Genomic DNA, 144,179 nt, shown 5'->3' with positions numbered 1-144,179 from the left:
GGCCCCCGCTTTTGCTCCCTGTCTGGCTAATTCAGAAACAACCTTTAAGTTCCAGGTCAAAGGCCATCTCCCACGGTGGGGACCAGAACCTAGGGTCCTTGATGAACAGGCTGGAAACAGAAATGCCCCCCAAAAATGAGCTTAATTCACTAAGGAGTGATGGGGATGACGGCCTGCCTAAAGATGTTGAATTTGAAAATCGTTAAGACACAACAGCGGGGCTTCCCTGGTGGTGCAGTGGTTAAGAATCTGCCTGCCAATGCAGGGGACGTGGGTTTGAACCCTGGTCCAGGAAGATCCCACATGCCGCGGAGCAACTAAGCCCGTGAACCACAACTACTGAGCCTGTGCTCTAGAGCCTGCGAGCCACAACTACTGAGCCCGCGTGCCACAGCAAGAGAAGCCACCGCAATGAGAAGCCCGCACACCACAACAAAGAGTAGCCCCCGCTCGCTGTAACTAGAGAAAGCCCGTGCGCAGCAACAAAGACCCAATGCAGCCAAAAATAAATTAATTAATTAATTAAAAAAAAAACAAAACTCACAACAGCGACCCTAAAATATCTGTGTGTCGACCAGGTCTGGGCCTTGACTCCAGGTTGCCATCCTCAAAATTGCCTCCCCTCCCCTTCTACCTGTCCCTTCCCCACCTAGAACTGACTGTTCCCTCCACTGGGCCCGTGGCCCTTTGATCATACGTCTTTCGGGGAATTTACATTGTACTACAGGCGTTCACGTGCCTATCAGACTGTAGGTCTTTGAAAACTTAATGACAATTATTGTCAGCCTTTATTGAGGGCTTATCAGGGTCCAGGCAATAGGCCAAGAGCTTTACAACTATTTTCTCACTGGGTCCTCAAAGCCAGCCTAGAAAGTAGGCTTTTTCAGATGAGGAAACTTGAGTCTGAGAAAGGTTGAATAACCTGTGGTAGGTCACAGAATGACCATTTGGGTGGCGAGCAGAGCTAGGACTTGAACCCAGGCATTTTGGCTCCAGAATCAACTTGCTTAACCAACACTTTATTTTAGAACAGAAGGCGTGTGTCCCAATCCTACTGGGAGATTGGGCGCCTAGCACCTTAGCTGAAATCCACCTAAATTAATACAATAACACTTTATGGGGCAACTACGACATGCAAAGTTTGCTCCCTACCCCGATAAAAGTCATAACAGGGAATCATTTTCATCATGTCTCACCTGACCCACAGGTTCTTCTCAAGAAAAAGAGCTGCTACGTGGATAAACCTTGAAAACGTTAGGCTAAGTGACAGTAGGCAGTCACAAAAGACACCATATGGTATTGAAACAGAGCAGGACGCTATGGTCCTTGTGCCCCCATGTCCTCAGCCTGCCTTTAGTCTGTGGAAAAGCTTTAGCCAAAGAATAAGTTTAATCAGAGAAGTGAGAAAATGCAGAAACAAAGGAAAACGGTCAAAGGAGACCAAATAATAATAGTTTAGTCATTAAGCAAAGTCAAGGACCTTTAGTTCCTCCTTAAGGGTTACAGATAATATTCTGAGCCATGTCCTGGGAGCTGCCTTATAGATACTGAAACCCCAGCAGGTGGAAGAAGTTAACCACATGATGATCAGGCTGTAGCCATGACATAAGCTGCCACAATTCCGAGAACTGGCCTCAAGGAAATGGAAACAAACCGACCCTGGAACTGAAGATTAACTGTACCTGCAACACTCGAGATGACGCTGGTCAGACCACCGATGACCAACTTCAAGGTGACTGTCAGAGCTGACTGCACTGTTTCTGCAGGCAGCCCCCTCCCTCTGTCCATAAAAGCTCTTGCCCCCTGATTGTCAGAGGGGGAGTCGGCCTTTGGACAGGCATCCGCCCTCCCCGCCGCCCCCCGGTTGCTGGCCTCTGAAATAAAGCAACCTTTCCTTACCTACCAACACTTGTCTCTCGAGAACTGGCCTCCGAGCATCGAGCAGCTGGACCTGGGTTCGGGAACAGATTTTTGGCGCCCGAAGTGGGGCTGTGCTCTCACGGCATCTGGCTTCCCTGGGTCTCCCAGAGTAGAGCCACCAGCTACAGCAAACACGCCAGGGTAAGCCGCGACGAGCCCGCTGCTTGTGGCTAGCCAGCCCCGAGGGGGGGATTTCAGGGGATGTTCCCGGCAGCTGCCCAAAGCATTTGTTTCGGGGTTCCTCCCTGTTTCTCCCCTGCTGGGCACTGGCTTCCGACTTTCGCTTTTGGTTGGTGGAAATAAAACGTGCGTTTGGGACGAGCTGATGAGCTCCAAGGCTGGGAAAGTCCACCCGCGTGCAGCGGGGCAACCTTCCCATTTGTGAGCGCTAAGTGTTATCTGGGCCTTTTTGCCAATTGGTTCTGATGTGTGTCTGATGTTGAGGACTGTTTGTGAGCACTGGCTGCTCAGGGGTGGGGCAGTCAGCCTTTAGACAGGCGTTCGCCCTCCCCCCACTGGTGGCTGGCCTCTGAAATAAAGCAGACTTTCCTTTCCACCGACGTGGCCTCTTAATTGGCTTTCGAGCGGCGAGCAGCCGGACTGGGGTTTGGTGACAGTATGATTCCATTTATATGAAACATCCAGAATAGATCACTCCATAGAGACAGAAAATAGGGCTTCCCTGGTCTGGGAAGATGCCACATGTCTCAGAGCAACTAAGCCCATGCGCCACAACTGCTGAGCCTGCGTTCTAGGGCCCGCGAGCCACAACTACTGAGCCCACGCGCCACAACTACTGAAGCCCGCGTGCCTAGAGCCCGTGCTCCACAACAAGAGAAGCCACCACAATGAGAAGCCCACGCACCGCAACAAAGAGTACAGACCCCGCTCACCGCAACTAGAGAAAGCCTGCGTGCAGCAACGCAGACCCAACACAGCCAAAAATAAATAAATTTAAATCAACTGTACTTCAATAAAAATTAAAAAAAAAAAAAAGAGACAGCAAACAGCAGAGAGAGAGCCTTAGACACTTAGCTGTGTATACGCAGCACATTCTGACCACTTCTGATGCCCCATGTCATCTGGGTTGACTGTTACTCTGTGCATCACAACTCCCAGCTTGGAATGTGTTATCATGTCAGAGCACAAGACATATTCTACCCAGTCAGCCCTCACCTTTCAACTCAAGAAAGAATGCTGCGATACAGTGATCCAGACCCAGGCAAGTCCGCAGGAATTTCTTTTATCTCTGGAACACTTTATGTAATTTATTTCCCAAGACATCCAGACACCTAATTCCATCTTTCATTGGCGACTATTAATAGGAGTTCACGCTGCTCCCAGATGAAACTCTGGAGCTACAGGGGGTGCTGGTGGAGGGGACGGGAGGAGAGATGGGGAGAGAGCAGAGTCCGCATCAGGAGCCCTGCAGCCCTGAGAGGAAGGGACTCTGGCCAACCTGACCTCAGCTGTGGACCCTGACTGACCCATCAAATGCAGACACCTACCATCCAACAGCCCCCTGAACCAAGCAGGAGGAGAGATTCAAACGCCTCATAAGGGGTTGGGGGCACGAAACCAAAATCTTTTTTTTTTAATTTTTTAAATATATTTATTTATTTTTGGCTGCGTTGGGTCTTCACTGCTGCACGTGGGCTTTCTCTAGTAGCGGCGAGCAGGGGCTACTCTTCGTTGTGGTATGCGGGCTTCTCACTGCGGTGGCTTCTCTTGTTGCGGAGCATGGGCTCTGGGCGCTCAGGCTTCAGTAGTTGTGGCACGTGGGCTTAGTAGCTGTGGCACACGGGCTTAGTTGCTCCGCGGCATGTGGGATCTTCCCGGACCAGGGCTCGAACCGCTGTCCCCTGCACTGGCAGGCGGATTCTTAACCACTGCACCACCAGGGAAGTCCCATGAAAGCAAGATCTTGCCCCGTAGGAACCAAACAGAACCTCTGGGGGACTTATTTCCCTCTGAGCCCAGTCAGTGGGGCCAGCGCGCAGCTCCGGAATGCTCCACATTCCCAGCTCCATCAGGCATGTTCACACTGTGCCCTCCACCTGGAAAGCCCTCTTTTTCTCAACTTTGCACAACTCTGTTCACCCTTCAAGGCTCACTTCACCTCTGTGAGGCCTCTGATCCCACCAGTCAAAGCCCCTCACTCCCACCTGGCGCTCCCCCAACACGCCACTCATACGTGTCTCACTGTAACAGCATCGCTTCTTCACATGTGTGTTTACCCCAGTGGGTCAATGGCTTCTTTTTTTGTTTTTGTTTTGGCCATTAGGTATTCATTGGTATATTTGGTCTTAGCAATTCCCTCCTAATAGTTTCAGAAGTGTGTAAATAAAAATAAATTACACAAAAACAAAAAAATCTAAAGACATGAGAACAATATTGTAAATAGTGCCAAAGTGTTTACAACACAATAATATATATTATAGAGCTTAATTTTGTCTTTAGTTTTTTTTAATTAACTTTTATTGGAGTATAGCTGCTTTACAATGTTGCACAGGGAACTCTATTCAATGCTCTGTGGTGACCTAAATGGGAAGGAAATCCAAAAAAGAGGGGATATACATATACATATAGCTGATTCACTATGCTCTCCAGCAGAAACTATCAATGGCTTCTTAAGTGTAGCAATCATGTTTTTAGTTACCATTCCATCCAAGGCATAAAGGGCTGGTGATGTGCCTGGCACACCTCCTGCCGTACATTATCGAGCTACTGTTTTTTAGAAATCCCATGATTAATTTAAGATACTACAACTGTACTGCACTGGGCTTTTAGTCTATTGAAAAGTATCATCTTTTTTAAGACTTTATTTTTTTAGAGCAGTTTCCAGTTTACACAAACCTGGGAGGGTGGTCCGGATCTCCCATTTCCCCCTGCCTCCACACGTGCATAGCTCCCCTATTATCAGTATCACTCCCCAGAGTGCTACATTTTCTGCTGAGGATGAATCTACACTGGTACAGCATAATCCCCCAAAGTCCAGAGTTGACCTTAAGGCGCATTCCTGACGTTGTGCATTCCATGGGTTTGGACAAGTGTATAAACGACCTATGCCCATCATTATAGTACCATCCAGAGCATTTTCACTGCCCTAAAAATCCTCTGTGCCCTGCATATTCATCTCACTCTCCAAGCCCCTGGCAACCACTGATCTTTTTATTGTCGCCATAATTTTGCCTTTTCCAGAATGTCGTGTAGTTGGAATCACACAGTGTGAAGCTTTCTCAGATTGGCTTCTTTCGCTTAGTCATATGCTTTTAAAGTTCCTCCATGTATTTTCATGACTTGATAGCTCATTTCTTTTTAGCACCGAATAGTATTCTATTGTCTGGATGGACCACAGTTTATCCGTTCATCTACTGAAGAACATCTTGGTAGCTTCCAAGTTTTAGCAATTATGGATAAACGTGCCGTAAACACCTGTGCGCAGGTTTTTGTGTGGACTTAAGTTTCAGTTCATCTGGATAAATACCAAGGAGCACAACTGCTGGATCATATAGTAAAAGTATGTTTCATTCTGTAAGAAACTGCCCAAATGTCTTCCAAAGAGTCTGTACCATTTTGCGTTCCCCCCAGCAGCGAAGGAGAGTTCCTGTTGCTCCACATCCTCTCCAGCATCTGATGTCATCTGTGTTCTGGATTTTGGCCATTCTAATAGGTGTGTCGTGGTATCTCGTTGTTTTCATTTGCAATTCCCTGATGACATACGAGGTGGAGCATAAAATTATTACTTTTTCAAATTAAGCATCAAAAATATCACAGTGAAATTTAGAAACTTGTCTTCTCGTTTCTGCTTTTTACAGGTCCAGGAACTCTGAAGCGGCCTGTGGCTCTCTTGACCTCCAAGAGACCCTGTGCATACCTCAAAGTCCATACAGAAGGTCTTCAGGAGATAACTGCTGATCAATTGCTACTTTATCGCAAACTTCCTTTGAGATGGACCAAAGCCGGAGACGGTAGTTTTTCCATAGGAAGACAAATGTGATACTTCTCAATTTGCTTTATGGAACTTGATTTGCTTCACAAAACTGAAACATTAAGCGTGTAAGGCTCTCAGCTGCAAGAGATGCACTCTGGGCTGAATTGCATCCCCCAAAAAAGATGTTTAAGTTCTAATCCCTAGGACCTGTATGTGTGACTTTATTTGCAAATAAGGTCTGTATAGAGGTAATCAAGTTAAAATTAGGTCATTAGGGTGGGCCCTAATCCAAAATGCCTGGATTTGTAAGCCATCCAGTTCGAGGTACTCTGTTAGGACAGCTCTAGGAAACTTATAAAGATGGACACTAGCTGAAACAGAAAAAGCAATGTCATCAGAACTTGGTGTTTCTTGGTTTCTCTAAGCTCTGCTTTCCCCAGTCTGGGCTCCACTCCCAGGCAAGCTGTCACGACATGGTGGGCCCCAACAGCAACAGATATACAGTCTTCCGGCTTCAAGTCCTCTGCGGGGAGAGCTTCTCTGCCCAGGAAATCCAACAGAAGACCTGGGATCCAGGCTTAGTGACTTGAATCTTGAGGGTGAGATTAGCCTCCTCCCACACCCCAAGGTCTGAGAGCGGGAGGATTTTTCTTCATGGAAAACCAGGGTTCTCATCCCAAGAGTGGGGGAAATAGATGCTGAGTGTCAGGCAGGTAAAACATAGGAAGGTCTCTGGAACACAAAGGATTCATGCATCCATATTCAGTCAGCAAGTCTTTCTTGAGTGCACAGCATTATTCTAGGTCACCGGTCCTGCGTCAGTGGGCAAAGTGGATAAAGATCCCGGCCCTCCTGGAGCTTACAGTCTCGTAGGAGAAAGAGTAAGTGGCTGAAGGCCGAGGAAAGCACTGTGGCAGATTCGGTGCCGGTCGTCCTGTGGGCTCTGAGTGTTTACTGAACGAATAAATGAACAGCAGTGAGAACAAGTGGCTCTGCCTAGTGAATCCCCGCTGCGTCTGAAGCCCATAGAGACGGGTTATGGGATTCCCACACGCCACGTGGGATGGGACTAAAGTACAGAGACGGGTGGACCTCTGAACCCCAGGGAGGTGATAAGAAATAACTTCACCCAAACTGGAGAACCCAATGCCCGGTGATGTGACATTCTGTGACAGACACACGGGAAACGTGATCAAAGTGGACACACACACAGAAAAGCCTGTTACAAGGGTCCTTTTATGGAGTGAAAACCGGATGTCACTGTAACACTGTTTTTCTGTTCTTTCAAGGAACGCTTGCTAGGCCGGCCCAGTGTGAAGAGAACTGTGCTTCTTCTAAGGGGAGAAAAGAAGAGCATGAAGACGCTCCCTCCCATATGAGATCACGGACGGAGTGAGAACTTGCAGCTCAGTCGGTGAGCTTTCAGAAAAAGCAGAATTCTAAAATAACGGCCCCAACACATGCAGCTCCCTCTGAAATTCTGAATCATTCAAACAGGTTCTGCTCTCTGAGCGAAGGACATAGTCTCTTTGTTTGCTTTAAACCAAGGGCAAAGGTGGGGCCACTGGCAAAGGCTTTAGTGGAAGTTCACCACCTTCCAAATCATCAGTGGCATTTTACTCATTTATGTATTTGCCCATCAACAGATTTTTCTGAGCACTGCGTTCAAGCACGATCAGCAAAAACAGACTCAGTTCTACTCCGATGGAGCTTAGGGCCTATCCTAACTTACAGTTTGTAAGAGCCTACAGACGCCCATCGATCCATCACAAGTAAACATACAATTTCAAGTTGCATGAGAGCATAAATGTGGAGATTTGACCCAATCGAAGGGGCCAGAGAAGACTTCTCTGAGGAACTGCTAACTCAACTGAAATTTAAAGGATGGAGCAGAAGGTACATGATGACGAGAAAGGAGAAGCAGTCATTCCAGGAAAAGGAACAAAATGTACAAAGGTTAGTAGTGAAAATGAGGGACCCTCAATCTGCCTGAAATACACACAGGGATGCAGTGGGAAATGAGCCTGGAAAAGCTGGGGGGAGCAGATGTTGAAGAGAAGCCACACGAAGAAGCTTTGTCTTCATCCTAAGAGTGACGGGAAGGCATCCAGGAGCGAGTGGTACGCTCAGATTTGCGATTTGAAGCTGTGGTGGACACAGCATGGGAGAGAATGGAAGGGTCAGGGTGGAAGCAGGTAGAGCTTGCAGAGGATCCTGGAGTCACCCACGCGAGGCTGATGAACTGGGATGGCGGTGGAGGAGAGGAAGGGAAGAGGACGAATTCGGAATTGTTTATGAGCTCAAAGCAGCAGATCTTGCTGATTAGACTGGATGCAGAATTGAGTGTGAGAAGGTGTCAAGGTCAACTCCTGGATTTCTGGCTCACATAACTGGATGGTTGGTGGAGCCATTCACTGAGATAGGGCTGGAAGAGGTGCGGGGTTGAAGAAGTTAGCTGCCCAGTTTGTTGTTGTTATTGTTGTTGTTGTTTTAATTAATAGACTTTACTTTTTACAGTAGTTTTAGTTTTACAGAAAAATTGAGAAGTACAGAGTTCCCATACAGTCCCTCACCCACTTTCCCATTACCAACACCCTGCACTAGTATGATGCATTTGTTACAACTGATGAATCAGTATTGAAACGTGATTATTAACTAAGGTCCGTAGTTTACATTCGGGTTCACTCTTTGTGTCGTATAGTTCTGTGGGTTTTGACAAACGTGTGATGTCATGTATCCACCACGGCAATACCACACAGAATAGCTTCGCTGCCCTAAAATTCCCCTGTGCTTCATCTATTCATCCATCCCTCTCTCCTCCCACCCAAACTCCTGGCAACCAGTGATTCTTTTTTACTGTCTCCATAGTTTTGCCTTTGCTAGAATATTATACAATTGGAATCATACAGAATATAACCTTTTCAGATTATCAATATGCATTTTAACTTCCTACTTGTCTTTTCCTGGCTTGATAGCTTATTTCTTTTTTTTTTTTTTTTTTTTTTTTTTGTGGTACGCGGGCCTCTCACTGCTGTGGCCTGTCCCGTTGCGGAGCACAGGCTCCGGACGTGCAGGCTCAGCGGCCATGGCTCACAGGCCCAGCTGCTCCGCAGCACGTGGGATCTCCCCGGACTGGGACACGAACCCGCGTCCCCTGCATCGGCAGGCGGACTCCCAACCACTGCGCCACCAAGGAAGCCCCAGCTTATTTCTTTTTCACACTGAATAATATTCCACTGTGTGGATGTACCAGAGTTTATTTATCCATTCACCTAGTGAAGGGTATGTTGGTTGCTTCCAAGTTTTGGCAATTATGAATGGAGCTGCTATGAACATTCTGATGTAGGATGTTGTGTGACATAAGTTTTAAACTCATTTGGGTAAATATCAAGAAACCCAATTCCTGATTCTTATGGTAAGAGTATGATTAGTTGTGTAAGAAACAGCCAAACTGTCCTCCAAAGTGGCTGCACCATTTTGCATTCCCACCAGCACTGAATGAGAGTTCCTGTTGCTCCATATCCTTGTCAGCACTTGGTGTTGTCAGTGTTTTGGATTTTAGCCATCCTAATGGGAGCGTAGTGGTGACTCCTTGTTTTCACTTCCCCTTCCCTGATGACATACGATGTTGAGCGTCTCTCCACGTGCATATTTGCCACCTGGATATCGTCTTCGGTGAAGTGTCCGTTCGGATCTTTTGCCCACTTTTTAACTGGCTTGTTTGTTTTCTTATTGTTGAGTTTTAAGAGGTCTTTGTATATTTTGGATACAAATGCTTTATCAGACATGACTTGTCTGTGGTTTGTCTTTTCTTTCTCTTAACAGAGTCTCTTGCAGAACAGAGGTTGGTGAGTCTGTGGTTTGTCTTTTCTGTGGTTTGTCTGTGGTTTGTCTTTTCTTTCTCTTAACAGAGTTTTGTGGTTTGTCTTTTCTTTCTCTTAACAGAGTCTCTTGCAGAACAGAGGTTGGTGAGTCGACTTTGAACTTGATGACCCTGAAGAGCCTTTGTGGGGTCAAGGTGGAAATGCCAAGTAAGCAGGGCAAAAGCCCTGGGACAGGAGAGAGCGTGGGAAGTTCCAGGAACCCAAAGAAGGGAGTGTGCTGAGCAGGGCGAACAAGCCCTGTGGGTTTGGGAGAGGAGTTTGGTCTTCATCCCATTGAAGGGTTAATTCCGGAAATGCTGAGGAGTCACCTCTGAAGCCAAGACTTTCATGTTATTCTGATAGAGTTAACATCATAGCCAAATTCCCTTCTCAAAGGCAGTGGGAAATCACACCTCAGGGTTTAATGCAGTGCCTTGGGTTGCATATGTGTTTAATCAATATTTGCTGAGTAAATGAATTAAATGTCTGATTATGTTGTATGGTGGCGTTTATATAAATATCCACATGATAAATTATTTCATTCATTCAAAATATATTTCATGAGTGACTTAACACATGCCAGGCATTACACTAGTTACTGTGAACCAAACAGGCTAAGATCACTGCAGCCCTGGAGCTTACATCCCAGCAGGAGGAAATGGTGAATAAAATACAAACATAGCAAGTAAATGAAACCGGACACGAAAGGGATTACCAAGCTCTGGGAGAAAAGCAAATGTAAAGCAAGATAAAGGAAGTGCCCAGTTTGTGACGTCCAGTGGAAGGCCATGGCATGCTTCACTGACACGTGACCTTTAAACAAAGGTTTGAGGGGTAGGGAACAGCTGTGTGGACACCACAGGGGGTGGGGTAAGAGCCGAGGTCCCAGGTGGCAGGAGGCTGGCCCCGTAAGGTCCTGTGTGTGAACCCAGGCTTTCTTTGCATGAAACGAGGAACTGTTGTGGGGTTTTGCATGGAGGAGTGACGTGATCTGGGCTGCATTTATACAGTGTCCCCCTGTCTGTGGAGGAGGGTGGGAGGCCAACCAGCTCATGACTGCAGTGATTGGAGCAGGAGGTTGAGAGCGGCTTCACTCTAGATCAATGCTGAGGACAGGTTTTCCCAACAGACTGGACATGGGATGACGAGAGAGTGGAAACCAGGACAACGTCAAGGGCTTTGACCTGAGCAACTGGAAGGATGGACCTGCCAGCAACTGAAATATGAAGCAGGAGCAGACCTGGGGCAGGTGATCAGGAGCTCGGTCTGGAGGCACCGGCGGCAGGTGCCTGGAGGAGGGCTAAGGAGTACAGGTGTCAGGTGGGCAGCTGCAGGGAGCCTGCGCTTGATACGGGAGTTGGAGGGCGCGTAGAAGACGCTTAACACCGTGACACCAAGAGAGGTCACCTAGCGAGGAGAGACAGAGAGGACAGCCCACACGGAGCCCGGGTTCTCCAGCGCACCTCTCCTCACCACCTCCTCACTACCCCCTGGTCCACAACCCAGCATCACCTGCATCTCACAGCCTCCAGTCGGCCCCCCTGGTTCCACACCTGCCCACCTTCAGCCCACGCTCTACGCCGCGGCCAGGGTGGGCCCGTTAACGCTCAGACCCTGCCGTGTTAGACAACCAGGATGTCTGTCAGCGGATGAACAGATAAAACAAACGTGGTGCATCCAGACAACGGAATAGCGTCAGAAACATAAAGACTGAAGTGTGGATACACGCTACAATGTGGACGAAACTAGAAAACCTTATGCTTAGTGAAGGAAGCCAGTCACAAAGATCCCATATTACACGGCCCATCTACATGATACGGCCGGAACAGACAAAGCCATAGAGACAGAAAGTGGACTGATGGTGCCCACGGGTTGGAGGGAGGGAGGGAAGGGGAGTGACTGCCGACAGGGAAGGGGGCTCAAAACTTACATAGTGGTGATGGTGCATAACTCGGAATACACTAAAAACCATTGAATGGCACAGTTTATTTTGTTAACTTATTTTTTATTGAAGTATAGTTGAATTACAATGTGTTAATTACCGCCGTACAGCAAAGTGACTCAGTTATACATATAGATACACTCCTTTTTAACATTCTTTTCCATTATGGTTTACCATAGGATATTGACTATAGTTCTCTGTGCTCTACAGTAGGACCTTGTCGTGTATCCATTCTATATATAACAGTTTGCATCTGCTAATCCCAAACTCCCACTCCATCCCTCCCCCCCAACCCCTTCCCCTTGGCAACCACAAGTCTGTTCTCTATGTCCATGATTCTGTTTCTGTTTCACAGATAGGTTCATTTTTGTCACATTTTAGATTCCACAGGTAAGTGACATCATATGGTATTTGTCTTTCTCTGTCAGACTTACTTCACTTAGTATGATAATCTCTAGGTCCATCCATGTTGCTGCAAATGGCATTATTTCATTCCTTTTTATGGCTGAGTAGTATTCCATTGTATACATGTACCACATCTTCTTTATCCAGAATGGTACAATTTAAATCGGTGAATTGCATGGTATGTAAATTACATCCCCGCACAGCTACTGAAAATGCCTGCAGGGCCCCCATTGACTGCAGACAGGAGTCTAGTCACTCAGGCCCCCACCAGCTCACACTGCTTGTCTGCAGTCTGATCTCTACTCCCCTCCCCTCCCCCATCCTCCTGCCCCAGGCTTGCTGTCCCGCAAACATGCACACTTGCTTTTCCTTCCTAGTCCACCACCTTGGGTCCTCATTCCAATGTCACCTTGTCACCTTGGCATCCCACACGTGCCTGTGGTGGCTGTGACTCCCCTTACCACTTTCTCACTTCATCCTCTTCTCACCACCTAGCCCACTGTGGACTCACCCATGGGCTTTACTGCTTGTGTCCCAGCTGGAAGGGATGCTCCTGGGAGGCGGGGAGTTGGCATGGGTTGTGTCCACTGTTGAACCCACAGGACTTAGAACAGAGCTTGGCACCCAGAGGCAGTGAATAAATAAACAGGTCTTCACGAATAAATGGTTATCTCTGTGGGCTACCTTGTACGTACCTTCAGATTTCTTTTCTGACATAGTTGTTTTTTTTCCTGTAAGTTTTCTAGAGTGAATATGCATTACTTATACAGTCAGAGGGAAAATGTCATATAAGGAAAAAAAAAATCCTGACACTGCTCCCCACTGCCCACAGGATGAAATCCTAAACTCCTTAGCATATCCCGGCTTAACTAGAAGACAAGCTCCCCAAAATGGTACAGATGAACCAGCCTGCAAGGCAGAAACAGAGACACAGATGTAGAGAACAAACGTGTGGACACCAAAGGGAGGGGGCGTGGTGGGATAAATTGGGAGATTAGGATTGACATGTACACACTGACATGTATATAACTAGTATGTATGTAACTAGTAAGAACCTGCTGTATAGCACAGGGAGCTCTACTTCACTTCGCTGTACAGCAGAAACTAACACAACATTGTAAAACAACTATACTCCAATAAAAAATAAATGAACAAAAGACAAGTTCCCCATCCCCTCCCTGCCCAAGGATGGGATGCATCCTACGTGGTTCTGGTTCCTCAAGTTAAAAGTAAATGTTTCCTGAAACAGAAAGGGGGGCTCCTTTGCTTACAAACAGTTAAACAGGTTGTGTCTCGTTTTGTTTGTTTTGCTAAGGACCTTCCATACAGGCAACGCTGCCTGACTTACTCGACCCGGGAGCCCCTTCGGGGCAGGTGGCTGGTGTCCAGGGAGGAGAGTTCCACGGAACACGCCGAGGAGCACCACCCCTGGCAAGCAGGGCTCCTGGCAATCCAGAAGCACTTCATGGTCTCTCAAGAGACGCGGTTGGAATCCTCAACCCTTTTCCCCGCAGAGACGCTCCTCTTGCTTCAGAACCCAGTCCAACAAAGTCCCACCTGGGAGGACTTCCCCCACCTCCTAATCCAAGCTAATGCCTCACTCCCTTGCATTCCTATAGGACTCTGTTCATATGATTTGAGCTTGTGTCATAATCGTTGCTTGAGCGCTAAGCGATTGTTTGAATGTGTCTCCAGCACCAGACCGTGAGGCCCCAGAGGGCAGCAGTGGTGCCTCTGCTCTTGGGTACCAGGGGCCCAGCGAGGGGTGTTTGTGCTCCTGGACCAACTCCCTGGGGGCAGGTGGGTCCCCCAACCCATGTGGCCGGCAGCCGGAAGCAGACTGGAGAGAATCCCATGTTCGCATTCTTTCCACTTGCCCTTCTCCAGGTCTCTGGCACCTTAGGGGTGAGCGAGCGTCCAGATATCTTTTTCTTAGCTGTTCTCTTTTCTGCATCTTTGGAATTCCTCTAAAAGGCTGGGGGATTTTCTCCAGTTTTACTGTGATATAACTGACATATAACATTCTACTCACTTCAGGTGTGCAACGTAATGATTTGCTATAAGTCCATATTAAATCTAGTGATCACCACAGTAAGTCTAGTTAACACCCATCACCTTGCACAGTTATAATGTTTTTCTCTTGATGAGAATTAAGATCTACTCTCTTAGCAACTTTAAAATATATAAGTGTATGCAGTATTGTTAACTATCTTCACCACGCCGTACATCACGTCCCCAGGACTTATTTATCATAGAACTGGAAGTGTGTACATTGTGTCCACCTTTACTCATTCCCCTCACCCTCTGTCCCCCGTCTCTGGCAACCACCAAACTGCTTTCTGTATTTATGAGCTCAGGTTTTCTAGATTCCATGTGTAAGTGACATCATACAGTATCTGTCTCTGCCTGACTTACTTCACTTGGCATAATGTCCTGAATGTCCAGCCATGTTGTCACAAATGGCAGGATTTCCTTCTATTTTATGGCTGAATAATATTCCATTGTACACATATACCACGATTTCTTTATTCATTCATCCATCTATGGGCACCTAGGTTGTTTCCATAGCTTGGCTATTGTGAATAATGCTACAGTGAACATGGGGTGCATATATCTTTTCCTGTTACTGTTTTCGTTTTCTTCAGATAAACACCCAGGAGGGCGATTGCTGGTTCGTATGGTATAGTTCTACTTTTAATTTTTTGAGCAGCCTCCAAGTTATTTTCCATGGTGGCTGCACCAATTTCCATTCCCACCCACAGTGGATGAGGGTTCCCTGTTCTCTACATCCTCGTCATCACACACCTCTTGTTTTTTTGATGACAGCCATCCTAACAGGCGTGAGCTGATCTCTCCTTGTGATTTTGCACTGCATTTCCCTGATGGTTAGTGACGTTGAACACTTTTTCATGTACCTGTTGGCCACTGGTATAAAAGGGCTGTTTTTAAATCAGAGGATCTGGGTTCTGTCATACTGAACCTGTCATGCTGAGGCTGACATCTTCTACCAACTTATTAGTTGGCAAAGGAGCTGTTTAGAAAATAAAAACTGCCCACTCTGTGGAAGGAGGGCGGATCTGCTAGAAACTGCACTGGACTGTGAGTCAGGAAACTTACATCTGAGTCTGAGCAGTATCACTAATAGCGTAAGGATCTGGGTCAATCACTTAGCTCTTCTGAGACTCTTCTTTCCTCAGTTCGAAAATGAAAGGCGCTCAGAGATCCTTAACTCTTAACTTAGCTCCAAGACGAAAGCCCAGCTGAAAAGCAGTAGCCCTCAGGGAACACATTTGCTGAGAACTTGCCCTTGAGACAGTCTGATGACCGTACAGAACCCTCTCGTGCAGGAAAGCTCCATGGTCTCCACCACCATCAACCAGAAAATTCAGATGGGATTTTCGCCCCCCTTGCCAGCCCCTTTCTAGACGGTCTTCGAGGAGGTGTGTGGTCATCTTCTCTCTGGTAGAACATGGGTGGTCAGGTCGGAGAGAGCTTGGCTGTGCCTGGCACTCACCCACACCACCTCCCTCTGGGCAAACCATGTCCAGAGAACCCGTCACGAGGCCGGTTTACAACACGTGCTCCTCACGCACCATCAGCACCCTCTCTCCATCCAGGCCTCTTGTCCTGATCTAGTCTGGAAGCAAATGGCTGCTAGAGCGATGGCTCTAGCCCTCCTACAGGCGAGAAGCTCATGGGAGAATGAGTCAGCTCCTCCTGGACTTCCAGCAGCCTCGGGGCAGAGGGAGGAGGGCAGGGAAGCAGAAACAAACAGAAATCCTGGAGAGACAGTCACCGAGCCTTTGCCGCTGCCGAGGGCAGATCCTGGGACCCTCCCTGCACAGCGGGGAAGGGCCATTGATCGGGCTGGGGGACGCGGTGATACCGTGCGGGCGGCGTCTCTGGCGAGGAAGGCACAGATGTCCGTGCTGGCTGAGATAAGAGGCTGCTCGGGAAGCCTGAGTCACCGTGGGCCGACTGTCTTTGGAAGCAGGGAGACCTCCAAGCAGTGCAGCCCAGAGGCAAGGCCGGGCTTCCTCCCAGCCTGCGGGCCCTGGGAGGCAGCATTTCCTGTTGGTGTCCTCTGACCTGGGTGGCCACCACCCCTGGGAAGTTTCCGGCCACCCTCACCCAGGCACTGTGAGCTTGCTGCTCCGAGGTCATTGTCTCTCTGCTCATCTTGCGTTTGTTTCCTCTGGAATGTTCCAGGCCCCCTGTAGCGCCCTGTGCCGTGAATCCGAACATTCCAGAGCGGGAGAGGCTTCACGGCACTCATTCCTCCTGGGGCTTCCCGATGAGGATCCAGACAGCTGAACTCTGGTCCAGGTCTACAGAGTACTGGCGGTCACAGTCAAGGCCCCCTCTAAGCCTTAATTTCCTCATTTACCTAATTGAGGGTGAGAGGCAGGATGGAACAATTTGGGGAAAACAGACTTTTGGAAGTAGGGTGATACTAGCACCCTATGCCTCCTGCAAATGATTTGCTACCTGCTGGCCGACACCTGCCATTCCATCGTTGGATGGAAAGGAAGTACTTCAAGCTGTTCTCATTCATGATTTCTCACGGAAGCAGAAATAACGGTAAATTCCACAAAGGCACTGGTTCCCTTCGGGGGTGCAGGAAGCCCTGGTGACGATTGGGGAAGGAAGGAAGCACAGGTAGAAGATTCCACTTCACGCATTTCTTAGGTTGTGGCCCAAGTGAAGGGACTTTCAGAAATTAGGATGTAAGGGAATACGTGTGAGAACAAATAAGTCACTGAAGGTCAACTAACCCACCCTGGATTTTCCAAGTAGGGAGACCATTACGTCAGTCTTATGAAAGTTCCCAAAGCCAGGAAGGGTGCCTGGAACCTCCACTCAGCAACTCACCACTCTGGGCAAACACACAATCTGTCAGGTCTCAGTTTCCTCAACTGTCAAATGGGGATGACAGCAGGATTATGAGGAACAAGTGAGACGCTACCCATCACGTCTGGCCAGTGGTCGCAGGGGGTAAATGTTAGAAGGGTAATAATAGCAAGAACAGTAATAATAGTAGATAAGCCACCCGGCTCTCCGACAAGTTCTCCCCCAACAACCACAGCTAACCATCCTCCTAACCAGCACTCTTGACCCTTCGGTGAGACTTTTTTTAAATGGAGGCAACACAAAATTGTTCTTAAATGAACCTAGCTTCAGTTTTTCACATCCCCATTTCCCCAGACCTCCCTGTGCTAAAGAGGCAAAACCAGCCATCACCATCTTGCCCCCGTGGGGGTCACTCTGGGGTCATTCAAAGGAATGGCGCTGCTGGAGGCCCCCCTACCCCCCACCCACACCAGTGACCCCAAACTCCCAGAGAGAAATGGGCGTGGAGGTGCGATCACACAGCTACCAGGCTGAGGGAACCGGAGGTGAGCTTGTGTTCTCGGAGACCTTGCAAGGGAGGGAGTGGGCTCCCCAACCCAAGCCTCATCCTGGCGCGAAGGCTGAGGGCTGTTGGAGGGGAAGACAGCCCAGTGCCTCCCGGGCCCGGGGAGCAGGACACAGGGACCAGAGCCCACCCTGGGTGGCAGCCAGAGCCGCTGCTGGGGCCGGCGTCCACTGCTGAGCTGTCCTGCGCCCCAGAGCGCCAGTCTTTGTCAAAAGAAGGGATTTGTGTGGTGCAAACCCCCAGGGCCCAGCTTTGTGGAGCTGTCCGTCTGCGTTTCAGCTCCGGGCTTCACCCTCTGGTGAAACTGATCCCTCAGTCACAGCACATCCAGAGCAGAAACAGCAGCCTCACCCTTTTCTGCTGAGAGCTTTGTGTGATCCGGGGCAGTGGGGGGACTCCTGGAACCGGACGCCTGCCCCTGCCCGCAGGGTCCTGCTGTCCTGCTGGGAGAAGGACCCCTGGGCGTCTGGAGTCACAGGAACAAAGTGCTGTCTTTCTCGGCTCTGGTGTTCTCGTCTGAAGGAACACTGCTGACTCAAGCTCCATCTTTCCTAAAAGGGGCTGAACACCACCTGTCCTCCTGGAGGCCTGACAGGAACCTGAAGGCGGCAATGCCGATGGTGCTATTCTGGGCAAACTGTGATGAAAGCGTCCTTCACTGCATGTCACGCTTGTCAGGAGAGCCGGGTGGCATTGTCACTGGCCGCCACCCATGGCGGGCTCTGGCTCCCGTGCCCTGCTCCGGGGCCCGGGAGGCACCGCGCTCTAGGGCCCACAAGCCACAACTACTGAAGCCCGCACACAAAGAGCCCGCGCTCCGCAACAAGAGAAGCCACCGCAATGAGAAGCCCGCGCACCGCAACGAAGAGTAGCCCCCGCTCGCCACAACTAGAGAAAGCCTGCGTGCAGCAATGGAGACCCAACACAGCCAAAAATTAATTTTCTAAAAAAAATCACTGCCAGGTAAATCAATTAATTTTTTGTAGAAAAAAATGCAAAATCATGTTTCCCAAGGAAAATAAACTTATTTTGTCACTGATGGTAGAGACCAAAACACAGAGACATTATTCTGAGTGAAACTAGAGTAGCAAAAACAGCTCACACTATTTCAAAGATGCTGGGGGTAAAAAGACTAAAAGATATGACAAATGTTGGGCTTAGAATAAAAGAATGCTTTTCTTTTAATTTATCAATAAATTCCTTTATCACATGATCCTACTGGATCCATCTGCTATAACATCACTGACCATAATGTCAGTGATTACGTGTAAGAATGATTACTGCTGAATGTGACAGCAGATACTTTCACCTGTAATTTGTCTAAACTGGTGGTTCTCAACTGGGGGTCAGTTTTGCATGCCTCCCCCTCCCCAAGGGACATGTGGCAATATCTAGACATATTTTTGGTTGTTATAGCTGGAGCAGGGGGAGGGGGAGTGCTACTGGTGTCTGCGTGTAGAAACCAGGGATGCTGCTAAAATCCTACAATGCAAAGACTGTCCCCACAACAAAGAACTACCTGCCCAAAGGTCAGCAGTGCCAAAGTTGAGAAGCTATGGTCTAAACCACTAATGTGCAGACGCGTCAGCTATGTGGGTAGACAGAGAGAGAGAAGGAGAGAGGAGATGATGGGGGGGTAGAAACAGCACACAGATTCTTGGTTCTGTCTTTCCTTGGAAATCCACGCTCTAGGAGAAGAGGACGGGTTAAGGTGGCGATTCTGTTCTGAGCCACGATGCTCAGCTGCAGGTGCAGCCTCTCTGCTTGGTGAGCCGGCCCTCCCAGCCAGGACTCAGCGGTGAGGTAAATCATGAAAACTGTGAATGTGGTCAACTTGTGGTCACTGAAAGCTCACCTTTTCAGCTCATCTTGTGAGGAAATGAGCCCAAGTTCAAGGTCCTCCTTTTCCACCCTGCAGGACGCAGGGACTCAGGGAGGAAGCACATTCTTGAGGTTTTGAAAAGAGTACTTGAGTTAAAACTTCCTGGATGAAAATTATATCCGGAAAGGCCATTTTCAGGATTCCAGGTAGCTCACGAGGGAGGTGTACCTCACTGCTGTGTTGAGGATGAATTTTCAAGGCAAAAACGGCCTTTGCACAGGAGGGAACGGAGCGAGCTGCCCTCATGGCTCTCTTGCGGGGTTTCCAAACCCGCCTGGGGCTCTCCCATCGTCCCCACCCCCGCTCTGGAGGTAACTTGGGGGGGTCGGCGGGAGGGACCTTCTAAGGGAACTTAAGTCTGTCCTTCTCCTTCACCTGTCTCTCCTCCAGACCAAAGGGAATGTCTAAGTTGCTCTCAGGCAAGAGTGTTTCCATTCCCCAGGGGAAGGTGGCCCCGCGAGAGTGGGACAGAGACCCCTGCAGGGGGTCAGTCCAGACGGCTAAGCTCCTCAGAGAGTCCTGCACACCCTGGGGTCAGGGGAGCGGCCACTGCTTGAAGGGGAGCAGACAGGGACCTGAGAGCTAGCGCACCTGATGTCCGAGGGCCAGGACACACATGCGGTAGGGACCAAGCGACTTGAAACCCGGTAAGGATAAGGACACATCAGTGGGTATAGTGCTGATACAGCATCCCTGGGACTGAGGCCTCTCCACTGCCCCCGCCTGTGTTAGATGATGGGTGACAGGACTCAGACACCTTTCTGGAAAAACAAAGTCAGTGTGAGAACCCTAGATCTGAATTTTAGCGGAAAACACAGAAAGTTCCTGACTTGACTCTGAATCAGCCAAGTTGTGTTTCCTACTCTCAGGTGGAATTGAACCTCAGAATAGAGAATCTTTTTTTTTTTTTTTTTTTTTGCGGTACGCGGGCCTCTCACTGTTGTGGCCTCTCCCATTGCGGAGCACAGGCTCTGGACACGCAGGCTCAGCGGCCATGGCTCACGGGCCCAGCCGCTCCGCGGCATGTGGGATCTTCCTGGACCCGGGCACGAACCCGTGTCCCCTGCATCGGCAGGCGGACTCTCAACCACTGCGCCACCAGGGAAGCCCCAGAATCGAGAATCTAAGGATACTAATAATGTTAATATCATGATTATAAGAAACAGAGCTCCCTTTCTTGCAAAGCCGAGTACAAAGTTTGAAAACGTGAGCCCCTGGCACTCGTGAATTTATTGGAAATGGAGAAGCTTGAGGCAGACGTGGCTTTCTATCCTATGGAGGGGGCAAGGCTCAAGAGAGGGAATACCAGCCCTTGAGGCTCCAACGTCAGAAGTTAAATACCCAAACCCGGGGACAGCTGTTCCTGCCTTGGCTTCCATCCCAAGCACCCCCCAAGCACATGCTCGATGCCTGCGCTGGGAGTGCTCTAGGCCCAGAGACACTTGAAGAACACTGAGAAGAAACATCCGTCATTTGCTCTGCTTCCTTCGAACAGATTATCTGAGTGCTGGAGTCTTCCGAAACCTAGAATTTCCTTTACAGAAAGCAGGCCGAAGGCCGGGAACTGGGGAGAGGAGCTGATGACGAGAAGGAGTCCAAGGAATGCGTGGATTCTGCTCAATAGAAGAACACGGGCAGTTTCGTCCTGTAACTTCCAAACAGCTGCCAATCCCCCGGGAGCACAGGTTCCACCCCGTCAGGCGGCAGCCACGGCCAAAGCCAGTCCTTCTCTCCCGGCCAGTGGCAGGGGGCGAGAGTGTACGATAACAATCGCTTCCAAAGCCATGCTTCGAAGCTCGCTCCAAAATCAAGCACACGCCCACATAAAACAGACCACAAAGCTCATCAAATGTTAGAGCTGAGAAGTGCTTCCAAAATTATCCAGTCTGGCGCCCTCATTCTGCAGATGGGGACTCAGAGACAACGTGCCCTCATCTTGTCACCAAGTTCGAGACCGGGAATAAAGCTGGGAGTAAAACTGGTTCTCCGGTTGCCAGAGCAGGCTGCTTTTATCCACGGCTAACACTTTTTGAAAACAAACAAAACAAATGTTGGGTTTTTTAATATATATTTTTCAGTACTGACCTCCTCCAGGATGACAGCAGGACACAGCAAGGAAGTAAAACATGACAGTGTGACCCGGATGCTTCGCTCCCCGAGCTGGTTCCAGCTCCCCCTCCAAAGCCATCAGGGTCCGGTTGTGGCCCTGCCAGGGGGCACGTCTGAGTGTCGCTTCGGCCACGACTGTGGGACATCAGGCAAACCTCTTCTCGGCTCTGTGCCTCAGTTTCCCTACAGTAAAACCAGCTTAGAAACATGATGACTCGAAGCCCCAAGGAAATTCCTGAGCAGCTCTGTGTCTCTGCGCCTCCAAGCCGGCGAGTCCCCTTCCAGAGAGGAGGGATGGACCTTCCTCTGGGGACGTGTCAGGTGGTAATTAGTACAGAGAGACTCAGGCCTCCCCGGGGTCACAGAGCTTCCCTGCTGCGGTGGCCCTAACTCTCCCCCGGAAGGCTCTGCCGGTCAGAGCCCCCGTCTTGTTCCGGGACTATGGGCCTGGCTGCAGGAAAGGACATTTATGTGGTTTCTCTGCCTCTGTTTTGATTTTTTTTTAATTGTCCTGCATATCAACCCAGCAGGCTACAATTTGTTTTATCTAATTTGTATTGGATGGAATCCATTGGGAGACCTGACCACCCAGGCCATACAATGTATGACAATTATTATGCTGGATTCTTGATTACTTGACCTCTTTGAACTTGCAAAATTGTTTTTCATTCTATGATTTATTCAATCATTCAATGAGAATTTGTTGAAAATTCATCGTATGTGAAAATACCTTGTAAACTCTTAAGGATATATGCAATTATTAAATTTTAAGACGTGTGGGAGATACGACAGATGTAGAAGACACAATTTCTGCCCTTAAGGAACTTATAACTTGTTTAGCCTATCATGTGTATTTCCCCTAAACTTCTTAGACCAAGACTTGAGCGTCTCCTAATAACAGAGAGAAGGTGCCAGGTGCAGCTGGAGCCTTTCCATCGGGGTTTTCCCAGTGTCCCTCCCTAGTCATCACTGTCCCATCCCAATGACCCATGTCAGCTTGGGATTCACTATGATCACTAGATCCTTTTCATTTGTCCTCTATTCCATTTGGAGTTAATTCTGACCACTTGGAGATTATTTAATTCTATAGACACAAAGCCTACCTCCCCAATCTCGAGCTGACTTTGGTGACCTAGTAACAATAGTTTCTATTTCATTCAATGTGTCATTGGGGAAAGAGGGGGACATCACATTTGTGGGACCGGCTGCAGCAGGCCCCCAATCCGAAGCCTTGTGACCTGCTACTAATGATATTTCCTCAGGGAGCCCCTGGGGAACGGGGCCAGAGAAGAGCCTCACAGAAAGCCAGCCTGGCCTGGCCTGGAGCTCTGCTCACAGCTCTGAACACTCTTCCACACGCTTCGCCAAAACACAGCCTTCAGGAGCAGTGAGAGAACGATGAGTTTGTCCCCAGCGAGGCAGCCAGCCGCAGTGGTTGAAAACTACGTGGTTTAGGTGGGAAGGGTGAGACAACCAGATTCAGGGGGTGCCACCTGCCTGAAAGCAGGGGTAAACAACCCCTCAGCGGGCGGGCTACAGGCAGAGCTCCCGTCCACCGTAGCCACGAAGGCATCTCTGGCCGCAAGAAGGGGAGGGAGAACTGGACCTCACTCCCTACCTGGAGAGGGTGCCTGGCTGGCCCTCTGCCCCCATGTCCGTCCCCCTCTGCCCCCTGTCCCCACCCAGAAAGATGCCTGGACCTCACTAGACAATGGATCACATAGCCTTTTAGGCACTAACCACTTTCCACCATCAAGGCCCAGAAAAATAATAAAAGGGGAAATCCAAGGTGGGGAGGGGTGATTGAGTGACATAGCAAGTTTCTGGAATTGGACCCCTTCAGCTGTACCCATCAGTCACCCTCGGAAGCAAGGGTATGCATGCAGAGGAGGAAGGTGGATGGCCTCCGCCCTTCCCTCCTGGTCCCCGCCTAGGAGGGACCGCCATGCCAGTATGAGGGGGGCTGGCAGGCCCTGCGCTCTGGGGACCCTGTCATGTCACCCTTTGTTTGGAACCCTCTGGCTCACCGCTTCCTTCCTCCAGGCCGTGCGCCCCGTCCACCGGAGCGGACGTGCCAGGGGTGGGGCTGGAGGCGAGCGAGGGGCGGAGGCACACCCTGCCCTCCAAGACGCCGGGCTGCTCTGCATCTGCTCGGCCCTCTTCCCCTCTCTTCCCCTCCCTTCCCCTCCCCGGTGTTTCAGGCTGTTTCTCTCTCTCCCCACGTCTCTTCCAAGGAGACGAGAGTCAGACCTGCGGGCGTCGCTAATGCGTTCCAGGCGCCTGAAGAAAGCCTGGCGCGGCCTGCCCCGCACCCCACCCCTGGCCCAAGCACGCAGGTGGCGCCACCCGATGGCCGCGGCCTGAAGCTCAGCGGGAAGGAGGAGGCTTTTAGGGTGGGGCTGGAGGTTTCCGGCGACCAGCTCAATTCAGAAGCTCTGGGGGGAAGAATTCCATCAAAGGTCCTTGCGGCAAAAGTTCCATAAATGAGAACGCTTCAGTCCTTAGAAATGAACGGTGACGAGCACTAAAGATTTGTGGGGCGTTCGGACAGCCCTCTTTGTCTCATTTTGCTACCTCCGTACTTCTATCAACCTTTTTTTGCTGTTAATGCCAGTCTGGAGCCCAGCTGGGTTGTTTCTAACGTCCAGTCCTTTGAAGAGTGGAGATTTGTGCTTCCAACCTCGTGTTAAACAAAACAAACCAAGAGAAGACGCTGTGCAAATTCAATTACCTAGTCAGTGTGTGGCCTGGTGAAATCTAGAGGAGGAGGGGAATTTGCAGTAAACGAAGCAAGTGGAAATAAATGATGGTCCTGTCTTGTTAAAAAGCCTCTGGAAGGAATGGAGAGACACCACAGGCCACTGATGTCCGCTCGGACCCCAGACACGTGGGCCAGGGGGGCTGTGTCCTGCTCAGGCCCTGCAGTTGCCCACGGTGCCCTGCTCCAACCTGGCCGGAAGCTGCGCTCCCGTTCCTCAGACACCAGTCTCCAGCGTCCAGACTTCCAGCTGCTCTTTATGTTACCGAGTCCAAGCTTGCTCTGCTCGCTACATGACAGACCAATGAATGGGAGACGAGGTGTTGAGGCAAGGAAGACGGCTTTATTCGGAAAGCCGGCAGACCGAGAAGATGGCAGACTAGCGTCTCCGATAAACCGTCTTATCGGGGGTCTGGATGCCGGTTTCTTTTATAGAATCAGAGAGGGCAGTGAGGAAGTAAAGTAAAAGGGCCATCAGTCTTGCAAAACATCGCCTGGAATGACCGGCCTCGGTGAGGGGATGTGTTAGTTTCTTTTTTCTTGCAGCCATTCACAGGTGGGCAAGGTTTCCTGAGGCAGGTCATTATGTACAATTATAATGACAAAAGCAAAGAAAAGCAAAGGTTAAAGTCAAAGAAGCAGATCCAACGTGGAGTCCAATTTAGCTCTTCCCTGTTACTTTTCCACGGGGCTCACAAGCCCCCAGACCCCTCTGTTGCCAGTCCCCATGTCCTACCAACCTCCCAGAATCCTTCTCGCCAGAATCCATCTTGGCTGAGTGATGCGTGCGCCACCAGGAAGGACCCTGAGTCAGAATGATTGGCCAGAGACAACCCAGAAACTAACTCCATCACCATAAAACCCGAGACTGCGAGCCCCGTGGCAGAGCAGTCCTCCTGGGTTCCCTGACCCTGCTGCTCTCCACCCGGGCGCCCCTTCCCGATGAAACCTCTTGCTTCATCAGCAGGTGTGTCTCCTCGGATAATCCATTTCCAAGGGTTAGACAAGAGCCCACTCTCAGGCCCTGGAAGAGGTCCCGCTTCCTGCAACACCTCCCCGTGCCCCTCCCCATGGCTTCCCTATTGTTTCTCTCTGTGCACCCAGAGCTATAGGTTATAAGACACACCGTGCTTTCAGAGCTGTTGGAATGTGTTTTAAGTGCTACTTAGAATTAATGAAACACAGGCCCTGGTTTATAGCTGCCTCACCCCGTGTCTAGGACAGTGTTCTGCATGCAGTACATGTTCAGTAAATATTTCTGTGCTTTGTCAGAGGTTCTGGCATCAAATCCCAGGGGAGGGAGTGGTGGAGCAGAGCACGGGCTGGAGGAAGATAAAAGCAGAAACGGACGAAGCAAGACAAGATGAAATCCCGGGAGCCCTCCTCATGGGTCAGATATGTCCGCTCCCCGTGGTTCAGGGAAAGAGTTCGGGGCTGAGGGCCCAGTCACCCCAGAGTTCCAGCTCTCTAATGGCCTGGCTGTCACCAGAAAGCCACTTCATCCCTCTGTCATGCCCCACATTCAACAATGACAAGGTAGTAACAGCTAATCTTTACCAAGTCCTAACCACACACTTGAGATTTTACACGTATTAATGTATTTTCCTTAAAAATGGAGAACCAGAGTCACTGGCCCTTTTCATTTTAAGAAGGATAATGGGAGGGGCAGCCACCCACAGGTCATGTGACCTTGGACAAGCCACCACCCACGCTTCACAGCTAAGGAAACGGGATCACAAGAGTTAATCACAGATACCCTGTCTCCACTAGAGGTATTTTATAAAGACAAAATACAAGACTGAACATCAAAGAGCTTTGAAAACCTCAGAGCCAGACAACTGTGAGAGGTTATTATGGGCAAACAATGACATTACAGATTGGGAAGTGCTCACTGTCATCAAGGACAAGGGTCCTATTTCGCTCCAATGCATCACCATAAGAGAGACAGTCCCTGATCTCAAGGCATAAATTTGCCCCAATGAAGCCTTCAGAGATGGTCCAATCGTTGTCATTACTAGTATCAGAAAACACAATATAGGGCAAAAAAAGCATCAAGATGATCTTATTGCAATTTCTAAAGACGGTATAATAGATGTGGACATTTATGTATTAAATAAAAGTGTGCTGTGTGTATACTTTTTTAAAGGTGAATTAATGGACACTTCTGAGATTTTGTAACCAACTCAATTTATAAATATTAAATTTTATATGGGCTCCCCTGGTAGCGCAGTGATTGGGAGTCCGCCTGCCGATGCAGGGGACACGGGTTCGTGCCCCGGACCGGGAAGATCCCGCATGCTGTGGAGCGGCTGGGCCCGTGAGCCATGGCCGCTGAGCCTGCGCGTCCGGAGCCTGTGCTCCGCAATGGGAGAGGCCACAACAGTGAGAGGCCCGCGTACCGCAAAAAAAAAAAAAAAAAAAATTAAATCTTATATTTTATGTTTTTCCTTTTCATCTTTCCAAGATTGAATCTTCTAATAAATAGTTCATTAATAAATCATAGCAGGAAAGAAAAAAGCATCCTAGATGTTTCTACAGATTCCAGGAACCCAAAGGAATTGATTTTAGGTCCTGAAGAATTAGAATCATATAAAGTACCAATAGAGATAATGGTAGTCCTACAAAGACGGAGGATAGAGGGGTTTTTAATTAGTCCCATTTTCCCTTGTCTCTTTGTTCTAATCAGAAAATCATTTCAGTCTCTATCTTCCTCCAGATCAGTATGGCCTTGAGTTTACAGGATGGGCTTCCCTTGCCTCCACCTGACGGCTCAGAAGCCACTGTAATACTGCTCATTTCCCCTCTTCGGTAGTATTTGTGACTCTGTAAAAATAACTTACAACAGCTGATATGTAAAAGTTCGGCAATCCGATACCTTTAAATACGCTCAACGTCGGACTTAATTTCTAGAAGGGCAAGGGAGACTCAAGGAGCTGGGAAGTACAGCTTCATCAGCACTCATGTAGAGGAGTGATTCTCCGTGAGCATCAGGACCCCTGGACCACTTGTTAAGCACAGATCCCTGGCCCCATCCTCAGAGGGCTGGGGTGGGATTCCAGAACCTGCATGTCTCATAACCTCCCAGGTCACGGTGGCGCTGCTGGTCTTGGGATCCCACTTTGAGAACTACTGACACAAACAATGGTTACTGGAAGAGCCAGCAAAGACAAACCATGGATGCCTTCTCTTCCGTTTTCCTTGGGGTGTGGGCTGCTACGGGCAAAACGGCTGGGATTAGGAAAAGACTAGGGAAGACACATTGGGCAGGGGGACGGGTCTCGTGTATAAAACCTTTGCCACAGTGTTTCTGAGTTGGGCTCTATATGCGCCCTGGCATTCTCCATCGGTGGGCTAGACATCATGAGATCTAAGGTTTTTCTTCTGGGACCAGATCCTGTCTGCCTCCCTGGGATTCCAAAGGGGCTTTCCCTGAGGTGACTCAAAGAGGCCAAGGCTCCAGGGGGAATTCTCCAGCACCAGTAACCATGACAGAGCCCACACAGCCCCTGCAATGCTCAGAGGCTCATAAAGAAGGGGAGTACATGGTCCCATCCGGTGGTACAATGGGAGCTTCCCATCTGGAAGTGATCTGTGTTGCTACAATCCGAGACTACTGGGAGCATTCTCTCTCTGCGGTACATATTGATTATTAGATAAGCACTATAGATAGGTAGATAGGTAGATAGATAGATAGATAGGAGAGAGAAGGGGGAGAAAGAGAGACAGAGAAATTTTAAATAGCCCATAGATCATTGAGATATTTTGTGTAATGCAACATAGTTTAGATTTGGAAATACTGGGTCACACTCCCTGTTTACCACCTCCTGAGGCATCCATGTGTGTCAAGCAAACCAATGCTACCACCGTGACCAGACCTAACTGCACCAAAGGAAGGTGCCCGGATTAGGAGCTCCACTGAGCCAAGAGGGAGCAGGCCCCCCACTCCCCCGCTTGGGTAGCTGAAGGAAGGGAAGCAAACGGGCACCGTGAGGCCTCCCCAAGTGCCTGGCCCTCCCTGGGCTTTCATTTCGTCCTCAGCAACGTGAGGATGCTGGCTTCCACCAGCTCGGGGGCCCTTGCGGCTCTGACCGACATGAACACAGTAACCTTCTGTTCTTTCACACGCCACCACAGGTCCCCTCTTCTCTATGCTATGCCCGGAACTTGCTCTATCATCAGATTTGAGTTGGGGGGTGTTGGATGCTCAGAAAGGCTGAGAACAGCCCATAGGAAACCAGGGCCGACTTCGCACTGTACGGTCAGACTCAAATGGCAAGGACCTTAGACAATGTTACATTGTGGGGTTTAAAAACACTCATTTCTAAGAGCCTGGGCTTACTGAGTCAGCGATCTGGAACATTCTCAAGACACTAAAAATATCCTGAGAGTGGACTGAATTTTAAACTGTGCTTTAAGAAACTTTCTGTGCGAAAACAATTGGGCATTTCTTCTTTAAAACAGTTATGCATTTTCTTTATTTAGATTTTTCACTACTGGAAAGAATAAGAAATACAGAGGGTGTTCGAGCCTCAGAGGGGAACTGAACATCAGGGCCCATAAGGCCATCCAGTCCTAAGATTCTATCCAAACAGCCAAGATTCTACCAAGAGGACCACGATTTATAACCTTAAATCTCTCAATTTACATTTTCAAAGCAAAAAAGATAAAATGCTTTCTTTCCCTTCTGACTGATAGTTTGAGGGTTCCTGTTCCCGGCATCAACTTGCAGGACAAAGGGTTCTTTTCAGCCAGGAGTTGGCATCTACCGAATGCTTAGTTCTTGGAATCGCCTGCCTGCTCCTAGCAAGACGTGAGCAACATATCCGTAAACGGTCTGAAACAGGTAAAATGGACACCTGGGTCTCACCACCCTCCAGGCAACCTTTTCCTAATTCACACTAAAATACATTTGGGGACACAGGGAAGGCAAAAGTTCATGATGCTGAAAACTGAACGTGGTAAACCACTGCCTGGATCCCAGCACAAAACAGAAGGAGCTGAAAGGAGAAAGTGGCTTCTCTGATGTTCTCAGATGGGCTCTGAATCCAGGGGCCGACAGTGAGAGAGGCACAGAGACCCAGCGGCCGTCACTCGCCAGAAACCGCGGCATCGAGACGCCGCCAAGAAGACGTTCCTTCCCATTCGGGGGGCTCGCCCAGGGCCTTGCCTTGGGCCTATGGATTCAGACTCCAAAGATGAACGTGCACCATCGATCTGGCAGCAAACACACCCTTTAAAACTAAAATAATCTCCCCTCAGGTTGGAGCAGGCTCTTCATCCATCTGGTCTTAGCTCGGGCCGCCAGAACTAAACCCCATAGACGAGGCGGCTCAATCAACAGAAGTGTATTTTCTCACAGTTCTAGAGACTCAAGTCCAAGATGATGGTGCCAGTATGGTCAGTTTACAGTGAGGGCCCTCTTCCTGGCTTGCAGGTGGTCACCTACTAGCTGTGTCCTCACAGAGAGCGAGCGAGCGAGCGAGCTCTGGTGCCTCTTCTTTATAAGGGCACAAATCCCATCATGGGGGCCCTACCCTCATACCCTCATCTAAAACCTAATCATCTCCCCAAAGCCCTGTCTGCAAATACTTTCCCACTGGGGGTCAGGGCTTTCACACAGGAATCTCAGGAGAGACGCAATTCAGTCCACAGCACGTCCACTTACTGACCACCTGTTATGTGTCAGACGTGCTGGTTGCAAGGGATGCAGACGTCAAAACACAGACCCTGGCCTTAGGGAGCGCCCAGTTGGGAGCTTTGCCCACAGTCCCAGGGACCCCTTCACTGTGGGGGGGCATCCTTTCCCTGGCTTCGGGGGGCTTTTTCCTTCCAACAGCCCACAGATGCAAGTCTTTTTTGGACAGCTGCCCTTGGGCTACTGGAGCGGCTCTTCCAGAACCAGCCAGAAATGGCGAGGAGCCTCCAACCCCCGCTGGGTGTGGCCCGTGGCCAGCGATTGATGGGTAGGAGCCCAGAGAGCCCGGCTCCCTTGCTCTTTGCTCCCAGAGACGCACTCAAAACTTACAAAGGCCTAGCTGACACTCCAGGGCTCCCCTTCAGAAACAGGCTGAAGCTACCCCTCCGGGACTCAGCCTAAAACCACACCCTCTCCAGCCTGCTCCTCCCACTGCTGTGCGGACACCAGGAGCACAAGGCTTGCAGGAGAATCGTCATCTCGGTATCCCTCCTGGGGGCGCCTGACCCAGAACCAGCACCTGGGTGAACGGGGCACAGTGCCAGGCTCCGTGGAGGACTTGCCACCCAGAGCAGCAGCATTTCTCCACTCGGGAGGCCTCCCTGGGGGGCTGGGCCTGAGCAGCGAGACACCGGCTACTACGCTGGATGTGACTTTTATGACGAAATGTTACCAGAGTCACTTGGGTTCAGAGGAGAGAAATCATGGAGTATTTTTTTTAATCATTTTTGCTTGTAGAGAACCAGAATCCAGAAAGGCCAGGTAATAGAAGACAGGCCTCTGAACAGTACACCAAGGGGTTGAGACTGTAATTATCCTAAATCCCATCTTTCATCAGTATCTCCCTTGCTCTGGAGTCTCTCGTCTCCAGGGCAGATTGCAGGTTCCAGACACAGTGAGGCTTGGGGCCGCCACAGCAGGGCGCCAGAGCGGAGGCAACAGCAGGAACAGAGAAGAAAGCCTGGTGGTGCTTGTGGAGGGAACCCCAGGGGTCTGGAAGCTGGTGTGAGAGGTGAGATGGAAAATGGTTAGTGTCGGAGTGGGCTCAGGCCCCCGTAACAAAGCACCACAGGCCGGGCAGCTCAGACAAGACACTGACTTCCTCACAGTCTGGAGGACTCTGAGATCAAGGTGCCAGCAGGGCTGGTTTCTCCCGAGGCCTCGCTCCGGGGAGCTTAGATGCCGCCTTCTGCCTGTGTCCTCACCTGGTCGTCCCTCTGCTTGTGTCTGCGTCCTAATCTCCTCTTCTTGTAAGGACACCAGTCTGGGCATAAAGCTTGGACTAGGCGAGCCTGCGTGCCTGCCCACCTCGGGCCGCCTGGCGAGGTGGGCACGCAGCATCTCACCCTAGGGGTGCAGGTTCAGAAACGCGGCAGGGTCCAATCACCAAGTGCTGACCAAGCCCCGGTGAGTCAGTTCACACCCAGCAAACTCAAAACAGGCGGCTCCGTAAGCTAGAGTGCCTATCTAATAATCTACCTGCAGAGATTTCTGGAAGGTTACTGAGTGCCAGTCATTTCCGTGGGACCCTCCTTTCCTGCCCTATCCCATCACCCCACACTGATTACAAGCTTTCTGTGGCCCCCAAACTGTGTCCTACTCGATTTCATGTCCCCGTTCACTCATTCCCAAATGTATCTTATTAATATTTGTCCACCCAGTACCTAACACAGCATCTTGCATGGAGCTGGTGGCCAACATATGCGTGTTGGTGGCCACGCTGGCAACACGGGGAGTGTCAGCTAAGGGCACAGGCTCTGGGTCAGAACCCTGTTTCTACCAAGTACCAGCTGTGTGACCCTGGGTAGAACCAACTGCTCTGAGCCTCAGTTTCCTCATCTTATCAAGTTAGGGTGATACTTACAGAACCTCACAGCGTTATTCTGAGCATTGACTGAATTAATCTATGCGTTCATTATACCCCACAGAGCAGCAAACGGCACACAGTGAACAGTATGTTCGTGCTGGTCATTTTTTTTTTTTTTAATATCCACTGTGTGCTTGACACATTACCTAGTTTTTCTCATTAAATCTCCAGACAACTATCAGGTGATGTTGTCACCTCCTCCTCAAAGAGGTGGAGGCCAGGCTGCTCACCTGGTAGGCGGCAGAGAGAGAGAACATGAGCTCAGAGCTGAGTCTCACACCTGCCCTCTCTCTACTGCAGTGCAATTAGGCTGAAATCAGCCTCACCCAAGAGGAACATCTGCAGGTGCTCACAGTCTGAAGTGGGAGGCCAACATCGCATCAGGCTCCACCCCAAAAATAAGGGGTTCAGAGATGTGATCAAGTCCCACCTCCTACCCTACGTGGTTGCAACCCTGGATGCTATATCAGTATCCCATCCAAGTTCCAAAGCCTTTTCATTCCATCAGCCCCAAGGCATTCCTAGCATTCAGTGCCCCCAAAATGTCCCCCTGGCTCTCAGCCAGACCACCAGCATGCCAGCTGTGCCCACGTACTGGAAAGCAGATGACCGTTGGTGAAAAACATAGACTGTGACCAGGACAGGATATTACTGTGCTTTTTGACTCCTAAGCATTCCTTCAGCCCCACGATGGCGGAGAGTTAAACACTGTCAGCACTAATTCTAATTAATTAGAAGCAACAGTCTAGAGCCATGGCTGAGGCTGAGCTCAGTGGAAAAGAACTCCATGCTTGACTAGCGATGTCCGCCGGGGCACAGGAGGAAGGGCAGCACACAGGATGCACGTCTGCCAGCCCTTCCTCAGGCCAAGCCCCTACGCTCAGGTATTGAGAAAGCACCTGGTAACCATGGGGTTTATTCCCGGGAGGGGACGGGAGGGGGACATGAAAACATAGATGTGCCATGGTCCCTGCCTTCAAGAATAAACACACGGAGGTGAGAGATCAAATTAAAATATAAATACAAATGATGCGTAGGGAAAACTGTTCTGTTTTTTCATGGGGTGGGGCTTTCAGGGACTTTCAGTTTTCTCATCAGGCTTTAAATGCAGTCAGTTGTCGCCTGCCTCTTACAGAAGCCAGGCTATCAAAACCAAACCATAATCAACCTCGGGACTGGGCCCTGCACAGCACTGAGCCCAGCCCCTGTCCCCCTGCAAAACCACCTTCGGCAACAACCTGGCACGCTGCCCAGTCCCTTCATCAGCCCAGCCGGGCACGGCAGCCACTCCAACCCAATCAACCACGACTCCTAGAAAGTGTTTCCTTGGGCTCGGCCCAAACCTCTTTTCCTAATTTCCATCCAACCGTCCTGATTCTGTCTTCCAGGGCCATACACAGCATGAAGAACACCACTCATCTGAGGTCGGCGCCCTTCCTGCTCCCAGTTAAGCAGTCCCAGGACTGGCCCTGTTTTCCAGGTGACCTGGTTTTCTCAGATCACCTAACTTACCCTGGGCTGGCTTCTTTGGACCTTCTTTGATCTCACAACTCAAGGCGGCTGCCTGCCTCTCTCTGGGCTCCTCCTCCCTGATCCTGGTGTCAAATTGCCTCCAGGCAGAAAGCTCCGGCGATTATAAGGCTCACTTCATTGTCATCCCTTTTCTCAGGCACCACAGTTGTGCACCACCTGTTGTCCGATGCCTGGGAGAAAAAAGTTCTTTTATGTACCCTGTTCAGCTTTCCAACTGACAATGGGAGGTTAAGTCCAGGCCTTGTTATCACACCATGGAAGTCCCCACAACATACATTTGTGATTTTGAGAGCTATTTCTGAGCGTTTTTAGAGATCCATCCAGTTGAGAGTCCCATCAGAATGTCTGGTCCGGGAGCTCTCCACAGGGTTTTTTATGTCTGAATCTATACAGGTGCTGGCATATATGTTATCACTTAATTCTCACAATTCTGTGAGGTGGGTATTATTACCTCCATTTATCAGATGAGGAAACCAGGCTTGAAGGGATTAGCAAGGTTAAAAGTGATGGAGCTCCACACCCACAAGGAAAGAACCTGGACACTGACGGGGGTGGGACCAAGTTAGACACAGCCAGAGCTCCTCCCTCTAAGCCCCAGCCTCCCAAACACATACCTAAAATTAAAGTGTAAATGGGAAAATGTGTGCTTTCTAGTGCCTGCGACTCTACCTGACCAAGAGATCTTTCTAAAACTCCGGCCTGATCATGTTTTCACTCCCATGTTTCAAAACTGGGCAAAAGGGACAACTCTCTTAAAAATATATAAAGAACAGACTCAAGAAAAGCAGCCTGAACAGACTAATAACAATAAAAGTAATCAAATTAGGAATTTAACACACACACACACACACACACACACACACACACACAATCACCCCACCTAGAGTTTCAGAGGCCGTTTCTATTAACATTCAAGGGATGGATAATTCACATTTTATACAAACTGTTCCAAAGGAAAGAAATATTCCCAAACTGATTTTATGAGGGTAATGTGACCTTGATGCCTTCCCACAAAGAAAACACAAGGCTCAGGCTGTTCTTCCAATGTACCACCAACTATTAAGGAAACAATAATTCCAGTGTTAAAGAAGTGGATGATATAGGGAACAAGGGAATGCCTGCCAGCTCACTTTACAAGGCAGTCATACCCTTGATATCAAAACTCAACAGGACAATCTGAAAAAGAAAAATTTCAGATCAGTCTCACTCATGAACATGGATGAAAAATATTCTTTTTTTTTTTTTGCGGTACGCGGGCCTCTCACTGTTGTGGCCTCTCCCGTTGCGGAGCACAGGCTCTGGACGCGCAGGCTCAGCGGCCATGACTCACGGGCCCAGCCGCTCTGTGGCATGTGGGATCTTCCCGGACCAGGGCACGCACCCGTGTCCCCTGCATCGGCAGGCTGACTCTCAACCACTGCACCACCAGGGAAGCCCCAAAAAATATTCTTTTAAAATATAAAATCAACAACAACATGGTTGGACTTGGAGGATATCATGCTAAGTGAAATAAGTCAGTCAGGCAAATACTGTATGATATCACTTATACATGGAATCTAAAAAATAAAACAAACTAGTGAACATAACAAAAAAGAAACAGACTCACAGATATGGAAAACAAACTAGTGGTTACCAGTGGGGAGAGGGAAGTGGGGAGGGGCAAGATAGGGGTAGGGGATTAAGAGGTACAAACTACTACGTATAAAATAAATCATCTACAAGGATATACTGCACAGCACAGGGAATCTAGCCAACATTCTGTAATAACTATAAATGGAGTGTAACCTTTTTTACTGAAGTATAGCTGATGTACAATATTATTTAAGTTACATGTGTACAGTATAGTGATTCACAACTTTTAAAGGTTACACTCCATTTATATAAACCTATACAATATTGTTCATCAACTATACCTCAGTAAAATATTAAATTAAAAATAAAATAAGGACTTCCTGGATGGCACAGTGGTTAAGAATCCTCCTGCCAATGCAGGGGACACGGGTTTGAGCCTTGGTCCGGGAAGATCCCACGTGCTGCAGAGCAACTAAGCCCATGCACCACAACGACTGAGCCTGCTCTCTAGAGCCCACAAGCCACAACTGCTGAGCCTGCGTTCCACAACTACTGAAGCTCGCACGCCTAGAGCCCGTGCTCCGCAACAAGAGAAGCCCCCACTCACCGCAACTAGAGGAAGCCCACGTGCAGCAATTAAGACCCAATGCAGCCAAAAATAAACACATTCATTTTAAAATAAATTTTAAAAATAAATAAGTAAAATATAAAATCAAACCCAATTAAATATATTTAAAAATGGTAAAGTAAGTACTCAAATAGAGAATTGGAACTGAAAAGAGATTCCAGAAGCAGACCCACATGCGTGCAGAAATTTAATTTATGGCAGAATTGGTACTGGAGATCAATGTGGTAAGGATGGATATTTCAATAATTGGTTATCCATATTGAAAATAAAAATAAATTAAATCTAGTGTTAGTCAGCCTTGTTGCTGCAATGATGCTGTATAACAAACATGCCCCAAGATCTCAGTGGCTTACAACAAACAACATTTCTTTCTCATGCACATACAGGTCTGTATGCCAGCTGTGACATCTAACAGTTCAGAGTCAGGCCTGCTCCAGCTGTCTCTCATTCTCCAAGCCAGGCTGGAGGAGAAGAGGGGACCTGGGACACGCACTTCTCATGTTGCAGGTAAGGAACCCAAGAGGGTGAGCCAAACCACATAGCACACTTAAAAGTCTCTTGTTGGCTGGGGCACACATTATATCTGCTCCCATTCCATTCACCAAAGCGAGTCACATGGTTAAGTTCAAAGACAGTCAGAAAGTGGAGTATATTCTGCCCACAGTGAGCCATGGCAAGGGCACAGAGAAAAGGAAGAATTGTTTTAAAATAATACAATTTACTACGGATCTCTATCTCATACCATACAAAAAAAGTTCATCTTAGAGGCTTAAACACATAAAGGTAAAAGACAAAGTTATGAAAATTTTAGGAGAATATCTTTATATCCTTAGGGTAAGAAAAAGATTCCCAAATATGATGCATAAAAAAGAAACCATTAGGGGCTTCCCTGGTGGCGCAGTGGTTGAGAGTCCGCCTGCCGATGCAGGGGACACGGGTTCGTGCCCCGGTCCGGGAAGATCCCACATGCCGCGGAGCGGCTGGGCCCGTGAGCCATGGCCGCTGAGCCTGCGCGTCTGGAGCCTGTGCTCCGCAACGGGAGAGGCCACAACAGTGAGAGGCCCGCGTACCACAAAAAAAAAAAAAAAAAAAAAGAAACCATTAAAAATTGATAATTTCAACATTAAAAGTAAAAACTTCTGTTGATCAGAATTTCAAAATGAGATGAAACATTTGCAACATATATCAATGGTAAAGGATTAGTATCCAGAATATATAAAGCACCCTTCCAAATAAATAAGAAAAATAGACCTGTGCATATGGCAAACTTGATATTTGCCATAAGCAGCATTACAATCAGAGAGAAAATTCTGAACTGTTTTGTACAAGGTGCTGAGACAACTGACTATCTGGGGAAAGATAAAAAGAGATCCCTGCCTCACACTGTATACCAAAATACATTCTGGATTATTTAAAAAGCTAAATATGAAAAGCTACATTGTCATTTTAAAAGAAAATATAGAGTACCACTATGCACTGCTTAAGGAACAAGTGTTTTAAATGAATACTGAAAAATCAAGTCATAAGAGGAAAGGCTGACAAATTGACTACATATTTTTTTAAAGCTGTTATGCCCAAAAACATCCTAAACCAAGTTAAAATTGAAGTTACAGAACACATGTCATGGACAAGGGATAAATATCCAGAACATTTAAAAGATGTCTTGCTAAACAAAGCCTTGCACATCTGAAGAGCAATGAGGTATCTCCCGTGGCTGTAGCACACAGTGGTGTGTGCGCATGCGCGCGCATGCCCAAGCATCTGCGTGCTACGCTCCACGCTCCTGCACGAGGAATTCTTTTGACTTAGAAAGCCCTTTCCCTGTTTTCTTCTAGGAGTTGGAAGAGACTTCAGGGAAACTAGTCTCTCCTTCCTTGATGCTTCTCTGGCTCGTTTCACATCCTCTATGAGACAAGCTTTAAAAGATTACAATTCATTATGATTAGTATTGCAGTGGCAGCTTGGGCTATCATAAGAAAATACCATAGATGAGGTGGCTTAAACAACAGAAATTCATTTCTCACAGTTCTGGAGGCTGGAAGTCCAGGATCAAAGTGCCAACGTATTCAGCTTCTGATGACAGCTCTCTTCCGGGCTTGCAGACGGCCACTTTCTCTGTGTCCGCACACGGCCTTTCCTTGGCATGTGCACATGGAGAGATCTCTCTCTTCCTGTTCTTATAAGGCCACCAATCCTATTAGATTAGGACCCACCCTTCTGACCTCATTTTACCTGAATTACCTCCAAAAAGCTCTACCTCCCAAGAGTCACAGTGGTTAGGGCTTTGACATAGAACTGGGGGAGCCAGGGAGGGGACACAACTCAGTCCTGGCAGGTATTCTGCCTCCACCACCCCTGTTTTTTAAAAGCTTTCTGAAATCTGTACAAGCCTTGAGCAGCATCTGCCACAGCCCGCCTCTGTCCTAGGGCTTAGGGTATCAAGATGAGTTTGGTTGTCGTCAGGTTACTCCTGTAGATACAGCTAACGAAGGGATGCGTCCATGCTTCTAGGAGGGCAGCGTGACGAGATCCCAGAGAAGACAGAGGAGAAGGTGAGCAAGTGTTCCAAGATGTGTTTAAATGCTCTTCAAGGAAGAGGTGATGCCATCCTCTCTGAAGTGGTGGGAGGTATGAAACCAGATGCCCAAGAAGGCTCCCCGAAGGATGGCGTTTTTTAGCCTAATTTTTGGTGGCTTCTTCCACCATCTGGGTGGCATCCACTATGCTGTCTCCATATTTTATCAGAAGAGGCTGCCAGGCCTCAGAAGGACGCATGCAGGGCTGGTCTTTCAGTGACCACAGGCACTCATAGATCCACAGTTATCCACTCTTACCTAACCTCACAGGTTGTGCTACATTGTGCCTTCATCCCAACAAAGACAAGTAGCATCAGTGGCTGGAAACAGGTGCCAGCAGACACCCAGCATTCTACAAGGACCCCCACCCAGCTCTTAGTGGTGGCAGCAGCCCTGCTCCCGGCCCCAGCTGGCGAGGACCATTAGTTACTTCGTCTTCATTTCTTGCTGCTCAATCCAGGGGGCCCCAAAGGAAGTAACATGGGACTCAAGACACCGAAAATCTGTACCTCTCCAGGTCTACAGTTGAAAGTTCACTTCCGCCCAGGCTGTTGGAGCGTCAGTACACACTCAGATAAGGTTTGTTGGGTGCCGCTGGGTCCCTGGCATTGGTCAACAAGAAAGAGAGCCTCGTGCTGTCGCAGCGTTTGCAGACCACTTGGAGAAGAGTGATGGTTAGTTTTAGGTGTCAAGTTGGCCAGGCTACAGCACACAGGTCTTTAATCAAACGCTAATCCAGGTGTTGCTGTGACAGCATTTTGTAGATGTGGTCAACACCCACAATCTGCTGACTTTAGGTAAAAGAGATTACCCTGGAGAATGTGGATCGGCCCCATTCAAATTAGTTAAAAGGCCTTAAGAGCAAAACTGAGTTTCCAGAGGAAGAAGGAAGTTGGCTCAAGACCAAAACATCAGCTCCTCACCAGGAGTCCCAGCCTGCTGTTCTACCATACTGACCAGCACTGGCCAGCTCCCACAGCTGCATAAGCCAATTCCTTGAAATAAATGCGTGTGTGTGTGTCTGTGTGTGTGTGTGTCTGTGTGTCTGTGTTTGTCTGTGTGTCTGTGTACATGCACTAGGTAGGTAGATATAGATATGGAGAGAGTTTATTTCAAGGAATATATCCATAAGATGTAAATAAAGACATAGATCTACAGATATAATTTACATTTATATCTCCTACTGGTCTGTTCCTCTGACTGGTACAAGGAGACTCACACATACACGAGGCATTACTAGCCAGTGTCCTACGCGCTACGACTGGGGGAGCATCACATGCCGTACTTAACGGTGTAAGCCTAAGTTGGACCCTCCAGATCTGAATCTTAGAGCCATCATGCACTAGATGCACCATGACCTTGGGTCAGCTCTTATGTTCTGCAAGCCTCAGTTTCCTCACCTGTAAAATGGAGATAGCCTCTTCCTCCTGAGGTTAATGCAAGGGGTCAAAGAGGTCACCTGTCTCGCCCAAGAACACGCCGCTAGGAAGCGTGAAGCCAGGACTTCAACTCAGGACTCTCTGCCACCAGTGCTCGCCCCCCTAACCCTCTGCCGTCACCTTCTCCTTGGGGATTACACTTCAGCTGTTGCTTCTTTAACAGACGCTCTGCCCAAAACAGCCCACATATGTTGTTACAACTTCAACTCTGTTCTGCAGAGATGCCTCTTAAATTCATAGCTTCTGCCCAATCCTAAGGTAGAATTCCATGCTTCCATTGCATTCTGGTACTTGGATGTGACCACTGGCTTCAAACCCAGCATATCTTAAATTCAAACTCATCATCTTTCCCTGCCACGGACCAGTCCTGGCTTCATCTCTCTCTAGTTGTATGACCTTGGGAAAGCTACTGACCCTCTAAGCCTCAGAGTCCCCATCTGTTCAATGGAGGGAGGGGGGTGGTGATATGAGGAAAGCAGACACGTACCCTGTATGTAGTACCTATCCTGGGGTCTGGTACATTGTAAGCACTAAATATATGATTGTACTTAGTCATTCAGCATCTATTCATTCATCAGCACTGTTTTTAATTTATTCTACAGTAGGAAGCATGGATTTAGTCCTAACCCACTACTTGCAGGCTAATTTTCCAGGAAAACTATCATTTCCCACTAAATCGAGTAAATAAGATGCTACAGTATGGCTGTTTCCTTTCCATTTTATGTCGGTGTATTGCCATCTAGTGGACAATGCACAAGTTACAAGCAAAAGAAGAAAAGGGCGTGCAGACAAAGGCGATAATCCTAAAAGAAATGTTTACCGTGAAGACTGGTCCATAGCATTGTTGGATTTCAACAACTATCTGAAAAACATAAATAACAAGATGTGCTCTGAATAGAAAATAAATTGTAAATGAACACTACAGTAAGTTACCAGCTTATAATATTACAATCTCTAACTTGTTCTAAGCAAAATAAAAAATAAAAGAATCAGCATTCTTTCCTGCAACTGACCGCTTTTCTCCATTTGAATTCTCCATGCCACATACTGGATGGGAATCTAAATCATAAGGAAGCCACTCAACCAGGAGTTAGACCTCCTGACTGCTCTACCTTTAACTAGCTAAGCAACTCTGTTTTCCTTTCTGAGTATGTTACCATTACGGAGTGCTTACCATATGCTTGGGACTATGCTGAATATTTTATATGGATTATCTCTTAATCATTAAATTATTAATAGTGAACCACTAGTAATAATGATTACTGAGTTTTTTATTTCTCTCTTCAATCCTCTGACCTTTTGCTTCATGCATTTTGGACCTCTGTTGTCAAGTGCATATATGTTTATAATTGTTATGTCTTCCTGATGGATTGACCCTTTTATCAGTATGTAATGTCCTGTCGCTTGTAACAATTCTTTCTGTCTTAAAGTCTATCTTGAATGTGTCATCTGACCTCATGGTTTCTGATGAGAAGCAAGCTTTTAATCTTACTGAGCATCCTTTACATGTGATGCATTGTTTTCTCTTGCTGCTTTCAATATTCTGTCACTGGCTTTTGACAATTCAACCATGATGTGCTTAGATGTGGATCTCTTTTGAATTTATCCTTAGAATTTGTTGCACTTCTTGAAAGTGCAGATTAATGTAGGGGTTTTTTTTTTTTTTCCAAGTCTTTCATGAAATTTGAGAAGTCTCCAGCCATTAATTCTTCAAATATTCTTTCTGCCTCTCTTGTGTCCTGGGACTCCCGTAACATATATGTTGATATGTTTGATGGTCCCACAGGTCCCTTTAGCTATATTCACTCTTCATTCTTTCTTTCTGCTCCTCAAACTGCATTATTTCAATTGTCCTATTTTCAATTGTTCTCTTTCATCTGACTGTTGAACTTCTCTAGTGAATTTTTCATGTCAGTTACCATACTTTTCAGTTCCAAAGGTTTCTGTTTGCTTCCTTTCTATAAATTTTTCAACTCTTTACTGATATTTGCATTTTGTTCACAGCTCATTTTCCTACTTTCTTTTAGTTCTTTGCCCAAAGTCTCTCTTAGATCTGTGAACATACAACATATATGACAGCTGATTTAAAATCTGGGCTTCCTCAGGGAAGGTTTCTGTTGAATATTTTTTTCCTGTGTACGAGCCACTGTCTTGTTTCTTTGCATGTCTTATAATTTTTTGTTGTTGAAAACTGGACGATTTCAGTAATATAAGGTGGCAACTCTGGAAACCAGATTTGTGGCCCCTTCCCTTTAATGCTTATTGTGGTGGTGGCTGCAGGCTTTTTAGTGACTTTCCAGAACTAATTCTGTAAATCCGTACTCTGTCATGTGTAGCCACTGAAATCTCTACTCAGTTAGCTTCATCTTCAGCTAATAATCAGGCAGATATTTCCTTAAGCACCTGAAATAAGTCTTCTGCCTTTTGCTGAGGGGCTCATGTGCATTGGGGCACACCTTCAACACTCCAGAAGTTTACAACTCTACCTAAGCCTTTACTTCCTGTCTGTGCAGAGCCTCAAGACCATCTAGAGATGAGAGATTAGGGCCTTTTCAGGTCTTTCCTGGGCATGCAAATCCTGCACATGCATGTGACACACAGTCGGGTGCTCGCAAATATACATATAATTCCCGTATATGTGGCCACTACAAAGCAGACTAATGCAGCTGCAGGGGTTTTAACTTGCAATTCAAATGCCATGAGCAACACTGACACGAAAACTGGTGACAGTTTTCAAACTGGTGAGACACTCTTGGTAAGGTACTGAAAGAGTACAACCTTCCTTCACTTGAGAGTTGCGTTTTTGGGTAAGTCAAGTGCTGCAAATCTGCAACAAAAAAGGACTTACAGTCTAAGCTCGGATAATTATTAATCAGTGTCAATGCTCACCAGCTAGAGACCATGCGGAACAGAACTGTGGTTGAACCAAAGTGGGTTTATTAGCACTTTTCGCACAAGGAAGACCACACACCATGGGGTGTCTCAGTACAAGGGCGCTAGGACGGGCTTATCAGAGAATTTGGGCCCGTGTTAGGGGATTTCAAGCAGGGTTCCATGACCCATAGTTTTACTCCAGATTGGGTGCTTTCAGAAAGCAAAGCAATTCTGAGTAGGTACCTTAGTAATTTTCATCCAGGTGGTAGGAAGAACAGAGTGGTCTAAGACCATGCTCAGCAGAGCAGCCGCAGTCTCCGCATAGGCCAGGAGAGGGGGTGTTTGTTCACGTTTTGTGGTTTGCACGGTATTCTTGTTTCTATGCTCCAACATGACTACAAAGCGTCCTCATTTCTGTCTTGCTGCCTCATGGTCACAGACCAGCCTTGTCAGATGTTGGTGTCGTAGAGAATTACTCATGTTCAAAGAGAACACCAGAGCCTAGCTGTAAGGGCCAGGTCAGCCTCCAGCTGACAGCTGTCAGGGGTTGCTTTTCCTTTCTCTTTATAGCAGGACTGTCATGTACATAATTTTCATGGGACACATGGAAGCTATAGAGATGTAGGACAATTGGGGGTTGTACAGGACTGTCCTATGCGCTACAAGCTCCAGGCATCCCTAGCCTCCGCCCACTAAAATAACCAATCATCCTGCTAACCAATGACTAACACATTTACAAAAACACCCTCCCTCGGGGGCAGCACCACCTCAAGAGAACTCGAGGGTGTAGCTCTAAACATCCTAAATCCAACCCCCAAATCACAAGAAAGTAAGAATATAGACATAGGAGTACAGCAGCCTGCGCCCTCACAGAACTATTTCACCGAACAGTGCTTTAATGGCTGTGCATCAAAAGTTGGCTTTGAAAAGGCCGTCCAGATCCAAGGCTATTTATTTACTGTAGAAACGGTGCTGAGAGCACCAGCCACAGCAGCAGCCGGTGCCCTCTGCATAAAGCCCCCATGAGAAGTATGTGGTGGGCGCTGCCAGTTTCCTACCCAATGTCCCTTTCTCCTTTCTCCCCTAACAAAACCTCACTTTTACTCAAGGCAGCCATGTGCCCACCTTCATACCTGCTTTTCCAGACTTCCGTACACCTGGGTGACACCACTTTGGCCAATGAGATGTAAGCAAGCAGAAGCAAAAGTCTACAGTGGTTTCTGAGAAAGCTTTTGCTTTTCTGCTAAAAGGGAACAGATAGGACGGGGACCTCCACTCTCCTTCCTTGCTTATAAACAGATGAGTCATCTTCAGCTGTGACAGTCATCTTGTGACCCTGAGGCAATGAGCATGGGGACAAAAACCAGCTTTCTGAGGAACTGTTTAGTAACTGCATCAACACCAGCAAGTGCCCAGTTTTAGACTTCCTTTGTAGAGAAACACACAAACCCTTTTTTTGTTTAAGCCACTATTATTTGTGGAATTTCCTGTTACTTGCAGTTGAACAAATTACTAATAGAGAAAACAGTTAAACATCAGATAACTTAAGGAATAAGAAACGGGGGTTTATGTTAAGCCTTTAATGTTACAAACAAGTGGGGGGGAAAAAGTGCTCAAACTATATGAGGGGGAGGGGTTTGAGTTAAATCTTCATTTTTCTTAGCAGGAAGCCAACAGCTATTATAGCAAGTTGATAAGTCAAGAAACACTGTACAAACAATAAGCATTTTATTTAGTATGGAAGTAAATACCCAAAATACAAAACCTGCAGCAGTTGAAGATGTTTGCTTCTGGGGAGCAGAACTGAGAGTGGGATAAGACTTGCATTTCTTTGTAGCCCTTCGGTTTTCTGACCATGACTGCTTTAATTATTTTGTAATTAATCATAGTGGGGAAAAGTGATATATAAGACTAAACTTTTTCTTGGCACTAAATTTAACTTCTTCAGGAAGGAAGGATTGCTCTTTTCCTTTTAGAATAACAATATTAAGGTTTTAAGGAATGCTTCCTGCTTCTCACAAGAATTTGGTATTATTTCAACTTTACTTTTAATTGAAAAATGTATGTGACATATGATTTGAGAACGCGTTCCTCAAAACCAGGCAGACCTTGGTTTCACCTTCCCAGCAGTGGTTTGCAGCAAACAGTGGCTCGGGGGCTTCTTGGAAAATGGTAGTTAAGGCTGAGCGGGTGATTCCAGAACCTCCAAACCTGTTTCCTCTAGAGCAGCTCTGCTTTGCTCATTACAGATATTCAGCTTTGACACAAGACTTAGAAGAAAGAGCTCTACTAGTTTGAACATCACTGCAATGCCACAAAAGTTAGCACAGCTGAACCTGACCTGCAAACATACTCAGTTTGACTTCACATGTTTTTTTTCCTTTTAAAATTTAATTTACAAACATTAAAAGATCAGATTTCATATAAACATCCAGATTTTCCATTCCTCTTAAAAAACAGAAAACCCTAGCAACACAGGAACCACATTCCTGAGTGGCAACAAGTGGCTGGAAATGAGAAGCTCCTGCTCCTTTAGATGGAGGTGGACTCTCCTTTTCACCTGGTCAACCTCACCTGTCTGTTCTGATTAGAATTGGTGATGCTGCACTAAGGGACCAGATTCCAATTTCTTTCCTTGCAAAAGTAAATAGCATGGAACAGTGGAGAAATTACTGAATTAGGACTTAAGAGTTTTCTGAGTATTACTTGTCAGGTGTGCACCTATATTCGTCAGAAGAGGCTATTACGCTGTGTTATGTTATGGAAACAAATTAACCAGGAAATCAAGTGACTTCACACACCAAAAGTTTATTGCTCACTTACGCCATTCGTCCAACAGGAGCAGGTGGGAGATTCTGCTCTACAAGCCACCCAGGGACCCAGCTGGCCGAGGCACCATCTCGAGCACCACTGGCTGCCACAGAAGGGAAGAAAGATTAGAGACTCTCACATCAGTTTCACCTTCCTCACCCAAAAGCGATGCAGGTCACCTTCACTCACATCACACGGGCCATAACTGATCTCATAGCTTCAGTTAATTAGGGAGCTGGTGGGAAGTACAGGAGAACAAAGGGAATACTGGGGGAGCATCACTGTCTCTACTACCTGCAATCGTCAGTAAATTATTTTACTTTTCTCCATCTTAGCTATTCATCTGTAACATGAGGTTGTTCATGATCTCTCCTCCTTCTAGAGGTTACGGGGGAAAATCAAATAAGGTAATAGACATAAAAGAACTCTGAATGAGCTCTGAAGAGTTTTACAAATTTAAAGGACCACAGTACTGACACCATGGTGGACTTACTGTGCCATCACCTCCACACAACCACACACACCCTTGCCTACGTTTCAGAGCTGTGGGCCAAACAACAGGCACACTGGGGGCTCCAGAATGCAATGTTACTTTCATTTTAATTGCACCATTCAGTCAGTTTACCTGTGCTCAAGGCTGACCAGGGAAGATAAAAAAGAAAGCAACACATGCTACCCTCGGTCTCTTCAAGCAGTTTTCCTGTCTTGAAACGATTATGTGTGGCAGATTTTACTTTCAAAAGATGGCTGCTTTGTCCCCTCCCCGTGAACTCAGGGGGACCTTAGTGGCTGCTTCAACCAGAGTATGGCAGAAGTGACACTATGTGAACCCCGAGACTAGTCATAAAAACGTCACACACTTCTCTGGCTCCCTGGGGAAGCCTGTCTCAGACCCCAGCTGTCAGGCTGTGAAGAAGCCCAGATGAGCCTCCACAGAGAGACGACCCAGAGGTCACAAATGTGGGTGTTCCAACCAGCAACCTGGCTGAGGTTCAGCTGACAGCCGCCATCAATCTCCAGACCCGTGAAGATGCCCCCAGATGTTTCCTGCCTCCTGGCCAATGTGCAAAACCCAGCCTTCAAATCTCTCAGCCGAGCCCCAGGCTGTGCAGCAGAGGAAAGCTGTCCCCACTGAGCTCCACCCAGATTCCTGGCCCACAGCTTGTGTAAGCATAAGAAAATGACTGTTGTACACTGCTAAGTTCTGGGGTGAATTTTTATGCAGCAACAGCATCTGGAACAGCTGGACTTGTTAGAATCTATAATATTAGCTTAATTAACTCACAGAAAAGAGCAAATATGTATTTGATGAACTATTAAATCTCAAATACTATACTAATGGAAACAATTGTGGGGGCTGCTGAAAATATACTGTATTGATAAGAATTCACTTAGGCTGTAGTAACAGAAAAACCAAAGCAATAACACTTAAAACAAGACAGAAGTTTGTTTCTCACTTAAAAATTCAGACAGGCAGTTCAGGGCTGCTGGCCCCATCAGCGGGAACTCAATCTCTACCTTATTTCTCTGCTGTTCTCAAAAATAAGGCTATCACCCCATCGTCCATGACAGCTGTTCAAGCGCCATCTATTCTGTCTACATTTCAGCTAAGAGGGGTGAAAAGGGGAGGGGACGCGCATGCCGGTCTTCTAAGAATACTTCCTGGAAGCATAGCCAAGGTGCAGCAAGAAAATCTGGGAAAAACTGTCTTTGTTGCCATGTCCTGGCTAATAAGTGGGAAATGAATAGAAGGGAAAAATGAATATTGGGGGATAAACAGTAGGTCTTGCCACGTACATATTCCAAAATTCAATTCATATTTGGTGTAGGATTGACGCCTGAAATAACAATAGTTACCTCAAGAGCAACCCCCCCATGAGACTCTCAGCTCTACAGACTGACACCAGATCTTTCAGGTTAAATAAAAACATTTATGCAGCATCCACTTTCCTCACCAGACAAGTATAAATAAAATGGGAAACAAGCACTTACCAAATTAATGACTTAGTAAATTAATGATTCGTACGAAAGGAAAGGACATTTAGAGACAAATATTTCCTCTAAAATCAGTAATATGTCCTGATGGGTCTTCCTGTAATCAGTGTCTCCTTGGGCAAGTCAGTCAATAACCTGAAGTCCTGTTTCGTCACCTATAAACCAGCATCACACATAACAGGCTTGTCGTGAGGATCAAATGAGATTACGAGTGTCAAAGTGCTTTGTAAGCAGTAGAGTTTTATACAAATATAAAGTTATGCACCTTCAAAGCTATCACGCCAATAAGATACATTCAATTAAACAAAACATCTTCAAAAATTTTTAACAATGTATAAATACAATCACAAAATAATCTATCTGCCAATTGAAAGAAAATTTACAGTACCTACAACAGAATTTACAGACGCCTACAATAGTTTGCGGATTGTTACATAGTTTTAAGAAATACCATTAATACAAATACATGATTTACAATATCCCCATTATAGCAAGAAAAAAAATAGATTCGTAAAATAAAACGTCTTTTAGGCATTTACAATGCCAAGTATTGAAATGATTATTCTCACTATGACATAAGAATAATACTCTTTTAGTGGTAAAAGACAGATTTCATTAGGCCAAGGACCACTGAAGAGCTTCTGGAAGGTTCCAAAGTAAAATCTGGCTATCTTTCCCCCAAAATAAATAGAACAGCAGCAATGCCTACGTATCCCATGAACATAAACTATGAAAATTCCTTTTATATTAACTGGGCCTTAAGTACGTGACTCATTACAAATAAAAATAAACAAAATTTTAGAAACTAGTTAACACCAATAGCCCAAATTTGGTTTTTACCTGCCTGTAAACGCCTAGGATAAGAAGTTTCATCATGAAGTATATATTAAGTGTAAAATTAACAATTATTTCTAACTCTATATATAAGCCAAAGTGCTCACTCTTACCATGGAAGCAAAACCTAAAATAATCTACAGAAATAGTATGTAAACACAGAGAGTTTTGAGATAGACTAGGAACATCCTTCTTGTTCTGTGGATCAAAATGCAAAGGTCTCCATTCCATATGGGCATGAACACAAACACTTTTGTTAATTTAAGACACATGGATCTTACACGACTATGTGCATACACATATGTACACCATGAACCAAATGTTAACAATGTTTCTAGCTACACCACACCTTCAAGCCCCATATGCTAGAAAGTAAAAACTTAATATGAAAACTACTTTTCCTTTTTTTTTTAAAGTAAACTTTAAAATGGAAAAACAAACCCAACACTCCTCTTTGCAATAGGTACTGAGTTCTAAAGGTTCAGAGTCAAGACCCCCTTCAGTTGTTCCCAAAGGAAAGAACACGCAGACTCCCTCACTGTCTTCAGGAGGTCTGATCGTCTCCAGTGGTCTGCAAAAGAGAAACAACTCCTTAACACTCAAAGCTATTTGACTTAACATACCAGATTTAAAGCACTAGGAAAACATTTCGTAACTGCCAGCACAGCCAGCTACTACATTACCTGGCATCCCATGGCCCAATTACGTTAAAAATTACTGTCATGCTAGAGAAGTACAGCAATGGGTCCACCCAGATGTCCAGCAAGTCACTCGCATTTGAGCAGAGCATCACCAAGTGCCATGTAAGTCTACTGACCCTGTCCATGTATGTCAGCTCAAGGTTCAATTTCACCTGAATGCTGGTAATCGTAAGGGAAAACAAACCTATTAAGCACACACTTGACAATTACCATGAGGTGGACCTTACCCAGCAAAGGTATACTGGGACTCTGCAAAAACCCTCAGGAGGAGAGTCATGTCCCTACAAGAATCCTCATTTTCCCTACCTCTTAACTTTTATATAAGAGAAACTGTACGGGAAACGGCACTGGATTTCAAGAGAGCTGGGTTAAGCCCTAGCTTTGCACCACTTTGTTTCTGTATGTTCCTGAGAAGTCACTTAGCCTCTCAGGGCTTTAGTCACAAACGTAATCCTTGAACCAGCAACATCAGTACCACCTGGGAACCTGCAAACACGCGACCTATGAGACCCGGCCCCAGGGCAACTAAATAAGAAACTTTGGGGGTAGGACCCCACAATCTGTGCTCTAGCCCTCCAGGAGATTCTGATGCATGTCCAAGGTTGAGAACCCGTAAGTGTCCTGTATAACGTTACCTGCCCAACCTACTGCATGAACACAAACACGAGACATCACTCATACAAAGACCTAATCAATTTCCCAAAGGTTTTACCAATTACTATTTACCTATGAACACCACTTACCCCGTGGAAAACTCCGATTTAAATCTTCATATCGAGGAACTATAGTAAAACCTATACACTCTTCAAAACCAAACCGAGCACTTTAAAACAATCTTTAACGATACGGTCTTATTATGTTTCTAACTTGTTCTTACTATAAAGCCTAAAACCATACAATATATTGATACATGCTTCAAAACTGTTCATTTAGAGCCACTGGAACTAATGGAAAGCAACTGAACTTCATCTAATTAAAAAAAGAAGTTATTATCAATGAACATTTATCCCTCTGGTTTTAAAGTAATTTCAGGATATCGACAATACATTTCTGGAATGCCCTAAAAGCCTCCAAAGAGAAATTAAAATAACTTTATCGTCATCATGTCGTACTTAAATAAGTATGTCCCTTTAAAAAACTTTTTTTAAAGTACTTCATAGAAATTAAACTCTCCAAGAGTTAGAAATCTTCATTGCATTAGTCACTGACCGCATCCAAATTACCCTGACATCCAGAAAACACTTACTTGTCTTAAAAACTGCTTTCCAAGGTACGATGTAGCCATGCTGGTTAAATTCTTCCTGCTGCCCACTTTGCACCTGATGTAGCCATACAAGTTGGCCCCTTGCAGCACCACACCCATGATAACCACCACCTGGGAGAGGGGAATAACCAACAGTTACGGGCTTGACACTGACTGACCGTCTCTCTGCCATAAACAAAACGCGGAGACTGTCTCGGGAAAGAGCAGGAAGAGGAAGCTCTGTGAAGGGGGGTTGTGGCCGTGAGACTCCCGTGCGCCCTCCCTCCCAGAGCAGACCCGTCCAATACGCGCTCTGCACCACCCAACAAGCACCCATCAACACACATGCTCTGTGCCAGCCCCGGGGGTGCAGTAGGGGGACCATTCATTCTCTAATATTTTCCATGGTTCTGTGAGTAAAGATATAAAAAAAGTAAATGAGACTCAGAAGGGGCTCAAATGTTAACTGTTTCCTTAAGAATTCCAAAAGAATGGTCAAGAGATAGATCAAGTTCAACACACTGAAAGCACACAGAGCTGAGTCTCTGCTCTATGCTACTGTGTGGGCAACAACTGGCTTCTAAGAAAGCAAACCGGTGCCTCAAGGTAGCAACCAACAGGGGTTTGCCTTCTGTGACAAGGAGATGGGGGAAGGGCGCAGAGGGGGACACAGCACTAGGAAGAAATGCACTTCAGCAGAGTCGTTTCTTCCTTGTGGCCACAATCCTATAGGTGACCCCACTAAGACCGCTAAGGATTGAGAAAAAGAAACGCAAGCCTACTATTTAAATATTATTAAAGAAAAGTTAATTAGAACAACATGAGGGGATCCCACGGTTAAATATTCTACAAAGCTTTTCTGTAAAGGGCCAGATAATAAATATTTTAGGCTCTGCAGGCCATATGGTCTCTGCTGCAAACACTCAACTCTGCCATTCTAGCCCCAGAGCAGCCACAGGCAATATGTAAACAAACAGGCAAGGCTGTGTTCCAACACAATTCTACAAAAACAGGCGTAAGGCCAGATTTGGCCTGCAGGCCACAGTTTGCCAAGCCCTGTTCTAGAATAAGCAAATGGTCTGAGTAGGCAGGAGGACCAACGGTCATCAAGCCCATCACCACAGAGAACAGTGGGTGGGGAAGCTTGAGGGACGGGATGCCCCCTTCCTGCCCTGTGGTCTTAAAACAGGAGCCCAAACCACCTTTCACCCCCCTCTCCCTGCTCTGCTTTAGGGAAGGGGAAACACTGCCAGAGAAAGACTGGGCTGCCTCCCCAGAGAGAGGTGAAGGCTCCAAGGGCTCACAAACGAACTAAAGCAGGAGGGCAGAACCACGACAGAGCAACAAGAACTCCACTATGTAAGGGAAGGAACCCAAGCAAGCCAGCCGAGGCAGGCCGCGGCGGCAGGGCTGCGGTCCCCTCCTCACACCTGCGCCTTCAGGCGACCAAACCGCAGCTCACAGCAGAGCCCAGGTGTCTCAGACAACAAGGGAGGCAGGCAAGGAGAACTCACCCACACGAAACCAACATAAAGAGAAGGTCTGGACAGAGCTGCCACTGCAAACAGGAGCAAAATGGGGAGGGGAACAGGGAAAGGCAGCTACGCAGAACCACAGCAAAAAACAAAAAGAAGAAAGGAACACAGTATGCAAAAGGCAGACGAAGAATCATTCTAAAAAGAAAGAGAGTCCACCAAAATAAAAGCATTCCTGAAGCATTCCTCACCCTACAGAAGAACCTAAAGACAAGAATTCAAAGAGAATGAAGGTAAGACAAGACACCAGAAGGAGTTGAAAATGGAGCTGGCAGAGCTCAGGAAACGCAGAGAAGCCCTTGCTAAAGCAGCCCACTCCGCTCTCCCTGGCACTCTCCACTCCGTTACCGTGTGTCACCTTTCTAACAACCCTTATTTACTGTCTGTCTACACTCTGCTCCACTAGAAAGTGGTGCTATCGGAGCAGTCATCTTGTTTATCAGGCCCTTAATCATATCCCCAGCGCCCAGGACAGCTCTGGTGTATGGCAGACTCTTTAAAAAGATGTGCTGAGTGAATAACCAGAAAGGAAAAGATGAGAGACGAAAGCATTTAAGATGGTAGATGAGAACAGATAAAAATGATCCAACACAGAGGTAACTGGTACCTCAGAGTCAGAGACACCAAAAACACAGAACATAAATAAATGTAAAGACAACAGAAGATAATTTTCCTGATTCAAAGCAAAACCTGTGCCTGCATATTAGAGGGGCACAGTTTCCAGAAAAAGCAACACAGAAAGATAAACACAAAGACAATCTGGTTATGTATGCTATTTTAAAACTTCAAGAATGATTAACAAAAATTATTTGTCCAGGGAGAAAAATAATTCACTCCCTTACATGGAGGTTAAGTAAGCCAGGCCTCAGATTTCTCTACAATATTCAATATTAGAAAATGAGGAAGTAATGTCTTCTAAATGGTGAGAGAAAAAAGTTGTGACCCACGAATATTAACTTAGCCAATTCTTTATTCAAGAATAAAGAATCTTTTTTCAAGAATGAAGAAATAAAGAATTTATTCAAGCATAAAGAGTTTATTCAGAAAGAAAAAAGAAAAGTTTATTCAAGAATAAAGTCAACAGGCTCATATTCTTAAACATGACAGAGCCAAAGGAAAATAACACCCACAAGTTTTTTGAAAAAAATCACCCAACAATGAAATTCAGCCAACCAAGAGGTAAAGGAGAAGCTGCAATAAAAGGACTGAATCAATTTATTTAAAAGTAGATCAAAGACTGAACAACCAGTAACAAATATCGTCTCAAAAGGTAATTATTATAAACCTTGACAACAAAAATAATACTGGAACAAACAAAGCTCAGGCATAGAAAGGGAAGAAACAAAGGAGGGAATATAAGAGTGTTTATTTCATTCCCTTTCTAAACAGTCTCTAAGTCAATAAACAGGACTAACTATATTACTTAAAATAACTAAAGTAAGACTACAACCAACAAAAATCCAGAAGTGGAAGGAGGGAGGAAAGGTGGGAGAAGGCATGAATGTTAACTTTACATCTTTCACAGCAGGAAATCAAGACATTAAATACATTTCTTAATTCATGAAAGAGGGTATGATACATGAAATGCATGAAAGAGGGTTATGTGATACAGATAACTACTAGAAAAACTAAAAACAGAAAATAAACCTTCCAAATCTCAAAAGGGAAAGTATTTATGTACGTGTATGCACAAAGGAAAAGAGAACCTATACAGCGAACTAGACAAGGAAATATTAAAAACAGGAGAAAAAAACACAATTAAGGCCAAAATACATCTGACACCAATATGTATTAAGTGAGATAAAATCAATTATTAAAAGAATAAGACACACAGTTTGGGCTAAGTGACAGATTATATTTTCCAAACATGGTGGCAATTGTATCTCCACATGCTCTTCTAGAACCTTCTTACTCCCCCATCAAGCTGTAGAGCCTAATTTCCATTCTCCTGAATGTGGATGGGTGCCAAAAGTGATGCTGTGACTTCTGAGGCTAGGTGGTTGTCATGGGCTGAACTTTGTTCCCCCAAAATGTATATGTTTAATATATATAATCCCAGGACCCCAGAATGTGACTGTATTTGGAAACAGGGTCTTTAAAGAATTAAGGAAAAATAAGGTCACTAGGGTGGGCCCTAATCCAATATGATAGGTGCCCTTATAAGTAGAAGAGATTAGGACACAGACATGTACAGAGGGAAGACCACATGAAGACACTGGGAGAAGACAGTCAACAAGCCAGAGACAGACCTCCAGAATTGGGAGAAAATAAATTTCTGTTGTTTAAGCCACCCAGTCCGTGATACTTTGTTATGGCAACCCTAGAAAACTAATACAGCTGTACAAAGTAATACAGCTTGTGAGCTAAAACACTCTCAACTGGAGCTATGACCCTCCAAGTAAGCTGTGACCCTCCAAGTCTAACTGCCTCATATGAGGCCACCAGACTGTAATGAAGCCCCAACCAGCAATGTGGAAAGACCGCATTGAGAGGCCATGGGACCCCATAAAGAGGAGAAGCCTCAGCGGCCCCCAGCCACTGTCTGACCACAAGTACAAAAGATCCCAAGCCAGAACTTTCCAGACAAGCCCTTCCCAAACTTCTGAACCAGTGAAACTGTGAGAGATCATAAAACGACTGTTGCAGTAGATAACCAGAACAGGTTACCAACCAGTATTTTCAGAAAAGACCACTCTGTTAGTTCCAAACCAAGCTAAGCACGTTTGGAGTATACTGACCATCCCCGACCGACAAGATTATGTGATACACGTGGTAATCACTGAAAGATGGGCTAAATCAAATTCTGCTCAGCACTGGGAGAACTGGTGAGATGGAGTCTTTCACGGGACTCTGCTCTCTGTACTTAGAGAAAAGCAGAGCTGAGAAACCAAACTTGGGAAATACATGATGAAGCTGCCTACTCAAGACGGGTCCCTGATGTTAACACAGATGCTGCTTATTATGACTGTCCACCAGCCACCTTAGCGGGCTACTGACAGCTCCACACTGATACTCACCAACCACTTCACTCTGAAGGAGAAGAGGGCACTAAAGGCAAATATCACCCACAGCACCGGACAGGCAATGAGTCCTAACCAGAAGATTCTTGATTCAGCCTCTGAAACAGTTTTACTGTCTTGAGGAGAGGCCTACAAAAGAACATGAATTTAATAACCAACGTTCTGTGGTATTTATCAGCAAAAAGTTTAACATTTTTAATGAAAAACCCCTTACCCTCAAATTCACATAAATTAATACAGACAACCCAAATCCCAAGTTAGAACTCCTACCCCCCGCCCCACAATCTCCCTCAAGCAAAACAGTAGATCTACCACTACTGTAATTTTTGGAACTGGTCTTAACATACTTTGTTTTAAGTCGAGAATGTTTCATTTTCAGGGCAGAGTGGACAGTTTGTCATCACCCAAGACAGTAAGGGTGGCCTCTGATAGGCTTCTAGTCAATCCTTCTTGCACTTATACTGATTATTCATAAGCAAGCTTTGAAAGATGCCTTCTTAGGTGAGGATTCAGGAAATCAAGGCTATGTTCATCTTGGAGACTAAAAGGTCCATCAGGGTCCACAGGAAGAAATGCAGTCAAGGGATTCCGGACAATGACCAGAATGTCTCAGCAACACCCAGGAATTTAAAAGGGCGCCGAGTGGTTTCCAAGGTAGATTTTATAATATAAAGGACTATGGGCTCACCGAGCACAATGCTGCTTTCTGAGGAGTCCTAGTCAGGGCCCTAACAAGCAGAAGCAAGCAATTTAATCGGTGCTGTCTCCAGGAGTTTTGTCCTCTGGCTCCCACACTGATTTCCACTACAGATAAGCAGGCTAACCCAAAACAGAGCAAGGTCCCCTAGGGCTTCTGAAGGCACAGCCTGAAGAACAGACTGCTCTCTGCTTAACTCAGATTTTCTATCCAGCTGCAAACCTCCTCTTTCTTCCTCCTGAGTACGAATGGAGGAGGACCCCGGGGGGGAAGGACAGAGGGAGCCACTGGAGGGAGCTACACTAGGCAAGGCACACAGGGACCCCAAACAGAGACCCTTCAGCAGCAGCCCCTGGGAGCCAGCTAAGCACGCGGCATAAACCCTGAGCCCAAGCCCTCTCAGGGTTCTTTCCTGGACACGCCCTGTTTCCAGTCGGAACTAAAGAGAAACACAAGGCAAGTTTAGAAGGTCATCTGGTTCTGTGCTATACCATGCCAAGCGACCCGGGGCGGTCCCTTATGTGTAGATGCATCTGAAGTGTTTAGGTAATTGACCCTTAAATACTCAAATGTATCTACACATTATTTTTTTTTTTTTTTTCAGTACGCAGGCCTCTCACTGTTGTGTCCTCTCCCATTGCGGAGCGCAGGCTCCGGACGCGCAGGATCAGCGGCCATGACTCACAGGCCCAGCCGCTCCGCGGCATGTGGGATCTTCCCGGACCGGGGTACGAACCCATGTCCCCTGCATCAGCAGGCGGACTCTCAACCACTGCACCACCAGGGAAGCCCTACACATAATTTTTTGAATGACGCTCAAAAAAACCCACAAAAAACAAAACAAAGGCAGTTTACCTTCCTGGACTCAAACACCCAATGGCTTTTTCCATCTTCATCAATATGATTCCACCAGCGCAGGCCAACCATTAGTCTACCTGTGACATTCTGGTAAAGATTAATATATGCACACACATTTTAAAAACATTATTTACAGGTCTACCATAACATCATATCTTAGTGTAACAGTTCACAAACAAGAAATCATCAGCTTTCCCGCCATGATATCCAATTAAAGACCACTACGTACCAGGCCTGGACAAAAGAGTAAATAAAATGCCATGGCAGGCCCCACAGGGGCAGAGGTGACAGGGTCAGCACACCCATAACCATTACCCTTCTTTTCCCTCGCGAACTCTTGTCCTTTCTCCAGTTCCCTAATGTGTTTCTAAACCCCTTGCTCTTTAGCTTCTGGGACCTACTTTTTCCTATATATCCTGACCACAGCTACATATACTTTATAACTATGTATCTCTAAAAAAGGTTATGGACTGAATACTGTGTCCCCCCCAAATTCATGGGTTGAAACTCTGCCCCCACCCCATCACCAAGTGATGGTATCAAGAGGGGGCCTCTGGGAGGTGATTAGGATTAGATGAGGCCATGGGGGCGGAGCCTTCGTGAATGGGATTAGTGTCCTCATAAGAGTCAAGAGACAGCTTTCACCCTCTCTCTGCTCTCAGTCATGTGAGGATACAACGAGACATCAGCAGTCTGGAACCGGAGGAGGGCCCTCACCAGAGGCCGACCATGCTGGCACCCTGACCTTGGATTTCCAGCCTCCAGGACTTGGAAAAATAAATTCCTATTGTTTGTAAGCCACCCAGTCTCTGGTATTCTGTACAGCAGCCCAAACGAAGACTATGGTTATACGCACTGACCTTCATTCAGTACTTGAAATGCACCAAGCTCCTTCCCTCTTACTAATGTAACAAATTGCTTTGATAGCTTTCCTAACATAATGAAATGAATACAGAAGAGAAGAAGAGGAGAGCCTTAGAGACCAAACTTCATTTTGTAGAAACGCTACCAATCAAAGGCTAAGCAAAAGAGAAGAGCTGGCAAAGAAGACCGAGAACAGCCAGAAGTCTATTGTAGTGGCACTTTCAAATAACAGCTCTTCGAATAGTCTCAAACTCCTCCATTTTCCCACTTTCCAATTCTTTACTTTGTTTTTGTCATTATTAGTTGATTTTCCGAATTTCTCTCAAGCTTATTATTTTTGTTTTTGAAACTTCTAGACCTCTAATAAAAGCCTTTTGTCTATTGTTTTTCCTCTGAATTCAGCTTTAGACACATTTCAAAAGTTTGAATGTAGATGTTCATTAAGGTATAAATAATCTATATTTACAGTTTTTATTTCCTTTTTGCGCCAAGATATTTAGCAGAATGGCTCTTTTTAAAAATCCCAATTTTGACAACCATTTTTTTTTAATTAGTCTCCAGTTCTGTTGTACTGGACTAGAAAATGTAGCTGCTTTGGGCAATTTCTTTGGATTTTCTTCATAGTGATATTTAGTCAACTTTTGTAAATGTTCCACAGGAACTGAACAAGAAGGTATTATGCCTCTACATACAGATTTCCAAATACTGCTATGAAAGTGACCTTGTTATTTCATTCAGATCCTTCAAATCTTATGTATTTTTGGTTGCTCTGATCTGCAAAGACAATGGTTTGTTAGACTTCTATCACAACAGTGTTCCTCCATCTTCTCTAGTGTTTCTAGTAGTTTTTCACTATAGTTTGATGTGATGTCTTTCTGTGAATGATCCTCACTGTGACTCATCAACTGACCTTTCTTGTTCCACTGAATGCTGTCTTACTCTCATTTCTGCTTTGTCTGATAATAATATAACGTCAAGTTTCTTTTTGTTTGAATTGGTCTTATGTTATCTTTGCCTTCTTTTACTTTTTCTAATGTTACAATTATAGTTAGATCTTTTGGATTGGACTTTGATTTTTGACCAAATCTAAGAATTTTTATCTTTAAAAAGAGGGTTTAATCAAATTACATCTACAGCTGTAACTAATGTGCTACTGCTCCCATCCCCTTGCACTCTGCCCTATGATATTTCAGGTTCCTGGACGCTTGCTTTGCTCTCCTTCTCTTGATGTTTTAGTTGCTCCTGTCTTCTCCAATGTTGTGGAAGACACACAATGTTTTAAATTTTACTAATAGTTACCATAAAAATTTGAAAACAACTATTTATTCTTTTTTTACTATATTTTTCAAAATAAAGAATAAGACAAAAGCCCCATATAGGTTATAACATTTAAGTTCTTTTCATTTTTTAAATAACTTTATCTTATTTATCTCTTTTTAATAATTATCTCTTCTTTTGACAACTGCCTTGAGATTTACAACTACGACACACTGCTGTTCTAACTACATTCAGAACCCTGCACACCCCCTTCCCCAAGTCCATTTAATAATTTCCCCATTCTTGACTTCTTAATTTCATATCTCAATTGTCTGCATATCTGTAAGTAATTCTGCCACAGATGAAAGGGTATTTTTTAAGCCCTTGTTTTAAAAAAAAAATGTTATCAGAAAATATACTTTCTGGCCACATTTTTTTTTTTTTTTTTTTTTTTTTAATTTGGTCATGCTGCGGCTTGCATCCCGGTATCTCAGTTCCCTGACCCGGGACTGAACCCAGGCTATGGAGTGAAAGCCCGGAATCCTAACCACTAGGCCACCAGGGAACTCCCTCTGGCCACATTTTTTAAAACTCTAAACCCACAAGGATCTAATTATATAATTTTTGGAAATTACCAGGAAGACTGACTGAAGGTGGTGTTCTATTTGGCTAAGCAGAAATTACATGAACAACAAAAAGAAATGTTCCTCAAAACAAAACTGTGACCTGGATACAGTAAACACTTTAGAGCATAAAGCAACAGAAGAAATTCAAAGAAATACAAGGCAAAGAAGACTGTACAAAAGAAAAGACTACAGGAAACAGACCTTTGTAATCTTTACTCTCAGCATTTTGTGGCCTACGGAAACTGGCCACCACCAAGCCAACCACTTCTGATATCTGTAACAATCAAAAGATCTAAAAATGGCTGCATTGGTGGACATGAGCCGACCTGTAACATCTTACTGGTTTTTGAATCAATATACATACCTCAAATTCCAAAAGTAGCTTTTGCCTTTTTTTTTTGCCTTCAATTTTTCCCCCTACCATTTTATTATGAAAATTTCCAAACACACAGAAAAGTCAAGTTTTACAGTGAATACCTATCACCTAGTGTCTACATTCACTATTTTACCATACTTTCTTTATCACATGCCCCTCTATCTATATACCTCTCTCTCCATCCATCCATCCCTCTACCTACCACTGCCTCTGAGTTTGAACCATTTCTTACACTCTTTTCTATCCCCTACAACAGGATCCCTCAGCCTCAGCAGTATCCACATTTGGGGCCGGATGATTCCCTGATGTGGGGGGCTGCCCTGTGTGTGCACCTTCAGATATTTAGCAGCATCCCTGGCCTCTACCCGTGTGATACCAATAGCACACTTCCCCCACCCCCAGTTGTGACAACCAAAGATGTCTTCAGATACTGACAAACGAACGTCCCCCTGGAGGGCAAAACTGGCCCTGGCTGAGAAACACTGCCTTCAAGCTCAAATAGGAGCCTTTGTAATGGGTGGTACTTGTAATGGTGGACAAACTACCCTGGGGTCTTATCTAGAAATCATACGCGGCATAGCCGGAGGTGACCCTGAAGCAAAACCAGTGGTGAGGATTAGAAGCAGTATGTGTAGTCTGTAGCTGCTGGTCACATTTTTATTTGTTTAACTTTAAAGCTGACATAGGTTAACGTAAAGCACAGACAAGTCAGTAAACCTACACGTGATCTGCCACAACTGGCACTCTGACACAGGTGAGGCCTAAGATAACAAAAAGATAAATTAACACCAATCGGAAATGTTAAGTGTCATTTTTTTTTTTTACTGTTTACACGTCATTCAATCTCATCATATAAATACGATTTTAAAATAAAAACAAACCTACCTTGACTGCCCAAAAGTCACATGACAACAACAAGATAATTGTCACCATACAGGCAATAAAGCTGCTGCTGAACAATTCACAGAGAAGATAGACTATAATTGCACTGACTCGAAAGAATAAATGGAAAAATGATGCCACTGGGTGTCTGAAAACCAAAACATAATAAAAGATATGCAATTACATTTACAACAGGTACTGCAGATGTAGATGAAAATGTTTCAGCCAAAGCAGAACCATGCAGAGTCTTGCCAAAATAAAAGATGACTTGAGGAAGAAGCAAACCGCCTACCTCTCTTTTTTCATAAGTCCCATTATTTGACTAGGCCCTGCTGTCACAGAAAATACACTATGTAAACGTGACTTTAACAACTCATTGATTATATACTTTCACAAAATATATAACAAGAAACTTTACCAAGCTTAGCGGAATTAGGAAACTACACTCTTAGGACTGACTCCTATTTTCACATGTCTAAATATCATGCCCTAAGAATTTCTAGGCCCTCAGAAATCACTTCAGGCGTTAAGACAAAGTGACCACCAGGCATAGTTGCTGTTTTAACAGCAGCTTCGTTGTGATATAATCCACACGCCACACAATTCCCCTATTTAAAGGGTATAATTCAGTGATTTTTGGTATATTCACAGAATTGTGCAATTATCACACCATCAATTTTAGAACTTTTTCATGACCCCAAACATAAAGTCTATACCCATGGGCGGTCACCCCCCCACTGACCCCAATCCCACCCCTCTCCAGTCCTAGGCAACCACTAATGTACTTCTTGTCCCTATAGATTTGGCTATTCTGGACATTTCACATAAACAAAATCATATAATACGTGGTCTTTTGTGACGGGCATCTCTCACTTAGAGATGTTCTCAAGGTTCAGGTAGAATTTGATTTCATCAAGTGAATTTCTTTAGCAATAACTAAGTTTGGAATAGAAAGATATTTGGCTTGATATTCTCACATTAGTTGATACAAAAGACACAATTCTGAAATTTGCATAATAAATCAAAATGTAATATATCTACAGAAACTATCTAAAGAAATGGTGCATTCTTGGTACAAAAGTCAGAATTAAAAACACCAGTGTTCAAAAAATTGGATTTGCAGATTTGAAAACTCAGTATTGAGTAAAATGCCATAAGTCAATTATTCCCAGGGAAAACGTGAGATGTCACCTCATCTCAGACTAAAGAGCAAAGCAGCAATACACAATATTCACCAGCACATCACAACCACTCTGCCCCGAAGCCCGTCGCTGGCACCAGGCGATGGACAGAACAGCACCAGACACTAACCCGAGTCTTGTAACTTATCGTCGTACCTGATTTTGGATTTTTTTGATCTACCAGTTGTCTCCTCTTCTGCATCAAACAGTGAGACATCTTCAATGTCATCATTACTGTCCTGATAGGAAAAGCAAATATTCATGAAGCAGAATGAAACTCCGTATTGCATGCCTACTACATGCAAGGCAGCACGCTAGTCAATACGGAAGATGACGGTAGGACACGGTCACGGCCACCTGGAACTCACAGCCTAGGGAAGGGGCGAGGTCAGTTCCCTCCCCCAACCCTGATCACCTGGCCAAACCCCACATGGCAACCCAAGCACCTGCCGTCTCCATCCCACCCAAGAAGCTGCCAAGCGCAAACTCCATGCAGCCACCCTCAGGTGGCTCCCAGGTCAGAGCAGGCTGAGGCTGCCAAGATAACTCACTGTCTCTGGCTCCTCCACAAAACCATCTGACTGCAGCCCTGTTTTCCTGACCCCTTCTCTCAACTCTGTCCCTTTTTCTCCAAGGCTAAACCAGCTACTTGTAGTCAGAATCCCTTCTCTTCCGGCCTCCTTGGGGGCGTGTTCCATCACTCTTCCCCTTTATTTACAGTTTCCTGTATCTTCAGGTCTTTCTGGTGGATCTTTCTCATCAGCATACAAGCTTCTTCAGGTGTCCTTTACAGCGTGAAGAGATGTTTTAAAGTCCTGATGCTGAATCTCCCTTCTGTCCTCTACTTCCCTTCCCTCCTCAACCTCAGGTCTCTAAGTGGTTCGCACCTCAGCTCACTGCAACTCACCTGCAGCCTCAGTCATGCTTCACACCTTCACTGTGCCAGCCCCTCCCCACTCACCTGCCACCTCTGGTCTCACCCCCGCTCTACTCCAGCCCCTCATTACCCGGAGTATCTCCCTAAATGGAGAGCATACCATGTCACCCCCCTGCCCAAACTGCTCAGTGGCGCCCCTCCCTGTACAGGATAAGACTTAAATCCCTCAGGCACAGCAAACCAGAGCTCGCGGCAGCTCAGGACCTGATCCCGTGCCCACCTCCCGACAACGCCCCCTCCCACTGAGCACTGCAGCAACGCTGTCACTACCTGCTCTGGGAAAACACTTCGGGCCCTCCCACCTTTCTGCCCTTCATGTTTTCTCTACCGAGAAGCTCTTCCCTTACCCATCCCCTATGAAGCGGACCATCAGGCAAACGCCAAATCAGCTTTCAGCTTTCAGCTCAAATACTGCAACGGCTGAGAAACTTGCCCTGAAATCCCCAGGCATCCCCCCTCCCACGTCCCCATAGCACCTGGGCAAATCTCCGCTTGAACAATTATCTCGGGATAGTCTTCCTGCAAGTCTACTCCTCCTACCTCCTCCTAGACTCCAAGCTACTGGAGGGCAAGTTCCGTCCCTGCATTGTAATAAATCCTAGTGTCTAGCCGAGCACCAGGCCAGGTGCTACAGCATTCGTGGAAGGCATGAGCTAATAAACAAAAAAGCAATCACCTACGACACGTGGCAGACTGTGGTCAGTGCCAGAAGTAACCTGAGCGCAAACAGGAGCAGATGGAGGGACGGGCTGTGGGGAGGCTTCCAGGAGAGTTCACCCGCTGGGCCTCCCTCTGGCCCCTTGACTAGGTATCTGTTCACAGGCACAGAAGTGGGAACACACAGAGTACGTATGGAGAAAGCCCTCATAGTAAATGAAGGTGGAAGAGTGGAGGAACAGCTGAAGCTAGAAAATGTAAAATGGATTCACATCTATGAGACCAGTGGTCTCCACCTTGGCGGCAGGCTAGAAGTCTCTGGGGGTACTTTATTTAGGCAAGAGGGGATGGAAACCAGTGCACAAGGAGAGGGCTCGACTTAAGAAGGCAGCACCGGGACTTCCCTGGCTGTCCAGTGGTTACGACTTCGCCTTCCAGTGCAGGGGGTGTGGGTTCGATCCCTGGTCAGGGAGCTAAGATCCCACATGCCTCGTGACCAAAAAACCAAAACATTAAAAAACAAAAAAGCAGCAGCAGCAATACTGTTTTCGCACAAATTCGATAAAGGCTTTAAAAATGGCCCATATCAAAAAAAAAAAAACGCAGCACAGACAGTGCAGTTACATAAAACAAAGGCGGAGTAAACAGGAGATTACGAGGAAAGCTGGAGATGGCAGGCGGTGCGGACACCGATGGCTTCCACCTTCTCAGTGAAACGAGCAGCAAGGCTAGGGGCTGAGAGCAGGTAAGAAAGAAACGCTGAAGGTTTGAGGGAGAAGCCCTCGAGAGCAGCCTAGGTGGGAGGGAGAGGGGGCTACGGAGGGGGCAGGGTGACGACTGCCTGGCGGCCCTAAGGGCTCGCTTGAAGTGCCTGGCCACACGCTTAAGTGAGAACAGTCAGTGCCGTTGTGTTTTTCTCCAGCCTCCTTCAGCCGGAGCGCAGGTGCAGACCATCACCGGATTTTCCCCACTCAGGTCACCTCCCCGGAGCGGTCCTTTCCGACACTAAATCCCGAGGGCGTCCTATTCGCAGACACCTGCTATCACATCACCCTGGCTCTGTGACAGCCCTGTGAAAACTACCTTCGGTCTTTAACTTATCTTACCTCCCCACCGCCGGCACCCTCCAATCCTCCCTCCGATTCAGGGCAGGAAATCGCCTGTGCGGTTCGCAGCCCTCCCCCGGGGCCTAGCACAGTGCTTGGGCCACAGTAACCCCTCAAGAGGAAAAGACGCCTACAAAATCTAACTAAAAGTGTAACTTTTTTAAAAATAGGAAGAAACTACGAAATGATTCTTACTAATCTCTGGTCCTACACGAGAGGGCTGTAATTAGCTCGGAGGGGCAGATGCAGTCACGGGAGTGGACCAGCCACCTCCAACGCTGCTGTAACAGCACAAACTTGAACGTAAGGCCGAGGGGGGTCCCCTAATCCCACGTGCGGGGTGGCGGCCCCCCTCCCCTCGCCCGGCCACACACGGCATCTCCGCGGCCGCCCGGGCGCGACCCCGCACCTCTCACACCCGCGCCGGCCCTCAGTGCAGCCCGGACCCCGGTCCCGCCCCCGGCCGCCCCGCCGCCGCCCACCCGCTCCTCCTCGGGCTCCGGCAGCGGCCCCGGACGCTCAGCACGCGCCCCTCAAGCCCTGCAGGCCCGGTCCCGCCGCCGCGGCCCTCTCTCCGCGCCCACAGCCCCTCACCTGCTGCAACATGGCGGCCCACGCCAGCCCCACTTCCGGGAGCCACGTCAGCGCCGCAGCCGCGGGCCGGGGACCAGAACAGACGAGGCGGGGTCACTACGCGCCTGGAGGAGCCGGAGTAACAGCGGCAACCCGACCCCACTTCCGCTTCCGGGCCCTCAGGGGCGTAGCAAGTGGGGGCGGGGCGATTCGGAGTGGGAGGATCCGGGCGGGGCTAGAGAGTGGGCGGGGCAGGGCGAGAAGCCAGGACTCAGGTTGGGGCCCGGGCAGGTCCAAGCAGGAGAGGAAAGTAAAAGATGCTGCTTTAGGGACTTCATGGTTTGTTGCCTGGAGATGTTGCTGCCGCCTACAGAGTGTCATTCCTCTAGTGTGGATGTCCTGAGGGCAGGGGTGGGGGTCAGGGGCATGATTCCATAGTTTTCATTTCGTTTGAGTGTTTTACGATGACGTGTAATTCCGTACAGGATTACTTTTGTACCTTAAATAGTGGAAGCAGTTGAAGAAATAAATGTCCGCCTGCGAAGGGGTAAATGTTATTAAGAAGAACTAGACATGAGGACCCTAAACATGGCGGGTCTTATTAAGGGAGGAAGGTAGACCTGGGAAACAGTAAGGAGAGAGGCTGAGAGCGTGGGCCCCGGAGTCTGAGCCCCCTGGGTTTGAGCCCGTCTACTCCACTTAACCAATTATCTAGCTAACATCTATGTGTCCTTCCCTTCCAGGGTCCGTACCTACTCAATAGATGTTATTCTTATCACGGTTTTAAGTTTAGCCGCGAATATTGTGATCTTGCCCCTTGAAGGAGCTGAAATTCAGGGACTTCATGTCATCTTTGAAACTGTGATTATAACAATATCCTATCTGCCCAGCGTGCTGTCAAACTGCTGTTGGAAGGCTCATGGAATAATGTGTAGAAGCACGTTTCCTTAATTGAAGGGATTCTTTCCATTCAAATCACAATTTTTACATGGCTATTTGCCAGTGCTACTTTAAACCTGATTTCCTAAGAATGGAGAAAAAATTCTCCAGGGAGAGAAAGCTTGGCAAATGATGGTATTCCTGCACCTGGAGGTGAAAGCGAAGGCTGGGAACAGGTGGCCTGTGCATCTGGCCTACCCATGCCAGGGTTTTGGTGGCCCACTCAGTGTGTGAGTTGTGGAGTTTTGTGGGGTTGGTGTTTTGTTGTTTTGTTCTGCATTCTGCTTCAAGGGTTTCCATCCTACGCCATGCTGAGCTACTGAGTAGGAGCTACCCCCTTCACATGGGGCTTGAGCTCTTTGATGGGCCACAGCCCCTATGCTGGGCTGCTCACATCTAAATCACCTGCCTAGCCCCTGACACCAACCTCAGCAGGCTTAAGTAGCAACCTCAACACACATGATATTAATGTAGAAAGGATGAATGTGCCTAATTCTCTTCCATAGGAGTTAGCCCTGAGGAGGAAAAATGCAATTTGAGGGCTTCTCCTTTTAGATTCTTAATTGAACTCATTGAGCTTCATCAGGCTTCCATACGAAAATACCAGGGAACTCCAGTGCATTATTCTGATATAATCCCATCAGTTCATTTGCTAGAAGAAACGATAGCCCTAAATTGGTAGCCATGAGTGGTATTAAACTTCCAACATCTCCCATCAATGAAACAGGGCTTCCATGCCTCTCACTGAATGGTTTTCAGTGGTACTACAGATGCCAATCACCCCCAGCCTCTCTCTGTTTTCTTACTTTGATAAATATCAGTTCTTTGGTTTATAGGAAAATAATTAAAGAGTCCCCATGTTAATTGCCAGGGAACAGTTGAAAACAAACAAAAAGAGGCCGAACACCAACATCCACTTGGTTTTTTGTTTATTATAAAACGCTGTAACTTCCCAAGGCTGGTTCAGATAAATACGTTTTGCCCAAGTTCAGGGGCTGCTGTTTTTCCTTGCTTCATGAAATTATCAATGGGCAGGCCTTTGATCTTCCTGACCCAGGCAGCTCTGCTGGCTTTTTCCGGATCAACCCCTCCAGCCGGCTTTATGGCCTGAAACTCCTTCATCTTGGCCTCCTCGTACTCTTTCTCCTCCTTCACAGTCAGCAGCATGAACTCTGTGTTCACTCTGAAGGGGTCGAGGGCCGTGTAGAAGCGGGGCCAATCTCTCTTGGCAGCCTGGGCCGTCGTGCCCATCGGCGGAGCCAGCACGCGGTTTGGTTGGATGACCTGTGTGCTGGTTAAGGGGCTGAAGCTGCGCACTGCCCCATCGGTTGAACTGGTTGGCGGGTCTTCAGCCTTTAAGCTGCCAGAGAACCCGGGGCAGATAAGCACCGGCTGGGGGATGGCAGACTGGACTCTGGGGCTGTGCACAGAGTTCTTCAGGTTAAGCTGAAGCTTCTGGATTTCAAGAGGAATCCTGGTTTGTCTCACGGCTATGGGAGGGTTGCTCAGTCTCAACCGATCGACTGCACGTTGGACCGATCGTCCCTTCAAACTCAGGACCTTCCTCGGGTATGAAATGGAAGGTCCCCAGGCATCGGTGACCTGGGTTTGGGGCCTCCGGGGATAGGCAAACTCCCCAGAATTATGGGCTTTCTGCAGGGCACTCACAGTCAGGAGGAACTGGTCAGGTGACATAGGGATGCACCAGGACTTCTTCTTTGAGCAATTGATCAAGTCTCCCAAAGTTCCCAGTTGTCCTTGTTTTGGTATTTTCTCCACATCATCTGCTTTTTAAAAAAAAGAAAAGAAAAACAAACCAGTGTTCCATGAAAACCATTAAGTACTTACGTATGAAAGTTAAATCCATTCCAACTGCTGTTCAGACTATGGTCTTTGTTACCCAATGGACGTGCTGCCATCATGTGAGCAAAAATCCTCTATGAGACGAGAAATTACAAAATATTTAACACACGTTTTTAACAAATATGCTAGTACTTGTGTACAAGTGTGTATGAACCTCTAGATATGCATATTTTGGAAGGAACATATGTAATGCCCGTGCTCCACAAGTTCCTGAAACTTCCCTGTGGGAAGGACCTTCACACCCCATTTATAGCCTTACAGAGTTTCAGTAACACACCTATATTTTTAAATAAAACCTGGATGGCAAAGCTTGATTTCCACTTTATTCATCAAAATTGACTCCAAATGATCTTTGGATGTTTCTCAAAATCAAAACTGCCTTCAAAAAACATGCCACCCCTGCAAAACTGAAACTATCCAATGGCCAAAAGGCAGTTTCTGAACAGGAGTTCCCTAAATGTTTTGAACATTTCGTAGGTCCAAAAGCCACTGACAAGGACAAGAGATTCATTCTGGCACGCTACTTTAGGGTCAAGGCCTCCAAGATGCCTAAGGCCCTTGAGTTAGCAACGATGTCTTCACAGGTGAGCAAATTTACTATGTCTCTCATTTGGGCTTTTGAATCCCTGCAATACCTCACAGACACACTGAAAACATTATCCTCCTTTTACAAAAGGCATAACTGAACCATGAAAAGGAGAAGGCATTTGTCTAGTCTGACCTAGCAAGTAGAATCTGCACCTCAAACTGCACCAATAAAACTAGCAAAGAAAATGCAACAGCGTATTGATTTCACAATTTTATAACAGGGTATAATTTTCCTTGACCAAGTAGGTCTTATCTAAATGAAATTAAGATGTCAAAGTCTTCCCCGTGCTTCGTCCAATTCCAGAATACACTACTCTGTGTGTGTGAGAGAGAGACAAAACACAGTTATTCTCCTTCTATTAAAAGGAATTGTGATGGGCTCATTGTTCAGTAACTTGTCTTTTTTTCATATAATAATATATTATGGATCTCTTTCCAAGTCAAAAATGGGGCTCCATGGGCTTCCCTGGTGGCACAGTGGTTGAGAGTCCGCCTGCCGATGCAGGGGACGCGGGTTCGTGCCCCGGTCCGGGAAGATCCCACGTGCCGCGGAGCGGCTGGGTGCGTGAGCCACGGCCGCTGAGCCTGCGCGTCCGGAGCCTGTGCTCCGCAGCGGGAGAGGCCACAACTGTGAGAGGCCCGCGTACCGCAAAAAAAAAGAAAAATGGGGCTCGTCATCCATTTTTAGCTGTTGTATAAAATGCCTTTGTCATAGTATGGCTTTGTCATCACCTACTTAGTTACTTAGTCTGTGAGTGATCAACCTTAAAGAAACGCAAAGAGCATCTTTACTTATCATATGAGCAAAATGACGGTGGACACCCAGTGTTGGCTTGGGAGCAGTGGGAGCTCTCATGCATTGCTGGTGGGAGTGAAAAGTGACACAGCAGTTTTTAAAGACAACTATGGAGATCTCCTTCTAGCTTTTAAAATGCAATCATCCTCGTGGCTCAGCGATGCCACGCCTAGGACTTTACCCCGCAGGTATAGCTATACAGGTACACAGAGACAGGTATATGCAAGGATGCCCATTGTTATTACAGACCTCACAAAACTCAATTGTTTTACCCTCACCTTGAAGCTAGTCTCTGCAGGGAGTCTGATTCAAAGAAACACTATTATATTAGCCAAAAATATTTGAAAGGCCTTTTAAATCTTTATCAGAGTCTCTCAAAAACAACAAAGGGACACCTGATTCATGGTAACTCTTCTCCAAAGCCCCTCCCCGCCTATCTCCCTGACCCCCTTATCTCACATGTAGAGCACCCCCCAATCCAGCTCCTCCCCCGTGAAACCCCCTAAAATGCCTCTGCAATCAGCCCCACTGCCTCTTCTCCCTTCCGCTGTGCCCATTACTCAGATTGATGACACAACAGTCCAAGAAGTAAGGAGGCTGACTGTGAGTCCAAAACCAGAGGCTCAGCTCTTGAGAAAGGCACTCGCTCTGTGTGGCCTCAAGTCAGTAAGGGGACGATTAGGGAAAACCCACCACTCTTAGGAGAAGCTGGGCATTTTATCCGTTCAGAATGCAAGCAAACTGATTGATCAACCTGCTGAAAACTCAGACTGAACAAAGAGAGAGAGAGAGAGAGAGAGAGAGAGATTGACTCTTGCCACATGAATTCAGAATAAAGGATCACCGCTCTTCTTATCTCCGGCGAGGGGTTCTGCTCCCAAACTCTCTTGCTCGGTGCCCGTGCCATTTGCTTCCCTAGAAGTCGGTCTCTTCCTGCCATCTCTTCGGGGTGACTTTGGCTTTCCTTGACTTCGAGGTGCCTCCGTTAACACTCCTAAATTAAGGTTGAGGAGGAAACTGTAGTAATTATGTGATTCAATTTGGTATGAATACTGGGGGCGTAGCTGATAATTCAACTGATTTTCACCCAAATGATCACTTTACTGTTTGTTGCTTCCTGTTGTCCCATGAAACTAGGCAATCACCTGGAGCCGAAGGTCCATCTAGATCACCTCCTGATGCCCCCCTCCTACCCCCGTTTCCTACTGATTATCAAGCTTTATGCATCATCTGAAATTCTCGGTCCTCTGTCCTAACTGACCGTTTGTGGTGTAATACTCTTGGAGGTGATCTATTGATCTAGGATTTTCCAGGTACGCATGTTATCAGTCAGAGGTCTACAGAGAATATGTTCCGCAGAGGACGTTTTCCTGCAGTAGAGTATATCTTGTCTGTGTCCTAAGGAAATAGTCATGTACTATATGCTTGGATCAGGGGCAAGGGGGAGGATGCTGGTTGTCTGGTTTTTGTTTTAATGGCAAGTATGAAGGGCTAGTGTCATCTACTGCAGAAAGATTCTAATAAGTCTGAAAACTTAGGCCTTGAAAATCAGGAGATCCCCTTGAGCTGGCTAACAAATTGTCACATCAAAGAGAATGACATACAGGTTGGGATTTATATCATCAAGAAACCATTGACCAAAATATTCCACAGAGAAACTGGTCCTGGAAGCCCCTCACCTGCTCCCCTGGGTACCACTGGGGCTGCCTGGGATTCGGTTCTTACCTGTAGGTAACCTGGATGCCCTCAGAACTGGGGACCTGTGAGATTTGCTGAACAGGGACTCCTGGGCCGTGTGTTTGCTAGGTATGGATTCCTGAGGGCTGTGAATCTGAGTGCTCGACTTGGAGAGAACTTCTGCGAGGCCGTTTTCTTCCCTGTCATCCTCTTTGTCCTTCTTCTTTTGTTTGGCCCGTTCCAGGGAGTACTGCCACTTGATATTCTCGAACTGGAACATGAGGATGTTGCTCTCCGTGTTGATCACCATCCTGGAACCAAAGCAACAGGGTTGCCCACAAAAGGAGTGTGGAGGCTGCCACTGCCCGGCTTCCAAATATGCATTTGGACTACTGTCCCATCCGATCCTGAGGCCAAGGGATCAGTGCCCGGGAAATGACCGCACAGACAGGGTGGTGTAGGTTGTTGCAGGGTCTACGGGCGGAGAAAGGTGGCAGGCTGTGCAGCAGGGGTCGTTAGCTCTGTAGCCGTTTTCTTTAGAAATTAGATGTGAACAAGGCACACACGTCCTGATTACTTCACTTCTCGGATTACAATATTTTTTTAATGAATTTCCATTCCTGGAGTGAGTGCCAAGAACCTGGGGTGCCCGAGTCAGAAGGCTTAGCTACTCTGCACACAGATGTCTTCAAGTTCACTCCTTTTTTCTTAAGCACAGCATCCAAATGCCATGGCTCTACTGCCGTGATGGGATGGGCAAAACTCTAATGGGGGAGGCCTTCAAGCCCTCGCTGACCCTCCAGCCCCACCCCCTTCAAGCCATCGCTCTGGGTGTCTGTGCACGCTCTACGTTCAGACAGAACATTTGTACTTTGTAAAGCAGGAGGATTTCTGTCTTCCCTAATCCCCACTCTCATGCCACTAGAGAAAAAAAGGGTTCTAACCCCGGGGTCCCCACCATCGCCTGCTACCCACCCACTGTTCCTGGGGTTCACAGCGGTTACAGGGCATTGCTTTCCCTCCCCCACCTCTGCTCCTAGGTCTCCCATAACCATAAACAAGAAATGTAAATGCTATGTGTGGGCTCCTTTCTGCGCCAAAAGCCTGCAATTTTAAGACTGTCACTGTTAGCGTAAACTCTCCCTAAAAGTGACTCGTTACGGTTGGAAGCACTGGAAGGGAACTTGGGGAATCGTTCCAACTACGAATCTCTTTCAGACATATTTTTGCTCAAGCTGACGTCTCTCTTCGGATGTCATGATTAAGAAAAGGTCAAAGGTGACCTTTTTTTATAGCCTTCTGACTTCGTAACTGAAAACCATTAATTTATTGAGCCTTAGTATACTAGCACCCCCCTGCTTTAAGCAAGGAGGACTAATCATTAGGAGGAAGGCAATGTGGTTCGAAGCGATTAAGTGATGTCTTAAGTGAGGCTGTGATAGAATTTAAAAGTTAAGTCTAGTTGGGTATTTTCACATAATATCACCCTGAACCTAGCGTCTAACGACACAGTATTATATACAATTAGTGTCGTCATGGTTCTGCTTTCTGTAAACTCATCTGCTCAGTTCTGCCCCACTGGACACTGGGCCGCCTGCCAATGCCACTCCCGCCCTCCTGCACGTCACTCTGCATCAGAAGCGAGACACAGAGAGCTGGGAAGCTCTCAGGCTGGACGTGGGATCAGGGGCTGCAGGCTGGCAGAACCTCGGTCCCCACGGCAGAGCTGTATCGAGCCCATTGCGTGACTGGATCAGACACCCAGAACGAATGAAGAGTAGTGTGGTCGCTGATTGCTAAGTTCTGTGTGAAGTCCCATGAGTCCCCCATGAGCCTATTACTGCAGCCAAGACTGGAGGGGAGCACGGCCCACTCTCTCCTGCTGCCAGCAAATCCGGGGCCGGTGTCCCATAGGAGGAAAAATAATCATCCAAACAGAAATGCTCAGGGCTCTGACCTACCACCCACCTGTTGCCCTGAATAAAGAAGGACAGCACAGGATAACCTCTGCCATTGGCTTTCATCACCTTCAGACAGTTCCCATTTAGGAAATTGTAAATGCGGATCTTGCCATCTGCACAGGCACTGATGACCCGGAGGAAGAGAAGGGCCACGTGGAGAACCTCCCTGGAAGGGAACAGAGCAATGGGCAGTACCCACCTTCTGGCAAACTGTGTGGGTGTGTCTGGAGTTGGGGCATTTCAGGTACTGTTGGGAGGCAGGGGTCGTGACTGTCCTTGAAACGATGTTTGCCATCATTTTATGATTCTGGATGTAAACCATTAACCCTCAAGACACAGATGGAATCTCCCACCCTATTGTGTTATTTTTCCTGCAATTTGGTCACAGTGTCACAAGGTGGCAAAACAAAAAAGCTTAAGTCACAGATTCTTTTTTTTTTTTTTGATCTGATACAGAGATGACCATGCTTCTCTCTTACAATTTGATTCCTAGCTAATACTTCTCATGCTGAGAAGTATTTAATGTTTTGAATCTTTCTAAAAGTAGCATTGTTATATAAAGAAAGAAAGAAAAAACAAGGGAAGATGATCACCTTTATAAGAAGCAAAAACCTGGTATTTGAGCAGTTTCTTTTGGTTCTTAAATTAGTGGCTTTAATTCTTTCAGTGAAGCATCCTTAAGGAAAATTGTACCCAGGGGTGAGATTTTTGAGCTCCCTTTTGTGACAACCAGCAGGAAAAGAGAGGGGATCAGGAGAAGACTTAGGTAGATGCCTCCAACAAAATTCTCCCTACAACAGCTGGCTCCAACTTGGGCTCCAGGTAAGTTGGAGTATTCAATTCTGAGAAGTGTAATTACCCCATTGCTGTTAATGCTACTGAAAAATGGACCTTGAGGCCACCAGTGCCACCAATTTCTTAGATCTTATATGTAAAGCAGATCCACTGATCCCTGCCATCTCTACCCATCCAAGTCCATCCATGGCCTCGCTCATGTGCTACCTTCTCCATAAAACCATCCCTTACCTTCATTCGCCTCTCATTCCACTCACATACACAAACTTTGGGTATATTGTCAGAACCTCTTGGGCACAGTCCACATCTTATCCATCTTTGCACACCCAGCACAGTGCCTAGCCCCATAGCAGGCCCTCAATAAATACTTGTTAGAAAAGTGAATGTCGACTCACGTTTCAGTGTATGATTGTTGCTACAATACGTTAAAAGAATGACATCCACCCCACACCATTTGGCCTTGGTCGGATCCCAGAGCCAATATTAAGACTTTTCAAGGCCCCAACAACTAACAAAACAGAAATAGCAAAGACCTTGAAAGACAGGAGATATTCAAAAAGCAGCAAAGACGCCAATGTGGTTTGAATCCCACCTCACATGATGAATGGATGGATAGATAGATAGATAGATCAATCTAAGGTATAAAACAAGTATAAGAAAGTCCAACAAAGTTCCAGTTTTTTCTTAAGATGGAAATACAATAACTATATTGATGCACCTCGGTCCACCTGTGGGGGAATCCAGCACTAGGAGAGATGCCTCGTGATAGAAGGGTTGCCTCTTTGTGTATCTCTTTGGATCTTGCTGAGCTAAGACTACACTTCTCATGGGTTCCTGTGACATTTGGTGGTTCAACCTATACCATTATAGCCTGGTGATTAAAAGCACAGGCTTTGGGATCAGAAAACCTGGGATCAAAACCTGATCCTACCTTTTATTGACTATATAACCTTGAGAAAATAACTTAACCTCTCAGTTTTCAGTTTTCTATTGCATGAAAAGGGGGAACTGCCTCAGAGGATTGCTGTCAGGATTAAATCAATCAAGGTATTTTAAAAACTTAGCCCATACCTGACACAAGAGCGGTTTTCATGGTCCTGGCATAACCCAGTCTCCTTTCAGGTTTATCTCTGTTCTAAAAATAAGTCATTTGTCTCCTTCTTTGTTCCTCTTTTATCAAAAGAGACTGCAGAGGGTGATGTCAGTGAAAATGGTGGAGGAAGGAACTCCAAAATTCCATCCTTCCATAAAAGCAATGAAGAAACTGGCAAAAACTGTCAGAATCAACTATTTGGCACTCTGGAAAATAACCAAAGGCTTGCAGCAACCCAGGGAGCACTTAGACAAGAAAATGATCTTAGTCTCAGTAGGAACAGTGGTCTTTGTGGCATGTTAACTTACCCTAGTCCAATCCCAACTCCCCAGCCCAGTGGCAGCCATGAAAATGTCAATAACAGCCTGCATTCCTGGTACTGGAGGAAACAGAACAGACCTCATTCACAATGAATTATCTGCCCTGTCTGGTGGCTTCCTGGGAGACTGGCTCAAAAAACTTGTCATTATTTCATCTTACCAGGAACTTACCCAGTGCTAAAACTACTACCTGGGGAGGGCAGGGGTGGGGGGAATGTTTTGTCTAAAACATAGGCAAATATTTTAGTCATGGTTGCCTAAGGCAATAGATATCTGCTGGGGCAAACAATACACTAACCAAGAAGCTTTGGAGGGAAAACTGGGGAATGAAATGTCTGTAAGGGCTGTGAAAAGCTCAGATGTATTTCTGGGACTCTATCTGGCCACATACACGCCCAGGGCTGTGCACATGCTTGGGGGAGACTTGAAAAAGCCCTAAGCTCTCACTCTTGAATGACCTTGATGGTCTGCACAAGCAGGAAATGAGGGCTAAGGCAGAGTTGTAAACTGTCTGGCTGAGTGTTGAAGGCTTCCCTCAACAGGCACACAGAGCCCCTTGGCAAAGAATGGGGGGTATTTTGTTTCCAGGTGTTCCAATAAATCTCTTTCCAGTCATGGGCACACCACCAAGGTAATAAAAGAGACTTCAGTGGCCAAACAAGACAAAGAATACAGACTCACTAAACAAACAAACAATAAAAACTACAACAAACAACTAGAAAAATAAAAAGAAAGAAAGAAACCCTGGGCATGGGGGAGAATTTGATTTCCCGAGTTGTCATATTAAAATATTCAGAATGTACAGCTTTCAGCAAAAAAGTTGTAAAGTATAAAAAGACACTAGAGGGTATGGCCCATAAACAGGGAAAAAAGTAATCGATAAAAACTGTGCATAAGGAAGCCCAATGGTTGCACTTTCTAGACAAAGACTTTAAATCATCTATTTTAAATGTGTTCAAAGAGCTAAGGAAAACCATGCCCACAAAACTAAAGGAAAGTATAAGAATGGTGTCTCACCAAATAAAGAATATCAATAAAGAATTAGAAATTATAAAAGAATCCAAACAGAAATTCTGGAGTTGAAAAACTATACTAACTGAAATGAAAATTCACTAGAGGGGCTGAACAGAAGATTCAAGCAGGCAGAAGAAGGAAAGCATTTGAAGAGAGGTCAATTGAGACTATATAGTCTAAAGAACAGAAAGAAAGGAGAATGAAGAAAAATGAACAGAACCTCCGAAGTCTGTGTGACATCATCAAACATCAACATAAGCATAACAGGATTCCCAGAAAAAGAGGAGAGAAAGGAGCAGAAAGAATATTTGAATAATGGCCAAAAACTTTCCAAACATGATGAAAAACATTAATCTACACATTCCAGAACCTCAACTCTAACTAGGATAGACTCAAAAAGATCCACACCTAGACATATTATAATCAAACTGTAAGCAGTAAGAGAAGGGCAGCTCATAACATAAAAAGGATCCTCAATAACATTAATAACTGACTTCTCATCAGAAACCATGGAAGCTAGAAGGCAATAGAATGACCTACTCAAAGTGCTGAAAGGGTAAAAAAATAACTGTAAACCCAGTATTCTATATCCATCAAAACCATTCTCAAAAATGGAGAAATTGGACTTCCCTGGTGGCGCAGTGGTTGAGAATCTGCCTGCCAATGCAGGGGACACAGGTTCGAGCCCTGGTCTGGGAAGGTCTCACGTGCCGCGGAACAACTAGTCCCGTGAGCCACAATTACTGAGCCTGCGCATCTGGAGCCTGTGCTCCGCAACAGGAGAGGCCGCGATAGTGAGAGGCCCGTGCACCGCGATGAAGAGTGGACCCCGCTCGCTGCAACTAGAGAAAGCCTTCGCACAGAAACGAAGACCCAACACAGCCATAAATAAACAACTTAATTAATTAAAAAAAAAAATTTAAAAATGGAGAAATTAAGAAATTCCGAAATAAACAAAAACTGAAAGTTCATCACTAGCAGACCTACCTAATAAGAAATGGTACATGGAGTCCTTCAGGTTGAACTGAAAGGACACTAGATAGTAATTCAAATCCACATGAAGAAATAAAGAGCATCAGTAAAGGTAACTATCAATACAACTACCTAGGAAAATCTAAAACAGAGCATAAATGTATTTTTTAATTTATAACTCTTTTTTTCATCTCATTTAAAAGACAACTGCATAAAACAATAATTATAAGTCTATGATAATGGACACATAGGATATAAAGATTTAATTTGTTTACAAAAAGAGTATAAAAGAGGGGGGAAAAGGAGTTGTATAGGAGCAGTTTTTGTATACTATTGAAATTAAGTTGATATTAATGTGAACTAGATAAATGAAGACATTCATTGTAATCCCCTGGGCAACGACTAAGAAAATAATTAAAAAATATAGAAGAAAAAAAATGACAAGGGAATTAAAATGGCACACTAGAAAATATCCAAATATTCACTTAATATCCAAAAAGACCATAATAGAAGACTTGAGAAACAAAAAAATACAAAAGATTATATAGAAAATAGCAAAATGGTATAGTTAAGTCCATTCTATACTTAATGTAAATGGGCTAACTCTTCAATTAAAAGGCAGACATTGGAAAAAGGATTAAAAACATGATCCAACGATATGCTGTCTACAAGAGACTCAATTGTAGATTCAAAGACACAAATAAAGGTGAAAGAATGGAAAAAGATACTCCATACCAAAGAAGCTCCAGAGTAGCTACACTAATATCATACAAAATAGACTTTTAGACAAAATTGCTAATGGAGACCAAAAAAGAACATTATATAATGATAAAAGGGTGAACTTACCAAGCAGATATAACAATTATAAATGCATCTTCACCTAAGAGCCCCAAAATATGCTATGCAAAACTCACAGAATTAAAGGGAGAAATAGAAAACTCAATCATCGTAGATGGAGACTTCAATGCAACACTTTAAAAAATGGAAAGAACAGAAAATCAGCAAGAAAACACAAGCCATAAACAACATTATAAACTACATGTAGACCTAACACACATATACTGAGCATTCCACCAACAACAGCATACACATTCATACCAGTGCACATGAAGCATTCTCCAGGGTGGACCATACATTAGGCCATAAAATGTGTCAGTAAATTTTGAAAGATGGAAATTATATAAAGTATGTTCTCCAACTGCAATGAAATTAAATTAGAAATGAGTAACAGAAGGAAATTTGGGGAATTCATAAATATGTATGGAAATTAAACAACATGCTCTTAAATAACCACTGGGGGAAAGAAGAATTTAGAAAGGAAATTAGAAAATACTTTGAGATAAATTAAAATAAAAACACGACATATCAAAACTTATGGGATGCAGCCTATAGCAGTGTTCAGAGGGAAATTTATAGCAGTAAATACTCACATTTCTCCAATCAATAACCTAACCTTTCACCTTAAGAAACTAAAAAAAAGGGTCAAACTAAACCCAAAGCAAGCAGAAGGAAGGAAAATATAGAGCAGAAATCAATGAAAAGAGAATTGAAAAACAATAGAGAAAATTAATAAAATGAAAAGTTTGTTCTTTGAAAAGATCAACAAACCTTTAGCTAGAAATTGTCAAATCTTTGCTTAGACTGACCAATAAAATAAGAAATAAAAGTCAAATTACTAAAATCAGAAATGAAACAGAGGACATTACTACTGACTAATGGAAATATTCTGTAATTAGATAGTGGTAATGGTTGCACAACATTATGGATATACTAAAAACCACTGAATTGTATGCTACAAAATGGTAAGTTTTATGTAATGTGAATTATATCTTAATTTTAAAATTGCAAAAAAATATATTGGTACAATACTAGCTATGGAAAAGACATTAAAGAATAAGGGTTTTTTAAAAAAAAGACACTCCAGGGTACCGAAGCTTTTCTAAGGATCATCATTTTTGTCAGCCCTACTTTGCATCCTCTAATTTCATTCCTCATAACCATTCTCTCCTACACTGTATACAGAATCTTAATTTTGGATAAAAAAAAATGTTGGACCAAGAGAACAGAAAGGAGCCCTCTTTCTCTGGTCCGTCTTCCATGAAGGACAGAGAGCAAATATATGTTTTTTCATCCATGTCATATTCTAAAGATGGGTATCAGTGCATCATTAGAACCCTCCAGGAAGGCAATCTGTCAAATTAGTCCTCATTATCAATCAGTTGGAAATACTTACTAAGCACTTACATATACACAGCACTACTACAGATGAGTGGGAGAAAGGGCCCTAAAAATGAGAACATTGACAATGTCCTCCAGGTGTGCTATAACTGTCTATGGATTTGCTGTAACTGTGCAAGGCATCAAGAGCCAATGTGAATGGTATGTTGGGCTGTCATTCGACGGAAGTGGGAATGGTCTAAGAAGGTCTCATAGCTGAGGAAGAGTGGGAGGCTCATAGATTGATGAAATGTTGAACATACTGCTGAGTTTGCTGGGAACAATTATTTTCCAATAAGTAAACTAAATCTTACTGAATCATGCTTGGAAGGTTTTAAAAACGCAGGGTTACAATTTTCAGGTGACATCACAAAGTTTGAGTCCCTCCTTGAGGTCAAGTTTTGACAGTCCAGATGATATGCTGAGAAGCTTACTGATAATCACCCAAGGGTTGGGTAAATCACTGAACACTGGCCTTTCCTGACACCCACCTGTCAACAATGCAGTCATACACGCCAGAGAGAGAACATACACATAAACGCCCATATCCCCCTCCACCGCCCACAAAGCCAGTCTGCCTGTTCAAGAGGTTCCTGTGAGGGTACAAGGAAATATAGGGCCATATTTCACTAAATAACTATCCCGTGATAGATCCTCCTGGAAGGCCCATTTACTCTTTCAATCGATTGGGACAGCACTTAGTTTCCTGGTATTTCTTATAATGCACTCAGGGGAAGAAGCATTATTCATGAAGTACAGAAGTGGCATAGAGCAGCCTGTAAAACCCATGACTGTGGCAGAACCATTAACTGACCACAATCCCCTTTCAAATAAGCTTAGATGTGACCTCAGAGTACTTCTTAACTGGCTCCAAGCAGCCACCATCACTAAACTGGGATTGGAAGTGTACAATGAAATCCATTTGCTGTCCTGGAATAGAATCAAGCCCGCAGGCTTTAAGGGAGCTCCTTCTTTAAGCCCTTGGTTATTTTTAAACCTTTGGCACTTGGATAATTTTAAGCTTTTGTGAACACGCAATTCCAAGATTTTAAGCTTAGTGGGGCTGGCATTATTTGGGGGACCGTTCTGCCAATATTCCTACGTTTGGTAGGTAACAGATACAAATTTATCCCATGTGCCGTAAGTGTAAAGTTCCAATAACCTCTCAAAATCCACATTTAGTATTATTTCTTAAGAGAAATAAGGGAGGACAGGAGAGGGGGTGGTCATAGTGGACGACACGCAGAAGAAGAGGGAGCAGAGACGGACGAGGAGCAGAGGCAACAGGTGGTCAGCAGAGGGGACCGATCTGCCAAAGAGCGAAGTCTGGGCTCTGGCAGGAAACAGCGGGGCAGGAGCTGGGTCCCGGTTTCCTTGGTACCTACTTTGGATGCTTGAAGGCCATGAGGCACCGCTCGTACTTTCCCACCATGCTCCAGGCCATCACCAGGCCATCGGCGCTTCCCGACAGGAGATGCCACTGGTCGAAGCACAGACACTTCACAGCTCCCTCATGGCCGTTGAGTGTCTGCAAGAAAAGATGCCTCTGTTTTCAGTCCGTCTTCAACTCAGACTGTGACTCCTCAAAGGCCAGAGCTGGAGGCTTCTCGAGATGAATCCCAAAGCCACGCTCCACCAATCCGTGGCCACCACCACTTAGCATTTATCTGAGCTGACCGCGCCTTGGCTCTGATGAGGCCAGCGGACTCCATGCCCCCCGCTCTCCGGAGCTCTCTCCCGAGTTAAGGAGGAAGGTGAGCAGGGCGAGGCCTTGCTCCTGGCGGGTCTGCGGCGGGGCAGGCCCCACCTTTCTAGAGTGCCAGAGAGGGCCACGATTCATCTTCCTCTGCTGCCAGAAGGGCAAGGCTCAGGTGTTCCGTCCCCAGCTCCTTGCCAGGACCCAGAGGCAGCTGGGCTTCTCTGTGCCTGCAACTGCTGGGCAGACCACAGTGACGACACCGCTGGTGGCAAGAGCCTGCCAGCCAGGTCAGGCATTCACATTCTCACTGTGATCCTGTGTCCCGGCACAAATGACATCTCCCCACCGCCCACCAGGGCCAGGGGGCTTCCAATCCAGCGAGAACACTTTTTGTGTGTGAACAATCACTTTCTAGACAGCCAATGTTCTCTTCTCCTGAGAGGAAGGAGGAAAACAGTTGTGGCTTTGTTCATTCCTATACCCCACACCAGAATCAGGCTGGAATGTTCCAGAAGAGGAGAAGGCACTTTACTCGTGCTGCTGTTAAAAGACCCCGAGCCCACGTACCATGCGGAGTCAGAATGCAGCCTCCGCCGCCGCCAGCCACCCATGACGAGGCGGCTCACGCGGGCCTTGACCTTCTACTGGCTCAGAATGGCCCATTCTTGGGGGGCCTTCCCCTCCCCCTTTTCAGGACCACCCTCTTTAGGTGACTGCCACTCAACTGCTCCAGGGCAGTCTGGGGAGCTACCTGGAGGGGGACTGCCAGTGTCCTCCAGCCCCTCACCCCCAGTGCCCCGACCCCCCCGTCCCCACCCCTCACCTTTACCAGCTGGGCTGTGATGACGTGCCACACTTTGACCAGCCCTTTCTCACAGCTGCTCACGATGTACGTGTCATTGATCCTGGTGGCCAGGATGGGGTTTTTGTGTTTAAAGGTCTTCAGGCACTTTCCTGTCTCTATATCCCACTCTGAAAGGGAGGGAGAGAGAGGGGTAGGTGCACGGAGAGGGTGGCAGTGGGGCTCCACACCCCATCGCAGAAGCTAAGACCAGCCGAGCCCATTGTGTCAGACCCTGCAAGGCTTCACCTGGCCCGGCAGCTCCAGAGGCTGACCCACACTCCAAGTACCTGCAACCCAGCGCTCCCTGAACACAGCCCTTAGGAGAGCCAGCAGCGCATGGACCTTGGCTCTGACCCTGGAACTTAGCCTCGGGGTCCGAGAGGTGGACAGCTCATCTCTGATAAGCCTCCTCAGCTCTAATAAGCCTGAAAAATGCTTCCTATGGAGTGGATTTCAGGAAAATCGTGGCAGATGTTCATGTCCTCGTTCCTCCCGGATGCTGTCCTCCTGACCCCCACCTTCTATCCCCCAAAGGAAAGAAAGCTGTTTTTCCTCATTTACATTTTAAAATAGTTCTGAATCTGACTTTTGGATTGATTTTACTTTTGCGAGACTGTCACAGCTCAGGGCAGGTCTACTGCTGCTGCTACACAGACGGCGTCAGAGCCACTGTACCCCACACTGTAAGTGTTGGGTGGGTCTGTGTCCCTGGGTGGGTGGGAGAGCCGAGCTTAAAGGAAGAAGCTGAAAGCAGGCACCACGATTTCAGGGGGGTGAGGGCGTTAAAGCCCCCGAAGAACCTTCCTCCTCGGGTAACAGAACGCGTACGCTAGGACCGGAGAGTAACCATAGCTGGCATCCACGCTGCGCTGGCTGTGAGCCAGACGCCACTCAAAGTGCCTGACAGGCATTAACTCATCTTCACAAGGCAGAGCGATTACTATGCCTCACTGTACGGGTGGGGAAACTGAGGCCCAGAGAGGTTCTGTAACCTGCTCAAGGTCACACAGGCGGTGAGCAGATTGAGCTGCGATTCAAACCCAGGGCGTCTGGGTCCACAGGCCACGCTCCTAACCACTAACCAGAACTATGTGAATACACTTCTCTACACTTGTTTTTAAATATATATTGGCCCTTTTATCAAATGAGGAGTGGGAAAATTGAAAGATGAATTAAAGGAGTTATTGGTAAGGTGTCCTGACTTAAAGAATTTTTAAAGTGTGGGCAGGGGGGGTACCCTTCAGGTCTCTAATTGTCTCCTTTTTGTTCTATTTTGGTAACCCAGGAAGGTGGGAAGAGCCCAAGCAGGCTGGCTGGTAGCTGGGGCCAGGATTAGGGTGGAGTGAGAGACCTTCGGATACTTTTTTCATTGTGTATTTTGCACGTTAATTTTGACTTTTAAAGTATTGCATTAAAATAACCATCTTGATCACTGAGTTTTTTTTTCTATCCCCTTAAATTTTGCACCAGAGGTGAGGGCCTAACTCCCCTTGCCCTATAGCCCTGCTGGCGGCCCACAGGGCTCTCTCAGGTGAGTGGGAGGTCACATCCACCCTTCCATCTTCAGAGCCTCATCCTTCATCCTTTCTGCTCCACCCCTCAAAGCAATCACGGCAATGAGACGCTCAGTCAGTTGGGGAGGGCAAAGAGGTAGGGAGTAAGGCTTCCCAGGCAGCTCTGAGCATCCGTGTGTGTCCCACCAGCCCACTGTCCCTTTCCCGTCACTTTCCTCCGCCCACACCTAACATGCTGTGGGTTCCTGAGGCCCTGGCTTGTCTTCTCTTTCACTCTTTCCTCCTGCTCTGCGAAGGAAATCCCACCCACATCCGGGGCTTCCCCCTTTCACTGTTACTTGGTAACCACCAAACTGACCCATCTGGGGCTGCATCCACCTCCTGCTGCCCTCCCCCGGATGTCCGCGGTAATCCCACGCTCAACGTGTTAGCTTCCCATTGCTGTTGTAACAGATTACCACCTGCTTCGTGTCTGAAAACAACAAATGGATTATCTTACAGACGTTCGGCACGACTTCGCAAGGCTAAAATCAAGACGTCAATAGGGCTGTGTGCGTGTATGGAGGCTCTGGGGGGTGGGCGGGAAGGAACCCATTTCCTTGCCTTTTCCACCTTCTAGGAGTCACCCACATTCCGTGGCTCACGACCCCCTTCCTCCATCTCCAAAGCCAGAAACACTGTATCTCTCTGACCACTCTTCATAGTCATGACTCCCTTTGATCACAGGTAAGAAAATGTCTGTTTTTATAGATCCACGTGATCACCCATGGGCCCACACCAACAACCCGGGAGCGTCTCCCCATTTTAAGGTCCTTAACTTCAGTACCTCTGCAAAGTCCCTTCTGCCATGCGAGGCACAAGATGACACAGACGCCGGTGTCTGGGATTAGAACGTGACCATCTCTGGTCGGCCATCCTCCTGCCTGCCACACTCAACGTGTCCAAAATGGAAGCCTTCACCCCCTCCTGCTTCCCTCCCCCACCCAACTCTTCCTCTGAAGCCCCGTTTCCATCAGCCGTACTTCCAGATACCCAGAGGCCTGCGTTATAAAGTCTGGCCTCACCCTTTGCCCTCCTCTCGCCCTTTTCATCTCCAGCTAGTGTTGAAGTCCCGCCAGTTCTCCTTCTAGAAGTCTCCCTTCTCTTTGTACCATCTCGTGTAAACTCGCATCCATCTGTTGTCTTCACACTTGCCTGTTCTCGGATATTCTGAAGACATCACAGGTTCTCTAGACTGAGTAAGTCCCTTAACTTGCCCCCTGTCCCCCGGAGTCACCACCTCTCCAAATCCTTCTTCCACGATATCACCAGATCAATCTTTCTCGAATACACATTTCATCATATCAATCCTCAGCTTAAAACGCATCTACCGGCCCCCACGTCTTATAGAATAAAGTTCAATTTCCAACCACGACGCAGAAGGCCCTTGACTATCTGGCCCCAGACAAACGTATCCGCCTGATCTCCAACACCACACGCTGCAGCCCAGCTGTACAGAGCAAAGGGAAATTCCCCAAATTCTTCATTTTTTTCAATATTCTGTGATTTGCCTGAGGTGTTCCTTCTGCTTGGAATGCTCTACACTCTCCCTCTGCGTGTAGAACTACTCCTCAAGATCACACTCAAAAAGCACCCTGCCTGCAGTGCTTTCCCTTTTACCCTTATATCTACGGTCCCTTAGTACCCCACAAGCTCATTGGAGCACACGTTTTAGAGCCAGACAGCCCTGGGTTCAAATCCCCACCCGACTACTTAGTAGCTTTGATTTGGGGCAAGTTGTTTTTCTGAGTTGTGGATTCCTTATCTGCATCCATCCCATAGGATTCTTTTTTTTCTCTCTCCCTCTTTCTATTCTCTTCTTTTTAAAATGGATTGTAATTTAAAATTACAGTCCACCCACAGGATTCTTGTGAGAGTTAAATAAGATCATGTATGCAAAGCACCTATCACAGTGCCTGTCTCAAGGTTAGTACTCAATGAACGGCAACTGTTATCATTCCCGTATTTACTAGAATCCCCCATCATATATTTCTAAGCGCGTGTCCATTAGAAGACCATGAGACTCTTGGGGAAATAAAAAGCCACGTCGGAAGGGCCATATCATAAGCGCTTTTTTCCTTACCGTCTAGCACAGCACCTGGCATTCAATCAATAGTTGTTCAGTGAATGGGTCAATGGATACATGGACGGTTGAAAGGATAAACGACCGCCCATAGAAATGAGCAAAACAAGTCCTTTGGCAACCCATGGGTTTGGGGAAACTTCTTAGAGAGGTGGAGGTGTTTCTTTCTCACCTTTTACCTGGCAATCTCTTGCTCCAGATGCGAGCTTGTTCTTCCACACATCCATGCAACTGATAGTCCCCTGGTGGCCATTGAAGATGCGTTTGCAAGCCCCACTCTTCAGATCCCAGTATCTGCAGGAATCAGGCCAAAAAAAATAATAATAATAAGTTTTTGAGATTTTCTGAGGGCCCAAGGGATCAGACGGTATAGAGTTCAATAGGGAGTTGGAAGGCAGCAGAGTTTTATGACCAAGGCCTGGATCTGAATCCCAGTTGCAGGGCCTATTAGCTGTAACTTTGGGAAGGTTACTTAATTTCTGAGTAAGCTTCATTTCCCCATTGATAAAATGGAGATGATAATAATAGTAGTTACCTCACAGGGTTTTTGGGAAGAATTAAATACACTAACATAGTGACTGTCAACCGGGGTGATTTATACCCCCAGGGGTGATTTCCATCCCCTGTGACAATGTCTGCAGGCATTTTTGGTTGTCACAAGTTGGTAGGGAGGTGCTATTGGTATCTAGCATGCAAGGTCCAAGGACGCTGCTAAACATACTACAATTCACAGGATGACCCCCCACAGGGAGAGTTTTCCAGCCCCAAATGTCAATGCTTCTGAGGTTGAGAAACTCTGCAATAATGCATGTAACACTAGAACAATGAGCAGTGAGTAGAAAATAATTGATAACTGTTAGCTTGTATTAGGTGGAAGGGTCCCTAGAATGGTCACCAGGCTCAGAATCCGTGGCACTGATTCAGTGGTAGAGCTGACCTTCAAACAAGAACAACACAACAATTGACCCAGAGCCACTAGAATATTTTATGTGCATTTCTAAAGCATATCTAAGAGATAACGTGGGAACGTGTATGAGTCACACTGTTTTTTTGTTTGTTTGTTTTTGTCTGTTTTTTGGCCACGCAGCTTGTGGGTTCTTAGTTCCCTGACCAGGGACTGAACCGGTGCCCTTGGCAGTGAAAGCACAGAGTCCTAATCCCTGGACCGAAAGGTAATTCCCAGAGTCACACTGTTTTTTAATACGCAAACCTGCCTGAGGTCTCTCAACTATCATTAATACTAACTTCCACTTCAGCCAAATGCCTTTATGACAGTACAAAGTATCAATATAATGTCAAGATGGTGGGCTCCGGAGCCAGGCTGCCTGAGGTCCAATCCCAGGTCCATCACTTACTAGCTGTGTGATCTCGAATAAGTTACTGAATCACTCTGTACCTCAGTTTCGTCATCTGTAAATTGGGGATAATAATGGTACTTACCTCATAGTTATTATGAGACTTGGCACATAATAAATGATTAGTAAATGGTTTTTTTGGTTCTGTTTTTCTTTAGATTTGTTAGGCTTTTCCTTCTAATATTCCTAAAGGTCCTATGGCTTTACCTGCTCGTCAGAGCCTGCTCCGCACCCACAGTGCGTTCAACAATGTCCCACTGGTCTGAAAAAAAAGCATTTTTTTTTAAATTTCTTTTTGGCTGTGTTGGGTCTTCGTTGCTGCACGTAGGCTTTCTCTAGTTGTGGCGAGCAGGGGCTACTCTTCGTTGTGGTGCGCAGGCTTCTCATTGCAGTGGCTTCTCTTGTTGCAGAGTACGGGCTCTAGGCCTGCGGGCTTCAGTAGTTGTGGCACGTGGGCTCAGCAGTTGTGGCTCATGGGCTGTAGAACGCAGGCTCAGTAGTTGTGGCGCACAGGCTTAGTTGCTCTGCGGCATTTGCGATCTTCATGGACCAGGGCTCGAACCTATGTCCCCTGCATTGGCAGGCGGATTCTTAACCACTGTGCCACCAGGGAAGTCCCAAAAAGCATGTTTTGAACTTCTGTTTCTAGCAACATGGCCAACCACATGTCCAGGTTGTCTTCGTAATTCATGCAGAAAAGGTATTGATATTTGAGAAACACTTTCAGAAAAATAGGAATGGAAGGGACTTCCTTGCCTTAGCAAACTTATAAAAGAAAGTCATAACGGCAAACATTATGCTTAATGGAGAAAAAACAGATGTACTCCCTTCAAAAAGGGGAAAGAGATAAAGATGGCTTTCACAGCTACTGCTTAACTGTAAGGCCAAGGCAAAGTTAGAATGAAAGAAAAAGAAAAAAGTGTAAGTTTCAGAAAAGAAGATAATATATTGCCATTATTTCCAGTTGATGAGATCATCTACATGGAAAAACCAAACCAACATACATACTTTGAGGTTAGCAAGAGAGGTTAGCAAGGTTGCTGGATACAAGATCCACCTATAAAAATCAATACCATTTCTCAATACCAGCAATAACCAACTTTAAAATATAAATGAAAATAAGATACCACTCAAAATAGCAACAAAATTATATAGTTTACAAGTATTAAATAAGACTACACAAGACTTTTATAAAGAAAAAGTTTTAAGTTCTAAGAAAGAACAAAGAAATGAATGTGTTGCCCAAATTGTTTATAAATTCAATGCAACTCCAATTGAAAGTCTAGTTAGATTTTTCAAGTCGGTAAACTTACCCTAAAAACTCAAAAAATATATACCATAGCTAAGTTATATAAAAAAAAGGAAAGTGAAATGTAAAACTTGCCCCACCATCACATATGAAAACATCAAAAATAACAACAACAACTTAAAAAAATCTTTAAAACAAAACAAAACAGGGTAGTCCCAATCAGAATCCTAGCAAGTTATTTTGCGGATATTGGAAACTCATTCTAAAGTTTATAGGAAGAAGCATGAGACCCAGAATTGCCAAAACAATATTGAAAGAGGGGAATAATGTTGGAGAACTGACACTACCTGACTTCAAGACTCACTACAAAGCTATAGTACTTAAGACAGTGTGGTATTGGTGAAAGAATAGACAAATAGATCAATGGAACAGAACAGAGAACCCAGAAACAGACCCATGTAAGTACAGTCAACTGATTGCAAAGGTAATACAATGGAGCAAAGAGAGTCTATCCAACAAATGGTTCTGGAACAACTGGACGTCCACATGAAAAAAAAAAAGAAGAAGAAAAAAGAATTTAGCCACAGACCTTACATCCTTCACAAAATTTAACTCAAAATGGATCACGGACTTAAACATAAAACACAAAACTATAATATTCTTAGATGATAACATAGAAGAAAACTATGACCTTGGGTATGGCAATGACTTTTAGATACAACACCAAAGGCATGACCCATGAAAGAAAGAATTGATAGACTGGACTCCATTAAAATTTAAAATAGCTACTCTGCAAAAGATAATGTCAAGAAAATGAGAAGACAAGGCACAGACTGGAAGAAAATATTTGCAAAAGACACGTGATAAAGGACTATTATCCAAAACACACAAAGAACTCTCAGAACTCAACAAAAAGAAAATAAACAAACAAAACAAAAACTGGGCAGAAGAGCTAAATAGACATTTCTCCAAAGAAGACATACAAATGGCCAACAGGCACATGAAAAGATGCTCAACATCGCTAGTTATTAGAGAAATGCAAAGCAAAACCACAATCAGGTATCACCTCACACCAGTCAGAATGGCCATCATCAAAAAGTCTACAAGTAATAAATGCTGGAGAGGGTGTGGAGGACAGGGAACCTGCCTACACTGCACTTTTCCACAGTGCAGCCACTGTAGAAAACAGTATGGAAGTTCCTTTTAAAAAGCTAAAAATAGAGCTACCATATGATCCAACAATCCCGTTCCTGGGCATATATCTGGAAAAAATGAAAACTCTAATTCGAAAAGATACATGCACCCCAATGTTCATAGCAACACTATTTACAATTGCCAAGTCATGGAAACAACCTAAGTGCCCATCAACAGATAACTGGCTTAAGATGATGTGGTATATATATATATATATATATACAATGGACTATTTCTCAACCATGAGAAAGAACAAAATATTGCCATTTGCAGCAACATGGATGGACCTAGAGAATATACTTAGTGAAGTAAGTCAGATGGAGAAAGACAAATATTATATGATATCACTTACATGTGGACTCTAAAAAATAATAAAAATGAATCTACATACAAAACAGAAACAGACACACAGACATAGAAAACAAACTTATGGTTACCAAAGGGTAAAGGGAGGGTGGGAGGGATAAATTAGGAGGATGGGGCTAACAGATTCAAAGTACTATACATAAACTACATATACAATAAGGATTTACTGTATAGCACAGGGAACTATATTCAATATCTTGTAATAACCTATAATGGAAAATAATCTGAAATATATATATATGTATGTATTTCAGCTTTACTGTACACCTGAAACTAACACAATATTGTAAATCAAATATACTTCAATTTTTTTTAATGGGCCAAAGATTTTAACAGACATCTCACCAAAGAAGACATCCCCAAAAGATACTCCACGTCTCAGGTCATCAGGGAAATGCAAAAAAAATAACAAGACACCACTACACACCTATCTGAATGGCCAAAATCCAGCACACTGACAACACCAAATGCTGGTGAGGATGTGAAGGAACAGGAACTCTCATTGATTGTTGGTAGAAAAGCAAAATGATGCGGCCACATTGGAAGACAGTTGGAGATTTCTTACAAAATTAAACATACTTTACCAAGTAATCTAGCAATTGTTCTCCTTGATATTTACCCTAAGAATCTGAAAACTTATGTCCACACTAAAAACTTGTAGATGGATATTTATAGCAGCTTTACTCATAACAGCCAAAACTTAGAAGCAACCAAGATGTCCTTCAGTAGATGAATGAATAAATAAACTGTGGTCCATCCGGAAAGTGGAATATTATTCAGCATAAGGAAGAAATGAGTTATCAAGCTATGAAAGGACCCAGAGGAGCCTTAAATGCATATGACTAAGTGAAAGAAGCCAATCTGAAAAAGCTACGTATTGTATAATTCCAACTATATGACATTTTGGAAAAGGGAAAATTATGGAGCCAGTAAAAAGATCTATGGTTGTCAGGGGTTAGGAGGAAGCATGAATAGGCAGAGCATAGAGGATTTTTAGGGCAATGAAAATACTCTGTATGATACTATAATGATGAATACACGTCACTATATATTTGTCCAAATTCACAGAATGTACACCACCAGGCATGAACCCTAAGGTATATTATGGACTTTAGGTGATTATGATGTGTCAGTGAAGGTTCATCAAATGTAACGAATGTACTACTCTGATGGGGTATCTTGAGAATGGGGCAAAGGGTATATGGGAAACCTTTGCACCTTCCTCTCAATTTTGCTGTGAATCTAAAACTGCTCTATAAAATCTATCTTTTTTAAAAAGGCGGTTTTGATGCAAGAACAGAAAAACAAGCCAACAATACTGTATTGTATGTTTGAAAGTTGCTGAGAGAGTAAATCTTGAAAGTTCTCATCACAAAAAAAAAAACTGTCACTATGTGTAGTGATGGATATAATTAAATTCACTGTGGTAATCATTTTGCAATACATGCATATATCAAATCATTATATCGTACACCTAAAACTAACACTTTATGTCAATTATACCTCAATAAAAAATAAAAAAACTCATGCACATGGGTATCAGGAGACACATACAGGAATGTCTGTGGCAGTTCTCTTTGAAAGAATAAAGAACTATAAACAATGCAAATATCCACCAACAGAAGAGTACATAAACGAGCTATGATGTATTCATCTAATAAAATACTGTATCTCAGTGAAAATAAATTAATTACTGCTACCTACAACCTACAAATGAATCTCAAAATCACAGTTCAGTGCAAGAATCAAGTACAGATGAACTTTTAAGATACAATTCCATGTATGTTAAGTTCAAGAATGGACAAAAGTAATTAATATATCGGCATATATATAAATAGGTAGCAAAACTATAAAGAAATACAAGGGAATAATTAGTATAAAATTCAGGATAACATTACCTCTGGTTGGGAGGAAGAAAGAAGGAATAAGAGAAAGGCACATAGGGGATTTAGGGAATGGTAACACCCTATTTCCTGGCCTGAGTAATGAGCACATGGGTGTTCATTAGATTGTTTAAAAATATACATATATATATATATATTTATACTTATATATATATTTAACACTATTTGGTTTCCATACCCACAAAAAACTACTTTCCCCTGAAGAAATCTATAAAAATATATATAAATTATGCCTTCACCTAATAATGCTAAAGAAAATACTTTTTGAGTCACAGCCTTCAGCTAGAAAATAGATCTGATAATTGCTATACATCTATCTCACCCAAAGTTTAAACAATATACAAGTTTTTGGTTTTTATCTTGCCAAAAAAAAAGTGGGTTATTCTAAAAGTCAGTGTAATTTAGGATAACTTTTGCATAAATACAAAAAGGTAAAAGCATGCATGCTCTTTCCACAAGCTGCATTTAGGCCTCAGCAGGCTGGGGACCACAGCTTTCGTGGACCACTTACCTGATACTCAGGTCATAACTCCCGCTCAGGAGAAAGTTTTCCTCCTCACACAAGAAGAGGGTACGGACACTCCCAGTGTGGCCTCGGAACTTGACGGGTATGTGTTTTATCTGTACGATGTCCAGAAGCTGGATCTTCCGATTGGATGACACAGCTAACAAATGTCCCCCAGAATAGTGGACGACTCTGTTTCGGTCCCACCTGAGTTGCCAGAAAAAGGATGATCCGTGGAGAGAAGAGTTAGTGTCCTTCCTAGAACTCACTTAGCACAGTGCCTTTCACCTGCAGCAATACTATAATGGAAAATACAGGGCCTTCCAACAAGGGATATAGCAGAAGGCAAGGCCTAATGTTAATGGTTCCTGATGGAGCCCCACCTCACACCATAACAAAAATCCATTTCAAACAGATTTAAAACCTAAACACAAAAGGCAAAACTATTTTAATAATTTCTGCTAATGTATGATAAATCATCAAGACACAGAACAGAGTATGCAGCATTTCCCACCTTATTTGACCACGGAAACCTTTTTTTCATGGAAAACCTCAGAGGAACACACTTGGGAAGCCCTGTACCCACTGCATGTCCCATTGTTGGTTTTTTGCTGCTTTTCTTTTTTCCCTTAACCAATATCCAGTGAGCATATATTAGGGGCAAAGTCCTGGGATAATAGGTGCTAATGGGAAATACAAAGATAGATGAATAAGATATGAATGGACCTTGCCCTCAATGAGCTTACAGTCTAACAAAACAGGGTGAGTTGAATTAATTTTCCAATCATAAGATTATTAGCAAATAGATAAAATATGAGCAGAATGACCAAATAATTTATTGTCCAAACTGAGTTTTTTTATTGTGAAAGGGGACACTATTGTTAATTATTTGAGGACCACAGAGTAAAATCGAATTGTTTCAGTAAACAGGGATATAAAGTCACTCTAAATATGAGAAGCAATTCCTGACGTTTTTGTCCTCATTCCATTTGTCCTATCTAGAGTTCAACCAGTCATCTTCTCTTCTAAAGAGCACGTATCACCATACTATCTATAAAATCTCAGCTCTGCCTTTTCCCATCTGCTCTGTCTTCCCCCTACTGGCTGGTCAAGAAGCAATTTGTTAGTAAGGTTCACAGACAAAAATAGAACAATGATGGTCTTCACAAAACTTTATGAATAAAGAGTGAAGTCCTAGGTCTAAAGTATGGAAGAAAGTTGCCTATTAAAGGGTCTTCTTACGGCATATTCAAACGATGCCACACTAGGTAGTTATCATAAATACCATTTTCATGTTTAACATGGAAAGACATTCACAGTACCTTGCCAGAGTGGGTTACAGAACTATGTATAGCATAGCCCCCTTTCTATTTAAAATATGTATTTATAGAGGCAAAGAAAAAGTTCTAGGGTAGACATCGATATTAATGGTAGTCATTTCTATGTGACAAGATTGTAGGAGAGCTTTCCTTTCCTCTATACACTTCCTGGCATTTTTTGGATTTTTTTTCCAGTAAGGATATATTACTTCTAAAATAAGAATTAAACAATAAAGATGTTTTTTAAAAAGATTTCATGCCTGTGAATTGTGCAAAAGCTTGTTGGTCAGTGTACAGAAAATTTATAAGGGGAGAGCGACCTCCACCCAATGCCAAGAATGGTGCAAATATCAAGCACCTATTCTCCAAATGGGATCTCATGTGGGTGTGAGGCTGGGGCTTGAGGTGAGGAAGGACTGCCTTTCCAAGTGAGCAAAGGTCATGGGAGTCCTCAGATGCCCGTGTGGGTAGTTCAGGGGTCCCTGGAGACCTGGGCTCTGACCACAGTACCTACACGTCAGAGAGAATGCGGACGTTATAAGTGCCACAGAAGACATTCCTCTCCTCCATCTGCACCTGCTGAGTTTCCTGGTTCTGGTATGCGGTCCACAGGTTGTAGTCATTCTAACAAGGGAACACTTACAGTCAAAGGACGGCAGCAACCTGACCCCAGACACACATCCCTATGACTCTCCCATGGCGAGGGTACAGGGGCCCAAGAGCTCCTTCTCTTCAGGCTGTGGCCACTGCTATGTGGTGATGGGGAGGGACCCGTGAGCAAAAGGAACCCCTGGGTGAGAAAATACTGAGTTGAAGGTCCTGACCCTTCTTCTACCTCTGATTCTGTGAACTTCCGATGCTGCTGATAGGACAACTTTTCCAAAAATGAGCTCACGACCAGGATGCACACAAAATAAAGTCACTGGTGCCCATTTCACAGAAGCCGGGGTTTCGAGTTCCTGTTGTGTGTGCACGAGACAGTACAGAGCGTACTCGTGGGAACTCAAGTCACATGTGAAATTCCTGTTGCACGCTCTAAGCACTTGTGTGTCAAAGTTTTCATACATCTGCAACCTTCATTTCTCCTTACAGTTGCCTCACAAAGTACATCACTTGCCCCACAAAGTATTCCCACCATTTTACAGATGATGCATCTGAGCCTCAGAGAGGGGAAATCAATTTTATCAGGTCTCAACAGGGGTGTTCCCCGTCCCTTTCCAACATTCCTTCCTCCTTCCTTCCTTCCCTCCTTCCTTCCCTCCTTCCTTCCTTCCTTCCTTCCTCCTTCCCTTCCTTCCTTCCCTCCTTCCTTCCTCCCTCCTTCCCTTCCTTCCTTCCCTCACTTCCTTCCCTCCTTCCTTCCTCCTTCCCTCCTTCCTTCCTCCTTCCCTCCTTCCTTCCTTCCCTCCTTCCTTCCTCCTTCCCTCCTTCCTTCCTTCCCTCCCTCCTTCCTCCCTCCCTTCCTTCCTCCCTCCTTCCCTTCCTTCCTTCCCTCCTTCCTTCCTTCCTTCCCTCCTTCCTTCCTTCCTCCTTCCTTCCTTCCCTCCTTCCTTCCTCCCTCCTTCCCTTCCTTCCTTCCCTCCTTCCATCCTCCCTCCCTCCTCTCTCCCTCCTTCCCTTCCCTCCTTCCTTCCTCCCTCCTTCCCTCCCTTCCCTTCCCTCCTTCCTTCCCTCCTTCCTTCTTCCCTCCTTCCTTCCTTCCTTCCTCCCTCCCCACTCCCTCCCTTCATCACACACTTTCTGAGTAGCTATGGCCCTCCAGGGATGCTAAACTCTGGTATAGATGACTCAACTGGAATTCCAGTTCCAGTCTTCTTCCCAGCCTCATTTTCTTCAACCTCAAAAAGCAGGAAATAGCAATCACACTAACAGGAAACCGATAAGACAAGCTGAGTTTATGATGAAAGCAAAGAGGACCACAGCACGACGTCTGTGTCTGGGGACCTGTCTTCCTTCCCAACCTCAGCCTTCTCTTCCATGCCCGTCCACTCTTCCTCAGCCCATCCTCCTTCTCGATCTTTCACTAGGTCCCGACGTCCACATAGAAGTCTCTCCCCAGAAGAATCCATCAGCCTGCTCCCCCTCGCGTGTTCAGGCAGCTCTGATATCCTGCCGTGAATTAAACGAGGCTTCCCTGGCTTCTCACAGCCCAGGTTGGAATTCCTTGGCTCTCGCCTACCCACTGAGCTTTGAGAGCCTGGAGGCTACTCGGTGGAGTCGATGGGGTGAAAAAGATCTGGGTTCGAATCCCAGCTCTGCCATGACCAGCCAGGAGACCTTGGGCAAGTATTCTAACAGCACAGCCTCATTTCCACACCCACACACTGGGAGCAACGCTGTCCACCCGACCCGTTGTGAGGACCAAGTAGATCAAGTAGATCACGGAAATCAAGCACAGGCAGTACCCGCTGTAGCCACCACCCCCGGAAGCACTCGCCACTCGCCTCGGCCTCTTCCCAGCAGCCCGCTCTCTGCTGAGTCCCACTGCCTCCCTACCGGTCTCCATACCTTTACCTGTTTCTCTTTCTTTTCTTAAATTAATTATACATTTCTAAGCAGCAAACACTGTCCGGGTAGTCCTTGTTTGTCTGGCAATTACTAGCTACATCACCTAAGGAAGAAGGGTGCTGGCTGTGTTACACTTAACAGAACGACGGGCTTGGAAAGAGCGGGTCAGCCTTGAACTTATGTCTCTTTCCCTCCAGTGGAGGCCTGACACTCTGTTTCTTCTTCTATAAAATGAGTGGAGGGGCCAACTCAAAGATTTCAAAAATTGCAGGCCCACAAATGTGCTTTCTTTGGCCCATGTAGTTTTGGGGGTTTTTTTTAATGCTTTTAATTGGTTGCCTGCATTAAAGAAGAGCAAGAGTTGTCCCGTGATAATTCAGATTTCTCACTTCCCTTGAAAGCTCAGGCAGCCTGGGAAGCCGGGGTGCACAGTCTCCTGTGGCAATGCTCAGCTGGACCTGAGTATTGACTGGACCCCCCAGAGTCACCACGGTCCCATCATCCTGCTGCCCTCCCCGCCCCCCCTCCCTCCTTTGTGTGACCAGAACGGCCTCTACAGACATGAGAACTGGACCCTTCTCTTTCTCAACTTCTAATTGAAACTGCACAGTCTTCCTATGCATAGATTTCAAAATAGAAGGCCCTTGAGCAGAGAGGAGGTGACAGGAGTCCAATGGTCTGGAGAACGACCACCACGCCTGAATGGGCAGAACCCAGAGCTCAGAGTCTCCCATCTGAAACACGGCACTTTTTTTGTTACTACCCAAGGTTTTGCAGAGAGGTCTGAGGCTAAGTAACGCTCTCCTTCCGTCCTAGAACCAGAATGAACCTGGAAGTGAAAGGTCGGAAAGCTTAATTCATTCTGGACCCTGGACGTTTGGGGACGGCCCTAGCCCTGCCCTCATGTCCTCAATCCCGAGCGACAGACCCCCCTGCAGCCTCTCAATGCAGGGACAGAGGTGGCGAGGAAAACCCCAGCGATCCTGACATTGCTCCTGGCTCTGAGCTCCCCGCTAGACGACAGATGCCATGGACACAGGACCTGACGTGGGAGCTGCAGTCAGGAAGAACCCTGAGAAGACAACCATATCAGCGCCCTCATTTAACAGAAGAGGTAGTTAAGGCTTAAGGAGAGAAAGTCGCCCCCTTAAGGACACACAGCACCCAACTGTGGTCTCCCTAAGGGAATGTTGCCTCCCACACCCTCCATCCATATGCTCTAACCTACACCCTCCCATACCTTACATCCATATGCTCTAACCTACAGCCTCCCATATCCTACAGTCATATGCCCCATCCTACATCCTCCCATATCCGACATCCGTATGTGAGGGCCGAGTCTGGACTTCAGCCTTCAATGGCCAGTAGGAAACGACGCCCACAGTCGCTTGCCCCAGGTGCCATTGGAACCCACCTTCGTTCTCAGTTTCCGTTTCGGATTTTTCACGCATAGGTGCTTCCCGTCATCCGCCATCTTAGGAACTGGGACAGTAACCTTGTTGGCGTAAGTAGGGTCTATTCCCCTGGTGTAGGACCCCTGGGGGAAAAGAACCGAAAATGGCTACTCTTAGTTCCTACACTCCAAGAGGAGGGGAAAAACTAGTGTTTGGCAAGATCTGAAAGATGGGTTAGTTCTGGGCAAGGAAGGCCTGGGCCTGGCCAGCTAGGCCAGTGGTGTGTGTAGACTGGCTGAAGGAGGGTAACACCCACCAAACATCCGGAGAGGGACCAGCGAGGATGGTGGGCAGTTCCCAGCTTCCAGCATGTCCCCTGGCTCAAGGCCTCCTCTCCCTCTGCTGGGAAAAATCCAAGCTACCAGGAACCCATGATTTAGGGTCAGGCTTCTGGCAAGAAACAGAAGTATGAATACCAGAGACGGTCACTATCCAGGGAAAACTGCATTTTAACCTAAAAAATACTCTGTGGCTCTGTAAACATCTGTGTACACGAGGCTTTCTTATATGGCACAAGCTGCAATATGGCTGCCTGGGGAAAGTTCCCTGCTCTGTGAGGCTCCGGAAAGGCTCTGCCTCTGTCTTCCCAAGAGGTTTCTATACATGTCATCCCTGCTAGATGCACCAACAAGGGGAGAGTAAATGGGGATATCGGGAGTCCGGACAAAAAGGCAGTTGAGGAAGCAGCAGGAGGCCAGCTCAGGGTCTACCGCAGATGGAAAGGCTGGTGCAGACATGAGGCTGGTCTACAGCTGTCCCCTCCCAAAGAAAGTACCTGCAGTACGGTGATCTGGTGCTGGATGAAAGACTGCATGGACAGGTCGGTCCTGACCTGCTGGGCCAGCACTGCCCAGTGCTGGCTCACGAACACACACCTGTTCAGGCTGTTCTTATCCAGCATACCTGGAAAACAAGAGGTGGACCTGGGGACCTCCCAACTGCGCTGCGATGGTGGCGGGTGGGGGGGGGGGCGAGTCTTGAGAAATCCCCCAACAGGCCCCGTGTACCGAGGATATACTTGGAGAGATGGACCGGCAGGTGACGGATGAAGTCGCGGTATGTGCTGACCCCAGAAGACAGCTCTCTGACGGCCTCCAGATCCACCAGCACATCGGCGGCGGGGGCCAAGCCTGCTTTGAACACGCTTGCTTTTTCAGAAGACAGCCTATTCATCTCGGAAATATACTGGAGTGAACTCTTCCACTGTCCTTCTAGAGGAAAGCCGGAGAAGGGGGCACGGTTGGGGCATCTTTGGGGTGACTCCGGGCCGAGAGCAAGTCCTTGCCAAAAGCTTTCCCCAAAACAGAGCTCACCAGGGTCTACCCTGAGGCCACTGGGGTTTGGTCATTTCTTCCGCCAAAATGAAAACAGAGCTTCCCCAACCAAACGCACCAGCAGTTTTCAACGTTCCCAGCTCAAGTCGATGTCTGTGGCATCCAAACTGCCCTGCTGGTGAGATGGCATGGTGTCTGGAGTTTCCTCTAAATGAGCCCAACAAGAAAAAGTAACAATTTCAAAAGAGGGGGTTGGAGGAAATAAGATTGGTAAGGCGGTGATAATTGTTGAGGCTGGATGACGGTTATGTGGGTAATGATTACACTGTTCTACCTACTTTTGAAACTTGAAAATTTCTGTATAAAAAGCGTTTCTGAATCTGTTTTGTGTTTCCCGTAATTTTTCCGTGTATATGTCTTGCTTCAAAACCCAAGTGAGGACGGCCCTAAGGTCAGGGCCCAATTCCCCACTGCTTTTGTTTCCACCTCAAGACTGAATCCAATGCTGGAAAAATAGCTCCTGGTGGGTTGGATTCTGGTGCCCCTCCCCATATCCCCCCACACCAGAGGTCAGGGGCTGGACCGAGAGATTCCGGCCTGGGGCAAAAGGGGACTTAAGCTCACACTGACTGATTTTATCTTTTGGCCACGCCCCACAGCATGTGGGATCTTAGCTCCGACCAGGGATCGAACCCGCACCCCCTGCAGGGGAAGCGCAGAGTCTTAACCGCCAGGGAAGTCCCACACTGACTGATTTTAATCCTTGTTTCTCTCTTTACCAGATGTGGGATTAAATGAGGGAATAAACATCACAGAGCCCAACCCACTTCGTAGGTGACAAGGGAATGTTAGTTGCCCACCTCCGTCCTCCCCAGATACGGCTGCCCTACCAGCCCCTCCGTCTCCACGGGACTCCCTCCCCATCGGCTTTCCTCCTACCAGCAGACTTACCAGTAGTGGCTGGTCCCCACGACACATTTTCGTGCAAGCTTGCTTTTCCTGTAGTTTTGGAGAACGGGAAGGATGTGTGCCCGGGTCTGGCTGCCCAGCAGACTTGTGAGGTCTCGCACGGGGGCGTGTGGCCTTTCTCAGGGACGAAAAGCACATCCTTGGAGTCTGGGTCGTTCCCTGAAAAACAAAAGGCCAAGATGAGTGGCTCTTCCGTACAGGTGTGTGGAAAGGAAGCGGTAGAGAGAGATGGTGTTATTTCTACTGCCTTCTTTTTAATCGACACAAAACGGACCAGGCCAGTTATGTCTGTTTTTATTTGGGGCCTCTGAGTTTCTACATAAAAATCACAGAAAGCCTCTGTTAGCCTTTGCCAGCCCACCTGCACTGCAAACTTCATCAGAGCTCTATATACAGGAGGACAGAGAGAGAATGAGAGGGAGAGAGGGAGGGAAAGAGGAAGAGAGAGAGCGAGGAGCTGGAAGAGGGACTGCTTTTCTGAAGCTTTTGTGTCATGTTCTTCAATGATATGAATAAATGCCCTTGAATCAAATTAGAAAATTTAATTTTTTTTCTTTCTTTTTGGCCGCACCGCGCAGCATGCAGAACTTCCCCCAGCAGGGATCGAACCCATGCCCCCTGCAGGAGAAGCACAGAGTCTTAACCACTGGATGACCAGGGAAGTCCTAGAAAATTTAATTTTTAAGAGAGAAGCTCCCCTAGGAAAAGGGGAAGGTTGCCACAACCCGTAACTGGACTTACACAACTTTTAATACAAGGAGCTGATTCCTGTGGTGGGTGAGGACCTGTGTGTACAGATGAGGCTACTCAAGCCTGCCGCCCCTGTCCGGGGGCCAGCATTGCCCATGGGAGATGATCAGGATGGGGGGCCGACTGGGTGACCACGGCCAAATCACTCAGGTTCCCTGAACTTCGACTTCCTTACCTATACAATGAAGGAGCTGGACTGATCAATCTCTAATCTAACTTATGGGATCCTCTGATTTTCTCCACCACTTCTTCATTCCAGATGATTATTCTTTTACTTCCTGGACACACCAAAGAAATCAAGGGCATATAACGGGATCTAACTGCCCCCAAGGTCACGTAGCTTTAAACTTTCCTGGGATTCTATGAGTCTGCAAACAGGACCACAAACCAGGTCTCGTGGACAGCAGGAATTCCCCGCCCTCAAGAGCTCAACCTCTGAATCCCTCCATCTGACGCCCTCTCCCAGCCTTGTCCCAGTCTGCTAATCCTCTGCTTCTCGTACTGGACCCCCTGCAACCCCCAGTCCCTTGCCTCCTTTCTGGTTGCTTTTGCTGCCCCAGTCCAGCTGGCCAAACATGTCCAAGACCTTGTCACCAACACCCCAGACCACCGGCTCTCAAAGTGAGGTCACCAGACCAGCAGCAGCATCCGCTGGGAACTTTTTAGAAATGCAGACTCGTGGCCCACATCGCACCTGCTGGGTCAGGACCTTTCGGGGAGGACCCCGGCCACCTGGGTTTTAATAAGCCCTCCCAGTGATTCTGATACAAGCGACGATTGAGAACGCCTACCCCAGCCTTATGTGGCCCCTCCACTACCTCCAGCCTTGGATAAACTCCAAGTCGAGGTTGGATTTTATGTGCAAGCAAGGAACACAGTGGGATGAATGACCTCTTGGCCTAGTTTCCGTGCAGTGCAAACCGAAGGGCAAGACAACTCAGGAGCACCCCCCTTACCACCTTCTCAAACCCGCTTCAACCCCTAACCCGCTAAAGCAGGAACCGCCCCAGCATTAAGCAACAGAGGCGCAGACCCGCCACTTCTGGGCCTAAGGGAGGCAGAAATCCCTTTGAAAAGCCTGACAGTTGAAAGTTCCTTCTGCATTTGTCCTTTTAGAATCTTCTAGAAGGAAGTCACATTCAGCAGCTTCTCCTTCGGTCAACAGGATCAGGTGTCAGGACAAAGCGCTCTGTTCTGCAATCTGGAAGATCCCCGTCTACCTAAGCTTGTCCACACCTCCCGTTCCTTGACGGGCTCCTGAAGTCTGGCCTCCTGGTCTCTGGGGACCCTTAGGTCTCTACGTGTGGACTCGCTCACCTGAGGCATCGTTCCGCCCTCTCAGAAACAGGACTCTGATGACATCAACAGCAGTGAGCAGTAACTCGGGGTCGCACATCTGCAGCAGCAAGAGTGTGTAATTCGTCTTCGTCCGGTAGCTGCTGTTCCCAAACCAGTACAAAATCTCCCTCATCTTCTGTTCCACCATCTTGTCCAGCATTTGGTTCAAGGAGGACTTGATGATTTTCCCCTCCTTCTTGCTGAGGTTGACCCGGGACCTGTGGTAGACAAAATCCTTCCCCTGCGTGGTCTGAAGGATATTTTGAAAATAGTGCAACAAATGCAAGCTATCCAGCTGCTGCAGGATGCTGACCAGAAACCTCCTCTGGGACATCTTGCCCACCCTTCGGAACCACTCTTTGGTGGAGAAGATCTTCCAGGCCAGGACACACGTCTCACACTTCTGGCACACGGGGACAGAATTGTTCCCCTTCTCACATAGAAAATAAGGGGCATTCTTGAGCCTCGATGCCATGTTTTCCATGGTCCCGAGACGACCAGCTCATTTGATCCTTGCCGGTTGTCAACTGCACCAAACCCCAGAGGAACTGGAGAGGCTGATAAATATCCCAATTGAGCCTTTTCTTCCTCCCAAAGAAAAAGGAAACTGCTGCAATGGGCAGAAGGCTGCTCTCCCCAGAAACTGCCGTTGAGTCTGGCTTTCCGTACCGACCTCCTAGGAAACATGCCTTTACCGTAAATCTCCTAAGCCTGGCGCTGCTCAGGAGGAGGCAGTTGCTGTATATTCTGAAAGAGCCGGTCATATCGTTTGTAGAACAACAGGAAGAGAGGTACTCAAATTTAAATAATGTATGGACCCCTTTCAAAGGGGGGAAAAAAAAAACATCGTGGAGCCTGGTGTTGAGCTTCCATTGTTGCTGTTTGTGAGTGACTTTTAAATATTTGTGAATATGAAATTAGATGGAAACGTCTGTGTATGGCTGTTTGGTTAGAATGATCTTGAATATGTTTATGGTCATCTTCTTAACTCATCATCAAAGTGAAAACACAAATGTTTAATATATATTTGTTACTTAACTGCTTCAGAAGGTTAACCAGAAACCTCTGCAGGGAAAACTCCCTAGTGGAAAAAAATGTCCGTGGGCCTGAGAATATATTGGGGGACTTCCAGCCTCAATCACACACCAACCCAGGTATCTGGGAGGAAGCACAGCTGAGCGGAGTGTGGGGTCTGGGGTCAGACTCCTGGGTTTGGACCCCAGCCCAGCTGCTCACTAGCTCTGTGAACACGGGCACATTACTTAACCCTTTATGCTTCAGTCTCCTCGTCTGTAAAATGGAAACAACAGTAGTTCCTACTTCAGAGGCAGCGTGAGGATGAAATGGGGTATTATATGCAAAGCACTTAGAAGATTGCCTGGTACATATTCAGCCCCCAATAAATGCTAACTATCGTCCTACTGTCATCAGTATTATTGTCACTGCGATCATTCTTCTGGGCAGCCACATAATCAATGTCCACTATGATGTTTATACATGCATATGTACAGACATTGAGATGCATGGGAAGAAACAGTATGTGTGGAGCTTTGAAAAGAAAAATGACATGACAGTGACTTACCTGTTTCATGAGATCATTACCATTTAGCACTGGCTTGGGATCCACTCAGAAGTGGTGACTTGGGCCATCACAGCCAAACACGCGAGCACACACGGCCCTCGGGGCCCCCGAAAGATGGTCAGTGATGACCCAGAAGGAGACCAGGGGCTCACTGAGATTTCCAAAACTTTTTAGTAACAAAAGCCTGTTTGCAAATTACATCTTCTGTAAAAAACCCAACATGCAACATAGAGATAGTGATAGTCTATTAGTACAAATTTAGAAGTTCAAAAGTTGACTTGTTAGCAGGGCAGTTGTTGAGAGCCACGGGGCTATTCTGAAGACAAAACCTCTACACCTGAGGCCAAAGATGACAGACATTGTCTTACACCAGCTTCAGACTCCGCAAAATTTAAATTAGCAGCAGCTCCGGAGAACCCAGAGAGTCCACAGAAAACAGCTTGAAAATCACTCCTAAATGCTGACGTACTCAGAATGAAGTGTCTCCAAATAATTTTCAAAAGGTCTGAGAAAAATACGCACACACGCACACACACACACTACACGCATATTCAGTGTGTATATGTGCATACACAGAAAGAGAGCACAAATGCAACAAACTGCTAATAACTGGTGAAGCGGGTGAAGAGCATGTGAGTGCTCATCATTCTCTTCTTTCAGCTTTTCACAGGTTTGAAATTTTTCAAAATAACTAATAAAGCTATACTGCTAAATTAGGAAAAATGACTGTGAAAGACTACTACGTAACCATAGCCCCTCAGCTCACCACCGCAGCCAAAATGCCCTTGCAAACGTAGGACAACCCAGAAAAGAGTTTTGAGGACACACTGAGACAACGCTACTTCAGGTGGGACCAGGTTCACACACTGATTCTGGTACCACGGAGCTGGATGATCATGAGCTCCCTGCCTGGCTTCTCTGAGCCTCAGTTTCTCCATCTTACTGATGATGAGGAAGGAGGAGATGAAGGCAGATGATGGAAATTACGCTACCTTCTACCATCAGATCAAATGTGTGAGGCCAGTTGCCTCTGCTCTTGGTGTTATTACTACCCCGCATTAAACCAAAAGGTTGGCAATACCGTGAGCATGTCTAGCGCCCGCGTCTGGCGACCGGGCACCGATAGAGAAAGGCAGCGTGAGTCATCGCTGGGTTGGTTGGCCGTGAAGGTCTTGTAAAGAGTGGGGGTGGGGACAGGAACCGGGCCGGGAAGGAGGTCAGTGCTAACAGCTCGAGCTCCTCTAACTGACAGATGCCTGGAGAAAAGGCCAGAGTGGATTAGCATCTCACCCACCAGGAAGGCCAGACAGAGGAGGGAGGCCCAAAGCACCTGAGTATATAAGGGGGCACATTACCCCCAGAAACGCTACAAGCTGAAAATACAATAGCTTGTTCCTAAAGGTCCAAATAAATGAGGATTTTCATCTGTGAAGCTGACATACTTCAAGGGAGCAGTTTTACAATCCAACTCAGCCTTGGAGTCAGAGATTGGCTGGAATCCTGCTGCTTTCTTACTAGGGCTGTGGCCTTGGGCAAGCCCCTCGGCCCCTCTGGGCCCCCATCTCTCCTCCTCTGCAGAAGATGTGTGATCACCAGTGCCCTGCAGGGTGAGGCTTACATTCGTTAGTGTAACTAAGCCTGGTGGTTACTTCTGCTGCCGCCGCATCCCACAGACACAGGTGTGAGCACGCACACACGTGCACACACGGCATGTCAGCCGGCTCAGGCAGGGACACTGGAGCCATTTGAGATCGGGTGTTAGAGTTTAGAATGTGATCTTGGCGGATGGCGGGATGCGACGGCCTGATGGGTAAGCCAGTGGTGGGGAAGTGGCGCCGGTGGTACCCAGAGAGATAGGCAGGCAAACAGGTCTCGCTGGAGTAAGACCCAGGAGGGGAAAACACTTCTCAGAGGAAAGCTTTGGGGCTGAGACGTACATCTGGAGATTTCTCAAATATCCAGGCTACCAGCAGCCTGCAGGCTCCACACAGTCCCCGACCTGCCTTCTGCCCTTTGCATTCTGTTTTGTTCATGACTCTGATTAAAGCCTACACCGCCCCAAACCTTCACCTCCTCTGCCCGCCCCCTGCATGGCGTAGCAAGCCCCAGAAGGCATGGCTGCTGTACCCCCATCGGCTCCGCTGTCCTGCCCAACGACGTGCACCTGACCTGGGTCAGATGGCGGGAAATCAGGGAAGGGCTCAGGCTGCAGAGCAGGGGGGTCTCGGCTACGGAGCAGCAAACATACCTCCACCCCGCGACTCCCTTTCCGCCCTCGGCTGCCCGCCTCTGTAGATGGAGATCGTGAGTCCACCTCACTCACAGGCGGGTGATGTCTTTGCAAAGGCACTTGATCACATGGGAAAAGCTGTACTAGGATCGTTCTCAAGAGGAAAGGTGGGAAAACCATCGTGTTTGAGCCACCGTCTGCCCATCAGGTGGTGTCACACTTGTTGGCAAAGTTAACTGAGACAAGTCTTCGTTCCTGAGAAATCGTGGAGTTTCCAGTTGCCATTTGCCCTTTGGTTTAAAGAGAAGCAGGTGGGGGGCTTCCCTGGTGGCGCAGTGGTTGAGAGTCCGTCTGCCGATGCAGGGGACACGAGTTCGTGCCCCGGTCCGGGAAGATCCCACGTGCCGCGGAGCAGCTGGGCCCGTGAGCCATGGCCGCTGAGCCTGCGCGTCCGGAGCCTGTGCTCCGCAATGGGAGACGCCACAACAGTGAGAGGCCCGCATAGCGCCAAAAAAAAAAAAAAAAAGAGAGAAGCAGGTGGGGAACGAGGGCATTGGCTAGAAATGTCTCCCTCTCCGGGAGGGGGAGAAACACGAGAGCACAGAAAAGTTCTGACCTGGCTGACACGGCCAGGTCCTCAAGGAGGTCGGGTGACTTCCTGCTTGTTCGGAAACTCACGGCCACTTGCCATTGGTATGAAGGGTGGAACAGACTCAAGAGAGTAGATGGGGCAGACAGAGGTTCTCAAACCCAAGTCTGCATCAGAACGCCCAGAGGCCTTGTTAAAACACTGCCCCAGAGCTTCTGATTCAGCGGGTCTGGCTGACGCCCGAGAATTTGCTTTTCTAATAGGTTCCCAGGTGGTGCCAATGCTGCTGGTCAGGAAGCCACACTCTGAGAACCACTGATGTTCATGTCTCAGAACCTGTGAACGTAACCTCGTTTTAGAAATAAACACAAACGTTTTTTTCAAGACGTCCTACTGAGCGTCCTTGACCAAGTTTTGCCTCTCTGAGCCGCCAACCTTTTCATTTTCATTCCATAGAACAGGAAAAATACTCCCTATCTCACAGGGCTGCAAAGATTAAATGAGGTAAGAAATGGGGAACGGTCCTCAAAATGCCAAAGCCCTCCCTACTCATCATTAACTTTAAAAATCTAAGCTTTAAAATTTTTTTTAATTTTTATTTTTTGCCGGCGTCGCAAGGCAGGCGAGATCCTAGCTCCCTGACCAGGGATCAAACCAGAGCCCCCCGACCCCGCAGTGGAACCGTGGAGTCTGAACCACTGGACTGCCAGGGAAGTCCCCAAACCTAAGCTTTTTAGAGGAAACCCGAGGGCCTCAGCAAAACTTCAGTGAAGGAACGCGGCAGCCAGCGGTGGGTGTGAAGAGGAAAGAGGACCCAGAACCTCTGGAATGTCGGATCAGCTGCATCTGCTATTATATGTTCCTGTCTATGCTTAGGGAGTTGCCAAAGACCGTGGAGGCTTCTGTGGGACATCCAGAAGAGTGGCACACACTGACACAGCTTGGGGAAAATGACAGAGGGCGTAAAATTGGCCTTTGTTATCTTTTTTAATTTTTTATTTTGTTTGTTTTAGGTGATTTTCAGTTTTTGGACCCAGGGGAAGAAAAAAGGTATGCCCATCGCTTAAGGCAATGCTAATGCTCAATTTTGCTTTGATCTTCTATCTCGAGAAGAAAGGTCTTAAAACCAAAAATGAGTGGACAAAAAGAGGAACTGAAGTTCAAAACAGGTAAGGAGACACCCAAAGGGTTCCTTTTATGAATCTGAGTGTGGCCTAAACAAATTACATCTCACGACACTGACAGTTTACCAACGTGACTGAAATCCAGGCAGTAAATTTTGAGAAATTAGGGAGAATGGTGGAGGATGAAGACAGGCAACGTTGTCTTGATTTTTTAAAAGAAGAAAAAGGTAGATTCTGGAAACAGCAGATGATGTGTGAACTTACACCAGAATTCTAAAATGGTTTGTCAAATATTATGTGAGCATTTGGGGAAGAAAGTAAGGAGCAATCAACAACCCAGCCAAGCTGATCTCGCTTTCCCCCTAGAGGGCATCATTAGAGAGGAAATGCTGACATAGTATATCCTGATCTCTGCCACTGAAAAGTCCTTCATGGTGTGCAGTGGATAAAGGGCCATAAGGTGGGCTACATTAGCAAACAATTCTACTGATGCATAACTTACTGAATAGCTAAACCCAAAAGATATTAGCTGAGGACTGCAAGATTCCAATCAATATAGGTATCAACCTAATCAATATGTATATCAACAAGAGTAAGATTTAAGAAGAAAAGGTTACCAATTCTGTAGGTGACACCGGGCTAGGAAGGAGAGCTATTACACTGGGCACAGAGTCATGAATAAAACTATCTCCGCAAGCAGCAATGATGTGATGAAATTTAAAATGCAAATTTAAAAATTTCTAAGGACGCACAGTATAGCCCAAGGAACTCTACTCAATACTCTGTAATGGCCCATACGGGAAAAGAATCTAAAAAAGAGTGGATATATGTGTATGTATAACTGATTCACTTTGCCGTACAGCGGAAACTAATACAACATTGTAAATCAACTATACTCCAATAAAAATTTTTTTTAATATTTTCAAGGTCAATAAAATTCCAAGCTTTTAAATTCAATTAAAAAATTCAAATCCTATACTATACAAATCCTAGAATTCAAATGTAGGGCAGGGTCTCTGGAAACGAGTCGAGTGACGCTGAAGTGAAGTACTCTTGACACAGGACCGTCAGACTGGCCAAAGAGGAAGGGATTTGACTTGACACAGGTCACGGAAAAGACCCAGAAGTTGTATTTCCAGGGAATCCCGAAAGGGGCCTCAGGTTATGTCCTCAGAAACCCATTTAAATACGGTTTGTCATTTGCCTAAAGGTCTGATGAATGTATATCATTAATCTTAGGGAGCGCGTCTGAAGAAAGGAGGGGGATGTGATCAGAGGAGTAGAAGGTCCGGAAACCACAAAGGAAAGTGGGAGATAGCGTGAGAAGCCAAGAATAATTCCCGGGGGGGACGGTGTGAGAGCTGCCCCCAAACACGTGGAGAACTGCCCTTGAATGAGGAATCAGACACGTCCACACCGTCTGGGTGGCTCCAGGAGCGAGGAAGGAGCCCCGTCGCCTGAGGTCACAGGGACTATAGGACTCGGACCCCACTAAGACATTCCTGCAATCCTCACTGTCCCCAAACCAGGTGAGCTTCCAGGTGAGGTAGTGAGCTCTCCATCATGGCACAGCTGCAAGGCCCGGTCAGACGTGCGGGTGCAAAGCGACAGAGGCCGTAAGACGCTCTACTCCTATGAACGCAGTTCATGATGTGGTTTATTCCCGTGCACACAACACCCACCATCTAAGGAGCAAGGCAGCGTGGGGTCGGGGTTAGAAGTTCAACGTCAGCCCTCCCAGGTCTGAATCCTGGCTCGGCCACTCACTCTCCACGTGACCACGGTGACCCCGAGCAAGTTCACTGACCCCCACCGGACCACAGCTTCCCCACCTGCAAAATGGGGACGGTGTGAGCAGCTACCCCACGGGGCTGCCATGAGAGCCACGAGGGCTGACGCACGGGAGGAGCTCAGGACAGTGCCGGGGACGCGGGGGAAGCGAGATAAAGTTAGCGATTTATTCTGATTCCTCTGCAGTCTTTCTGATGGTTCTGAGGATTCCTGGTGACCACCTTTGGGCACAGTGCACCGTTCACCCGCGCAGACAGGACATCACGAGAAGATGGCGAGGGGGACTTAGGGCCTGAGGATTATTGCAAACGTGGGGAACAGCGCTGCACGGAGCCCAAGGCGGCAGCCAGAGACCCTTCTCCTCATCCTCTGACCCATGTAATTTCTCAAGCCAGCAACTGCTGGCAGGGATTCTGCCCCCCAGTCAGCCTTAAAACGCAAGCTGCCGCCCCGTCTGTGTGTTAGCACAGGTCTGGGCTCTGGACCCCGGCATCTAGGGTGCAGGCTCCACTGGGGTCGGTGCCGGCTTCTCGGGTTCCTCTCCCAGATCCGCAATCCGGATGGCGTTGTCCTTCTTGGAAAGCCAGAAGGCTGGGTAGACGGGCTCCGAAAACTTACAGTCGAAACGGTGCACCAGCGTCATGGCCTCCGGCTCAATGCCGTAGAAGGAGAGGACGCCTCCGGGGAAGTCCACATAGACCCCCAGCCTCTGACAAGGGCGGGCCCTGAGTGGGGTCTCCGTGTCACTGTGCCAGGCCCTGAACCCCTTGCCATCCCACTGGAGGCTCCAGGAGAAGTCGTTTCCGGAAATGCAACCATTGCGTTCCTCGCCCTTGCGGTCGATGCCCTGGCACGTCAGGCCCACGTAGATGCCCGCCCCGGAGAGCTCCACCTCGAAGTAGTACCTGTGCAGGTAGAGGCTCTGCTGGGCCAGCACCTGCCGCCAGTGTGTGAACCTGCTGGGGAGGCCCGGGTACGGGTGCGCCCAGGGCGTGGTGTTGGTGACCTTGCGGTTGTCCTCCTGCAGCCGGAGGTACCTGTGTGCCGTGTCGGGGTCGAAGGCAATGTCACAGGCATCTGAGGGGACACAGAAAGTCAGGGACCGACAGCTGATTCAGACCCAACACTTCAAACCTAGCGAGCCTCCAAAGGACGAAAAGACATCCGTCTCCCAGACCCCTGTTCCTTCCCAGAAAAGAGGTGGGTGAAAACCAGAAAATAGAACGCAAGTGTGATATTGTGATTTATAATAAATATATATTTGGTCTCTGGTTCCCGTTTGCCGGCACAAAGCTCCCTGTGATCTCCTGAGTGACAAGAGCACTAGGACCATCTGTTGTTCTAATATTTGGTCTTTGGCCCCTGTTCCCGACACAGAGCTCCAGAAACCCTTGTAATTTCCCAGGTTATACATGTATCTTCTGTTCTGACGAGGCAACTCTGGGTGGGCTCCTGGAGGGGGCTGGCTGGTCACCAGAAAGACCAAGTCATGCCTAGAAGCTTGGAACTTGCAGCCCTGACTCCTATTCTCATGAGAAGTGAGAGGGGCTGGAAATGGAGTTAGTGGGCCATCATGCCTATGAGATGAAGCCTCCATGAAATCTCAATAGTGCAGGGTTCTGAGTGCTTCCAGGTTGGCAAACATCCACACCAGAAGGCGATGCACCCCATCTCCATGGGGGCAGAAGCTCCTGAAATCGGGACCCTCCCCGGCCTTGCCCCGTGCCTCTCTCTCTCCATCTGGCTGCTCATCTGTGTCCTTTACCACATCCTTTAATAAACTGGTGAACATAAGTGTCTCCCTGACTTCTGTGAGCTGTTCTAGCAAATGCTCAAGTCCAAGGGGCGGGGGGGGGGGGTCCTGGGAACCTCTGATTTGTAGCCAAGTCGGACAGAAGTTGTCCGTCACCTGGAGACCCAATACTTGGCGACTGGCATCTGAAGTGGGAGCCATCCTGTGGGAACTGACGCCATCTCCAGGCAGTGCCAGAACCGAGTTAAACTGTGGGACGCCAGGCCAGTGTCACGGAGAACTGCTTGCGGGGGACACCTCGCCCACGCAGGTCGTAAGTGGTCCCAGACCCCTTTTGACAAGTCAATCCACCTCCTTCCTTCCTGAAGCTCAAATTGCTTGGAATTTGCTGTATTATTTGCTGAACTGAATCAAGAAATAAAACCTACGGATGGGCTCATGCTTTCATTCATTCGACAAATACGTCCTGAAATCCAGGTACTTTTCTACCCAGCGTTGGCAAGGGTTTGGGGCAGACAGGCACTCATACACCCACATTTGATTCACTCATTTGTTAAAATATCTGGCCAGTATTCAGCAGGGGAACCCTCAAGCAGTCCCCTGCCCCACACATTCTCTTCCTGGTCCCAGAGAACAACACCTCCACGCACCCAGGTGCCCAAGTCACACTCCATTTCTTTTCCCTCATCCTCCCACGTCTTGTCCCACCACACACACACAGGCAGCCCTGAGTCCTCTCAGTGCCCTGCTTCACCCCCATCTAAGCCACCCCCAAATCTCCCCCAGAGCGTGCAGTAGCCCCACGCTGGTCGGGGTGCTCTCTCCCGCCTCCCCCACCCAGACCTTCTCCCCGACAGGAGCTCGCTTCAGGGAGCCAGCCGAGCTGAATCACATCGCCCCGGCTTACAGCCTCTGATGGCGCCCCTGCCCTTAGGAAAAAGCGGTGACCTGCCTCCCTGGCCTCCCGGCCCTGCGAGACTGGCGCTTGCCTGCCTCAGCAACCTCGTCTCCTGCCCTCTCCCCCTTAACCTCCACACTCCAGCACCCTGACCTCAGACCCACCCAACGCTGAACCCGCTCGGGCGGCTTCAGCACAGACCGTTCCCTCCGCGGTGGGGTCCTCGCCCTGACCTGAGTCAGGGAGATCCCGACTGATCCGTTCGGATTGCGGTTGTGAGTCTGTCCTCAAAGAGGTCTCCATGCCTGCCTGTCAATGTCTCTCGGAGCACCCTGGCTTTATAACTTCCTGGTACTCATCACAATGTGTAATTATTTATCAGTGTGCTTGTTTCGTGAATGTTCTCCTTTTATTCTGTCAGCTCCACATTTTATGCGGGACTCTATCCTGGGGTTCTAGCTCTGAGATGCTCGGTATACACGTGCCAAATGAATGAGTGCGTTAGTACTCTTCTCATCTAGGGGGACCCAGGGCTCCTTACAGGGTAGGTGATTCTATGCCTTGGGACAAGAAAACCAGAATGGGTCTGGAACATTCTGTTAGTGCCAGAAAGCTGCAATACTTTTTAGAATCTCAAGAGCAGAAGGTCAAGGCTTAAAGGTCACAGTGGCCAGCTTACAAGTGGCTCCCACTGGCCAGTCAAGTTGGCAATTTGACAGAACTTGGACAGGTGAAACGATCTGAGTCCATAAAAGGCTACAAGTTCACAGCAATACTCTAGGAGCAAAAGTTAATGTCATGCATGAAAAGAGACGACTGTCATGCAACAGAAAACAGATTATAATAGGATGTGGTTCACTTTTATTTTAATGTTAAGCACAAAAGGTGTTTGGCTTCTTGTATTAACTATATCTGTTAGTAAAACATACATGTGGGGCTTCCCTGGTGGCGCAGTGGTTAAGAATCTGCCTGCCAATGCAGGGGACACGGGTTCGAGCCCTGGTCCACGAAGATCCCACATGCCATGGAGCAACTAAGCCCGTGCGCCACAACTACTGAGCCTGAGCTCTAGAGCCCGTGAGCCACAACTACTGAAGCCCATGTGCCACAACTACTGAGCCCACGTGCCACAACTACTGAATCCGCACACCTAGAGCCCGCACTCTGCAACAAGAGAAGCCACCGCAATGAGAAGCCCGTGCACCACAACAAAGAGTAGCCCCTGCTAGCCGCAACTAGAGAAAGCCCGCGCGCAGCAACGAAGACCCGACGCAGCCAAAAATAGATAATTAATAAATAAATAAATTTATTTTAAAAAAAAATAGATGTGCTGGTGTCAGGAAGCAGGAAAGAATAAATCAAGGAAACTGTGTGGAAACTGAGAGGTCCTGGGGGAAATGAGGAGCTGTGGAAAGAACAGGAGACAGTCATCGAACCCGAGGCTCCACGTCACGACCAGAGCAAAAGGGGCTCAGGAGTTGGTCAGCCAGCGCTCACCCCCAGAAAGCAAGCAGAAGCAGGGTTCAACCGCACGTTCCAAAGAGATGAAGCAGCTGCATGTCCTAAAAGTGAGCCTTGACTACCCAGATGCAGCCCTCCCTCTCCTGGGAGATGAAACCTCCCTGCCTTGTTAACCATAAGGAAGTATTGATTGGAAATAACGTGTTTTCAAAAATGCTGACAGCCCAGGACACTCCCATATCATGACGGGACAATGGGTTTTGCAGTTCTGGCCAAGTCAGACTTAACAGGGAGCCATTTGGGAACTAGCCAGGATCTTTGAAAGGGCCAAGGTCATGAAGGACACAGAAGGACAAAGGGACTGGACCCAGACAGGAGACAAAGAAACATCTGTGACCTTGGACTGGACTTGCAGCCAGAAAAAGGACACTGGGAGGAATACCTCGTGAAACCTGAAAAAATTCCATAGATTAGTTAATAGACTTGCAGTAATTTCATTTTCCAGTTTGTTTCAGTGGACCGTCGTAACGTAAAGTGTTAACGTTTGGAAAAACCGGATGAAAGGTATACAAGAATTCTTGGTCCTCTTTTTGCAATGTTTTCGTAAGTTTGAAACTGTTTCAAAATGAAAAGTTCAAATTTTTTTTAAATTAAACTTTTTAAAATGTACCATTTGGGCATAGACCCTGATGTTGCAAGAACCTGAAACCTACGTGAGAGACGGCATCCTTGCTTCCAAAGCCTCACACGTACACCCACACCCAGGGAAAGGGAAGCTGTTCACGACTTACACAGGAGGAACTGCTGCCTGGTGCTGGGCTCCGGTTCTGAGGTCCAGTGTTTGTGTTCAGTGATGGCACACACCTGAGTTCCGATGTCGTACTCCTCTAGAAAAGCAGAGAATTGTGAATGCACACCTGTCCAGGTGGGCAGGAGAACCTAAGAAGCAGGAACCCCCAGCCCCTCTTCCCTGGGCTTCCTCGGGGAAGAAGGGCCCGGACACTAGTCACGTGTCAGAGACCCCTGCTCAATGGACCACACTAAAGTAAAACACGCCGAGGAAAGACCCCAGCCTGACTTGCATTTCCCTTGAAAGTACACGCATCAGCAACCTCGGAAGCTAGTCTCGGAGATGCTGGCCAAGGGCGTGACGTGACTGACTCACATTCTCTGGTCTCTGTCATCAAGGTAAGTGTCCATCAGTAGCACAGCTAGCCAGAGGATGGCTCTGAAAATGAGAAGCTCCCCGGTTCTGCTCTCCCTCCCAACTCCCACCTCTTGCGTCAGCCCCGCCGAGACACTACAAGCCACAGCTTCTCACCTTCCTTGGAGAACTCCTGGAGCTTCTCCTTGTAGTTCTGCAGCAACTGGATCAGGTGTGCGGTGGAGTCCGTGATGACCTTGCGGATGCCCGAGAGCTTGTCCTTGAGTCCAATGTAGACACTGGGGAAAGCATCGTCCTTCATGTTCTTGAACTTGCAGTACTCCTGCAGGAAAGGACACATGGCAGAACTTGCCCTGGCTTTTGTGCTTCTTAAACAGGGCTGCCCTCCTCAATACGGCACCTTCCTCATCTGTAAAACAGACTGATGGTGACGTGCACTTCACAAAGAACGTGTGTGTAATGGGTCCAGCTCAGCGTCTGATCATGTAGAAAGCATTCGTGTTTTTTAACTGGGAAAGTGGACTTTTAAAAATCAAGAGATACTAGGCACCCACGAGCAGATGCAATACATAGCCCAGACAGGGAATCGAAGAACAAACGTGTTACACCAACAGCACAGATGGCGGTAACATTCCTGCAACCTTCATTCTATCAGTACTTTTCTTTTTTTTTTTAACTAATTTAAACACAAACCACGACAGGGACGGAGGAAGGGGTGTAGCACGTGGAAGATTCACAGACAAGTCCTCAGGCGGGAGTGCTTGCTGCTGCATTTTCCTGGTCAGTTCAATCCAATACACCGTGTTCTCTAATTCTTGTTCTGTGCTTTAGAGTTTGAAAAGTGTTTTCACATAGATAATCACATTAAGCCTCTCATGCTTCAAAACTCTGCAGCGATCAGGAAAGGTTGCTTTCAGGTGTTAACACATTATCAAAATTCAAATGCAATGGAAGCACTGAATTACAGAGTGGGTACCACAGAAAACTTAGTGACGAAAACAGTTGTACCAGAATGGTTAGATTAATAATGGAAGAGAAGAACGAGGCCAAGCCAGAGAGTAGACAGGGAGGAAAATGAACATTTTAACACCATATGCAGAATTAGTGCCATATATGATAAAAGTAACATTTTAGATCACTGGGGGGACTTCCCTGGCGGTCCAGTGGTTAAGACTCTATGCTTCCAAGGCAGGGGGCGAGGGTTGGATCCCTGGTTGGAGCACTAAGATCCCTCATACCGCACGGCACAGCAAAAAAATAAAAAATAAAATAAAATGATCTATTTCTAAAAAAAAGAATCACGGGGGAACAATACATGTCATTTCGATTGGCTAAAAATTTGTGGAAAAAGAAGTTATGTTTAACTAAAATAAGTTGTCCTATACTAAAATATATTTTATACATATTAAAGTTTTATGTTAAAGTTACAAAAGGAGAAAAAATAAAGAGATTTTATTTCTTTTTAAAAATTATTTATATGCTCTTTAGGAAACTCATGACATGGGAAGCCAAATTTTTCTTCATAGTTTCTTTGTTTTGATATTGAAACGTAAAGGAACTGAAAGACATTCTTTGGTATGTCTGTCTGTCTCTGTCTGCTTCTCTTTCTCTCACTCACTACAAGGCTAACGATGATTATCTTGGGTGATGGGAATATGAATGATCGTGTTCCTTTATATTTTTCCATATTTTCCAAGGCTTTTTTTTCATAATACACATTTATGTTTGCCATTAACTAGAAGGGAATCTTCCCAAAACGCAATAAAAGAATTATTTGTATGTAGGAACATTAGCACTGAAGGAGCCTTGGAAACCATTGACTCCGACCTGCTTGTTTACAAATGAGGAATTTGAGACCCAAAAAGGTTAAGTGACTTGCTAAAAACTACACAGCGCTCTAGTGACAGATCCAGGAGGATGGAACGTCTGATGGCAGGTGGCTTAACATACAATGAATGGCACATTGTAATGAAAGGTCTCATCTTCTCTGCTGGGCTGTCTGTCCTCAGTCACCCCCAGCACGTGCAGCCCTCTCCGAAAGGCAGCAGGACCCGGGTCTCACCCCGGCCCAGCAAGCATCCCTCCACTGTCGGAGTGGTTTATAAAGCACACTGAGGCCTGAGCTCATCACCCCTCAGCTGAAGTCCTCCCTGGGCTGCTGTGACTTCACGATGAAGAACAAGCTTCGACAGCCAGAGGCCCACCTGGCCCCGCCAGCCTCGCCTCCCATCACCCTGTGCCCAGCGTCCCACACCCCATCCTTGTGAAAGCACCTTAGTTCCCCACATCAGCTGTGTTGTCTCAAACCTCTCTGCCTCTGCACATGCCGTTACCTCTGCTGGCACGGGATGCATCTTCCACGACCCGGTTCCAGCCTCTCCGCTCTGGAAAGCCCTCCCTCCTGTACCCCTGTACTCAGCTCCTCTCTGCCCTCACAGCTCCCTGCGCACCCGTTTATCGGCGGGCAGTCCCCTTCCCCCGTGCGCCACAGGCCGAGCAGAGCGAAGGTCTCCCTGGCATCAGCGGCACGGCAGCCCATACCTCCAGGAAAAGCACGGGGTTGCCGATGGCAGCGATTCTGTCCAGCTCCTGCCTGGTCTTCTCCATCTCTGCGCTCCTGTACTCCAGGTGGGTCTTGATGCCATTGGCCTGGCCCAGGGCAGCTTGTTCCTTCTCCTCCAAGAAAAGCATCATGTCAGCCTGGGCCTTCCTCATGGCAGCTAAGAGATTCCCAAACTGCTCCTTGGCCACCGCCTTTACCTCCGACACCGACACCTGGCGGGGGTGGGAGGGAGGGTGAAGAACCTGTTAGTGAGGCGTCCAAGCTTCTCAAAGCTCAACACGCAGAAACGCAAACCCGAGAAACCCGCAAATCAGGGAGCGATTTCCTATTGTAAAAGGAAGCCTTTATTCTCACTTGAATCCTGGGTTCCCGGAAACAAGAAGGACTCTCCAGGGTATAAGGACTTATTTGCCAATCATTCCCTTAGTCTCTCATCCATCAGATGAGAGAGTGAATTATCTGATTTCTGAGTCCAGCTCTGACAGTCGGGCTGCTCTTCAAGTCTGTGACATCAGTCTTCCCACCAGGACAATGTGCGTATTCAGTATACTTGATAGTCATGTTTCTTGCAGTAAAATAATAATTTGGCTTCTTTGTACAAATCAGTAGCATGAATTTGCTTTCTTAGCATTTCATTTATGTCCAGTTAAACTGCCCACCGGGTCCATCTGAGCCAAAAGCACATCTAACCCTATGGTGTCTGTGCCAGGCACAAAATGTTTAGGGTGTGTGCAGGTGTCCACAGCACCTAAGCATCGCAGGACCAGCCTACCTATGCAGAATGGATGCCGCGTTCAAAAACATATAAAACAAATTCCATGCGACGAATAGCAAGGATCTGCATGACGGCACTTGTGCATGTGGGATCCTACCCTTCCACATCCTTTACAAATGCCTTCGGTCAATGTCATATTTACAACTTCAATCCACGTGTTCAACGGTTTCCACCTCTCTTTGGTAGTTCTTAGGTCCTGGTGCTGACGGCTCCCTCTGACAATGCCCAACTCCAGATCGTTGCCCCAACACAAATTACCTGGTTAAACTTCATGTAAAGTTCTTGGAAACACTTTCCTTTGCTCACCCTCCCTTCACCGCACTCCACAGCCCGGAGCCCATGCCCTGCCTGCCTCAAGCTCCCTCATTGTCCCTCCATGACCATCCCATCTGAGAGCCCTCTGAGCAGCCCCTCCAGGTACTATTTTCGGTTCTCCTGGGGTCCTGCTGCCTGCCTGGTCACTTTTTAATTACATAACATAGTAATACAATACCGGCCACATTTAGTAAGTGCTTATCGTGGGCTGGGCACTGTTCTGAGCACTGTATACATATTCGCTCATGGCAACCCTAGAAGGTAAATACAGATGTCCCTCCACATCTGCGGATTCCACATCCACGAATCCAACCAACCACAGAACGAAAATATTTGGGAAAATATTCCAGAAAGTTCCAAAAAGCAAAACTAGACTCTGCCAAGCTGGCCACGATTTACATAGCATCTACATTTTATCCGGTATTGTAAGTAATCTAGAGAAGATTTAAAGTATATGGGAGGATGTGCGTAGGCTTACGTGCAAATACTAGGCCATTTTATACAAGGGACCTGAGCATCTGTGGATTTTGGTATCCGTGGTGGGGGGATCGGGGGTTGTCCTAAAACCAATCCCCTGAGGACACCAAGGCACGACTGTACTACTACAGTCCCCATTTCTTAGATAAAGAAACTAAAGCACCACCATTTCAACAGACTGAGTAATTCTTAGGTCAAGGGAGCAACACTCGCAGGCTCTCCTGTCCCATCAATCTAGGGACCCTGGACGATTCTTGTTGTCTCTGTGTCCTCATGTACCTCCTACATGGTGGCCACTGCGTTAACTACCTCACCTGGTTACCATGCAGTTAAGAGAAGAACTGAGTAGGGATCAAAGTGTCTGGAAAATAAAGAGCTGGAAAAAGGCAAGGTGCTCCATGCGGTTCTCCAGATTACACTGAGCACGGAAATCAACAATCTCTGAAGGTCTCCAAGGCTTTAAAGGGATAATTATTGTTCTTCTTTTCATAAGATTATATGGGTGAGAAATAGGTATTCATTCTTCCACAGCCAGTTAGTTATAAACACCAAGAAGGAAGAAATTAAGTTGAAATGGTTACATGTATTAGATATGGATGGATGGATGGATGGATGGACGGGTGAGTGGATGCATAAGTGATGGATGGATGGATGGATGGACAGATGGGTGGGTGGATGGATGGATGGATGGATGGATAGATGGATGGATGGATGGATAGATGGATGGGTGGGTGGATGGATGGATGGGTAGGTGGGTGAATGGATGGACAGGTGGGTGAATGGATGGACGGATGGATGGATGGATGGATGGATGGATGGATTGATGGATGGGTGACTGGATGGGCAGGTGATGGGTGGATGGATGGACAGATGGATGGGTGGATGGATGGACGGATGGATGGATGGATGGATGGACGGGTGAGTGGATGGGTAGGTGATGGATGGATGGATGGATGGACAGATGGGTGGATGGATGGATGGATGGATGGATAGATGGATGGGTGGATGGATGGGTGGATGGATAGATGGATGGGTGGATGGATGGATGGATAGGTGGGTGGATGGATGGATGGGTGGATGGATGGATAGTGGATACATAGGTGGATGGATGGATGAATGGATAGAATCATTCTTGATATGCAGAGATGCTGCTGCTGACTGACTGCCATAGGGTAGTTGTTTTGCATTCTCCTCTGAGTTGTGGTTATTGGCTTGCCACTAATGAGAAACCTTTGTGGAACTGTTTGGGTCTACTTAGGGTTTATTATAGAAAGTGGTCACAAACCAGAGAGACTAAAACTAAGTAGCCTGGCATGCCACTGGCCTTATCAAGTACCATCCACTAATCCAGCAGCTCTCGCCTCTCTTTTCTGGCTGCCAGGATTTAGGACTGGTGAGAATTGCATGCAGAACACCCTCCTATGATGGAAGAATCCAAGATTATGCATAATTTCTGGAGCTCTGGCTAACCACCCCCCTTGATTCCCACATACACCCTTTTCGCCCGGTCAAAAAAGCATATACACATGTACAAATAAGGACACTGTCATTACAGGACTAGCTTGCTTCTACTCTATAACATTAAAAAGTAAATCACTTGCCAGTTCTGACTCTTGAACTAATTTCATAGCAAATCCCCATAACAAGTTGAAGCCACCCTGCAGTGTGGCCGACCTTATCTGTACCCACAGTTCTAACCCAATGATAAAACCCATGGGGCCCGTACACATGGGGGCCGGGCCTGCACCCTGCAGCCCACAACCCCGGGTGGGGCTGGCTGGGCATGCAGCAGCTGCCAGGTGTGTCAAAGCCCGGCAGGTGACCCCGGCCAGCCTTACCAGAACGGACTTATGGTTGTCTTGGAGCCTGGCGATGGCGTTTTCATTCAACTTGAGTTTCCGCTCCAGGTCTAACCGGGTGATCCGAAGCTCAGCCTAAGAAGAGGAAAGGTCAGCGTCAAGGAGGAAGGGGCCCAGGGCACTCGGAAGGTCCCCAGGAGCAAGGGCACCGTCTGCCCTTCTTCCATGGAAAGGGGAGTCTGTCTCAGAAGCTGCTCTCAGAAGCCCGGCTGGAGCACCCACCCTCAGTGGAGGCACAGAGGGTCAGCTGTGTGCCAGCACTTCCTGGGGTGAACTGGCTAAAATGCAGGGAGAGCTTACGCTGCGCTGGGCATCGCTTCAAGCATTTCTCAGTGTCACCTCTTATCATCCTGACCATGCCCATAGCAGGTAAACACATTATCTCCGTTGTACAGGTGAGAAAGTGGAGCCACCTAGCCAAGGTCACACAGTTGTCAGTGGAGTTGAGTCCAGCCCATCCGGCCCAGAACAGCCTGACAAGGAGCACAGGGCGCTTGAAGTCGGGGGTGGGCATCCCAGGGTTTCTAGTTAGCAGATGAGACTTCGGGAAAACCTACTTAACGCCTCCACACTTGCATTTCTTCACCCGTGAGGTGGGAGCAGCTAAAGTGCCCAATTCACAGGGTTCCCGCAAGGATGGGAGGCGTGTCAGCAGGAACTCTGTACAGTAGCGGGCACGTTGCAGGCGCTCCCTCCGTGTCGGTGGTGTCATTATCCTCATCGCTACTAGCACTACCTCGGCTGCTTTCCATCACGGACTCTTATTCTCTGCCGGATGCAGGCAGAGCGAACCCTCCCCGCCGAGGCAAGTGCCCGCCTGAGAACCCCGGGTCTGCCACGTCGACGCCCCTGCCCAGCCCCACTCTCGCCTCCTGAAACTCCCCAAGCACTGTCTGCCGAGAACGTGCCGAGGCATGAAACCAGAGCCTTTGCAAACTTCAGAGGCCCTGTCACTTTCTGCGTCCACAAGGGCACGAGACAGCAGCAACAGAAAGAAGAGGTTTCACTGATTTTCACAGCAGCGTGTCTGCACTCGCCCTAACAGAACTCGGGGTGCGGGGGCACCGTGACGCGTCTCCCCTTCCTCCCACTGAAGCCCACGGGAATCCCAGGCCCCAGTGGTGGCAGCCCAGGCAGGCAGGGGACTCGCCTCCCTCTGCAGAAGCCTGGCAACGTTTGCTCAGGCCCTGCGGCCCTGACTCAGAGCCGAGTGAGCCCGGGTGACCTCCCGCCCCTGAGGTCTGAGACCTGATGCCTGGGAGTGGGGGAAGCAGGGAAGATGCGGGGTCTGACCTATTCGGGGGCAACGTGGAATCTTGGTCTGTCTAGAAGGCTTATTACCCAGTGACCTGTTCCACGACGGGAGGGGACATGAGCTGCTTGTTGAAAGGTGGTGGGAGACACAACAGAACACACATTAGCAACGAGTGCAGAGCGTATTAAAGCGGTCGGCCCCAGCACCATCCGGGGACACAGGAGACCCCCAGAGTGTCCAGGGAGGGGGCTTCTCCCCACTGTCTGCGGATTACCATAAAAGGAGAAAGGGACTCCCAAGTGCCTAACGGGGACTTCTGAGTGAGTCACCCCACAAGCAGGCACTCCTGCTTATCACAAGAGGCGGGGCCACTTCGGAGACCAGCATCTCCAGTTTTTCCTGTTCCCAGGAAATGACGGGGTGCCTTAGACCCTGGCTCCGGGTCGGGTCGCAGGCCCAGGCAGGCCCCACACAAAAGCAGGACAGCAGTGCCAATGAGAGTAGACGGCCCCATGTCCAAGGGCACAGAGAGTCCTCCCCGCTTCAGCAAAAGGCACCACATCCGGGGTACAAGACCTGCCTCTCTCAGGCTCTACGACCCTCATCAGATGGTTTAGCGTCTCCTCCGGTGCCTCAAGAATATGTTAACAAAATCGTTCTTGCTTCTGTCTCCAGGGCAAAGGTGGTACCCAGCTCAGTGGCCAGGGTCCGGGTAGAGATGCAAACTGGAACAGCAGACGGAGGGAGAAGAGAGAAGGAGATTCCACATGGTGCCAGTTGCTTTGTGTTTCCCTCTAGAAAGTCTGTGTCTGGGAACACTAGGGTCCCAGCTGGGCCCTGACTTCACCCCTTGGCCTGCTGATCAGAGTTCACTACATGTCAGTCCAGTTATACAAGACACCGCCCCTGCTCCTGAAAGACGCACAGCCTGGTGCAATGTTCAGGATAAAACAAGTCGCATAATACTGAGTCCAAGGCACTCCTCGGAACTTCCAGAAGAAATTCTCCTGAACAGCCTCAAGCCATCCGCCTTTTGGCAGCAGACGGGCCGTGAACAACGCTGGTTATCGGCGCCCCCAAGAAGCGGGAACACTTGTGGCTCTCAGAGCTCAGCTCCCGCTCTAGCTGCAGACTACGTCCGAGACCCCCGCCATATCCTGAGCTTTCTGGAACCAATGCTGAGATCGGATGCGGTGACCTGCCACTAATGGACCTGAAGGTCTAAGGCGGGGCCCAGCCGAGCCTTCCTTCCCCCAAGATACCTGCCCTGACCTCACTGCCGGGGGTCTTCCTCCTTGGAACATGCAGCAGGGCCCTTGTGCTGCCCCAGCCCTTTGGCATCCAGGCAGACGTGGACCTGCCCTGGCTTCCTGACTACAGCCCACGCTCCCTGAGATAGTGTAGCACACTTAGCCCATAGAAAGTGCTCGATAATGTTTGATAAACTTGAAAAGGAACAGAAAAGAACAGGAAAGCAGTCACAGGAAGAGTGCAAACTTCACAACTCACACACACGCATGCTACAGCTTCCTTTCCCAGCAGCAAGCCTGAGTTCAGAGAAGGTGAGTGGAGTTAAGATCAGCTGCTCTTAAAAGCTAAGGGAAGGGCTTCCCTGGTGGTCCAGTGGTTAAGACTCTGAACTTCCACTGCAGGGGGCACAGTGGTCGGGGAAGTTCTGCATGCTGCAGGGTGCGGCCAAAAAGAAAAAAAAAAGCTAAGGGAGAGGGATGGTCTGGGAATTCGGGGTTGGTAGATGCAAACTATTACATGTAGAATGGATAAACAACAAGGTCCTACTGTAGAGCACAGGGAACCATATCCAGTCTCCTGGGGCAAGCCATAATGGAAAAGAATATTTTAAAAAGAATGTCTATATGTGTAAAACGGAGTCACTTTGCTGTACAGCAGAAATTAACACAACGTTGTAAATCAACTACACTTCCATTTAAAAAAAAAAAAAAAAAACTAAGAGGCTTTGGGACGCTGGCCTGGGCAAGGGGAAGAGCTGAGTCCCCATTGGGAAGAGCTGGGCTCTGGAAGCCCAGCGGCACAGAACAAATAATCAGAGAACACCCAGAATTCCCAAATCCAGAGTTTTTGCCCACTGGCATAGCTAGAGACCGTGGGAGCCTCAGAAGGGGCTCTGTCGGTGAACTGAGAAATCCATCGCTGTGGACCCGATGCAGCTCCCGGCCGCTCTGTGTCCCTGTGGCTGGCCCTGCTGTTCACGGTTTCCCTTGCCCAACATTCCTGAGTGACTAGCGCTTGACTCGATCCAAAGTGACCTTCAGTAAGCAGCCCCAGCGGGCTTGGGCTGGCTGGAGGAAAGATGGAGCTTCCGGAGCCTTACTGACGTCTAATAAGACTTTTAAAATATTCCTGGTGGTGGCCGAAGCCTCATCCAGGTACTGTGTCTTCAGAGCTGGTCTCCTGGGCTCCTTGCAAGAAATCTTGCGGCTCCTGAGCCGTGGCAGGGCCACCCAAAAAGCGCTGACAGAGCACACACTCACTCTCAGGGTTGAAAGCAAGGATGCAGGGTGGAAAGGCAGAACTCTGATAGGCACACCAGGGAGCAGAGGCTGGGAACTGGGCCCGCACCAAGGATCTGGGGTATGGGGCTGCTGCATCGCACCTGTAACCGGCCTGCTTTCAGCACCAAGAACTGCCCCAGTTGTCTGTATTTTACCTGACACAGCTCCCTCCTGGGATGTCTGAATTTGGGGTTCCACACAGGAGCAACACAACTCTCCCTGCTCAGAATGACAATCACCCTATGTCTCTGTAACGCACCAGCTTACACTACGTTAAAATTCATATTGTAGCTATGCTGCTACAGGCAAAGAACTTCTGAAAGGAAACAGAAGAAAAGAGTAGATCGTGGTGTCTGCCTCTGAGGAGGGAGATGGGCAGATCCAGGCTGGGAGGGAGGGCTTTTCTGGGAAAATCTACCTCAGTATCTGGTGGAGATTGTTTCTGAACAGGGGCACGCATCACTTTTCCAGTCACATGTAACAGAATTCAGATATTATACCCTGAACAAGGGAAAAGCAGTACATTCTGCTTTAATCTCTCTACGACATGTGTGGCAGGGTTTGGGTGCAAAAAAAATAAAGTAAGGTCATAATATTGTGACCTCGGGGTCCTTCCCTGTGTTCCTCCAGTGGGGTGGCTTTCCAGAAGCTTCATTCCCACTCCATGGCTTAGTCATCTGTATGAGTCTGGACAAATTTGGTGAAGACGAAAAGAGTCACCACCTCAGTGAGTTATTCCAGGACTGGATGGGAAACTCCACGGAAAGCACATAGCACACGGCAAGACTCCATGAAGACCGTGTAGTCAGTTACATGGAGCTTTAATCTCTGACCTGTCTGCTGACGCAGAGCCTCCTCTGTGAACGTGGCTGTGAACGTGGGGAGCGGGTGGCAGTGACCTGCTCTCCTGAGTGGACATTTCCTGGCACTGGAGATGCTGGGAACTGTTGGCAAGTGGACTGTGGAGTTGATAACAGTGACTCACTGGCATCTGGAATGCAGAGCTTTCTGGAACAATTCCCACTAAGGGAGGGTGTGGAGAAGCGGGTCCTGCTCCAGGAGGCTCCTTGTCTGCTGCCCAGGGAGCCCAGGGGCCAAGACGCAGCCACGGGCCGTGCTCAGCGCAGACAGGGAGCTGCCCGGAGCCTGGACACAAGAAATGTGGGACAAAAGAACTGCACTTCCCCACTGAGAACAAACGTGCTCGTGGAAAGTCCGAGTATGAGAAACGAAGCATATGAATCCATTCCCAGGAACTTCTCCAGGCTCTCAGCTTTCTCAGGCCAAAGAAAAGTCAGCTGTTCTAGAAACAGTTGCCCTACCTGATGGGAATAAAATTACAGGCTGTGAGCACAGCATTTCTCAGTCTCTCCTGATACCTCTATCTGGTGAGGAGATTTATTTTCCCTAAGGTAAGCAGGCCTTGACATTGTACCCGGAGGGAAGTTTCCAGTTCTCTGTTATCTCGGCACTATTCGAGCTCTTGGGTTTCATACCCGGTACCTCCAAAGGGGCCCTTGCTACTGATCTCTTGTTTGCGGTAAAGGGAAAAAGAGAACTTCGGGCAAAGCTTAGGCTCTTTTCTCTTGAATTTCTGCTAAGCTTTACATTGCATTCATTCAGATCCAGCCAGAGGGAAACACCTTCTGCACCCAACACCCACCCCCGGATGAGTCTCCAAAAGCTGAGTGAGAAATAGCAGGAAACTCGCCACAGGAGCGACAGACGCAGAGAGGTACAGGGACAGCAGGACCGAGATGGCGACAGAGTAACCGACTCGGAGTTTCCAAAGCAAATGCAAGAGACAGGGCTGCTGGCTGCACGGCCAGGGGCCAAAGCTAAGAGCACAGGAGTGAAGCCGGCAGCCCCAGGAGCTGAGGCAGAGGCCAGGCCTCTCCCTGGCCCACGGCCTCCCCACCTCCCTCTCCGCACGGACCCCAGCACTTGCCTCCTTGTCCCTGTGGGCGGCATCGAGGGAGACAGAGGCATGGCCCCTGTGCTCGGCCCGGCCGCACTCCTGGCAGATGCACTGCCCATCGGGGCAGCAGAAGGCAACCAGGGGGCTGTGGTGGGCCGGGCACACGAGCAGGTCCCGGTCCTTCACGGGCTCTGTCAGCTGGTGGCCATGCAGCCTGCTGTTCTCCTGGTGCGGCCGCAGGTGCTCCGGGCAGTAGTTCACCATGCAGGTCAGGCAGGACTTCACGGCCCTCACCCTGCTGGCCCCGAGGCAGAAGTCGCACAGGACCTCCGCCTCCGCCTCCGCCCCAGGACGCCCCTGCCAGGCAGAGCCATGGCTCTGTCCCCCGCTCTCCCCTGGGGAGCTCCCCGGGGCGGCTGCGCCCTTTTCTTCTGCTGGGCTGGCCGACCCACGGTCTGGGCTGCGAGTGGCCGGAGGGTGAGCGGGAACCCCGGGCAGCGGCCCTGGAGCCGTCAGATCAAACTCAGCCATGTGGAAGTTCTGCGCCAGAGCTGGGCTTCCTCGGCTCCTGGGCCCAGAATCCTGCCGCCCCAGTCCGATGCGAGCACCACGCCCAGCTGACTGCAGCTGCCTCAGGGTTTTAACTGTTTCCTCCCCACAGAGGAAGCTCAGTCGGTCGTCCACTCTGCTCAGCTTAGAGGACGGCCAGCTGCAGTGGCCACAGGGCAGCCCGGGTCCCCAGGCTCAGGGAGACCCAGGCTGTCTCCCCACAGGCTCCGACCCGTCCTCCAGCCCAGACCCGAAACTGCTCTTCTTCTGTGAATCATTCGCCCCCCATAATCTCATCCAGGCTGGGGGATCGGTCTGGAAAGGACTGGAGACTCCTGAGCTCTGCAGTCAAAGCCGACGTTGCTTTACGTGGCTTGACAGGTTCGATTTTTTTGTTTTCAGTTTTTCTCTATTTATTTTTTTTTGGCTGCACTGCGTGGCATGGGGGACCTTAGTTCCCTGACCAGGGATCCAACCTGCGCCCCCTGCATTGGAAGCATGGAATCTTAACCGATGCACCACCAGGGAAGTCGCCTGTTTTCAATTTTTAAAGGGACCCAGAATGTAAGGACTTTAGCAATAGGGCAGCCCTCATCCCTTCCCACCTCGTAGAACTGGACGTGAAACAGCTGGGAAGAGGATCTGTGTCTCTGACCCTGACCTTTTCCATATGACCTTCTGGCACATTCCAGGAGATGGACTTCTCTCGGAGGGGAATTCAGTGGCGATCAGGAGGCTCAGGAAGAACGTGCCTCCTTCCACATAAAGCTCTAAGCAGACAGCCCTCCCGGGCTGCACAACCTGCCCAGTGGTTCCTAGAGAGGGGCGGGCGCTTTATCTACTTACTAAGGTTTTCCTAGACGAGGTGTATGGGTTTGCTCTCAGTGCCGTAACAAAGTACCACAGACTGGTTGGTTTAAACAACAGAAATTTATCTTCTCCCAGTTCTGGAGGCTGGAAGTCCAAGATCAAGGTGTCGGCAGGGTTGGTCTCTCTTGAGGGCTCTCTCCTTGGCGTGTAGACAGCCGTCTTCTCCTTGTATCTTTACATGCTCTCCCCTCTGTACACATCTGTGTCCTAATCTCCTCTTTTTATAAGGACAGCAGTCAGATTTGGATTAGGGCCCAACCTCATGACCTCATCCTACCTTAATGACCTCTTGAAAAGCCCAGTCTCGAAATACAGTCACATTCTGAGGTACTGGGGGTTATGAAACCGAACGGGGCCCCGTGGGGCTCCCAGACATGGAGGGTTTTTTCTTTTGTCCCGCATTTATTGTAGGCAAGACTCCAGCCTCCATGACCTTCCCTGAGATCCAAAGGGCAGATTCCCTTTGAACAGTTGCTCGTCAAGGGAGAAGCAGTCAAAAAACCACCTGAGGCAAGGTTCAAGGGACCAGAGAACCTCATCAAGATTAGGAGATCCGGGCTTCCCTGGTGGCGCAGTAGTTGAGAGTCCACCTGCCGATGCAGGGGACACAGGTTTGTGCCCCGGTCTGGGAAGATCCCACATGCCGCGGAGCGGCTGGGCCCGTGAGCCATGGCCACTGAGCCTGCGCGTCCGGAGCCTGTGCTCCGCAATGGGAGAGGCCACGACAGTGAGAGGCCCGCGTACCGTGCAAAAAAAAAAAAAAAAATTAGGAGACCCACCTGAGACCTGGCACACACCCTAATCTTGTCAGCGATCTCACCTCTGAACCACTGTTCTAAAACCCCTCATCAGATCCTCCTGAGTTGGGACACATAGTTCTTTGAGGCAGGCACTGGCTGTGGCCCCTTTTGCCTGGCAAAGCAATAAAGCTATTCTTTTCTTTCTACTTCACCCAAAACTCCGAGATTCAATTCGGCACCAGTACAGGGAAGCTGAGCTTTCGGCATCAGTTAGGTCTTCAACATACGATGCGGGGTTTTGGCGGGGGGCAGGTAGTTCACAATTCAGCCCATAACAGACGCCAGGGGATAAGGTGGGAAGCATCTAGCTCCTCAGAAGAAAGGTGCTCCTGGGCACCACCACTGGGTGGGGACGCCAGGTGGGCACCAAGGAACCCAGGACTATTCCAGGGTACCTGGCCCCCAATATTTGTACCCTAGAGCAGCAGTCCCCAACCTTTTTGGCACCAGGGACTGGTTTCACGGAAGACAATTTTTCCACGGACCGGGGTCGGGGGGAATGTTTCGGGATGAGTCAAGCGCATTACCTCTACTGTGCACTTTATTTCTATTATCATTACATTGTAACGTATAATGAAACAATTACACAACCCACCACAATGCTGACAGGAGGCGGAGCTCAGGCGGTAATGCGAGCGATGAGGAGCGGCTGTAAATACAGGCGAAGCCTCGCTCTCTCTCCCCCCACTCACCTCCTGCTGTGCAGCCTGGCTCCTAACAGGCCACCGACCACTACCGGTCCGTGGCCCAGGGATTGGGGACCCCTGTCCTGGACAGGTTCTCCAGCTCCCCCTCAGGATTTCTTCATATACACTCAAGTGGATTTGGAAAACTAATGGAACAGAGAGAGAATGGGGTGGGGGCCGGTCCAGCTCGCCCCTGAGATTAGGCTTGGGGTGGGTCCAAGCCATCGCACTCCCCCATGGCTCTCCACCCCGTGTGATTCGGTGGGATCTGGATTAAAGCACGTAAACCAAGGGGCAGTTCTTGTCACTGACGGAGAATTCCTGCTTGGTGTTGGAGGGCGTGGAAGACAGTGAAAATCTATGTCAGATGCAGCTCTGTTGATGGTCAACATGCACAGAGCATGCATGTCATGATGGCCTAGATGCGGCCCTTCTCAGCAGTACGAATTTTCCTGAGTATCCCTGACCCGACTGTCCTCTTCCACTGCTGAAGATACCCCAGAAGAGGTTCCCAGAGGTTCCCCTGCATTTCATTTCATGGTTTTAAATCTCTGGCCAGGAGGGAAAGGAGCTGGCTTCTCGCAGCCCAGAACATTCCCGGAGTTTTCTCCAACATTAACGAATAGGGCTGCTTTCTTTTCTGTCCCTTTCTCTGAATGACTTGGTTCTGGAAGCTGAACTGGTCCACCCCACATGCCACAGAGCCTCTGATATTTCTGGGGAGGGGGGGCGGTGGCTGCCCATTCTGACCTGTTCCACAACCTCAGGCGCCAATCAGGGGGCACTGAGCCAGGCTCTCTCTTATCCCCCCGCCCCTTCTCTCCTGCTGACCCCGGAGGGCAGCCCACAGCTTTGCTCAGCCCGTCCTGGTGCCCCATCGGAGCTCCAAGCCACCAGACATTCTGCAGCAGCTTGGAAAACAGGAACTGAATTTTCAGTCCCAGCCTGAACTGGGAAAATCATTTGTCCTCTCTCGACCCCAGCTTCCTCATCTATGAAGTGAGCAGGTTGGCCGAAGCCAGGGCCGGGAAACAGATTCCCGGTGCGGCTCTCGGGGAAACTGTGCTGTGTCTGAGATTCACCTGAGCTTGTGGGGAAAGGGTGCCGTGGCTAAGCTGTGACATCTGCCCGGACTTGGGCCTGACAGCACTGACCCTGTGGCGGCCTCTGGCCCTCCCAGGACCACAGAATCCACCCCAATTTCTAAATCCCCTCCCCGGTCCGGCCTGACACAGCACCTTCCGGATGGCCTCCAGGAGCTGCAGGGCACCTCACCACACCCAGGCCTCCTGGGTCAACACTCCCGCACCGGAAGGCGGGGCTAATGCCCACGTATCTCCTAGACCCTAATTCCCTATTGACCCAGCGCTCACAGTCACCACCCCACCCCCGCTGAGCCCTGAGCACCCCAACATCCTCAGCCTCTTCTTAGACAGTCCCCTGCCTCCCTGCCTTAACCGAAGCTCGGCTTTCGCCAAAGACGCTGTTTCTCCTGCCGCCTCTCAGCTGGTGCTATCCTTCTCCCCACCACCGCCCCCCGCCAACGTATCTCAGAGCTGAGGTGGGGGTCCTCCTGACCCCCCGTCACAATGTCCAGACCACCTCCCGGCCCTCTCATCACACCTGCTCCCCGGGCGTCAGATGGCCCTGCAATTCCGCCCTCTCCTGTCCTCCAGGCCAGCCTCCGATCACTCAACCTCACATGAAATGAGTGTCTCTCTCTCTTCGGCACAAAACAAGTTGTGTCATTACAAATTTTGTAATTTCCTTCTTTCCTGAATCAAACCTGCCACCAGGGATGTTAGGGCCAACATCCTATGTGTTGCGGCTTGGTATTCCTTCCCAGAATTGAGGGAGGTTTCCCTGCTCAGAATTTTGAAACTCAAACTCTACCAAGCCATGTGGTAGGAAATCAGTCGGCAGGTAGGTCATCATTAATCTTTCATCCGGTTGACTCTGTGATGAATAATCCCACAGACTGACAAACTCCCTTGGAGTCACACGAACGATGGCCGCCAACAGATGCCCTCCCAGTTTACGGGTTTAAGGCCATCACCCTGAGGGGTCTGGAAGAATTCAAGAAGAGCATTCTCAGCCCAAAGACTCTATCGGGCAGTTTCAGACTAAGGAAGCCCCGCAGCCTCTCTCCTAAGGAAACAGCTTCGAAAATCTCTCTGGACATTTTCCATCTGTGTCTGCCGAGCTGTGATTCACAAACCTAGCTAATATTTGTCCGTCAGAAATTAAGAAAAAGCAGGCAATCAGACTGAGAAGAATAAGAATAACATAATAAACAAGTCACAGATCTGACTCTGACTGATTTCAAGGGATGATACTTGATGAAGAGTATGTCCTTCCCCCTTCTCTGGAATTGAAAGTCTTATCTTTTATGAAACGATGGTGATGACAGTGAGGTGGAGTTACCTGGAAGAGTTACATTTAAATCAGTCCTCCAAATTCACTGTGCAGTTTTTCTGGTAAAATTCCCAAATCAGAGAACCACAGAGCTGGAAGCTGCATCATCACTCTTCCAGAAACCAGCCCAGACTTTTCCTGATTCACCTTGAGGGGGGTGGGCCCAATAGACTTTCTAGCCTGGGGTTGCCATCAGCAAACTGGTCCCCAGCCCTGCTTTTTTCCTAAAATGAGAAGCCAGCCTCTTAGATCGTTTTTGGTAATTCTAGTGCAAAACAAGAGAACAAACTGCAGGAGAGGAGAACAGACTCAAAGGATCTTTGCTCCTAGGCTCAGAGCACAACAGTTGTGACCACCTAAGCCCCTTCTCAGGTCCTCCCCCAAGCCTCCTGTCTCTTTGTCAGGCAGCGACTGGCCCACTAAGGAAGGCAGGGCTGTCCCAGGGTGTTCCATATGCCTGCTCTTCACAAAGACGGGGGCACACATGTTGGTTCAGCAAACAAGACTGTGAGCCTGCATAGGGTCTGCCTTGCCCGTGAGCACCTAACACAATGCCTGCAGGACTCCCGATGATGGGTGGAGAAAACTGGCCTACAGACCACCTGCAACTAAGGAAGCACACCGGGTCATTTCCTGCCAAGGCCACAGAAGGTCTGGCCCGGGGCTGTTCCCAGCTCACTCTTGTTTGCCGACCAGGTGTGGCCATGGTGCACCCTTGAGCAGCAATCCTCCAGTCACCCAGGCTCTCAGGGCCAGAATTAGCAGCTGGACCTCCCAGGAACCCCCGCAGGAGCATTCAATGTCCTAGAAACGAAGAGCCCAGAACCCGGACCACACTCTGCAATCATTCCTCGTAAATTCCAGACCCAAAGACATGACGTTTTATGTGGCACATGGTTAGCACATTCCTCGCACTCTGAGAGCTGTGTATGAGAAAACCCAAAGTAACTACACAGAGTAAACTCTAGTCACCTATATGGCTTAGGCTTAAAATGGCAAAACAACCTATTCCGACCAAATGAGCAAATCTTTTAAAACGCACAACAAATGCTCTCTCTTTCCCTGGGGATGGAAGATGGGTTCCAAGTCTAGCTCACCCCAGAGGTCCCAGGACAGCTGTTGCTTTGGTACCACTGTTGTTGGGCCAGTTTTCTGGACCTGGGACAGCTGCGTACCCCCAACCAGTCAGAATGGGCACCTCAGATGGAAAGATGCAGAAAATGACCCCAAAGCCCCTGTATTTCCCTGTGCTGTACAATATATCCTTGTTGCTTATCTATTTTATACATAGTAGTTCGTACATCTTAATCTCCTACCCCTGTCTTGCCTATTCCCCCTCCCCTCTCCCCACTGGTAACCACTAGTCTGTTCTCTATATCTGTGAGTCTGTTTCCGTGTTGTTATATTCATTCCTTTGTTTCATTTTTTAGATTCCACATGTAAGTAATAATATAGAATATTTGTCTTTGTCTGATTTATTTCGCTTAGCATAATACTCTCTAGATCCATCCATGTTGCTGCAAATGACAAAATTTCATTCTTTTTTATGGCTGAGTAGTATTCCATCGTATATATGTACCATATCTTCCTTATCCATTCATCTGTTGAAAGGCACTTGGGTTGCTTCCATTATCTTGGCTATTGTAAATAATGCTGCTATGAACATTGGGTGCATATATCTTTTCAAATTAGTGTTTTCACTTTCTTTGGATAGATACCTAGGAGTGGAATTGCTGGATCATATGGTAGTTCTATTTTTAGTTTTTTGAGACCACTCCGTACTGTTTTCCACAATGACTGTACCACTTTACATTCCCACCAACATTGTACAAGGGTTCTGTTTTCTTTACACCCTCTCCAACATTTGTTATTTGTGTTATTTTTGATGATGGCCATTCTGACAGGTGTGAGGTGATATCTCATTGTGGTTTTGATTTATATTTCCCTGATGATTAGTGGCATTAAGCATCTTTTCATGTGCCTGTTGCCCATCTGCATGTCCTCTTTGGAAAAATGTCTATTCAGGTCTTCTGTCCATTTTTTTATTGGGTTGTTTGGGTTTTTTTGCTGTTGAGTTCTATGAGCTGTTTATATATTTTGGTTATTAACCCCTTATCGGTTATATCATTTGCAAATATTTTCTCCCATCCTGTAGGTTGTCTTTGCATGTTGTCAATGGTTTCCTTTGCTATACAGAAGCTTTAAAGCTTAATTAGGTACCATTTATTTTTGTTTTTATTTCTTTTGCCTTAGGAGACATATCCAAAAATATACTGTTACAATTTATGTCAAAGAGTGTTCTGCCTAGCAACAAGGGACATGATGGACCCAGGGCAAGCAGCAACCACCCTGGCATCAAGGGACAAATATTTTCATCATCAATATTTTCTGTCAAAATACTTGCCATCAAAAGAGGAAAATGACAAAGGAAATTTTCACATATTGAAGTATGGGGAAGTCTTTCTGGCTTACACATGATTTAACTTAAACTTTACGCTACCCAGAACAGTCTGCTTTGTGGCCTGTCACACACACACTGCACATCTGTCTTAGCCATGGAAGAAAAGAATGTATTTAAAAAATCAAAATGCAGTAACTGTGGTGCAGGCATCTCTACATGTGGAGTTAGATGAAGCCCAGAGGAGTGTGCTGGTGATAGCACTGACACCAGTATAAATGCTGAGGGCCCTCATGCACCAACTGGGTGAGTCGCACAACAGCCCTGAGACAGCGGCCACTACTATTCCTATTTAGCAGATGAGGAAACTACGTTTTCTGGGCTTAGATAACCTGCCCAAGACCCTTGGTTCTGAACCAGCTGGATTTGAACCCAAGAGGCTGATTCAGAACCCATGACACTGCAGGGGAGCAAAAGTAGACCCTAAAATGTGTCTCTTAGGCATGAGGACTAATTTAGGCTGATTATTTTTAAGAAACAGAAGACTCAAGAAGTCTTTCTGTTTACCTCCCCTGAACAGCCTAAAAGAATGTAGAGCAAGGACCCATTCCAGTAAGTGAGCTATCCCCATAGATACAGATAGTATGAACTGAGTGGCAGACAGGGAGGAACGCAGCCAAGTCTGTTTGTTAAAATTCTTCTCCGAGTCCCATTGTCTCTGCTGGCCCAGCAAACACTTGTTTTCCAAACATTCGCTTTTCCATCTTCATGTGAATTGCATTCCTCCCCTTTGACATCCCAAACCACTACCCCCAACATCCTCTTTTGTCTTTAGCTGAAGATGGTATTTAAGGTGAGAGTTTCAGCCATTTTGGTGAGTTACTCATTTTTCCTGGGTCTTTCCCATGTACACGTTATTAAACTTTCATTTAATTTCCTCCTATTGATCTGTTTCATGTCACTTTAATTCTCAGACCAGCCAGAAGAACCTAGAAGGGTAGAGGGAAATGTTTTCCTCCCCCAACAATGCTAAGGAGGACATGTTTACAGTTTCTATTACAATGTGCATTACCACACTGCATTGTGTTAACTCTCCTCCAGCAATCTTGGAATGGGCTCCTTAGTTACTTACTTATTTAATAATAAAAAAGGACTACTGACCTAGATCCCTGAACAAAGAGAGGAAAAACCACAGACCTTCCCCACCTCCCACCCCAGGGATTGTCTGTGGCTGGGTCTGAGGACAAAAGGTCTGTATACATAATATACTCTCTTCCTCACCAAAGTCCCCTCCCTGCAGGAAGATGCTGTGTCTCAGGAGCTATAGAAGCTGCATCCTTACTTGTACTTTGCCACAGCCCACACACACTTGCTCAAATGGTTTCAATTTCCACCTCACTGTTGCAAACCAGAAGTTGAAGAACGCTCTGAATTTCTGTACCCCTGACTGGGTGGAGGAAGCATAACATCTGTATCTCTGGATTTCCAGGGATGAGGGGGTCGCCCTGATCCAAAGCCTGGTGCACAGACTCAGGAACTAAATAAAACACCAAGAGTAGGAGCTATTACCTCCATGGGAATGAAATAACTGCTGTCTTGCCACGAATATTTTAGTAGGAAAGAAACAAGCTTATTAGACAGGAGATGTGTCTGTATATGTTGGGGGAATCCAAATATAGTCAGAAAGGGAACCTGGATTAGAAGCGTTAGGTGGTCAGAGCCCTGATCCTAGCACCTGCCAGCTGTGTGACCTTGGTAAGTAGCTTAACCTCTCTGAATCTCCATTTCCTCATCCAACAAATGGGGATGCAATATCTGCTCCAACTAATTTATAGTGTGGTTTGTGAAAAAATGGAAGTGAAGCCATCATATAATGCAAGTGAATCTGTATACTAATGATATTATGGTCACAAACACACCAGGATTTAATGAGCAGAAGACTCCTTCAAATGAATTCTCTTAAGCTGTGAGACAAGGAACAGGCTAAGGATGACCCTCCTCTCTCTAAAAGTTATGAAGCCCTAATTTCCCCCGGTCACAGAAGCCTGTGAATATGAAGAGGGTCACATTTATAGTCACCATGCATGTTTCCTTGCTCCTTCCCCTGTAGACTAAGGCCAGGGTCCCAGACCCGTACAACCCCTCCTCCCAGTGTTTCTGGGGGTCCCCGGGGGCACCACTGTCCACTGGGTACCTTCTTCTCCCACCATTGCTGCCTCTGATGCTCTAGAGTCCAAAGGGGCCCAGGGTTGCCCAGGGATTTGTAACATGTTTGTTTGTTTGCTGGTTTTGGCTGTACCGGGTCTTAGTTGCGGCACACGGGATTTTTAGTTGTGGCATGTGGACTTCTTAGTTGTGGCATGCATGCGGTATCTAGTTCCCCAACCAGGGATCGAACCCAGGCCCCCTGCATTGGGAGCACTCACCAGACCACCAGGGATGGAACCCGGGCCCCCTGCACTGGGAGCGCCCGCTGGACCACCAGGGATGGAACCCAGGCCCCTTGCACTGGGAGCACCCGCTGGACCACCAGGGAGGTCCCGTAACATGTTTTGTCAGAGGCGTCCCAAACCCAGGGTCCCTCCCATCTTCCTGAAACTGCTCATTCTCTCTTTGCTCAGAGCCCCTTTTCTCCCTGAAACTCCATGATCCCACAGAGGCTAGCTGTGGACATATTCTGCCCTCCTCAGGACCACCTTCCGCTCTGACCCTGAAGCTGTGCACAGCCAAACCCACCATAGTCGACCCCTTCCCTTGGGACAGGCGCTCTGCTGGGACGCTCCTTGGCCCCTCGTGCGGAGACCCCTTGGGGGGCTGCCCCACGAGTTCACCAGAGAGGCCCAGACTTTCTGAATCCCACATTCTACCTTCACTCTAAATCACCAGAACATGGCTTTTTATTTTTTTTCTTCCGCAGCTTGGAAAACAGGACTCCCCAGCACCCAGGGGGCTCCAGGGATAGACTCTGTTCATCTACGCCGGGCCTGGTCATTCCATCCCATTGGCCTATGCTGACTGCTCCAGGGATGGGGATGTCCATGCAAATTTAGGCCAAAGATATCTGAGAAGTTTGCTGGGGTTTTCCTGGCTCCTAAGAGATACTTGGGAAACTGGCCCTCTTTCCCTCTGGAAATGGACTAAGAAGCGTTGTTCCTGGCATCCATCCTAGGTATGAAGGGACCAGCTTAGGATGGTACCCTCACTGCACACAGCAAAGCAGAGAGACTAAGAGGACCTCGTCCTTGGCACCATCGAGCTGCAGAATCAAACTGATCCACTTTCTAAGCATTTTGTTATGATTTTTAAATGTTTGGATTGGTCAGCAAATAGCCTGAAACATCTGACCTGATGGAGGAATACTTTCAAATACATGTGCCCTGAAACCGGTTTGAATTCTTTTTTTTTTTTTTTTTTCTTTGCGGTACGCGGCCCTCTCACTGTTGTGGCCTCTCCCGTTGTGGAGCACAGGCCCCGGACGCGCAGGCTCAGAGGGCATGGCTCACGGGCCCAGCCGCTCCGCGGCACATGGGACCTTCCCAGACCAGGGCACGAACCCATGTCCCCTGCATCGGCAGGCGGACTCTCAACCACTGCGCCACCAGGGAAGCCCCCGGCTTGAATTCTTTTGCCACAAGAACTTTAAGTCAAGTGTACCTCCAAGTGCTACTGGCCTTTTCTCAGGAAGGAATGGACATTGCCAGGAAACCTCAATCACAAAGCTCATCACAACACCCTTGGAGCTACGTGAGATGGTCTCCTCAGCACGCAGGAGCCCTTTCACTTTACAGGCATAATTTCTACTGGTGGCAGTCACCAGACGCTGCTCCCCACCCCCTGTTGCAGCATGGCATTTGACGCTTCCTGCCTTCCTCGCCCATCCTTAACTCTTGGTACTCCTTTCGGGGTATAATGGCGGGCTCAGGCTGCCTGTGTGATGTGGCCACCCGAGGCGGCTCCTGCACTCTTGTCTTGGCCGGGAAACTGGCAACTCCTGCAGCTCTGCAGTGCGTGCTCTGGAATCAGGTCATTTGGGTTCAAACCTTCAGGGGTGACCTTGGACACGTCCTTACCTCCTCCAAGTTTACCCAGATGGAAATGATACCAGCACTCAGCCTCCAGGATGCTGAGAGCATTAGATTATACGGTGCACATCTCGTACAGCCTCCCTTTTCAACAGGCCAGCGTCCTCAGGGGTCACTCCCACGTGGGGATTTAGCAGAAGGTGAATGGTGGCTGAGAATGCTCCCACCAGCCTCCGAGCCACTCAGAGGCCACTTCTCCCTCCTCCAGACCCGGTCCTGCCCTCTCAGCCCCACACTCTCTCCTCTGGCTTCTTCTCTGACAGACTCTTAAAGAAACTCTGAGTCCTAGATTTGAGCTAAGGGATCATTTCTGCCTCAAGATCCCACCCACTTCCCTCCAAACATCACCCCTCAAGTACCAGCTCAGGTGCTGCCCCCTTCATAAATAAATATTGGTTTTTCCATTTCCTCACTGCCCCTAGAGCTTCTCATCTATTCGAAAACGACAGCATTTGGCAGATTACATAACACATACAGTAGGTGCCTAATAAATACCTGTTAAAGTGAATCCTCCTGAGACCTGGCTGTGAGAGGCCAGGCCCAGAGTCAGCTGTGAGCTCAGGTACGGCCGCCCCAAAACCAGGTCTCTATTTGCACTGATTCCGGCCCAGTTTTCATAAGCGTCCCAGGTTCCGTACCATGACCTTGCTGGGGTTTCCTTGAACTTCCTGGTTCAGACTCACCTATGTCTCGTCCACTATTTACAGACATTGCATACACGCTGCTTTGAATCCTTCGGTTTCTGGTCCTCCAACTTCATCTTTCACACAATCAGGCCCTCAGACCACGTCCACGTGACCCCCAATCACAGAGCATTTCCAAGACAAGGCTGTGTTCTTCCTGAGCCCGGCAGCAGGACTGTCTCTGAAATCCCAGCCACTGCCACCACCAGCACCATCACCACAGCTGACCGCTCACGTGCTGAGTGGCGGATACATGTTATAACATCTCTGTGAGAGCGGGTTTATACATGAGATTGGGTAGCCACACATCTCACATATGATGGAGCTGGGATTTAAATGCACGTTGGTCACTCCAAAGCCAGGAGAAGCCCCAGCCGGTCCTCAGGAGGGGCAGAGTTGCTCTGAGGTACCTTTCATCTCCGCGGACAGGGAGGTGGTCCCTTACCAGCAGATTTGGGGAAGCTTCTTCTGACTTGGCTGGTAGTGGAGAAGTGGGCTGCCCATGCTCGAGCTCTGTCTGTTCTTCAGCTGAATCTTCTCAGGAGGCCCTCCTCCCCAAGAGAGGAGAAAACGGGCACATTGTCTCCTGAAACATCTTTACCTCATTTCAATTCTTTCCCAAACACCAAAGTGCCCTCCAGTGAAAAGGGTCTCCATGTGTCTCCCCCACCCCAGGATGGGTTCATTCATCCATCTATATCCAGGCTGCACCCATCACACGCTTGTTGTGAGATCCTGTGCAGGTCACAAAACACACACAGGCTATGCCACAGGCCCTGCCCACAAAGGGCACAGTTGGCCAGTCCCACCTTCACAAAATCTCCGGAATTCCACCTTGACTGGGCTGAGAGCTCTGCTTTTTGTGCTGCGGCAGCCACCTTGCAGTCGTGAGGACCAAGGCAAGGGCCAAGCCAGTAGTTGAGGAAGGTGGAACAGGAAGATGGGAAGAGCTTCGGTGACACTGCTGAGCTGTTCAAAACTGCTTGTTTTCAGGCTTCAAGTCATATGAGATAATAAATGTCCTTGAGGTCCAGCTGGAAGCATTGTAAGTGGTACACTCTCTCCACGCGGCAGGAAAGGTTCCCAGAAGCAGGTCCGACCTACACCCTTACAGCCTGGGATCCAAAAGGGAAGAGACCTTCTTCCCACCAGTCTCCACACAGCAAATGTCATGGAAGGGCCAGTCAATGCCATTTACCCTGCCTGCCCACCCCAGGTCGGTCACTACCAGTAATACCCTGGGTCAGTCTGGTGGATCACAGAATGGTGGGCAGCCCAGAAAGCAGTACTAGACGTTGAGTCCGTCCATGGCCACAAAGGAGGGGCACAGTGTTTGACTAAAACCACACCTCCTGGGTCCCTTATGGCGAACACAAGCCAACCAGGGCAATACAGTGGCTAAAATGGGATTTAAGAGCCAAGTTGAACCCCCGGTTCTGGATCATCTTTGAAAAGCACAAACGGGCTCATATGGTGGCAGCTGTAATTTAGAGGGTGGTACGGGTGCGTTTCACACTTTGCTGGGATGACATGTCAGCTGTAAGGGTGAAGAGGCAGCACCGTGACCCCATCTCCCGACTTGCGGCAGAGGGGAGGGCAGGTGAGGCCCAGAAAGGAGCACCTGCCCACGGTGGGGTGCAGGCTCGGATGAAGTTGAAAGTTAAATCAGCATCAGGATGGTCAAAACTGGTTGGAGGATTCATAACGCACAGCAGATGGGGATAGTAAATATGAGAGCTGTAGGACAGCAAAGCGGATAAAAAAAAGCCTGGATGGGGGAAGAGTGTGTTGATTCTGTCCCCATAAGCCAGAAGCCCAAGTGGACCCACGGGCCTGGGAACATCGGGTCAGGCCGAGGCTCACGCCCTCCAGGGTTGCACGAGAGCGGTGGAAATCACAGGTCTGTGCCGTGGAAGCTTCAGTTCCTGCACCACCGCTCAGTCCCAAAAGCCGATGCAAATGTTCAATAGAAAGTATATAAAAAGGTCACAGGCAGTTGGGTGGGACTGAAGGTCATCCAGCCAATAAGCCTTGTTTGCTTTTGGCAAGTCGTTCTGTTTGCTTTTCTTTCTAAGTCATTCAAACCAGTTACTCATTATTTAAAGGTATGAGGAAGGATCACAATATATTACGTTTCTTAAAGGTTATAAAATGGATCGTACACTTGGAGACTAATTATGTCAAAAAGAACAGCTTTAGTGTATGTGTGTCTACATGTAGACAGCGGGAAAAGAGCTCCATGAAATTATCGCGGGTAGTTACTTTTTTCCCATATTTTCCTTTTTTTTTTTCGGTACATGGGGCTCTCACTGTTGTTGCCTCCGGATCCGCAGGCACAGCCGTCATGGCTCACGGGCCCAGCCGCTCCGCAGCACGTGGGATCTTCCCGGACCGGGGCACGAACCCGTGTCCCCTGCATCGGCAGGCGCACTCTCAACCACTGCGCCACCAGGGAAGCCCTCATATTTTCCAATTTTTAGACCAACAACTCATAATGTACAAAATCATAAAACTGCAACTTTAAAAAATAAACCTGTTTGTTGGCACATCTCCTGTGGCCGCTCAGTGATCGTCTTCCAAGCAGAGACGCCCAGGGTTCAGGAGTCAGAAGATGGGTTTGCACGCAGCTCAGCTGTTCGTTAGCCACTTCCAGACGTCATTTGCCTTCCGCGTCTCCAGTTCCTTCACCTGTAAAATTAGAGTAGTACTCACTTTGTCTAACTCTCAGGGTTATGGCAAGATTCTAAATTTTAAATCAGGATGATGTAGTGGGAAGTTCGAAAATGACTAGACAGCCTTCCAGGGACCCCCTTTCTCCCAGTCGCCCTCATCTCCCGGCCACTACTCTCCCATCTGCTCTTCTCGCTTCTCTCTTTCTCCCCGGCTGGTAAAGACGAGAAGCTCTTTGAAGCTCAAGCCACGATCACTTCCCCTTCCTGACCTACTCTCTGCCCTCGATGAGTTCACCCCTTCCTTAGACTTCAGCTACCGTCGGTACAAACTGACGTCTCCAGCTCAGACTTTCAAATCCGTATCTCCAACTACATTCTAAATATAAAGACTTGACGCTCTCAGTCGCCTCAAACACAGCACAGCCCGAATGAAACTGACGACCTTTCCGGATCCCCCCAGGCAAAGCTGGCCCTCTTCCTGGTTCTCTTCCCTGAGGTTGCTGTCAGCACTCAACCAGATACCCAGGGAGCGCCCCTCGCTCCTCCCTTTCCCTCGTCGCCCACGTCCATTCCATCACCATTTTACATTCCAAGTACCTCCGGAACCTTTACTCTTTATGCTCCATGACTGTAGTCGGGGCCACCACTGTCTCTCACCTGCATTACGGTGACAGCCCACAAACTGGAACCCCTGCATCCACTCACCACTCCCTGAAATCCGTTCTCCATAGTGCATCCAGGAGAAGTTTTTTATTTTTTTATTTACTTATTATTTTGTGGGATCTTAGTTCCCCATCCAGGGATTGAACCCAGGGCCACCACAGTGAAAGCGCACAGTCCTAACCACTGGACCACCAGGGAACTCCCGAGGGAAAGATTTTTCAAATCCACCTTACGGAGGTGTAATGTACATGCAATCGGAGTGTTGTGTTTCTTTACACAACACCCTCCTCTGTGTACCTCGCCCCACAGCTTCCAGCTGCTTCAGCTGCTCTGAACCCTGATTTCTTCCAGACCCTCAGCTTAGCGGGACCTCTGTGCTCTGCTGGACTCCAGCTCTCCGTGTCATGGTTGGGAAATTGTTCCCAGACAGAAAGTTGGGTGGCCATTGGGCTCACCTCATGAGTTTTTCCTTCTGTCAGGGATCAACAGTCTTGTGCTGCCTGTCAGTCAATGCCTGAAAATAGTAATCTCTTACATCTTGTCAAGTTTTATAGAGGTGTGTGGTGGGAGGGCTAGTCTGGTACCAGTTACTCCATCGTGGGTGGAATCAGAAGTCCAGAGAAAGCTGAATAAAATATAGATCTGATCATATTATTCCTCTGGTCAGAATCCGTCTATGGATCCATGGCTCTAAGGATAAAGATCCAATTTGAAACGGCCTGCAGGGCCCTGTGTGATCTGAGCCGGCTCTCACTCCAACTCTATCCCCTTCTCCTCCCGCCTACATTCCTTCCTCAGCTTCTGGCGACTTTGAGTCTCTTGCCATGTCTTCTCCTCCCACTCGGCTTTTGTACATCACAGTACTCATCCTAGCACTCTTCCCCTCCCTCCTCACCAGCTATAAAGTTACCATGAACAAAACACTGTGAAGCTGGCACAAGAGTAGATAGAACAGAGTCCAAAAACAGACACAGGGATGCATGCAACTCATTACAAGGGGAAAGGAAGGAATTATTTAATGAAGGCTGTTAGTTCGATTGGCTAGCTATTTGAGAAAATATTAAGTTTTATCCCTAACTCACCCCTTATTCAAAATCAAAATTCAGACAAAGTATTAATAAGCAAAACATATAAAGAACTACTTCAAACTGATTTTTTTAAAAAAACAAATATAAAAATGGGAAAGGGAAATACACTGATAAACATATGAAAATATAAACATATAAAAATATATCCCAACTCATACAATAAAATATAAACTAAAGATAGTAAAATATCAATAGTATCCAATGTAGGTGAGAGTAGGGGAAACAGGTCCTCTCCTGCACTGTTAGAACATGAATTAGTGCTGCCGTGTCATCAAGTTTCCAACGAACATACACTCTGACTTATCACATTTCCGGGAAGCTATCCTACAGAAATAGCAGCATGACCGCAAAATTGCTTGCATCAGCCAAAAAAAAAAAAAAAATTTGGAAAGAACTCTAGCGCCCATCAATAAGAATATATATAAATAAATTATAGTGCATTAATACACCATCCATTTGAAACGTGAGGTAGCTCTAAAGTACTTGTAAATGTGTCCACAGTACGATGTTGAGAACTAAAAGTGAGTTGCTAAACAAAAGAAACAGTATGATACTAGTGACGTGTGTGTCCACACACACACATATCTGAGAAAGGAATCGGGATAGAGCCTCAGATTCAAACTCAATTCTTTAAGGGTAAGACTTTAAGGGTAAGGGGGAACAGAAGAACCCTTATGTTGTACTTCATATACTTCTATGTTATTTGAACCTGTTACAAAGAATGTTTCACTTTTGTAATTTAAAAACAACTCGTGTGTATGTTAAGAGTGATGGACTGTTATTACAATCAACTATGGGGCTGGTGAGCTCCTGTGATTTAACATCTCAGCAGCAGGCATGACTGCCGCCTGGTGGTCACATGCCGCCATGGCGGGTTGCCTATCTGAGGGTTTCTCAGCCTCCCCACTGTTGCCACGTGGGGCGGGATCGTTCTTTACTGCAGGGAGGCTGCCCTGTGCCTTGTAGGATGTCTAGAGCATCCCTTGCCTCTGTCTCTAGATGCCAGTGAAACCCCCTCCCCAAGTGGAGACAACCAAAAAGGTTTCCAGACACTGGCAACTGTCCCCCTTAGGGGCAAAAGCATCCCTGGTTGAGAACCATGGATCTAAGACTCTTGTGAATGCAAAATAAATAGATAAAATGTGTTCGTTCATTTGCTCACAAACAGCTCACATGAGGCAAAGTCTTTGCGAGATAAGTTCCTCATGTCAGCTGGAAGGAGTGAACTCTAACCCACGGCAGCTCTTCACAGCTTTGTGAGGTTCTGAGCTTTAAATTCAGTTAACAGGAAAATCCCCTCTTATCCAGTGACCCCCACAACAGCCTCAGGCAGAAATAACAAGGATGGCGATTCCTGGCACACATGCCCCACACTCTACTCAGACCTCTGGCAGCAACTCACAGCGATCCACGCTGCGGCCTCATCACAGTGCTCCAGTCAGCAACTGTCACAACCATCACCCAGACAGGAAGCCTCTTTATCCCCTGGACTTGAGTCTTCCCTCCCCCACCTAGGGCTGAAGCAGGGGTGAAGTGGCACTGACGAGGGGGATCCTGTTTGAGAAGCCTCTCTGTCCCCCCAAACCTGAGACCCCGCTCGCCCACAGAGAGAATCCAGGCTCCAGATGGTACCAGCAGGGGGATCCTGCCACAACAATCGGCTGGCCCAGGAAGTACTCTGTCTCAACCGGACCTGGGAATCTCCACTCCCCCCCAAAACACACACACACACACACACACACACACACACACACACACACACCCCTAGAGACAGCAGGTGGTTGGGTGGCACTGGCAGTGGGATGCCACCACACAAAGCACC

The 144,179-nt window shown here is 47.4% G+C and overlaps 2 protein-coding genes across 4 annotated transcripts; both read right to left on the bottom strand.

Moving 5' to 3' along the window:
* Positions 1 to 47,134: 47,134 nt before the first annotated feature.
* Positions 47,135 to 64,740, bottom strand: TVP23C (trans-golgi network vesicle protein 23 homolog C). 3 transcript variants are annotated; one of them, XM_067715720.1, is made up of 7 exons: positions 64,588 to 64,740; positions 61,450 to 61,532; positions 60,116 to 60,260; positions 56,105 to 56,194; positions 54,550 to 54,681; positions 50,001 to 50,129; positions 47,135 to 48,624 (listed from the first exon to the last, which is right to left on the bottom strand). In XM_067715720.1, the coding sequence occupies exons 1-7, from the start codon at positions 64,597 to 64,599 to the stop codon at positions 48,598 to 48,600; spliced, it is 618 nt and encodes a 205-aa protein (XP_067571821.1). In that variant the 5' UTR covers positions 64,600 to 64,740; the 3' UTR covers positions 47,135 to 48,597. The 3 variants fall into 3 exon arrangements, with proteins under 3 accessions (XP_067571821.1, XP_067571822.1, XP_067571823.1); XM_067715721.1 differs by lacking the exon at positions 64,588 to 64,740 and adding an exon at positions 64,476 to 64,519; XM_067715722.1 differs by lacking the exons at positions 60,116 to 60,260; positions 64,588 to 64,740.
* Positions 64,741 to 66,417: 1,677 nt separating this feature from the next.
* Positions 66,418 to 127,504, bottom strand: LOC137212554 (F-box/WD repeat-containing protein 10-like). The gene is made up of 20 exons (XM_067716046.1): positions 125,482 to 127,504; positions 119,727 to 119,822; positions 116,300 to 116,533; positions 113,915 to 114,080; positions 113,385 to 113,480; positions 108,977 to 109,558; positions 101,145 to 101,666; positions 99,060 to 99,236; positions 97,842 to 98,045; positions 97,610 to 97,737; positions 96,795 to 96,917; positions 93,387 to 93,496; positions 91,560 to 91,760; positions 85,153 to 85,274; positions 81,324 to 81,472; positions 80,187 to 80,329; positions 72,398 to 72,556; positions 70,478 to 70,740; positions 69,597 to 69,746; positions 66,418 to 67,292 (listed from the first exon to the last, which is right to left on the bottom strand). The coding sequence occupies exons 1-20, from the start codon at positions 125,980 to 125,982 to the stop codon at positions 66,469 to 66,471; spliced, it is 4,950 nt and encodes a 1,649-aa protein (XP_067572147.1). The 5' UTR covers positions 125,983 to 127,504; the 3' UTR covers positions 66,418 to 66,468.
* Between the last annotated feature and the right edge of the window lie 16,675 nt (positions 127,505 to 144,179).

Source organism: Pseudorca crassidens, chromosome 19, assembly GCF_039906515.1.
Source record: "Pseudorca crassidens isolate mPseCra1 chromosome 19, mPseCra1.hap1, whole genome shotgun sequence".
Taxonomy (NCBI): domain Eukaryota; kingdom Metazoa; phylum Chordata; class Mammalia; order Artiodactyla; family Delphinidae; genus Pseudorca; species Pseudorca crassidens.
This window is presented reverse-complemented; position numbering and strand designations above follow the sequence as displayed.

What these genes read in the sequence shown, in the direction of transcription:
- LOC137212554 (XM_067716046.1), bottom strand. Translation starts at nt 125,982, where the DNA reads ATGGCTGAGTTTGATCTGACGGCTCCAGGGCCGCTGCCCGGGGTTCCC. An exon ending in CCGCCCACAGGGACAAGGAG is followed by an intron (nt 119,823 to 125,481) that starts GCAAGTGCTGGG and finishes TCCTCTTCTTAG; the next exon opens with GCTGAGCTTCGGATCACCCG. An exon ending in CCAGGAGTTCTCCAAGGAAG is followed by an intron (nt 113,481 to 113,914) that starts GTGAGAAGCTGT and finishes CTGCTTTTCTAG; the next exon opens with AGGAGTACGACATCGGAACT.
- TVP23C (XM_067715720.1), bottom strand. An exon ending in CCTTCAGAGTGAAGTGGTTG is followed by an intron (nt 50,130 to 54,549) that starts GTGAGTATCAGT and finishes CCCCTCTCCCAG; the next exon opens with GTGGTGGTTATCATGGGTGT. An exon ending in GAAAGCAGTTTTTAAGACAA is followed by an intron (nt 48,625 to 50,000) that starts GTAAGTGTTTTC and finishes TCTCTTTTGCAG; the next exon opens with ACCACTGGAGACGATCAGAC.